Genomic DNA, 132,500 nt, shown 5'->3' on the forward strand with positions numbered 1-132,500 from the left:
AAATACAGGTGTGCCAAGCTTGTAGCGTCATATCCAAGAAGACTCAATACTGTATGTGTGTAGATTGATGAGTGGAAAAATCAAGGGGTCTGAATACTTTCCAAAGGCACTGTATATAAATATATAGGGCATAGGTATACAGTGCCATCAGAAAGTTGTAATACCCCTCGACTTATTCCACATTTTGTTGTGTTACAGCCTGAATTCAAAATGGATTAAATTCACCCCTCTACACACAATACTCCATAATGACAAAGAGAACACGTTTTTAGAAATGTTTGCAAATTAAATACAAAAATATATAATTTACATAAGTATTCACACCCCTGAGTACATGTTAGAATCACCTTTGGTAGCGATTACAGCTGTGAGTCTTTCTGGATTAGTCTCTAAGAGCTTTGCACACGTGGATTGTACAATATTTGCACATGATTCTTTTTTAAATTCTTCAAGCTCGTTCAAGTTGGTTGTTGATCATTGCTAGACAGCCATTTTCAAGTCTTGCCATAGATTTTCAAGCCAATTGAAATCAAACTATAACTAGGCGACTCGGGAACATTCAATGTAGTCTTGGTAAGCAACTCCAGTGTATAATTGTACATGTGTGTTTTAGGTTGTTGTCCTGCTAAAAGGTGAATTTGTCTCCCAGTGTCTGTTGGAAAGCAGATTGAAGCATGTTTTCTTCAAGGATTTTGCCTGTGCTTAGCACTATTCCATTTCTTTTAAAAGTAAAAAACTATTAAACAAGCATACGCATAACATAATGCAACCACCACCACGCTAGAAAATATGAAGAGTGGTACTCAGTGATGTGTTGTGCTAGATTTGCCCAAAACATAACGCTTTGCATTCAGGACCTAAAGTTCATTTCTTTGCCACATTTTTACTTGCAAACAGGATGCATATTTTTATTCTGTACAGGCTCCCTTCTTTTCCCTCTGTCAATTAGGTTAGTATTGTGGAGTAACTACAATGTTGTTGATCCATCCTCAATTTTCTATCAGAGTCATTCAATTCTGTAACTGTTTTAAAGTCACCATTGGCCTCATGGTGAAATCCCTGAGTGGTTTCCATCCTCTCTGGCAAATTAATTAGAAAGGACACCCGTATCTTTGTAGTTAGAGGGTGCATTGGTACACCTTCCAAAGTGTAATTAATAACTTCACCATACTCAAAGGGATATTCAATGTCTGCTTTTTATATTTTAACCCATCTACCAATAGCTGCCCTTTGCAAGGCATTTGGAACCCCCCATGGTCTTTGTGGTTGAATCTGTGTTTTAAATTCACTGCACGACTGAGGGACCTTACAGATCATTGTATGTAAGATGAGGTAGTCTACAGAGATGAGGTAGTCATACAAAAATCATGTTAAACACTATTATTGCATATAGAGTGAGTCCATGCAACTTACAGTTGAAGTAGGAAGTTTACATACACTTAGGTTGGAGTCATTAAAACTTGTTTTTCAACCACTCCACAAACGTCTTGTTAACAAACTATAGTTTTGGCAAGTCGGTTAGGACCTCTACTTTGTGCGTGACACAATAAATATTTCCAACAATTGTTTACAGACAGATTATTTCAAATATAATTCACAGTATCACAATTCCAGTAGGTCAGAAGTTTACATACACTACGTTGACTATGCCTTTAAACAGCTTGGAAAATTACAGAAAATTATGTCATGGCTTTAGAAGCTTCTGGTAGGCTAATTGACATCAGTTGAGTCAATTGGCGGTGTACCTGTGGATGTATTTCAAGGCCTACCTTCAAACTCAGTGCCTCTTTGCTTGACATCATGGGAAAATGAAAATAAATCAGCCAAGACCTCAGAAACAAAATTGTAGACCCCCAGAAGTATGGTTTATCCTTGGGATCAATTTCCAAACACCTGAAGGTACCACGTTCATCTGTACAAACAATAGTACGCAAGTATAAACTCCATGGGACCACGCAGCCGTCATACCACTCAGGAAAGAGACGTGTTCTGTCTCCTAGAGATGTATCTATATCCTCAGTAAAAACGACTCCTATATGGACATAACCTGAAAGGCCGCTCATCAAGGAAAAAGCTACTGCTCCAAACCGCCATAGAAACAGCCAGACTACGGTTCGCAACTGCACATGGGGACAAAGATCGTACTTTTTGGAGAAATGTCCTCTGGTCTGATGAAACAATAATAGAACTGTTTGGCCATAATGACCATCGTTTTGTTTGAAGGATAAAGGGGGAGGCTTGCAAGCCGAAGAACACCATCCCAACCGTGAAGCACGGGGATGGCAGCATCATGTTGTGGGGGTGCTTTGCTGCAGGGGGGACTGGTGCACTTCACAAAATAGATGGACTTACTTTGGGAAGCTTGTGGAAGGCTACCCGAAACGTTTGACCCAAGTTAAACAATTTAAAGGCAACGCTACCAAATACTAATTGAGTGTATGTAAACTTTTGACCCACTGGGAATGCGAATGAAGAAATACTATTATTCTGACCTTTCACATTCTAAAAATAAAGTGGTGATCCTAGCTGACCTAAGACAGGGAATTTGTACAAGGATTAAATGTCAGGAATGGTGAAAAACTGAGTTTAAATGTATTTGTATGTGAACTTCCGACTTCAACTGTATTATGCAACTTATGAAGCACATTTCTACTCCTTAAGTTATTTAGGCCGTAACAAAGGTGTTGCATTCTTATTGACTGAAGACATTTCAGCTTTCCATTTTCATTCAATTTTTGTTGAAAAAACTTAATTCCACTTCGACATTATGGGGTATTGTGTATAGGCCTGTGACAAAGAAAATCTCAATGTAATCCATTTTAAATTCAGGCTATAACACAACAAAATGTGGGAAAAGTCAAGGGGTGTGAATACTTTCTGAAGGCTCTGTATATAGTGCTTGTTGTTGTTGTTTTTGTTGGTATATTGATCCGTGGGCATTCAAAAGTGGGGCCAGTTGCCCATGCCTGATCTTGAGAAAAAATATTATTGGTTATTATATTTCTGCAACAATTAAGTCAGACTATGCACGTTTATACACACACTTACAGCTCGTCTTTCTGATTTAGGAGAAGGTATTGGACAAAAGGTTTAAAAAAAAATGTGTTGAGGGGGGTTAGGCTCTGGACTGTCTTCAGACACTTGGCTGGTGAGGGAGACTACTCTGCAGGCCATCTGAGAGAGTAGGAGGTGAGGACATGGTTCAGGAGGACACGGTTTAGGGGGTAGAGGGTTAGGGAGACATGAGTTGCACTCTGGATAGTGTCACTGTCTCGCCTGAGGTCAGCTGACTAAGCAAGCCAATCTATGGGCTTCAGATTAGATTGCAGCCTACATACAGTAAACCCTGTGTTTTGGTAGGCATTCTGAGGGGCTAGACTCATCTACTACAGGCAACCCAATTGTTTATAGACACTGATATGTGTGTCTGTGCAATACTACCAAATGTCTTGAACTCCCACTACCTATATATGGGCAGATATCGTAGATATGGTATTGCCAGATATGTTAGTTCACTTCATTACTCAATAAGGTAACTCTATTTCCTATAAGCATGGCTTGGAACACTAGAAATGCTGTCCCTCCCTTCATTCATCCATTATCTGACTTAAAGAGTGGACTACTATTCACTCTGTAGCCCAAGACCAGACCTTGTGTTTGTAGTCCTTGGGCATTAGTCTAAACTACACTGCACACACACCCAGTGGCCAGGCATCCCCCCCCCCCCCCCCCCACCTCAAAGAGCCTCTATGTGACTCTCATAGTATGCGTCTCTTGGGTTAGAGAATTAATAAACTCAGGTTTATGTTAGAGAGTGAACATAGTCAGGTTTATGTTCTAGAGTGAACATAGTCAGGTTTATGTTCTAGAGTGAACATAGTCAGGTTTATGTTAGAGAGTGAACATAGTCAGGTTTATGTTAGAGAGTGAACATAGTCAGGTTTATGTTAGCGAGTGAACATAGTCAGGTTTATGTTAGAGAGTGAACATAGTCAGGTTTATGTTAGAGAGTGAACATAGTCAGGTTTATGTTCTAGGGTGAACATAGTCAGGTTTATGTTAGAGAGTGAACATAGTCAGGTTTATGTTCTAGAGTGAACATAGTCAGGTTTATGTTAGAGAGTGAACATAGTCAGGTTTATGTTCTAGAGTGAACATAGTCAGGTTTATGTTCTAGAGAGTAAACATAGTCAGGATTGCGTGTGATAAGAGAATGATTTAGCAAGGGGACGAGGTTATGTTTGAGGTTGTATGCAAGATAATGAACAAGGTCTCTTCCACCAGCGGGTTCTCTCTCTGTCAGCTTTACATATGCTTGCAATTAGCCTGGGGACAAGGTTAAGTTCATGTGTGTAGGAAAATGAACATACTGTATTTTCAGGTTCATGTGTGTAGGAAAATGAACATACTGTATTTTCAGGTTCATGTGTGTAGGAAAATAAACATACTGTAATTTCAGGTTCATGTGTGTCCGGACTCGTTATGAACGTTATGATGTAACATCCTGTAGATGTTTCACCAGTTCTGGAGAGCTGGTGAGAAACCTTCTATGACTAATAGATTAACAATGAAAATGCTGGAAAAATTAACAGTACGCGGCTCAAACAGAACACAGACTGTTACTGGTGGGTTAGGCCTGGGTGGCTTATTTAGTCTTGGGTGGGGTATTTATGCATTTAGTCTTGGGTGGGGTATTTATGCATTTAGTCCTGGGTGGGGTATTTATGCATTTAGTCCTGGGTGGGGTATTTATGCATTTAGTCCTGGGTGGGTTATTTATGCATTTAGTCCTGGGTGGGGTATTTATGCATTTAGTCTTGGGTGGGGTATTTATGCATTTAGTCCTGGGTGGGGTATTTATGCATTTAGTCCTGGGTGGGTTATTTATGCATTTAGTCCTGGGTGGGTTATTTATGCATTTAGTCCTGGGTGGGGTATTTATGCATTTAGTCCCGGGCGGGTTATTTATGCATTTAGTCCTGGGTGGGGTATTTATGCATTTAGTCTTGGGTGGGGTATTTATGCATTTAGTCCTGGGTGGGGTATTTATGCATTTAGTCCCGGGTGGGGTATTTATGCATTTAGTCCTGGGTGGGGTATTTATGCATTTAGTCCTGGGTGGGGTATTTATGCATTTAGTCCTGGGTGGGGGTATTTATGCATTTAGTCCTGGGTGGGGTATTTATGCATTTAGTCCTGGGTGGGGTATTTATGCATTTAGTCCTGGGTGGGGTATTTATGCATTTAGTCCTGGGTGGGGTATTTATGCATTTAGTCCTGGGTGGGGTATTTATGCATTTAGTCCTGGGTGGGGTATTTATGCATTTAGTCCTGGGTGGGGTATTTATGCATTTAGTCCTGGGTGGGGTATTTATGCATTTAGTCCTGGGTGGGGTATTTATGCATTTAGTCCTGGGTGGGGTATTTATGCATTTAGTCCTGGGTGGGGTATTTATGCATTTAGTCCTGGGTGGGGTATTTATGCATTTAGTCCTGGGTGGGGTATTTATGCATTTAGTCCTGGGTGGGGTATTTATGCATTTAGTCCTGGGTGGGGTATTTGTTTGAATGCAGGGCTGGATACTTAAATGCCCATTGCAGCTATTTTTATATCAATATCAAATCCTTTCTGGGAAACAGAACCTTACTGTAATAGATTTCCATTAAAATTGTCCCCAAAAAAATAGCCTTCAGGAAAAAAACGATTTTTCAAGAAATAATTTTGCTAGGACTGTCTGGCAGTGGTCTGAGTGGGGAGGGGAAAATGGAAAACTAGCTGTTATTGGCAGAGAGGTATGGAATTCTCTTTCTTATTGGTCTATTTGCGAACGTCACCAGGCAGGCCAAAACTCTATCCTACCACAACAGGCTGTAATTTCAGGTGGTCTTTCCAAACAGCTCTTACACCAAAAGGGCATTATCATAATTTTCACAATTCCACAGATTATTCCAACCTTATAGTGTGGAAATATAAAACACAGGGAAATCACATTTTTGAGTACACTGAGCCTTTAAATATGCAGCATCACAAGCAGAGCAGTCAGAAGCTTGTTGCATAATGAATATATTTTCCCCCGCGGTGAGAGTGGTGGGTTCAAACAGGTCCACACACACACACACACACACACACACACACACACACACACACACAAAAAAACACGCACACACACACACACACTAATTAGTGCCTCTGCAGATTTTTACGCCACTCTCACATCCCCGTGGATCCTACAAAGAGCCTTCAGTATAGAACATCACGGGTCTGTGATTACTTGACTGGGTATCGTCGATGCTGGCAACAGTAGAGACCAATAAAGACGAACACTTTCACCTCTGATGCAACAGTCGTCTCTAAGGGCAGCTGTGGACACCAGAGACACTGGACCAAGGACAGAGCTTCAAAAACCTCAAATTCACTCACCATTTCACTTCCCTACTTAGGCACATTGCTCCTCAGGGAGCAAGAGGCCATCAACCACTCCTCTCCATCTCTCTCTGTGTCACATTTACTTTCAGCAGTCCTGACCCCAACTCTGACCTCCACCCTCCTCCTTCCAGTCATATACTCACCCCCATCCTTAAAACCTCACTCGTATCCTCCTCACCTCACCCCTGTCCTGCTCACCTTACCCCGTACCCCTGCCTACACCCATCATTCCAACACTCACCCCATCCTTAACCCTCACCCCTGTCCTCCTCACCGTTGCCTGCACGGATCCATCTATCATAACTTCAAACAGACACGTTAATGTAGTTCACTCCACCACCACACTTAAAGGAGCCCCATCCAAGAAGTTTGGCCTCCCTTGCAAGGCACTTCTGAAGTAGGAGGGCGGGGGTCAGTCTGCATACCCCCCCCCCCCCCCCTAGTCTACCCCCCATGGGGACACTGCCAGGAAGAGGGTCAGAGGGGATAGTTCAAGGTTCAACGTGGCTCACTATGGGATGGGAACAGGATAGGGCTTAATTCTCTAAGACACATTCTGAATACTCACTAATGGAGTGTTAGTGTGTGTCCCACTGTCCACCATCATTAAACTCTAACAGAGATCCATAATAACCATCTGAATCGCTTTATTCCACCAGAGGGCGTTGTTAAAATACAATATCTATAACAGATTAATAGACTGGAATCACACTGTCAATCAAAAGATTGACTGAAGTTTAACTGAAGTTGTTATGTGATGCCAGAGATGCCTGATTGTTGATAACAAAACATTTACATTGGACTTCTCTTACCTTTAATGAATGGATGTAATGTTATCCCCCTGAGGGTTCAGATGAAGTCATTATATAAAGTATCTACTAAATAATGCATATTTTGAAGTGGATCAGTGGGACAGTTGTCTACTTTTATAGCACTGCTGAGAAACACATGTTGAAGCTTGACAACAAAAGGTCTTTGATTACTGTTTTTGATTGTCCACCAAGGAAATGTTGGAAAAGTTGTCCTTCCACCAGCTGTTGCTAAAATAAATCCTGGGGAACACACACACACTCGCACGCACGAATGCATGCGCACACATACACACACACACACACACACACACACATATACACACACCCACACACACATCCTGCATCGGTACGGTAGATTGTAAATTCCCTCCCTCCTTCAACACAAGAGAATCCTCTATTCACAAGGTAAATAGAGAGACGCATTATTAATTGATACCATTACACACACACACACACACACACACACACACACACACACACACACACACACACACACACACACACACACACACACACACACACACACACACACACAGGGCCCACTTTAACGACATGGAGGAAACAGCTGGTTAGACGAACATTGGAGCAGTGAGAGTGTGTGTGTGTGTGTGTGTAATGGTATCAATTAATAATGTCATTAAAGTGGGCCCTGTGTGTGTGTGTGTGTGTGTGTGTGTGTGTGTGTGTGTGTGTGTGTGTGTGTGTGTGTGTGTGTGTGTGTGTGTGTGTGTGTGTGTGTGTGTGTGTGTGTGTGTGTGTGTGTGTAGTGGCTGGGGAGCCCAGTGAATTAGGGGAGCGAGCATCAGGGCGATGTTTGTTTGTGTGTGTGTGTGTGTGTGTGTGTATGTGCGTGTGTGCGTAGCTGTTAGCCCAACAGTCTCTCTCTCTGTGTGCGTTTCTCTGATGTGAGACTGAGTGGCTCCACTCTGCCCAGGGTCTCTGTGGCCCCTCATCTGACACACACACACACACACACACAGGTCTGTGGCCCCCACTGTCCCCTGCTGAAAAGGATGCCTGTCGACTCTCTGTAGTGACAGAATGTTCTTTTTGGGGAAGCAGGCTCCGGACACACACACACACACAAATTGCCCTGACGCTCGCTCGCTTCCCTATTTCACTGAACTCCCCAGCCACTCTGCTGGTTGACCACAAATATAATAAGCTGTTCAAGTAGGATCAACCAGCCCCACAGATAGACAGTCATTGAGCAACTTCATATGGAAAACAGAAAAATGTATTCAGTCACAAAACTTTTGTTTAAAAACCACACAACAATCAGATATCCACTCATACTTGCATGAGGCGCTGGTTGTTGTTTTGATAGTCCTGTCTCATTCCATCTCACTAACATGCATCATAGGGATTGTTGCCAAAATGCAGGAAGCTATATTTCTTTAATAATTCTAATAAACATCCCTTAACTATTCCATCCACGCATTTAATTGGTCATCAACCATCCTTCCCACCGCCAACTTCCATTCCTCCCAGCCTTAGAGAGAGATATGGGGAGAGAACCGCACTCAGAGACGTACGTCAACACTTGTACACCACGCATATGTGTGAACTAACCATACACGTACTGTCACTCTAAGATCAATGGAATGACAATAACTAGAAATAACTGTATTTCTGTGTCATTTCAATCAACCTCAATAAATCAATGTTAGAAAGTGAGCCTGGGTATTTTCTAATCCAAGTGGAAGTAACTATTTTCCACTTTTCAGTCTTTATGGTATATAAAAACACCTATTCAAAAAGTGCAGTTTGTTACAGTTGTTCTTCTGACTTATAAGAAATCTGTACACGCTACCAGCACTAAAATGCTACCAAATATTCCATAATAATAGCCTATGTTATAACACTAAATGTTACACTTCGAAACAGTAGAGAAAAATAAGTATAATAAGACGTAGCTGTTACCGTATAACTTTTCCAAGCTGTGCGACGAGGTGATTTTGACACCGTCCAGTTGCGAATGATTGCACCTCGCAGCGACCTGGGAGGAACCACGTAACTAGCTAAGCAACAAGAAATGAACACATGAAGAAGAAAAAAAATCTCGAAGTTGCTTCTTCTTATTGCTGCTAGTCAACAAGCGTCTCCTGTGAGAGCAGCGGGCTATTTCAGGTGTGGCTGTGTGGCGTTCTTCCTTGGCTCTACCTAATAGCCGCCCTGTAGCCTTGCACGTCCCGTTTCTGGACCACTCCGAGCAGCAGAGGCGAATGTTCCCAGTTCCACAGCGCAGGTGATGTTTTCTAAAAGTGTGATGGAATAAACTACAAATGTGGTCTATATGTGGTCTATATAAAATGGGAAATCAATCTTTGGAATATAGCCTACAAAGTGCATATACACATCAGATTAACTTTTGACATCAGAATTGATCAGAGCCAAGAATTCCAGATAAAATCCATATTGCACAATGTGTGATGACATGCTGACTTGTGGTTTGAGAATGTCCCCCCCTCCTCCCCGCTTACCCCTCCCTCCCTGGCCCTTTCAACCCCCTCTACCCTAGGCTAGCGGCCAAAAATGAACTGATTTAAATGTTTTTAGATACCCCTACCCGAGGTATAACAAAGCACAACCATGTTTTTCCATCTCTATAAGGTCTCCCATTATATGAAATGGATGGTTGTATAAAAACATGTTACTACAAAAGTGTTTAAATGGACAGATATTGTGACACACCTCTTAACTCAAACAGGCCACATAAGTTTATGTAACCCAGTATTGCAAGCTCTGATATTTCTCAAATTTGGAATACAAGTAATCAACTGTCTGCCCTACATACAGAACCTACCAGCATTAGGATATCTTAAAGCATTTTGGAAATATATACTGGTAAATACACCGATACAATAGGTGGAAATACAAACTATTCTTAACTTTTTGGTAGCTTTTCAATAGATACCCCGATGAAGACAGCTTGGCTGTCGAAGCTCCTAGAGTGTGCGGCTCTCTTTTATTCTTATTTTCAAGTTGTCTACTCCGCTAGCCAGCACCTCGCCTAAATAGGTGTTCTACTCCGCTAGCCAGCACCTCGCCTAAATAGGTGTTCTACTCCGCTAGCCAGCACCTCGCCTAAATAGGTGTTCTACTCCGCTAGCCAGCACCTCGCCTAAATAGGTGTTCTACTCCGCTAGCCAGCACCTCGCCTAAATAGGTGTTCTACTCCGCTAGCCAGCACCTCGCCTAAATAGGTGTGCGTTTCTTTTTCTTCTAGCTTTTCAATAGACAACTTTCCCAGTCTAATTTGCTCTCATTCAGTGCTGTCTTGTCCTGCCTGAACAACGAAATGTGTACAGTAACACGTTATTTGATGTTGTGGCTATCGTAATTTACTCTAAGGCATGTGGTGCTCAGACACCGAAAACTGTATTTTTTTCCTGCCTATGGTCCCTCAAACCTCTTTATATGTTTAGCCCATACTCTTGTAATTACTTAAATTTGGCTCCAAATCCAATATGGTGTCCAAAATCCAATAAGGCTGCCATATCACAATTAAATGGTGGTTTAATCATCTGTATATGTACACGTTTTAAATGAGACATTTTTCAGATTTGTGTCCAATACTTATGACCTGTACTCAATACTCTTTTTCTGTGTACTTCGACGATGTTAGGAATCCAAAATGCTCACCATGTAAACTCAAACACCTTTGTGTGGATATATTTAAAGGCAGCAGTCTGCTTGGCATAGCAACACTAAGTTTTCCAAGTCACACGCCTCTTTGAGGATCAATGAGGCAACTGGGAGGCTCCAACAAAAGGAAAGAGAATCCAATCCTGGACTTTGACACCCTCTCCCTAGCCTTACAACTTGCCCCCACTGTGGTATAACTTTCCCCTCCAGGATTAGGCTCTTAAGTCACCTCCTTGTCATTTAGAAGTGAGCTTTGATTCATTGCTAGTTCAATATGTCGACCTGAATCCGACATGACCTTCTGCTGGCTCACAGACTTTGCGATGCACATGAGGATGTTCCAGTACACTCTTATCCTGTTTGGGTTGAGCACATTACTTTTTCAAGACAGTCATGTCCACCATCCTGGCTGTCTGCCCTGGAGTTACCTTATATGTTGACTTGGTGACAGTTATGGTGTATGGGGAGGATGCAACCACATATGGCAAGCGCACAAGGCAGGTGTTCACTATAATGAACCAACAACAACCTGACACTCATTGACAAGAAATTCCATCAACTTATTGGGCCTTCACATGTCATAGGAATTGCACCTCTACAATGGTAATGCCATCCGGAATCTCCCAGAACTGTGCTTGGTAGGCATCAGTCCTCCCCCAGGCAGTTACTAGAGACAGAGTCACCATGGAACTGGACAGCCATGTGTCAGGAAGCCATTTAACAGCCAAAATGCTGTCTGGTAATTGCTGGCGTGCATTGTCCTCATTGGTACCTATTTTGCTACCGACCATGACTGGCCAGCCCACGTGACACCTGAACGGGACTCGCATGTGAAAAATTAACTCTAATGCTGGAGTGACTCACACATTGGTCTGTGAAACCGCAGTAACATCCCTATGAGGACATATGACATTTATGGCAAACCGGAGGCACCTTAGGATGGTCAAACTTGCTGTATGTGATTGTTTATGGTGGCTGGGGATTGTGAACCCTGCTTTATCACTACAGTTTGCTTACCTATGACTTGGTTATGCTACTGTGTGCTTGTGTCGTGAAAGGCTTAGTATTATATGTTGTGGCAGTGCCACTCATAGTCCTACACTCTTTTGGTTTCAGGTGGCCAATACCATCCCTGCGGTGAAGCATGGTGGTGGCAGCATCAGGCTGGGGCGATGTTTTTCAGCGGCAGGGACTGGGAGACTAGTCAGGATCGAGGGAAAGATGAAGTACAGCAAGATCCTTGATGAAAACCAGCTACAGATCGCTCATGACCTCAGACTGAGGTAAAGGTTCAACTTCCAACAGGACAATGACCCTAAGCACACAGCCAAGACAATGCAGGAGTGGCTTCGGGACAGGGGTCTGAATGTCCTTGAGTAACCCAGCCAGAGACCGGACTTGAACCCGATCGAACATCTCTGGAGAGACCTGAAAATAGCTGTGCAACGAAGCTCCCCATCTAACCTGACAGAGCAGAGAAGAATGGGAGAAACTCCCCAAAAACAGGGTGCCAAGCTTGTAGCGTCATACCCAAGAAGACTCAAGGCTGTAATCACTGCCAAAGGTGTTTCAACAAAGTACTGAGTAAAGGGCCTGAATACTTATGTAAATGTGATATTTCCGTTCCTTTTTTAATACATTTGCCAACATTTCAACAAACCTGTTTTTTATTTGTATTTTATTTCACCTTTATTTAACCAGGAAGGCCAGTTGAGAACACCTTTATTTATCCAGGAAGGCTAGTTGAGAACACCTTTATTTAACCAGGTAGGCTAGTTGAGAACACCTTTATTTAACCAGGTAGGCTAGTTGAGAACACCTTTATTTAACCAGGTAGGCTAGTTGAGAACACCTTTATTTAACCAGGTAGGCCAGTTGAGAACACCTTTATTTAACCAGGTAGGCCAGTTGAGAACACCTTTATTTAACCAGGGAGGCCAGTTGAGAACAAGTTCTCATTTACAACTGCGACATGGCCAAGATAAAGCAAAGCAGTGCGACACAAACAACAACACAGAGTTAAACATAGAATAAGACACCTAGGTATTTGTAGTTGTCCACATATTCTAGGTCAGAACCGTCCAGAATAGTGATGCTAGTCAGGCGGTTCAAAAGCATGCATTTAGTTTTACAAGCGTTTAAGAGCAGTTGGAGGCCACGGAAGGAGTGTTGTATGGCATTGAAGCTCGTTTGGAGGTTTGTTAACACAGTGTCCAAAGAAGGGCCAAATGTATACAGAATGGTGTTGTCTGCATAGAGGTGGATCGGGGAATCACCCGCAGCAAGAGCGACATCGTTGATATATACAGAGAAAGTGTCGGCCCAAGAATTGAACCCTGTGGTACCCACATAGAGACTGCCAGAGGTCCGAACAACAGGCCCTCTGATTTGACACACTGAACTCTGTCTGAGAAGTAGTTGGTGAACCAGGCGAGGCAGTCATTTGAGAAACCAAGGCTGTTGAGTCTGCCGATAAGAATGTGGTGATTGACAGAGTCGAAAGCCTTAGCCAGGTTGATGAAGACGGCTGCACAGTACTGTCTTTTATCGATTGCGGTTATGATATCGTTTAGTACCTTGACCGTGGCTCAGGTGCACCTATGACCAGCTCGGAAACCAGATTGCACAGCGGAGAAGGTACGGTGGGATTCGAAATGGTCAGTGATCTGTTTGTTAACTTGGCTTTCGACTTTAGAAAGGCAGGGCAGGATGGATATAGGTCTGTAACAGTTTGGGTCTAGAGTGTCACCCTCTTTGAAGAGGAGGATGACCGCGGCAGCTTTCCAAACCGTGGGGATCTCGGACGATACGAAAGAGAAGTTGAACAGACTGGTAATAGGGGTTGCAACAATGGCAAAAGAGAGGGTCCAGATTGTCTATCCCAGCTGATTTGTTTTGCAGCTCTTTCAGAACATCAGCTATCTGGTTTTGGGTGAAGGAGTAGCTGGGAAGGCTTGGGCAAGTAGCTGCGGGGGGTGGAGAGCTGTTGACCGTGGTTGGGGTAGCCAGAAGGAAAGCATGGCCAGCCGTAGAGAAATGCTTATTGAAATGTTCTATTATCGTGGATTTATCGGTGGTGACAGTGTTTCCTAGCCTCAGTGCAGTGGGCAGCTGGGAGGAGGTGCTCTTATTCTCCATGGACTTTATAGTGTCCCAGTACTTTTTTGGAGTTAGAGCTACAGGATGCAAATTGCTGTTTGAAAAAGCTAGCCTTTGCTTTCCTAACTGACTTGCGTGTATTGGTTCCTGACTTCCCTGTAATGTTGCATATCGCGGGAACTATTTGATGCTGGTGCAATCCGCCACAGGATGTTTTTGTGCTGGTCGAGGGCAGTCAGGTCTGGAGTGAACCAAGGGCTATATCTGTTCTTAGTTCTACATTTTTTTTAAAGGGGCATGCTTATTTAAGATGGTGAGGAAATGACTTTTAAAGAATGACCAGGCATCCTCTACTGACGGGATGAGGTCAATATCCTTCCAGGATACCCGGTCCAGGTCTATTAGAAAGGCCTGCTCGCTGAAGTGTTTTAGGGAGCATTTGACAGTGATGAGGGGTGGTCGTTTGACCGCACACCCATAGCAGATGTAGGCAATGAGGCAGTGATCGCTGAGATCCTGATTGGAAACAGAATATTTGGATGGCCAGTTGGTCAGGATAACATCTATGAGGGTGCCCTTGTTTACAGATTTAGGGTTGTACCTGGTGGGTTCCTTGATGATTTGTGTGAGATTGAGGGCATCTAGCTTAGATTGTAGGACTGCTGGGGTGTTAAGCATATCCCAGTTTAGGTCACCTAACAGAATGAACTCCGAAGATAGATGGGGGGCAATCAATTCACATATGGTATCCAGGACACATCTGGGAACTGAGAGGGTTCTGTAACAGGCGGCAACAGTGAGAGACTTATTTCTGGAGAGAATAATTTTAATAATAATTTTAATTTAAAAAATTAGGAGCTCGAACTGGTTGGGCATAGACTTGGAAAGTATGACAGAAGGCTATCTCTTTTGCTTTGTCATTATGGGGTATTGTGTGTAGATTGATGTGCAAAAATGATTGATGTGCAAGAATGTGAAGGGGTCTGAATACTTTCCGAATGCACTGTAGATGGGTCAGCTGACAACGTCACGAAAACGATGCATACGCTTCAAATGGTTCTGGATGGTTGGACAGTTAGCAACAATGACAAGAAACTGTAATGTGTTGAATAGTAAGTGGCTCGTTTGATGTTGTTCTTGATGTCTTGTTTCGAGGTGTTTGACTGATGTCACGTCTATGCTAATATGGCAAATATTTGCTACTAGCTAGCTAAACAATAACTGTAACTCTAACTGCAGTCCAGCGCTCCTAGTGGCCAGGGACTTTAATGCAGGGAAACTTAAATCCGTTTGACCTCATTTCTACCAGCATGTTAAATGTGCCAGCAGAGGAAAGAAAAGTCAAGACCACCTTTACTTCACACTCAGAGACGCGTCCCTCGCCCACCATTTGGCCAATATGACCAAAACTCCATCCTCCTGATTCCTGCTTACAAGCAAAAACTAAAGCAGGAAGTACCAGTGACTCGCTCAATAAGGAAGTGGTCAGATGATGCAGATGCTAAGCTACAGGACTGTTTTGCTAGCACAGACTGGAATATGTTCCGGGATTCTTCCGATGGCATTGAGGAGTACACTTCATCAATAAGTGCATCGATGACGTTGTCCCCAAAGTAACCGTACGTACATACCCAAACCAGAAGACATGGATTACAGGCAACATCTGCACTGAGCTAAAGAGTAGAGCTGCCACTTTCAAAGAGCGGGACTCTAACCCGGACGCTTATAAGAAATCCCGCTATGTCCTCCGACGAACCATCAAACAGGCAAAGCATCAATACAGGACTAAGATTGAATCGTACTACACCGGCTCTGACGCTCGTCGGATGTGGCAGGGCTTGCAAACTATTACGGACTACAACGGGAAGCACAGCCACAAGCTGCCCAGTGACACAAGCCTACCAGACGAGCTAAATAACTTCTATACTCACCACGAGGCAAGCAACACTGAAGCATGCATAAGAGCATCAGCTGTTCCAAACAACTGTGTGAGTAAGATGTTTAAACAGGTCAACATTCACAAGGCCATGGGGCCAGCTGGATTACCAGGATGGGTACTCCGAGCTTGGGCTGACCAACTGGCAAGTGTCTTCACTGACATTTTCAACCTGTCCCTGACCGAGTCTGTAATGCAGACCACCATAGTCCCTGTGCCGAAGAACACCAAGGTAACCTGCCTAAATGACTACCGACCCATGGCACTCACGTCTGTAGCCATGAAGTGCTTTGAAAGGCTGGTCATGGCTCACATCAACACCATTAACCCAGAAACCCTAGACCGTACCACCCCAACAGATCCACAGATGATGCAATCTCTATTGCCTCCACACTGCCCTTACCCACCTGGAGAAAAGGAACACCTATGTGAGAATACTATTCATTGACTACAGCTCAGCGTTCAACACCATAGTGACCCCAAAGCTCATCACTAAGCTAAGGACCCTGGGACTAAACACCTCCCTTTGCAATTAGAACCTGGACATCCTGACGTTCCACCCCCAGGTGGTTAGGGTAGGTAACAACACATCTGCCACGCTGATCCTCAACGCAGGGGCTCTTCATGGGTGTGTGCTTACTCCCCTCCTGTACTCCCTGTTCACCCATGACTGCATGGCCAAACACGACTCCAACACCATCATTAAGTTTGCCGACAACACTACAGTTGTAGGCCTGATCACTGACAATGATGAGACAGCGTATAGGGAGGAGGTCAGAGACCTGGCAGTGTGGTGCTAGCATAACAACCTCTCCCTCAAAGAGATGATTGTGGACTACAGAAAAGGACTGAGCAAACCCCCATTCTCATCGACAGGTCTGTAGTGGAGCAGGTTGAGAGCTTCAAGTTCCTTGGTGTCCACATCACCAACAAACTATCATGGTTCAAACCCACAAAAACAGTCGTGAAGCGTGCACGACAAAACATATTCCCCCTCAGGAGACTGAAAAGACTTGGCATAGGTCCTCAGGTCCTCAAACTGTTCTACAGCTGCACCATCGAGAGCATCAATGCATGGTATGGCAACTGCTCGGCCTCCGACTGCAAGGCACTACAGAGGGTAGTGTGTATGGCCCAGTACATCACCAAGGACAAGCTTCCTGCCATCCAGGACCTCCATACCAGGCGGTATCAGAGGAAGGCCCAAAAAATTGCCAAAGACTCCAGCCACCCTAGTCATAGACTGTTCTCTCTGCTGCCGCAGGGCAAGCGGTACCGGATCACCAAGTTTAGATCCAAAAGGCTTCTTAACAGCTTCTACCCCCATGCCATAACAGCTAATCAAATGGGTACCCAGACTATTTGCATTGTCCCCACCCCACCCTGCATTTGTACGCGCTTGCTGCTCTCTGTTTATTATCCATAGTCATTTTACCTCTACCTACATGTACATATTACCTCAACTAACCAGTCCCCCCACACTTTGACTCTGTACTGGTACGCCCTGTATATAGCCTACTCTTATTTTCTTGTTGCTCCTTAATTATTTGTTATTTTTCAATTTTTCTTATTTGTTATTTATACTTTACACTTTTTTTCTTAAAACTGCATTGTTGGTTAAGGGCTTGTAAGTAAGCATTTCACTGTAAGGTCCACCTGTTCTGCGCATGTGACAAATAACATTTGATTGGAATTGATTTGAGTTCACTGCAGTTATTCTGCAAGTTCTGCGTCCAGAATACCACAGTCGACTGCAGTTACTGCACTTTTACTGCAATCTTTTTTGTTGTTGTAAGGGTTTGAGAGACAAATGCTCATTGTGCAACTTTATATTTTCGGTAAACATTGGATATGAAAAATAATTGACTTGTTGTCGACAATCTAAGCCAACCCTGACTGTTTTGCCCAATAGTTGAGCACACGCCGGTTTTGTGTCTAAACAACCAACCCGAGAGCTGAAATCTCTAGAGACACACCCACCTGGCTTGGGTCCAGAGTCAATCAACTACATGGGAGAGTATGAGTTGGACTGCATTGTCTCATTCAGGCATATAAGCCAGAAGCAACATACAATATGCGTGCTGGGGTCCTGCCAGTTCACTTTAGCCAATCACTGAAGTGCATTACTCTGGTAGAAGGCCTCTGTTATAGTTCGTCAATCAAACCCTCGTTAGTCTCTTGGTGGGGAGGGCTGAGACTCTGGTGATGCCGATGGTGTGTTTTAACGGTTGGGTTACTGACCCACAACAATCTCTCTGCCCTCTTTCTCTTTACGAAGCCTCCAGAGACTCTCCAGTGTACAGTGCCATTCTGTTGGTCTGTTCGTGTTAAGTTGGTGAATCAGTGTGTTTTAATTAGGAACAGTTCTGTCTGTTGATTGGCTAAGGATGATTTGTCTGCTCAATCTAACCACACATTGCTTGGAATGTTGCAAAGCACAACACACTCACTAGAGATTCATGTTTTCAATCCTCAAACACACACACACACACACACCCTGCTAAAACGAACAGAAAATATGCAGTCAAGCAGCACACAAACTCTGCCTGTTTTCTCTCGTTCACATGCATCTTTCGTCTTTGGCCTCCTCTCTAATCCATCCATTCACAAACATTGTTCCTCTCCAGCTATGTGAGTTGAAGCTACAGGAGGCAAGAGATGGACTCAAAACACTGGAGTGTTCCTCAAGGATAGACAGTGGACAAGAAATCAAAACAGGAACAATAGAAGTGATGCAACAATCGCCTCCAACTAAGATCCAGCTCATTACAACCAGATCAGTGAGATTGTTATTCGTTTATAATGGAGGTGGTGATGTGGACAGTTGATGTGTTCTTTATTTACTTTCTCTCTCATTTGGCTCACCAAAAGACTGCATGGCTCTCACATTCTGTCGTTACACCACACTCAACAACAGACTTAATGAATCAAAACACAAATATTCTTGTTACAGTAATCTGTTTTCCCAAAGCGAGGGAGAGGCAATGAGAGAGAGAGGGAGACAGCTGAGAGACAGAGAGAGGAGAGTGCATTGCAAAAGCTGTGTATGTCTGCATTTATATAGCATTGTAAACATTCTTTAGATGTGGTCGATTGCACTAAAATATTGATACCGTATATTGTTCATGCTGTGCCTCTGTGCCTTGATGATCTGTCTTGGCAGATCAGATATACGACGGTCTGAAAGATGGGATTTACTACAATCTAGAAGAGTCCCTTATAGCTTCTCGCAGAAGTCGTGTAAAGCCTAGCTGGATTATCACTACAACAACATGCCCTCTCATTGGTCCAATGTAGCGGTATCAGATATGACCCCTGACCTCTGACTTGTTAGTCAGATAAGCAGAGCAGTGTCCTGTGAGAACTGGATGTGAGAGGAACTGAGGATGTTAGTGGACGGGGGGGAAACGGTCTCTGTTAAAGTTCATGGGTCCTTTGAATTGACTATTACCTTAACTCTCACACACATAAACACTCTCTCACACACACACACACACACACACACACACACACACACACACACACACACACACACACACACACACACACACACACACACTGTCTTGCTCATTCTGATGGGAATATAAACTCCATAGCTCAGGTCATCAACAGAAGGGCTCCCACTCACACCATTACTTACCTATAGAGTTTAACGACCTTTGTCAAGACATTCACTAACGACATTAACTTTTTGGGGGAAAGTTCACCAACTGTCTGAACCGTATACAGAGAATTGTGTGTCTATTGGGATAATCTTTAGAATTGGCTTAATTTACTTCCTAGACTACAAGAAATCTCCAAGAGCTTCAGATGGCTCCTGGAGGTTCAGTGAACAAAGGTCATAAGTAACCTCGTCCAAGACCTGAAGAATTGTGTAAACTAACCCAATTTAGTAGATTGTGCAGATTTAGTGCAGGAGACCCGGGTTGAACACCAGTCTGTCCGTAGGAGCTGTTTGACGTTGAGGAGAGTGAGAGGTCTACAGAGCCAGCCTCCATGCTGGTCTCTGGCCCAGAGAACTCTGGAGTGATTGCACAAACATTAGGAATATTGCTGATGTCATTCAAACGGAGAGAAACTTCGCTACTGTTGGTGTTATGCTATTCATTTGCAGAGTGGTTAGTGGGATATTTGTCTATTTGATTTTTTTTTTTACCAGGATTTGCATGGGTCAAGCCACTGGAATTCCTGAAAGCGTAAATAATAAATCATTCTCGTTTGTGTTGTTATTTCTGATGGTAGCTAGAAATGTTCATTTATAGGGGCTGATTGTGTCAAAAACGAAGTCAGTCCCCTTAAGAACGTCAATGAAACATATTCTTGATTGCTCTCTAACTCCCCAGTCCACTAGGCCTGTTCCAGTCACGCACGCACACACACACGCACACACACACAGTCTGTGCAGGACAGGGGGTCTTTGTGTGTGTTAAGGGCTGGGATTTTGTGTACTGAGAACATTATACAGGTCTAAATCTTACACTGGGTCTCAGACATGAAGTGGAGTGGCAGCCACACCTTAACAATAATACTGCTTTTAATTAGAGCTGGGGCTCCATGCACTTTCCATGGATTGGTGACCTAGTCCATTCAACAGCAGCTAACCACTTTCTCTGGCCCTGAGAGCTCCCTCCATCTCCAAAAAAAACGACTATGAAAAGAGAGATTCTTTACTGACGGCGTTGGACTGAAATAGTATCCCCATTATGCCGGAATATATTTCTATACCTATTTCAGACTGAATTCACGGTATGTTTGTTTCCTGTAACAAAAAAAAAAAAGTCAATGTTTGTATGACCCCCTTTCTCACAGTCCCTTATTTGCCACTTTCCTGCAGATATACCCCCTTTTATACAACACAGTGCGTAGCACCAGTGAGGGGTGGGAGCATTGGATTTCTGCCTCAAAGCACCAGAATGAATCAAGTGTATGTGCTGTAGTTGACCGCTAGTTTGGGTACCCGACTGTTGCAGTCTATAACACAATGCCATAACATTATAACACAATGCCATAACATTGCTGTTCTAAACAACATTTTTCGGTCAAGAATTTGGTCAAAGCCCATCCGCTGACTCGGATATGGTACAGAGACGATGTTTTCCAGAGGTCTGCAACATTCTGATTTTCAAGCGGTGTTTGTGCAGCTTGGCAATTTTAAACCAGAGAACTGGAGGCTCTGCCGCCAACCGGAGCTATCTAATAAAATTCCTGTCTGTGTTTTTTTCTAACCAAGCTGAATCAGACCTTTTAGAGAAAACAGACTGCTTTCTGCTCTGCTCTCTACTCCACCCTGCCCCTCTCTCTCTCTCTCTCTCTCTTACTTGCACACTCACGCACACACAGACGCACACACACAGCATATGTTTTGCTACACATCCTTGATTTCCATGCAAAATCCTATTTTCCCTAACTTCTTATCGTAACCCTAACGCCTAACCCCTAACCTTAAAACTGCCGTTGTCCTCGTGGGGACCTGGAAAAAATCCTCACAAGGGAGAATTTTCCTGGTTTTACTATCATTGTGGGGACTTTTGGGGATTTCCGGTACCCACGAAGGTAGTAATACAAGCCCACACACACACACTTACGCTCTCGCATGCCCACAGAGGAAGGAGACAGGTTCATAGCACACACCATGTTGACGCAACACTCCACACACACACACACACACACGGCGGAAACACAACTCCTGCAGAATACTGCCTCTGTAAGGCATGTTGATCGTAAACAGTCACTGCACTCATGCCCGCTCTCTCTCTCTACCCCTCTCCCCTTCCTCCCTTTCCCACAACTCCAGAAAGAGTTCAGAATCTGACCAACTGAAGTAGGGGTGGACATAAAAAGACCCCTGGATGCATAGGCTATGTGTTGTGTGGGAATGATTGAGAATTAATTAGTAATTTGATTGATGGATGGTTGTAAGTGTGTCTGAGAGGAAGGGGAAAAAGTTGGGACAAGCTTGCTTGGGCGGGTAAGGATGGAAGGTTGGGACAAACTTGCTTGGGTGGGGTAAAGGGGGATGGAAAACTAGGAGGGGGAGGTGTAGATAGATCAGGTTAGCTTGGGAGAGAGGAAAGGAAGGATTTATCTATACTACAATGTAATTAAAACAATTTTTGACTACTGTAAAATTAAGAGTTATGGACAGATTAGATTTTAGAGTATTCCTTGTTTTCATTATAGCTAGGATTCAATGGTGGTTATTGCTGAGATATGGAGATGGGCTCTATCCGAGAGATCAGGACGGGGTGGCTGGGAGAGCATTAGACACCTCCCTGAAATAGGTGTGGTGCTGCCACACATCTCACTTTCGGTGAACCCACTCTCCCCAAGTAGAGCCCCACTAGCCACTATACTTGAATTCACCAGGTATTGCAAACTGACCACAGCACTTAACTGACAGTTGCTGTTCAATGTACAGTATAACATCATCCACAGACTTGTTGGTACATTAGGATAGGAGTTGGATCTTAAAAGCCCTAAAAAGGAACAGCGCCACAAAGTACAAAGTACTTTGCTTTTTGTGTGTTCTCTGTTAAATGATTGCTCAGCCTACATTTGTACACATTTTATATATGCAATGTATACCATATGTATCCATACTATGACTCTTCCATATCAGCTCAAATGTTTTATTTGGTTCTTCAATGCTAGACGGGACAGACAAGGTTAACTCTGATTCAAACTGAAATGTTTTACATGGAAAGTACACAAATAGCACAAGGTTCAAAATAAAAATGTAAGAAAAATAAATCACTATCTTAGAAAAGCCCATAAACAATCTTTACAGGGTTAAGAAGAAAACAACATTTCTGAACATAAGCAGGAATAATGCTTCGGAAATGTTGTTTTCTTTAGCTGGTAAAGATTTTTTCTTACATTTTTCTTTTGAACTCTGATGCAACTTTTTCCAGAGTGTGTGATTATCATGATATTTTAGGTTTGAAGACAGCCAACAACAAGTTAAACACAAATAAAACATACTATTTATTCAAAAATAAACCCAGTAAACACCTTGCAGCCCTCACAAAACGATGCCGAACCAGTTCTTTTTTTACAGATAAGGATGCTTCAATTAGAAACAGCACTATCAATTTCCATTTTAAAAGCTTCTATGAAAATCAATACAAATCATACTAAATAAAAACCTGACTGATCCTACAGTCTTCTTAGACACAACAACCCTGAAGCAACTATAAGCAGACAAAGAATCACGAAAAATATAAATATTAGACACTTAAATCATTCGCACGCAACAGGTATGGACGTCTTTTACGATACAATTTGACTTGACATTTAGGGACAAAGTTTACTCAAATGACAAGACCCAATTCAGTGCTTCCTAGTTCCGTGTATCAAATAGTTATAGTTAAATAGTTAAGGAAAATCTGGAGATCTGCCCTGCAGATTACAGACCCATAAATGTAATAAATTGCGTTATTAAAATGATAACAAAACTCATAAGCAACAGAATGGCAAAAGTCTTAACCAAACAGGGTTACAAACAAATACAAGAACATGTTTCAGTATAATACAATACAAAAAAAAGAAATGTAGGTTTGTCAATAATGGTGGTTGATGCCGAAAAGGCTTGACTGTCTTGAATGGGCTATTCTATTCAAAACTTCCGAAGCCTTCAACTTTCCAGTTGAAATAATACATTTTATAGAAATATTATATCATTTCCTAAAGCTAAAATATACACAAATAACACATTATCTGATGAAATTGCTATAGAAAGGGGTACAAGACAGGGATGTCCTCTCTCCCCCTCCTGTTTGCACTGGCAATTGAACTGCTTGCAGGAATAGCTATACAGGACCCAAACATAACAGGTATCAGTATTGTTAAACATGAGTATAAACTAACTAAACGTATTTGCTGACGATCTCCTGATATACCTGAAAAACCTCTTGAAAATAATATTTTCAGAATACTCTAAAATCTCAGGATATTAAATAAATGTGGAAATAATTGCAATAGGAAAAATAAAAATAATATTGATTTAAGGCAGTGGAGCCTGCTGAGGGGAGGACGGCTCATAACAATGGCCACCTAAATATAATCCTCAATCAGAGACAACGATAAACAGCTGCCTCTGATTGGGAACCATATCAGGCCACCATAGACATAAATACCTAGACCTACAAAACCCCATGACATACAAAAACCCTAGACAATACAAAAACGAGCATACCCACCCTCGTCACACACTGACCTAACCAAAATAAAGAAAACAGAGATATTAAAGGTCAGAGCGTGACAGATAATTTATCCCATTACTCAACCAATTGAAAGCAGATTTTATTAAATGGAACAATCTTCCCATAAATCTTACCGGTAGAATAAACCTTTTTAGAATGTGTCACGACTCCCACCGAAGGTGGCTCCTCTTCCTGTTCGGGCGGCACTTGGCGGTCTACTAGCTGCCACCGATCCCTTTTCCCTTTTCTGTTGTTTTTTTCTGATTGGTTACACCTGTTTCTTGTTTAGGTTTTAGTTGAGCTATTTAAGTCGGTGATGCCCGCCTGCTTTTGTGCGGGCTTATTTTCCTCTGTTCGTGTTTGTGGTTGTGCGATTCTCTTGTTTTTCTCCAGACTGGTTGGGTCCTGTTTTTGGGCTGGTCTTTGTTATGCGCCTGGTGTTTTGGCGTGACCGTTTTCCTGCGCCGGAATAAAAAACAATTGTCCTTTACCCTCTGTTCCCTGTGCCTGACTTCGCACCCTCTACTCATAGAAGTGCGTTACAGAATGGCATCTTCTCCCAAAGGTTTTATATTTATTTACGGTATTACCGATTACCTTACCGAATACATTATTTTTAAAAAGTATACTCGATCGTAAGACTTTATATGGGCAAATAAAAAGTAAAGTTGTTCATCTTCCTTAGTCTGAGGGTGGTTTAAAACTTCCGGACTTGGAATTATATCAACTCGCCACCCAAAGCTTTTACTTATGACATATTGTTAAATGCACTAAAGAGGAACAATGGGTGCATATTGAAGATGTGCATTCTCACCCCAGAATCGTTTTACGTGTCTATTTTCAAAGGATAAACTAAGAAGATATACATTTGAAGTCAGAAGTTTACATACACTTAGGTTGGAGTCATTAAAACTCATTTTTCAACCACGACACAAATTTCTTGTTAACAAACTATAGTATTGGCAAGTCGGTTAGGATATCTACTTTGTGCATGACATAAGTAAGTTTTCCAACAATTGTTTACAGACAGATTATTTAACTTATAATTCACTGTATCATCTCAAGACATCAGTCAGGTTAAAGCTTGGTCGCAAATGGGTCTTCCAAATGGACAATGACCCCAAGCATACTTCCAAAGTTGTGGCAAAATGGCTTAAGGACAACAAAGTCCAGGCATTGGAGTGGCCATCAGAAAGGCCTGACCTCAATCCCATAGAAAATGTGTGGGCAGAACTGAAAAAGCGTGTGAGAGCAAGGAGGCCTACAAACCTGACTCGGTTACACCAGCTCTGCCAGGAGGAATGGGCCAAAATTCACCCAACTTATTGTGGGAAGCTTGTGGAAGGCAACCCGAAACGTTTGACCTAAGTTAATCAATTTAAAGGCAATGCTACCTAATACTAATTGAATGTATGTAAACTTCTGACCCACTGGGACTGTGATGAAAGAAATAAAAGCTGAAATAAATCATTATTTTTACTATTATTCTGACATTTCACATTTTTAAATAAAGTGGTGATCCTAACTGACCTAAAACAGGGAATTTTTACCAGGATTAAATGTCAGGAATTGTGAAAAACTGAGTTTAAATGTATTTGGCTAAGGTGTATGTAAACTTCCGACTTCAACTGTATAACTTCATAGTTAAGAACAATATAACAGTCTGGAACGGAATCTATAAGAACTGTTTGGTGAAATAATGTATGTAAATGTTAGGCTGTTTTTTGATTTTGTCTGTGTATGTTTTTGTTTATTGTAAAAAATAGTCAAAGGTTTGGACACACCTACTCATTGCAGTTAAAAAAAACTATTTTCTACATTGTAGTAAATTAGTGGACATCAAAACTATGAAATAACACATATGGAATCATGTAGTAACCAAAAAAAGTGTTAAACAAATATTTTATATTTGAGATTCATCAAAGTAGCCACCCTTTAACTTGATGACAGCTTTGCACACGCTTGGCATTCTCTCAACCAGCTTCATGAGGTAGTCACCTGGAATGCATTTCAATTAAGGAGTGCCTTGTTAAAAGTTCATTTGTGGAAATTCTTTCCTTCTTAATGCGTTTGAGCAAATCAGCTGTGTTGTAAAAAGGTACGTGGGATTTACAGAAGATAGCCCTATTTGGTAAAACACCAAGTCCATATTATGGAAAGAACAGCTCAGATAAGTAAAGAGAAATGACTGTCCATCATTACTTTAAGACATGAAGGTCAGTCAGTTAAATAACTTTTAAAGTTTCTTCAAGTGCAGTCGCAAAAACCATGAAGCGCTATGATGAAACTGGCTCTCACGAGGACTGCCACAGGAAAGGAAGACCCAGAGTTACCTCTGCTGCAGAGGATATGTTCATTAGAGTTACCAGCCTCAGAAATTGCAGGCCAAAAAAATGCTTCACAGAGTTCAAGTAACATCTCAACATCAACTGTTCAGAGGAGACTGTGTGAATCAGGCCTTCGTGGTCGAATTGTTGCAAAGAAACCACTACTAAAGGACATCAAAAAGAAGAAGACACTTGCTTGGGCCAAGAAACACGAGTAATGGACATTAGACCAGAGTAAATCTGTCCTTTGGTCTGATGAGTCAAAATTTGAGATCTTTGGTTCCAACTGTAGGTGAACGGAGGTGGTTCCCACCGTGAAGCATGGAGGAGGAGGTGTGATGGTGTGGGGTGCTTTGCTGGTGACTCCAGGCTGTGTAAAGACTATTTGACCAAGAAGGAGAGTGATGGAGTGCTGCATCAGATGACCTGTCCTACACAATCCCCCGACTTCAACAATTTAGAAAATACTAAAAATAAAGAAAATCCCTTGAATGAGTAGGTGTCCAAACGTTTGACTTGTACCCCGCACTCCCCACGCACACAGACACACACGCACACACCGAGCTGTCCTGCTGTTATCAGATGTAATGACTTCAGCATTATTGTGGTGCTTAGAAAGTAATTACAGAGGTCACTCCTTGGTGCAGGTAACTAACTATAGCCTTGTTACGATGCTCTTACCATGTTATTAGCCTTGTGTCGTGGCCTGAGTTTAAGGTCAACTTCAGTGCTCAACTCACTTTTTGATGTTTCACCAGCTCACACCATTGGCCCTCAGACACACAGAGAGATAGCTTGCACTGACAGATTTGGTGATTTTAGAGATTTGGTGACAGATTTAGTTATTTGAACGATTTATTGATTTAGCTTCTCCTCTGATCTGCGTCCTCAACAACAAACACACCCAGAGAGCGAAGAGAAGCAAAACACCACGTTGTCACATCCTCTCTCACACTCACAGAGAATCTTTTCCCATCAGATCCAAGGTCTTTCATCTGAAACCAGTCATCCTGTCCTACTGCATAGTTCACCATCACTCAAATACTGCTGCAAAGAAGGAAAGGGAAGGAGACAGAAAGAGGAGGAGGAGAAGAGGATGGAGGAGTGGGGTACTTCCTGTGTTGTAATAGAAACCCTCTTCCCCTCGGTCTATCTCTCCACACATGTGGGATAGTGGTATATCTCATACACACACTCGTGGGACAGGACACACAGTCAGAGATAAGGAGAAACACTCTGTCACCTTGAGAGAGAGATGACTGACTGTCTGTGGGAACTAAGCTCTCCAGGACCCGGGATGGTGACTGACCATCGTCGTCTCCTGTACACAATGGCGTCATGCACCCCAAAAGATATGTGAGGGTGGATGGGTTGACCCATGGTTGAACCAACTGCTGGGTTGCAGGCATCCTTTACAAACCGCTGGTTTATTGATGCTGGGTCTGGGTTATTGGAGCTGGGTATGACCCAGATATGAGATGACTCAGATTTGAGATATGACCCAGACTGGAGGCGTAGTTAAGTAAGGGCGTGGATATTAGACAATGATTTTTAGCCAGCCATGAGAGTAAATATCATTCCTGTTCATCTAGTCTGTTGCATACTTATCACATGTTAAGGTCGAACATTGCAGTTTTGGTAGCTTCAATGGCAATTACTGAAGTGTAAAAGCCTACGTAAATCCCATTGAAGGATATGATTAAGCAACAAGGTGGTGTACCTTAATATAATATGTAATAAATCATCTTGATATTATAGGAGAATATCCCGCCAAATATCTTGGTGAAGATAGTTAGACAAGCGAGCTACTCTAACTTGTTTGATAGAAGCCATAGTAGCCATTTTTTTTAATCTCGGGTTTCCGTTAAAATTGTACAACAAAAACAATTCATACAATTCCACGTGAAATCACAATGCAGCTGCACTGTTGCCAGCAACGGTTTTGGTCTGACGGTAGGTCCCTATCAGATGGTTAATCATTGCTTCCATTACTGGACCTCAATTCCAAGCTGGCTAAGTTTGCATTTCACCACCTCGATTCAATTCTCAAAATATTGCCAGACAGGACCGCTGCCATTTATCCAACGGTTAACGACGATGGCGTAGTGGTGGAGAGTCGACTCCAAGATAATTGATTCCTCGACTCCCTGTGTCGACTCCCACTTCTGAGGGTCAAGATTTGATCCTGCTAGGAATGGACTACTAAGACTCAGTATTTTTTGTAATGGAGGATACCAGATCAGTTGTCATACGTCCGAGAACACAAACACGTGTATCTTTCATAGCGAGCTAGCGAGGGACGGAGGGAGAGGGGAGGGGGGCACAGTTTAGGCAGGTCGGCCACCAGGCAGACATTCAGAACTGTGGCACTGGGCCTATCGATCGGCAATCAAGAACGGTATCACACAATAGAGTGCTGTGTCTCGCAATCAGAAAACCGGGGCCGATCGTCGATTCATTGGCTAGGATATTCTACACGCAACAGACTGAAGAATGAACACACACTCGCATCATTAGAGGAGAAAGAGCCAGCGCGCGGGAGAGAGAGGATGGGGCAGGCAGAAAGAATAATGCGCATATGTCTTCGTATTCTGAATCTCGCAGTGTCTTGTCTTGCATGCCTCATCTTCAAGCCTATAACACTGAAAAGAATGTGTTTTGTGATAACTGCACTGTGATGGTTTCTTGGTAGCTAGTTATGAGGTTTGGAGATGGGCTAAGTAAAGCCAACTTCATAAATGTGTTAGTTGGCTAGTAGTATTGCAGAGAAACAACAACAACGTTTATTAAAATTATTATTATTATAATACTTTTTTAGAACAAGACAAATCTGAGGGGGCATGTGCCCCCTATTGGCATGACACCCCTGTGTACACCAGTTCAAAACAAGATACAACTACAGGGTGGCAAACTATAAACACAGCACTTGGATCTCTCTCAGCTCTCTGCCTGTCCTAGTCTCTCAGTCGTGACTGGGACCAGAGTTGCTGGATGTACAGTGCCTTGCGAAAGTATTCGGCCCCCTCGAACTTTGCGACCTTTTGCCACATTTCAGGCTTCAAAATTATTCAGCCCCTTTACTTTCAGTGCAGCAAACTCTCTCCAGAAGTTCAGTGAGGATCTCTGAATGATCCAATGTTGATCTAAATGACTAATGATGATGAATACAATCCACCTGTGTGTAATCAAGTCTCCGTATAAATGCACCTGCACTGTGATAGTCTCAGAGGTCCGTTAAAAGCGCAGAGAGCATCGTGAAGAACAAGGAACACACCAGGCAGGTCCGAGATACTGTTGTGAAGAAGTTTAAAGCCGGATTTGGATACAAAAAGATTTCCCAAGCTTTAAACATCCCAAGGAGCACTGTGCAAGCGATAATATTGAAATGGAAGGAGTATCAGACCACTGCAAATCTACCAAGACCTGGCTGTCCCTCTAAACTTTCAGCTCATACAAGGAGAAGACTGATCAGAGATGCAGCCAAGAGGCCCATGATCACTCTGGATGAACTGCAGAGATCTACAGCTGAGGTGGGAGACTCTGTCCATAGGACAACAATCAGTTGTATATTGCACAAATCTGGCCTTTATGGAAGAGTGGCAAGAAGAAAGCCATTTCTTAAAGATATCCATAAAAAGTGTCGTTTAAAGTTTGGCACGAGACACACCAAACATGTGGAAGAAGGTGCTCTGGTCAGATGAAACCAAAATTGAACTTTTTGGCAACAATGCAAAACGTTATGTTTGGCGTAAAAGCAACACAGCTCATCACCTAGAACACACCATCCCCACTGTCAAACATGGTGGTGGCAGCATCATGGTTTGGGCCTGCTTTTCTTCAGCAGGGACAGGGAAGATGGTTAAAATTGATGGGAAGATGGATGGAGACAAATACAGGACCATTCTGGAAGAAAACCTGATGGAGTCTGCAAAAGACCTGAGACTGGGACGGAGATTTGTCTTCCAACAAGACAATGATCCAAAACATAAAGCAAAATCTACAATGGAATGGTTCAAAAATAAACATATCCAGGTGTTAGAATGGCCAAGTCAAAGTCCAGACCTGAATCCAATCGAGAATCTGTGGAAAGAACTGAAAACTGCTGTTCACAAATGCTCTCCATCCAACCTCACTGAGCTCGAGCTGTTTTGCAAGGAGGAATGGGAAAAAATTTCAGTCTCTCGATGTGCAAAACTGATAGAGACATACCCCAAGCGACTTACAGCTGTAATCGCGGCAAAAGGTGGCGCTACAAAGTATTAACTTAAGGGGGCTGAATAATTTTGCACGCCCAATTTTTCAGTTTTTGATTTGTTAAAAAGGTTTGAAATATCCAATAAATGTCGTTCCACTTCATGATTGTGTCCCACTTGTTGTTGATTCTTCACAAAAAAATACAGTTTTATATCTTTATGTTTGAAGCCTGAAATGTGGCAAAAGGTCGAAAAGTTCAAGGGGGCCGAATACTTTCGCAAGGCACTGTATCTTTAAAAGGAAGCCCCCCAATGAAATACTGCTCTCCTGCACCCTCTCACCCAAACCTACCCAGTAACTCAACCCCCTAGCCTCCGCTACTCCCAGCCCTCTTCCCTAACTTTACCCCCTAGCCAGGCCCAGCCCAACCCCAACCCCCTCACCCTAACCCAGCTGGGCAGGCAGGCAGTACAAGTGGGCTCTGTGCATCGTCCCCAGGCGAACTGTTGGTTTACAATCCAGGGATGGTGTGTGTCTGTGTCTATGCGTACAGGAAATGGCAGACTCTACAAACCAGTCAACATATCTGCACCCTCTATTAGAACAACAACAAACACTGGCCGGCCCTTGTCCCTGTACCATCTCTCCTGTGGAATCAGGCCATCATCAGTGCATGTTGAGCCCACCAGAATGGTACTGTATGTCTAACTTTCAGGTTTTTGTAAATTCACTGCTATTCCCAACATTGACCAGCAGGTGGTAATGGTACTCTCTTCTCAGACCGTAGGATACCACCAGTCAGCTACATGAATTTATTTGTCAGGGGATGGAAAAGCATTGAGACTATTTCTGCCATTGAGGCAATTGCACTCATTTAAATGTGAATGGGTCCAAAGAGATAAGAGAAGCTAATTCTGGTACGCACTGTACTGTTAAATCTTTACAGCTCAGAAAAATATGCCCAGTGGAGAACGGTGCAGAACAACTATGAATATCTCAGAGTTTTTTCATTTCAGGAGAATTCAATCTGCTAAATATACTTCCCCTTATCAGCCACAGGCAAGGTTATCCGCAGAAACTTCATGACATTCAGATCTACAGTAAACTAAAGACTCTGGGTTAGAGAGACCGCTGGTGCTGGTAGACACTACATACTGCTTCTTCCCTGGACTCTCTCTAGAGGAAATGAGACAGGATGTGGGTCTCTGTGTCCATCTGTCTGTCACGGGACCCCACTCCTTCCTCCTGGCTGTACCAGTACAGCCCTCCAAGTGGAGGACAGAGGGATGCTGGAGAGAATAGAGGAGATGTTTGGCGAGGTTTGTTGGGAACACATTGGGATTCTATTCACCCATGCTGAAAGCCTTGAGCATTGAGGTGTTTCTCCAAGCAGGGAGTCAGGACCTCCATTAGCTTGTAGCGAAGTATGGGAGCGGGTACCAGGACCTCAACATTAAGTACATGAGTTCCTCCCAGGTGGCGCAGTGGTCTAAGGCACTGCATCGCAGTGCTAGCTGTGCCACCAGAGATTCTGGGTTAGGGAGGGTTTGGCCGGCAGGGATATCCTTGACTCATCATGCACTAGTGACTCCTGTGTCGGGCCGGGAGGAGCTGCAGGACTCTCATATGAAAGGAGGAGTATTGCAGAAGCTCAAGGGAGATATCAGAACACTCAGAGAACGAATAACTGAACCAGAGAGACAGTTGAAAGAAGAGAGTGACGAGGAGAAGAAGAGGGGAGCTATAGGAGGAGTCTGATAGGAGGAATGGGATGGAAAGAGAGCTGGAGAGATTTGAAGAGGATGAAAGGAGAGAGATGGAGGGGAGACACAGGCATGAGATTGAGGAGATCATGAAGCAGAGAGAAACCTGATGAAGATAGTTCTACCGGAGTTACAGAGGAACGACATGATCTAACAGACAAGGATGCTGAGGGAGTTCAACAGACAGACAGATGGAGGAGAAGGATAGGCTGGTGAAAGAGAAGGATAGAGAGAAGCTCACATATACAGAGAGAGGGAGAGAGAGGAAGAAGACAGGGAGAACTGATGGAAAATTGAGGAATGTTTGGGCAGATGTAATCTCGCACACCATTACCTGACGAAGATGTTAGAGATGACACGAGACAACACTGTTGTGAAGGGATGGGAGAAGTTAGATAGAATCATTCGTTATTTATCTCACAATGTAAGAGCAACGTGGGAGTTTTACTATTTGACCAAGGAGTCACTCTGTTTGTATAATTCATGAATCAAAATGCATTTCATTTTAACATTGATACAGTAACGGATTGGAGAGTAAAGCGTTTGTTTATTGTAGTGTTTGCAGTTGAATTCTTTTTAAACACATTGTGGAAGAATCTGTCTGTTTTGCAGATGGTGCTGTGCTCCCCCTCGTGGCTTTACTGACTGTAGTCAGGCCTAATGTGAGCCATTCACCTGACGCAAACCAGCATCAGCTGGCAGACCATTCTATTTTCCACCTAATATTCTTGTGTTGTGTACATCAGTTTGCAACTGCTCGAGTTCAGGGGCGGACTGACCATCTGGCATTTTGGACAAATGCCAGATGGCTGGTCCAATTTTAGCCTAACTTGTTTTTTTCTTCACAAAATTCTCATTATAAATAGGAAAATAGGCTGTGTGGGGGACTCTTGGAAAAAAATTGGCCGTTGTGGGTCCCTCAAGGAAAAATAATGGGCTGGTATGTTAGAAATGCCAGAGACGATTTCTGGTCCCAGACCGCCCCTGCTCGAGTGAATTGCCTTCCCCTTTCCATGTCATTTGTTTTCACTGTATTGACATTTAAGCCCTATTTTGGCAATTAACTTTTATTGCTGCTAATAAGCTTGCCCTACGGTTAGGGTTAGGGTTGTGGTTGAGTCTAGGGTTAGGGTTGAACCGGGATGTGGGCATGAAGCTAGGGTTAAGGTTAGGCTTAGGGTTATGGTTAGGGTTAGATACATTGAGATAGCTGCATCAAACTCTCCTGTCCTTAGCAAGGTGAGCGCAAAGAGCTTTAGACCATTCCGATGACTTTATTGCAAACACCTTTTGATTGGATACCCAAACAGACACGGCGAGAAACACAAGTATTACGTCACTTGTTTTACTACACAGAAAGTGGCTTGTTGCACCATATCAGCTAAAGAATTCTGTTACAACCATCAATATTGTGTTCAACCAGTATCAACGAATACCACATCAGAGGTTATTGTACAGTAGGTAGCACACTTTGGGCAACATTTTCTATCTCTTCAACAGCATTAAAATACCTTATTCCTCGCAATGTAGTGTGAATAACGTCGTAACTTCCCTGTTACAATGTCTGTAAAACGCCTTTCAACTGTTATCGTTATTGAGGGGAGCTTTGTGCTTCGAGAGGGCTGTTTCGGCGTCAGAAACGGTGGGAGGGAACAGTCAAAAGGTCGGCCACGGAGACGATAACCCTGATTGTTTTGGCACTACTGTTGGAAATGCTATCACACAGGAGTACGATATAGCAAAAACATCGAAGAGCAGAAGTACAGTACCTTATAATCCAAGAGATAAATAACACAAGGTAAACCAGTCACCTATTGTGACCTCTACGTCCCATTTTCTTTCCCGGTGTCTCTTATGACCACTGTCCACACTGCTACTTCCAGCAAGAGAGAAAGAGGGGGGGGGAGAAGAGGTCAAGTGAGAGAGCGAGATGGAAGAAGGGAGAAGAGCGAGAGAGATGGGAGATGGAGAAAGGGGAGAGAAACAGAAGCAGGACAGGGAAAGAGCGAGAGAGGGAAAAGAGAGAGCTAGGTGAGAGAGAAAGAGGCGGAGGGAGAAGAGAGAGCTAGGGGAGAGAGAAAGAGGCGGAGGGAGAAGAGAGAGCTAGGTGAGAGAGAAAGAGGCGGAGGGAGAAGAGAGAGCTAGGTGAGAGAGAAAGAGGTGGAGGGAGAAGAGAGAGCTAGGTGAGAGAGAAAGAGGCGGAGGGAGAAGAGAGAGCTAGGTGAGAGAGAAAGAGGTGGAGGGAGAAGAGAGAGCTAGGTGAGAGAGAAAGAGGCGGAGGGAGAAGAGAGAGCTAGGATGAGAGAGAAAGAGGTGGAGGGAGAAGAGAGAGCTAGGTGAGAGAGAAAGAGGGGGAGGGAGAAGAGAGAGCTAGGTGAGAGAGAAAGAGGCGGAGGGAGAAGAGAGAGCTAGGTGTGAGAGAAAGAGGCAGAGGGAGAAGAGAGAGCTAGGTGAGAGAGAAAGAGGCAGAGGGAGAAGAGAGAGCTAGGTGAGAGAGAAAGAGGCGGAGGGAGAAGAGAGAGCTAGGTGAGAGAGAAAGAGGTGGAGGGAGAAGAGAGAGCTAGGTGAGAGAGAAAGAGGCGGAGGGAGAAGAGAGAGCTAGGTGAGAGAGAAAGAGGTGGAGGGAGAAGAGAGAGCTAGGTGAGAGAGAAAGAGGTGGAGGGAGAAGAGAGAGCTAGGTGAGAGAGAAAGAGGCAGAGGGAGAAGAGAGAGCTAGGTGAGAGAGAAAGAGGCGGAGAGAGAAGAGAGAGAGGGAGAGAGAGCAAGAGGTGGAGGGAGAAGAGAGAGCTATGTGAGAGAGAAAGAGGCGGAGGGAGAAGAGAGAGAGGGAGAGAGAGAAAGAGACGGAGGGAGAAGAGAGAGAGGGAGAGAGAAAGAGACGGAGGGAGAAGAGAGAGCTAGGTGAGAGAGAAAGAGGCGGAGGGAGAAGAGAGAGCTAGGTGAGAGAGAAAGAGGCGGAGGGAGAAGAGAGAGCTAGGTGAGAGAGAAACAGGTGGAGGGAGAAGAGAGAGAGGGAGAAGAGAGCTAGGTGAGAGAGAAAGAGACGGAGGGAGAAGAGAGAGGGAGAGAGAGAAAGAGGCGGAGGGAGAAGAGAGAGCTAGGTGAGAGAGAAAGAGGTGGAGGGAGAAGAGAGAGGGAGAGAGAGAAAGAGACAGAGGGAGAAGAGAGCTAGGTGAGAGAGAAAGAGACGGAGAAGAGAGAGCTAGGTGAGAGAGAAAGAGGTGGAGGGAGAAGAGAGCTAGGTGAGAGAGAAAGAGGCGGAGGGAGAAGAGAGAGCTAGGTGAGAGAGAAAGAGGCGGAGGGAGAAGAGAGAGCTAGGTGAGAGAGAAAGAGACGGAGGGAGAAGAGAGCTAGGTGAGAGAGAAAGAGGCAGAGGGAGAAGAGAGCTAGGTGAGAGAGAAAGAGACGGAGGGAGAAGAGAGAGCTAGGTGAGAGAGAAAGAGGCGGAGGGAGAAGAGAGAGCTAGGGGTGAGAGAGAAAGAGGCGGAGGGAGAAGAGAGAGCTAGGTGAGAGAGAAAGAGGTGGAGGGAGAAGAGAGCTAGGTGAGAGAGAAAGGGGGGAGGGAGAAGAGAGCTAGGTGAGAGAGAAAGAGGTGGAGGGAGAAGAGAGCTAGGTGAGAGAGAAAGAGGCAGAGGGAGAAGAGAGAGCTAGGTGAGAGAGAAAGAGGCAGAGGGAGAAGAGAGAGCTAGGTGAGAGAGAAAGAGGCAGAGGGAGAAGAGAGAGCTAGGTGAGAGAGAAAGAGTCGGAGGGAGAAGAAAGAGCTAGGTGAGAGAGAAAGAGGCGGAGGGAGAAGAGAGAGCTAGGTGAGAGAGAAAGAGGCGGAGGGAGAAGAGAGAGCTAGGTGAGAGAGAAAGAGGCGGAGAGAGAAGAGAGAGAGGGAGAGAGAAGAGAGAGGGAGAGAGAGAGAGACGGAGGGAGAAGAGAGAGGGAGAGAGAGAGAGAGAGAGAGAGACGGAGGGAGAAGAGAGAGCTAGGTGAGAGAGAAAGAGGCGGAGGGAGAAGAGAGAGCTAGGGGTGAGAGAGAAAGAGGCGGAGGGAGAAGCGAGAGCTAGGTGAGAGAGAAAGAGGTGGAGGGAGAAGAGAGAGCTAGGTGAGAGAGAAAGAGGCGGAGAGAGAAGAGAGAGAGGGAGAGAGAAGAGAGAGGGAGAGAGAGAGAGAGACGGAGGGAGAAGAGAGAGGGAGAGAGAGAGAGAGAGAGAGAGAGAGAGAGACGGAGGGAGAAGAGAGAGGGAGAGAGAGATGGTTAGTCGTCCTCTGTGCAGCCCAGTAGCTCCATCCTCAGTGTGATGCGTCCGTACCAGGACCAGGGGATGAGGCGGAGGAAACGACCATATATGGGCGGCTGGACGGAGTTCTTCCTGTGGGTGTCATTTTCAAGGTTCCCCTGGAACACCTGTCACCCAAGACAACCACGGATACCGTCAGACACACTGCCAACAAGACAACCACAGATACAACTGGAACACCAATAACTGAACCATCACCGTCCCTCACTCTCTGTCTCCTTCTCTTTCTTTCTGTCCCTCTGTCATGTATGTCATGTCTTTTCTGTGTCTCAATCAATCAACAAATCAATCAAACAGTCAATCAATATGATCATGTGTGTCGACCTTGTCCTTGTGTTGTGTTTCGTCCTGGTATGTCGTCCACCTCAGGCCATCGTTGCTGTAGGCTAGTTTGTAGGAGCGCACAAACTGGACACGGCCAAAGTCCTTAGCTCCCTGAGTCACTACACCTGTTACCTTAGTAGGAACCAACAGGTCTACCTGAGAGAGGGAGAGGGAAAGTAGAGAGGAAGTAGAGAGGGAGAGAGGGGAAGTAGAGAGGGAGAGAGGGAGAATGATTTAATTATCCATTCATTAAAATGCATACTCCACTCTGTTTTTGTCTTTCTCCTACTCCTCCCCCTCCCTCTCCCCTACCCCTCCCCTCCATACCTGTATCCACTGGTTTTGGTCATTGGTGGCTGCGGTCCATGCGTTGACCTTGGCCTGGTTGTTCAGTCTGGCTCTGTTCGGGGTCCAGGCCAGCAGACCCATGCCCAGGGTCCGGTACACAGAGGACGAGGTCAGCTGGGAGTCCTGCACCTGACCCCCCTTTAGACCCAGAGGCTCTGAACAGCCTGGGAGACCAGAAACAGAAACACAGAAAAATCCCTAATATACAGGAAGTAGACTAGGTCCAAAAATATTTGCCTATGGTACAGTAAGTGTATAATAAATTTACTGACAGCATCATAATCACTTTACTGACAGCATCATAATCACTTTACTGACAGCATCATAATCACTTTACTGACAGCATCATAATCACTTTACTGACAGCATCATAATGGTTGTGTCAGATAATCTCAATAACAAAGCTGTATATCTGGAAAATCTTGAAAATATACAGTACCAGTCAAAGGTTTGGACACACCTCCTCATTCAAGGGTTTTTCTTCATTGTTTTACTATTTTCTCCATTGTAGAATAATACTAAAGACATCAAAACTATGAAATGACACATATGGAATCATGTAGTAACCAAAAAAGTGTTAAACAAACAAATTACATTTTATATTTGAGACAGCCACCCTTTTTCCTTGATGACAGCTTTGCACACACTTGGCAATCTCTCAACCAGCTTCATGAGGTAGTCACCTGGAATGCATTTCAATTTTGGTGTGCCTTGTTAAAAGTTCATTTAATGTGTTTGAGCCAATCAGTGTTGTGACAAGGTAGGGGTGGTATACAGAAGATGGCCCTATTTGGTAAAATACCAAGTTCATATTATGGAAACAACAGATCAGATCAAATAAGCAAATGAGAGAGAAATGACAGTCCATCATTACTTGAAGACATGAAGGTCAGTCAATCTGGAACATTTCAATAACTTTTTACGTTTTTTCAAGTGCAGTCTCAAAAACCATCAAGCGCTATGATGAAACTGGCTCTCATGAGGACCGTTACAGCAAAGGAAGACCCAGAGTTACCTCTGCTGCAGAGGATAAGTTCATTAGAGTTACCAGCCTCAGAAATTGCAGCCCAAATAAAGGCTTCACAGAGTTCAAGTAACAGACACATCTCAACATCAACTGTTCAGAGGAGACTGCGTGAATCAGGCCTTCATGGTCGAATTGCTGCAAAAAAAACACTACCAAAAGACACCAATAATAAGAAGAGACTTGCTCGGGTCAAGAAACACGAGCAATGGACATTAGACCAGTGGAAATCTGTCATTTGGCCTGATGAGTCAAAATTTGAGATTTTTGGTTCCAACCGCCATGTCTTGTGAGATGCAAAGTAGGTGAACGGATGATCTCTGCATGTGTGGTTCCCACCGTGAAGCATGGAGGAGGAGGTGTGATGATGTGGGGGTGCTTTGCTGGTGACACTGTCCGTGATTTATTTAGATTTCAAGGCACATTTAACCAGCATGGCTACCACAGCATTTTGCAGCGATACGCCATCCAGTCTGGCTTGCGCTTAGTGGGACTATCATTTGTTTTTCAACAGGACAATGACCCAACACACCTCCAGGCTGTGTAAGGGCTATTTGACCAAGAAGGAGAGTGATGGAGTGCGGCATCAGAGGACCTGGCCTCCACAATCACCCAAACTCAACCCAATTGAGATGGTTTGAAATTAGTTGGACCGCAGAGTAAAGGAAAAGCAGCCAACAAGTGCTCAGCATATGTGGGAACTCCGTCAAGACTGTTGGAAAAGCATTCTTCATGAAGCTGGTTGAGAGAATACCAAGAGTGTTCAAAGCTGTCATCATGGAAAAGGGTGGCTACTTTGATGAATCTAAAATGTAAAATATAATTTGATTTGTTTAACACTTGTTTGGTTACTACATGATTCCATATGTGTTATTTCATAGTATTCTACAATATAGAAAATAGTCAAATTTAAATTTAAAAAAACTAGAATGAGTTAGTGTGTCCAAACTTTTGACTGGTACTGTGTGTCAAAACATTGTCATGAAATATTTACTTTATAACCATGTATGACTGCTTTTGAGACATTTGGCATCATGAGGCTTTACAACATTGTAATGAAGGCATTATGAGCAGGGTGCCAAATCAAGTTTATAAAGCATCATTTCTACAGATGATGACGTCACTGACCTGTGAGCTCGCAGCCCATCAGCTCCATGCGCAGCATACAATGGCCCCAGCAAACTTGAGGGTAAACCCGTATGTACTGTGCTTCAATTGGTGAAGAGAAGGTGTTGGCCATGAGAGAACTGCTGTCTGAGTTACCGTGGAATATCTAGAGGAAAACATCAGGTTTTATCAGTCAAAAACATCAGGCTGATTTAGGCGCACCTGCGTAAATGTATTTTCACTCTCACTCTCACTCGCACACACACACGCATGCACGCACACACACACACACACACACACACACACACACACACGCATCACCATGTCCTGTGTGTCTCCTCTGGTTTTCACCATGCTCCAGGTCCTAGCATCGTCGCTGTGGGCGATCTTATAGGACTTCACATACTCTGAGCTGCCCAGCCGCCGAGCACCCTGGGTAATCAGCCCCGTCACACGCATCTGCTCCCGCAGGTTCACCTGGACACAGACATAAGGGGGTCAGAAACAACTAGAGTTTGGTGCAGTAAACACTGGCTACATCTATCTGGCGGACAGCCGGGGTGTGTGAGCGTGTGCTACCTGTATCCAGGGCCAGCGGTCGCTGAGTGCAGGGCTCCAGGCATTAACCATGCCCCTGCGGTGGAGCCGGGCCAGGTCAGGGCTCCAGTGCTGCAAACCAAACATGCCCCGCTGAACAGAGGAGGAGGACAGCTGCCCCTTGGTGATGATACCACCCTCCATGCCCAGAGGACCTGAACACTCTACAGAGTAGAGGGACAGCAGGTACACAGACACACAAGGAAGAAAGAGGAGAGACATAGAGAGAGAGAGAGAGAGAGAGAGAGAGAGAGAGAGAGAGAGAGAGAGAGAGAGAGAGAGAGAGAGAGAGAGAGAGATAATGATTAGTACAATTAGTACATCCATCACAAGCCAAAGCCACAGTAAATGTCCTTCCTTCCTTCCTTTCTTTTTTTTCATTCCTTGCTCAAACATCAGCAGGTACCGAAGACACAGTGATCCTTGTTTCTCCTCTGAAGGACAGCCTCAGCTCTGATCTGGATTGTCCCATGATGGCCCAGATGAATTTCATGTTCCAGGTCAGTTTCATCATTGATTTCAGTCTCTGGCATGCAGTCTCTCAACCTCTCTCCTGGTAAAACTGAGTCATTGCATCTGTGTGTCAGTCCATTTAAAAAATATATATATATTCTGCTAGCCAGTTCATCCTTTTCTTCTTCTCGTCTTTCTGCGTCATTACTTCCACTTATCAGTCCATCATTCTCCATCTCACTGGCTGAGACTTCAGCTTCAAAATGCCATACAAAAACATCCTCATCCTCACAACTCTCCTCTCTTTTCCCACAGCTCCTGTGTGAGTATGTGTGAAAAGAACTGGTTCTGGAGGAGTGTGTGAGGTAGGGGAGAAGGGCATAGGTCTGTGAGTGTGTGTCCGTGGTCCCTGTGTAGGATTGGGGACAAGGGGGTCCGTATCTGGCATTCTCCACCCCCAAAACAGACTCAGGCTGGCTCTGATTGAGAACAGAGAGATTCTGGTACCACGACGCAACAACATCGCTAATGATTAACTACTCATGGTGTGATTGTGATAACATACAGCAACTCAAGTCCTTTTGTTCACCCGATCTAGAATACCTCATAATCGAATGCCGACCGTATTACCTCCCAAGAGAATATTCTTTGGTTATAGTCACAGCCGTGTATATTCCCCCTCAAGCCGATACCACGACGGCCCTCAAAGAACTGCACCGGACTTTATGCAAACTGTAAACCACATATCCTGAATCCCTGCATTTATTGTAGCTGGGGATTTTAACAAAGTAAATTTGAGGAAAAAGTTACTGAAGTTCTATCAACACATTGACTGTAGTACTCGCGCTGCTAAAACACCCGACCACTGCTACTCCAACTTCCGGGATGCCCCTCCCCAGCCCTCCCTTTGGCAAATCTGATCACAACTCCATTTTGCTCCTCCCTTCCTATAGGCCAAAACTCAAACAGGAAGTACCCGTGCTAAGCACTATTCAATGCTGGTCTGACCAATTGGAATACACGCTTCAAGATTGTTTTGATCAGGTGGACTGGGATATGTTCCAGATAGCCTCCGAGAACAACATAGACAAATACACTGATACTGTGTGTATAGGAAGTGTATAGGAGATATTGTACCCACTGTGACTATTTAAACCTACCCTAACGGGAAACCGTGGATACATGGCAGCATTCACGCAAAACTGAAAATGCAATCCGTCGCATTTAACTGTGGCAAGGTGGCAAGGGAATATGGCCGAATACAAACAGTGTAGTTATTCCCTCCGTAAGGCAATCAAAGAGGAGTCGCAATTCAACGGCTCAGACAGTGGCAGGGTCTACAGACAATCATGGACTACAAAGGGAAAACCAGCCACGTCGTGGACACCGACGTCTGGCTGCCGGACAAGCTAAACACCTTCTTCGCCCGCTTTGAGGATAACACAGTCCCACTGATGCTGCCCGCTACCAAGGACTGTGGGCTTTCCTTCTATCTGGCCGACGTGAGTAAGACATTTAAGCGTGTTATACTTCGCAAGGCTGCCGACCCAGCCGCGTCCAGCTGGCTGGATTGTTTACAGACATATTCAATCTCTCCCTATTCCAGTCTGTTGTCCCCACATACATCAAGATGTCCACCTTTGGTCCTGTACCCAATTTGCTTATCGCCCCAATATATTCACAGAAGATGCAATCGCCATCTGGACAAGAGGAATACCTATGTAAGAATGCTGTCCATTGACTATAGCTCAGCATTCAACACCATAGTACCCTCCAAGCTCATCATTAAGCTTGAGGCCCTGGGTCTGAACCCCGCCCTGTGCAACTGGGTCCTGGACTTCCTGATGGGCCGCCCCCAGGTGGTGAAGGTAGGAAACAACATCTCCACGTCGCTGATCCTCAACACTGGGGCCCCACAAGGATGCGTGCTCAGCCCCCTCTTGTACTCTCTATTCAGCCATGACTGTGTGGCCATGCACGCCTCCAACTCAATCATCAAGTTTGCAGACAACACAACAGTAGTAGGCCTGATTACCAACAATGATGTGACAGCCTACAGGGAAGAGGTAAGGGCCCTGGGAGTGTGGTGCCAGGAAAATAACCTCTCGCCCAACGTCAACAAAACTAAGGAGCTAATTGTGGACTTCAGGAAACAGCAGAGGGAGCCCCCCTATCCACATCAATGAGACAGCAATGGAAAGATGGAAAGCATCAAGTTCTCAGCGTATACATCACTGACAAACTGAAATGGTCCACCCACACAGACAGTGTGGTGAAGAAGGCGCAACAGTGCTTTTTCAAACTCAGGAGGCTGAAGAAATTTGGCTTGGCACCTAAACCCCTCACCAAATGTTACAGAATCACAATTGAGAGCATCCTGTCAGACTGTATCACCACCTGGTATGGCAACTGCACCGCCCGCAATGACAGGGTTCTCCAGAGGGGGGTGCGGCCCATCCAACACATCACCGGGGGCAATCTACCCGCCCTGCAGGACACCTACAGCACCAGATGTCACAGGAAGGGAAAAATATCATCAAGGACAACAACCAACCGAGCTGTTCACCCCGCCATCATCCAGAAGGCGAGGTCAGTACAGGTGCAACTTGAAACTTGAAATCACTGGCCACTTTAATAATGGAACACTACCCACTTTAATAATGTTTACATATTTCATTACTCATCTAATATGTATCGACTCTATTCCATCCTATCCTACTGTATCTTAGTCTATGCTGCTCTGAAATTGCTCATCAAAATATTTATATATTCTTAATTCCATTCCTTTACTTTAGATTGTGTGTATTGTTAGATATTACTGCACTGTTGGAACTAGAAACACAAGCATTTCGCTACACCCGCAATAACCTCTGCCCTAACAAGTGTATGTGACAAATACAATTTGATTAGATTTTTAATGATGCTACACCAGGACAGCACAGAGTGCTTAAATAAATAGGTCACAGACACACACACACACACACACACACACACACACACACACACACACACACACACACACACACACACACACACACACACACACACACACACACACACACACAGAAGCGCACAGAAGCGCACTAAAAGGGAAAACAGCAAGAGAGCATATGACACCAATACCTACCTAATTCAATTGTGTGTTCATGTAAGCGTTGGACATCAAGACCTCTTAAAATATTTGTCCTCTGATGACTCGCAAGTAAACAGTTACACAAGTCCACACTCACTGTGCTGGCAGGTCCTGCCTGTGTATTCTCCAGGACACACACACGTGTAGTTGGCCTCCCGGTCTGTACACACACCTCCGTTCCTGCACGGCCCACTCTCACACTCATTCACATCTGAAACACAAACACAGACCAGGGAAGAACTGTTTCATACATTTATGGGACTATCAGGTTGCAGATACTTCATGTAAAAAGGGGAATGTTTCATACAGGAACAGGACTGCCAACTTTTGAAGGCAGTTTGGAGTGAGATTTGCTATGATCATTTCATTGCTTTCAAATCTAATCTCCTTATTTCTATGTATTTTAGCTGTAGTTAACCAAGGTGAGGAATAAAACATCTTACCACAGGCCAGGTGTTTGCTAGATGCTTCGAACACGAAATGAACACTCAAAATGACTTTGTTACTTCGAGATTTTGGGCGGATGAAATGAAAGGATGCTAATATTTTTTTCAGGTGGTTTGACACTTAATTCAGACAGCAATAAAAGGAGATGGGGCGACAGGCAAATGGGAGAAACAGTGGGAAGGTTGGAAGCAGGGATTGATCCCGGTACTCAAGTGAAAGTTGGATGCAACATGTCGGGGAGTGTCAACACTACAACAAGACTCTGCAAAGGAAATAGTCATATTAATGTTTTTCTATTTCATTTTATTTCACCTTTATTTAAGAGAACAACAATTTCACCTTTATTTAACCAGGTAGGCCAGTTGAGAACAAGTTCTCATTTACAATTTAATAATTAAACACTGGAGTGATAGATGTGCAGAAGACGCATGTGCAAGTAGAGATACTGGGGTGCAAAGGAGAAAAAAATAACAATATCGGGATGAGGTAGTTGGATGGGCTATTTACAGATGGGCTGTGTACAGGTGCAATGATCTGTGAGCTGCTCTGACAGCTGATGCTTAAAGTTAGAGAGGGAGATATGAGTCTCCAGTTTCAGTGATTTTTGCAATTTGTTCCAGTCATTGGCAGCAGAGAACTGGAAGGAAAGGCGGCCAAAGGAGGAATTAGCTTTGGGGGTGACCAGTGAAATATACCTGCGGGAGCACGTGCTATGGATGGGTGCTGCTATGGTGACCAGTGAGCTGAGATAAGGTGGGGCTTTTACCTAGCAAAGACTTACAGATGACCTGGAGCCAGTGGGTTTGGCGACGAATATGAAGCGAGGGCCAGCCAACGAGAGCATACAGGTTGCAGTGGTGAGTAGTATATGGGGCTTGGTGACAAAATGGATGGCACTGTGATAGACTGCATCCAATTTGCTGAGTAGAGTGTTGGAGGCTATTTTGTAAATTACATCGCCAAAGTCACGAATCGGTAGGATAGTCAGTTTTACAAGGGTATGTTTGGCAGCATGAGTGAAGGATGCTTTGTTGCGAAATAGGAAGCCGATTCTAGATTTAATTTTGGATTGGAGATGCTTAATGTGAGTCTGGAAGGAGAGTTTATAGTCTAACCAGACACCTAGGTATTTGTAGTTGTCCACATATTCTAAGTGCGGGGAGGTGCGGGCAGCGATCGGTTGAAGAGCATGCATTTAGTTTTACTAAGTTGGAGGCCACGGAGAGTTGTATGGCATTGAAGCTTGACTGGAGGTTAGTTAACACAGTGTCCAAAGAAGGGCCAGAAGTATACAGAATGGTGTTGTCTGCATAGAGGTGGAACAGAGAATCACCCGCAGCAAGATCGACATCATTGATGTAGACAGAGAAAAGAGTCGGCCCAAGAATTGAACCCTGTGGCACCCCTATAGAGACTGCCAGAGGTCCGGACAACAGGCCCTCCAATTTGACACACTGAACTCTATCAGAGAAGCAGTTGGTGAACCAGGCGAGGCAGTCGTTTGAGAAACCAAGGCTGTTGAGTCTGCCGATAAGAATGTGGTGATTGACAGAGTCGAAAGCCTTGGCCAGGTCGATGAATACGGCTGCACAGTATTGTCTTTTATCGATGGCGGTTATGATATCGTTTAGGACCTTGAGTGTGGCTGAGGTGCACCCATGACCAGCTCGGAAACCAGATTGCATAGCGGAGAAGGTCCGGTGGGATTCGAAATGGCTTTCGAAGACCTTAGAAAGGCAGGGTAGGATAAATATAGGTCTGTAACAGTTTGGGTCTAGATTGACCGCGGCAGCTTTCCAATCTTTGGGGATCTCAGATGGTATGAAAGAGAGGTTGAACAGGCTAGTAATAGTGGTTGCAACATTTGCGGGGGATCATTTTAGAAAGAGAGGTTCCAGATTGATTTTACAACTCTTTCAGAACATCAGCTATCTGGATTTGGGTGAAGGAGAAATGGGGAGGCTTGGGCAAGTTGCTGTGGGAGGTGCAAGGCTGTTGACCGGGATAGGGGTAGCCAGGTGGAAAGCAAGGCTTATTGAAATTCTCAATTATCGCGGATTTATCAGTGGTGGCACTGTTTCCTAGCCTCAGTGCAGTGGGCAGCTGGGAGGAGGTGTTTTTATTCTCCATGGACTTTACAGTGTCCCAGAACTTTTTGGAGTTAGTGCTACAGGATGCAAATTTCTTTTTGAAAAAGCTAGCCTTTGCTTTCCTAACTGCCTGTGTATATTGGTTCCTAACTCCCCTGAAAAGTTGCATTTCACGGGGGCTATTCAATGCTAATGCAGTACACCACCAGATGTTTTTGTGCTGGTCAAGGGCAGTCAGGTCTGGAGTGAACCAAGGGCTATATTTGTTCCCGGTTCTAATTTTTTTGAATGGGGCATGCTTATTTAAGATGGTGAGGAAAGCACTTTTAAAGAATAACCAGGTTTCCTCTACTGATGGAATGAGGCCAATATCCTTCCAGGATACCCGGCCAGGTCGATTAGAAAGGCCTGCTCGCTGAAGTGTTTTAGGGAGCGTTTGACAGTGATGAGGGGAGGTTGTTTGACAGCAGACCCATAGCGGACGCAGGTAATGAGGCAGTGATCGCTGAGATCCTGGTTGAAGACAGCAGAGGTGTATTTAGAGGGCAGGTTGGTCAGGATGATATCTATGAGGGTGCCCGTGTTTACGGATTTTGGGGTTGTACCTGGTACTGTAGGTTCATTGATAATTGGTGTGAGATTGAGGGCATCTAGCTTAGATTATAGGACGGCTGGGATGTTAAGCATGTCCCAGTTTAGGTTGATGGCACTGGGTAACCAAATCATCGATTGCAGTCTCCTTGTCCATAGATTGTTTTCAAGGTAAGGACACAAACATTTTGTAATTTGGGTGAACTCTTTAAAATAGTGCTGGAAGAATATTGCGCTTGTCCTCCCCCTGATCTATGTTTCCCAAGTTCTGCCTGTTTGAAAATGTTCTTATTATAACAATTAATTTCTCAAAACCTTCAGGAAAAATCAAATGAATATCTCAATATTCAGGTGGTTTATGCCTACCAGTTGAAGACCCTTGCAATCGTCTGACTCTACATAGACAAAATATGATGCGTTTGTAAGTTGTGAATCGCCCTACTATCTTAGCCTAGCACGTGCACGTGTACTAAAATGTCAACAATTATATTTGAGGCCTGGAGCATTCAATATCCAGTTCTTATTTGCATGCCTTATTCAAAAGCGTCCATGAATGACTGCCAAAAAAAAACATAGCCTCATATTATCCATTTTCAAAAACACAAGTAGGCATATCGGATTTCAAATATGTGATTACAATGGCAAGATTGGGAAGAAGAGGAATAATACAATACGTTTGGGGAATAACAGTGGTGTTCTTGGGAAGAAGAGGAATAATACAATAAGATTTGGGAATAACAGTGGTGTTCTTGGGAAGAAGAGGAATAATACAATACGTTTGGGGAATAACAGTGGTGTTCTTGGGAAGAAGAGGAATAATACAATAAGTTTGGGGAATAACAGTGGTGTTCTTGGGAAGAAGAGGAATAATACAATACGTTTGGGGAATAACAGTGGTGTTCTTGGGAAGAAGAGGAATAATACAATACGTTTGGGGAATAACAGTGGTGTTCTTGGGAAGAAGAGGAATAATACAATACGTTTGGGGAATAACAGTGGTGTTCTTGGGAAGAAGAGGAATAATACAATAAGATTTGGGAATAACAGTGGTGTTCTTGGGAAGAAGAGGAATAATACAATAAGTTTGGGGAATAACAGTGGTGTTCTTGGGAAGAAGAGGAATAATACTATACGTTTGGGGAATAACAGTGGTGTTCTTGGGAAGAAGAGGAATAATACAATACGTTTGGGGAATAACAGTGGTGTTATTGGGAAGAAGAGGAATAATACAATAAGTTTGGGGAATAACAGTGGTGTTCTTGGGAAGAAGAGGAATAATACAATACGTTTGGGGAATAACAGTGGTGTTCTTGGGAAGAAGAGGAATAATACAATACGTTTGGGGAATAACAGTGGTGTTCTTGGGAAGAAGAGGAATAATACAATACGTTTGGGGAATAACAGTGGTGTTCTTGGGAAGAAGAGGAATAATACAATACGTTTGGGGAATAACAGTGGTGTTCTTGGGAAGAAGAGGAATAATACAATACGTTTGGGGAATAACAGTGGTGTTCTTGGGAAGAAGAGGAATAATACAATACGTTTGGGGAATAACAGTGGTGTTCTTGGGAAGAAGAGGAATAATACAATACGTTTGGGGAATAACAGTGGTGTTCTTGGGAAGAAGAGGAATAATACAATACGTTTGGGGAATAACAGTGGTGTTCTTGGGAAGAAGAGGAATAATACAATACGTTTGGGGAATAACAGTGGTGTTCTTGGGAAGAAGAGGAATAATACAATACGTTTGGGGAATAACAGTGGTGTTCTTGGGAAGAAGAGGAATAATACAATACGTTTAGGGAATAACAGTGGTGTTCTTGGGAAGAAGAGGAATAATACAATACGTTTGGGGAATAACAGTGGTGTTCTTGGGAAGAAGAGGAATAATACAATACGTTTGGGGAATAACAGTGGTGTTCTTGGGAAGAAGAGGAATAATACAATACGTTTGGGGAATAACAGTGGTGTTCTTGGGAAGAAGAGGAATAATACAATACGTTTGGGGAATAACAGTGGTGTTCTTGGGAAGAAGAGGAATAATACAATACGTTTGGGGAATAACAGTGGTGTTCTTGGGAAGAAGAGGAATAATACAATACGTTTGGGGAATAACAGTGGTGTTCTTGTGAAGAAGAGGAATAATACAATAAGTTTGGGGAATAACAGTGGTGTTCTTGGGAAGAAGAGGAATAATACAATACGTTTGGGGAATAACAGTGGTGTTCTTGGGAAGAAGAGGAATAATACAATACGTTTGGGGAATAACAGTGGTGTTCTTGGGAAGAAGAGGAATAATACAATACGTTTGGGGAATAACAGTGGTGTTCTTGGGAAGAAGAGGAATAATACAATACGTTTGGGGAATAACAGTGGTGTTCTTGGGAAGAAGAGGAATAATACAATACGTTTGGGGAATAACAGTGGTGTTCTTGGGAAGAAGAGGAATAATACAATAAGTTTGGGGAATAACAGTGGTGTTCTTGGGAAGAAGAGGAATAATACAATACGTTTGGGGAATAACAGTGGTGTTCTTGGGAAGAAGAGGAATAATACAATACGTTTGGGGAATAACAGTGGTGTTCTTGGGAAGAAGAGGAATAATACAATACGTTTGGGGAATAACAGTGGTGTTCTTGGGAAGAAGAGGAATAATACAATACGTTTGGGGAATAACAGTGGTGTTCTTGGGAAGAAGAGGAATAATACAATACGTTTGGGGAATAACAGTGGTGTTCTTGTGAAGAAGAGGAATAATACAATAAGTTTGGGGAATAACAGTGGTGTTCTTGGGAAGAAGAGGAATAATACAATACGTTTGGGGAATAACAGTGGTGTTCTTGGGAAGAAGAGGAATAATACAATACGTTTGGGGAATAACAGTGGTGTTCTTGGGAAGAAGAGGAATAATACAATACGTTTGGGGAATAACAGTGGTGTTCTTGGGAAGAAGAGGAATAATACAATACGTTTGGGGAATAACAGTGGTGTTCTTGGGAAGAAGAGGAATAATACAATACGTTTGGGGAATAACAGTGGTGTTCTTGGGAAGAAGAGGAATAATACAATACGTTTGGGGAATAACAGTGGTGTTCTTGGGAAGAAGAGGAATAATACAATACGTTTGGGGAATAACAGTGGTGTTCTTGGGAAGAAGAGGAATAATACAATACGTTTGGGGAATAACAGTGGTGTTCTTGGGAAGAAGAGGAATAATACAATACGTTTGGGGAATAACAGTGGTGTTCTTGGGAAGAAGAGGAATAATACAATACGTTTGGGGAATAACAGTGGTGTTCTTGCTGACAGGCACAGTTCTTCTTCTTATTGTATTATTATTATTTGTACATTTATTGTTCCCCTCTACAATCAAACGTACACTTTTGAGTTCACAGTCTGTTATTTTCAGAGTTTCAGGTTCCCCTACCAAACTCTGCCGCTAAAACATACTTTAGGTCTGTATGCTGCTTTTTCGTTGCCGCAGCCTAAACGCCAATCACCAAAGGAGAAGCCTAAGGCAAGTATGGATTATTGACCTCAGTACGTGGTGTCAAAAGGTTGCATTCAGCAATAGGGACGGGAGTAACAGCAACCATTTTGTTTTTTCAACATTGTATTTAAAACAGCCCCTCCATGCTGCTCTTTTTACAGTTTTATAAACTCAGCGGAGAACGTTCTTTCTCTACTCGGCTCCCCTCCTAATTATGAGGGACGTTTCTTTAAAATGCGCGTCCAATTCCCTCGATCCCTTCCATAAATAAACCAATCGTATGCTTCAATGTGCCGCGGTTCACAGGGCTGTGGTAAAACTGGACAATGGTAGAGGTTCTGTTAGTGATGTTAAATTGCAAGCGCAGAAGCGATGAATTCAATTTAAACGTTAAAGCACTGGACTAATTACATAAACAAATAGAGTGCTTTTCACGGAGTGAGATATACAGTGCATTCGGAAAGTATTCAGACCCCTTGACTTAAAGGACTTTTTGTTTTTTATTTCTATAAATTTGCACAATATTTCTAAAAACCTGTTTTCGCTTTGTCATTATGGGGTATTGTGTGTAGATTGAGGAAGAAAAGTTTTTATTGAATCAATTTTAGATTAAGGCTGTAACGTAACAAAATGGGAAAAAGTCAAGGGGTCTGAATACTTTCCGAATGCACTGTAAGAGTTGTGGAGTGAGCATGAGAAGAAGGCCTAATAATGCATGTGTCTCACGGCCAATGCGTGAGAGTTGGAAGCTCTGCAGGTCAGCCATTTTGGTCAAAAAGTTGGTCAACAGTGATGTGATAAGATATTGTGTAAAAAATATATATTTGAAGAATTTGTCTGCACTGTATGTTTGTTTGCTTGCTAGCCAGGCAATTTTAGAGGAATGATTACAGAAATGTTTCAAATTAACTGCCAATATGCCAACATTCCATTCAAACAATTAATCCACAGCCATACATTGTCTGAAATCAGTTGATGATAGGATTTAGACAAGTTGTAAATGCAACAAGTACTGATATTGTAACATATAATTGCACTCACAGCTTTCCAAGAAAACAAAAATTGAGACATTTAGGGTCTGTTTAAATATATTTTAGAGGCTATTTATACAGACAATTTGTATAAAACTTATATAAACTGTATTTATAATGATATGACAATATTTTAGGTTAACAATACTTCTATTACACAATTTGTGATATATCATATGCCTTACTTTTATTTTCCTGCATAAGTAAAATCAGGATTATGCTTCTACTGCCATTCATTCCAATTTGAATGGTTTGGAATTCTCCCTGACCAATATGGCTGCCATTTTCACCCCATTCTGGAACTTTGAGGTTTAATGACATACCTACTCTAGTAATTTCATAGGATCTCTATGGGTATGACTCGCTATAATTTAGTACAGAAGGCTTCCGTGGGTGATTTAATCAATTCTGAGAGGGAAATTCCTCGAAATGTGGAACATTTATCACATGTACAATTATATGATCCTAACTTGGCGCTTGAGACTAATCTTATCAGTTGACCTAATTTTACACTGTCTGTTTGGGTCTGTCACCAAGAACAACACCTAGTATTTATATACAAGACCCCCTGGAGAACTACAAGAGTATATGACCTCACTGTGCACACATACAGAGTAGATATCATTGTTGGTATTGCCCAAATAAAAAAAGCTATAGTATACTATAGTATAGTATTCACTGTAGTGTTTTTCAGACTTTACTGTAGTATTCACATTAGTATACTGTAGTATTAACAGTTAGCTATAGTATAAATACTGTAGCAAAAGAAAACTGTAGTATATAGTGCCTTAACTTTAGCTAGCTAGCTAACAAACTAGAAACAAACCAAAACATTGTAGTTGCCTGGTTTGCTAAATTGACATATACTGAATTTATTTTTTAAACTGATGGGTTTATTGGTGTTAAAATACACTAGTTATGCTATTTTGGACCACCCGTCTGCTGATGTCATGCAGCCTGTCGTTTTTGTGTTCATAACGACAATGACAAGTTTGATGTCGGACGACAATAGAATTTTCATGATGTCACAGCGACAACAGTCTACAGACATGTCGATAGACATGGTATAAACCAGACTTTAGTCTTGAAACCTTTGGTTGTTTAGTACACTAGCGTACTCACTCTGTTTAGCACATGGCCTCACATGTGAATCCTTAAAGAGATGGGTGGGGCTAAGGCTTAAGAGGGCGTGAACGATGCTGAATTGGGTGTAGACAAAGAAAACCTCTCCAGTAGGTGTACCAAAACATTCAAGGGGCATTTTCTCCAAAGTGGGGTTATTAACTTTCAAAGCAGAATTACTTTCCCATTGTTCCTCAACTGTAGTGTAATATGTACCATTTTCTAGGTCTCTATCCAATGTAAAAAACACTATTTAAAATGTTGCTACACGAGACCGAATCGAAATGATTGGTCACCTATAGTAATAAATGTAGTGTTTTTGCGGATTGTAGTGTACTTTAGTATTTAATGTAGTGTTTTTGCAGACGGTAGATGGCTGTAGTATTCACTTGTGTTTTTTTCAGACATAACTAAAATATTGACTTTAGTGTTTTTGTTTCGTTATCTTTGGCATTTCCTCCTTGTGAAAACCTACTGGAAAAATACTAAAAGAGCACATTTTCCATAACCTGTACAGTATGTAGGAAGGAAGGAAGGAAGGAAGGAAGGAAGGAAGGAAGGAAGGATGGACCAGGGTCTGACCAGAGAGTTCATAGTTTCTGCTCATTTCTATAGCCTGTAGGGAACATAATATGGTCTATACTTGGCATGTAGGTTTCTCACTTATGGGTAGCACAAATTGGGATATGGGGGAGGGGAATGGGCAAGGCATGTGCAAATTAAATACAGTTAAAAAACTGTAGTGTTTTTCCGGGACTGTAGTGTTTATGCGGACATTACAATAGTATTTACTAAAGTGGATAATACTGTAGTATTAACAGTAGTATTCCTCACTATACTGCAACATTCTATAATAAGCACTACATATAATTGAGGGGTATTACAGTGTTTAGTATAGTATTCTACAGTACATGACAGTTTACTACAGAATTCTATATTAATTACTGCAGAATTCTATAGTAAACTCCAGTATTTGTTCATGTGGGTGGTACTACATTGTTGAGTGTGTGTGTGTGTGTGTGTGTGTGTGTGTGTGTGTGTGTGTGTGTGTGTGTGTGTGTGTGTGTGTGTGTGTGTGTGTGTGTGTGTGTGTGTGTGTGTGTGCGTGTTCACCACGTGTAAGCTGTCATAACTCATCACACCCATGAAAGCGTGAGGATGTGTGTATGACTTCATCAGCATAACTCCCACTGAGTGACCTCATTAAGAATGGTCGGATTAAGCCACTCCCTCCAGCCGGGAGGCCTGAGACCCTCTCAGTCGTTAGACAAGCTGTCCCCCCGGGTTAGTGTGTGTGTGTGCCTGTGTGTGTGTATGTGTGTGTGTGGGTGCGTATGTGTCTTACTGTGTTGGCAGTGGGCTCCAGAGTAGCCAGGGGAGCAGTGACAGTGGTACCCCAGGAAGGCATCACCTCGTTGGGCATTAGTGGTCTCACACACACCCCCATGGTGGCATGGATTGGGCTGGCACAGACCTGGACACAAAAACCTATTGGGATCAATTGGTTTTCTACACTAAGCACAAGTAAAAGACAACATAGAGTGTTGGGCCAGTAACCGAAAGGTTGCTGGTTCGAACACACGAGACGAGAAGGTAAAAACAAAAACAAAACTGCCGATGTGCCCTTGAGCAAAGCACTTAACCCTAATTTGCTACAGGAGCGCAAACTACTACTATGGCTGACCCTGTAAAACAACACATTTCACTGCACCTATCTGGTGTATATGACAATACAACATATTTATTTATATTCACTGTCTGTCCCAAGATAAGCACAGGGATATAGGTCAGATTAGTTATATTAAACCTGCTAATATTACCCTGCTAGCCTTATGGGAGGCTCACCATCAGGTTAGCAGGCTACGCTCACACATCCATGGACACGTACGTGTGTGTGTATGTGTGTGATTAGCTATGACAGGCACATCACAAAATAAAGCCTGCCCTCATTATGGTGTTACTACAGCAGCTAGTATGAACTAATGAGGGATTATCTAAAACACCACACACACACACACACACACACACACACACACACACACACACACTAACACACACACACACACACACACACACACACACACACACACACACACACACACACACACACACACACACACACACACACACACACACACACACACACACACACACACACACACACACACAGTGGTCACTGTCAGTAGCTGTGTTGCATTAATATAAAGCTTAGTGATGTCTGTGCACTTCATGTAGGTGTCATAGGATCAAACAGGCCATCAATCATAAACGGAGTGAATTGATTACACCTATCCAATCATTTGAGATCTGTGAGGGGACATGGGGGCTAGAGGCTATTTGGGATCAGGCTTCTCTTACCTGCTGTAATCAGCTCCTCCCAGTCTGGCGTGGCTGTAGAAAGAAAGAGATCAATTTGTTGTGGTGATAATGTGTTCCCTAATCATGCGCTGACACAGTTGATTACTTGAATTATTGATCCCAAAGTCCTCCTGTGCTTACATAAGAGTAGCGCCTCCTCTGACTGGGGGGTGAAACAGTCTGCATCACCCTCACATGACACAGGTTCACATTCATCCCCTGAGAGAGAGAGAGAGAGAGAGAGAGAGAGAGAGAGAGAGAGAGAGAGAGAGAGAGAGAGAGTGAGAGAGAGAGACAGAGACAGAGAGAGAGAGTAGCTGTCAGATCTTCTTAGCAACACCCCAATGAGAGAGACACAGAGCCCCAAGGGGACAGGCATCACACACTGTATTTACATATCACACACACACATCTTCATGCAGAATTTCCACTTGAAATTCTCTGAACAACTAAGTTCAGATATGGCTTTGATAGGCTAAGTTACATCACATCAACAACACAACAACAACAAAAAACAACAACACGAGCGTATTAAGATACACGCAGTTATTTATTCTAGAGAATATCCTCCGCGAGTTCCCCCAAAGTATCAACGGCATCTGCGGCCGCACCTCACTCCTTAATAAGAAAACTACGCACTAACATTCACCCCTTCATTTAATAGGGATGACGACACCGTTGTTTGTTTACATTCGCCAGTATCCCCATGCACTCACCGTTCACCTGCGGAGGCACAGCCGCACCGAGGCACAGCACCGCGAGGGACAATAGCAGGTGCATCTCCGAGTTACTGCTTTCCCCCGCGGTCAAAACCAAAACAAAGGGCAGAAAACTTATCTTCTTTCTCTCGTCTCCTCTCCTCCGCCTTCGCTGCAGAGGCCGCTGTGATGATAATGATGATGATGCTGATGATGTTGGCGACTCCTCCTCACAAGCTGTCTGTCAATCAGTTTACCCGGAGATGCGAGTTTTGTTGCGCAGATAAATAGGCAGACAGACAAAAACCAAAGGGATCCTGAGGTTGAGCGCTACCACCTCTTCTCTTTCTCTGGTTCGCTGCACCGCAGTGATGCTGCGCAGTATCTCACCTCGGCTGCTTGACCGCTACAATCAGTAGCTATAATTGACTAACCTGAAGTTGTGGTTTAGCCATCACAATAATCTCCTGATGATTGAAATGGATGTATAACCTCATTATAATAATCAATGTTAACAAAATAGGCCACATATATAATAGCACTCGTTTCCCAGGATAAAGCTCGTATTCAGTACACTCTTCGGGAAAAAAAGGGTTCCCGAAAGAGTTCATTCGGCTAAAACGACCCTTTTTGGTTCCAGATTAGAATCCTTTGAATTCACATAACGAGGCACTCGTGAAAAGTGGAGTTCTCTCAAAGGGTTCTACCTGGAACCCGAAAGGGTCCAACCTGCAACCACAAATGGTTATAGAAAGTGTTCCTCTGTGGGGGCAGCCAAATAACCATTTAATATCGATAGCAAAAACATTTCGAATAGTGTAGGCTAGCCTATGGGAAAACACAGAGCTGGCTGCATGCATATTTTTTGATGACATCATACCAATAAGGCCAGAATGGTCCCATGAAGAGGAGATAAGATGTTTTGCCCATCGGGGACCAAATGGAGGAAGTTCAGCTGGGTTGTATGTGTGTGATGGACAGTGTCTGGATAACTGTTTTCCTGTCCCAGAACGCTGAGTGTACGTACGGACACGACACAGAGAAACCAGTGGGAGTTGTGCTTATGCGAAGCAGAACTTGGTTCTGAATGCAGCATCTGTGCAGGGGATAGGGGGTAGGGGTGGTGGTGGGATGGGTGGGTTAGGGGGTAGGAGTGTTGGGATGCGGGGGAGGACGTAGCGGCAAGGTGCGATCGGGTTAGAGTGTGGGCCAAGTTGTTGGCTTTTTAGGCCATGATTAAAGCACCGGGAGGCTGTTTGACTTGGCTGGAGGGGCTTGTGCCTGTTCATCAATGGGTTCATTGGTGCCAACGCTTCACTCGGAGAGGGGGAGGCAAGGGAGAGAGATGGAGGGAGAAGAGAGAGGGGGAGGTAGAGTTACTAAATGACCCCATGTGAATAATCTTTTTCCCTCTCCTGCCAAATAGGTGATCTGACCTTGTATTGCACTACAGCAGTCACACAAGCTAGTGTATCCGTCAATGACGATCAGTCTTAGGATGTACTCATGTTCAAGGTCTGAAGTCGTGTGCCGTTCTTAGGGTTTTGTCTCCATCTGCTGGTCAGAGTGAGAACCATCCCCTACGCTGATATGGGATTGGGCAACAGTTTCCTCTGACAGGTCTGACATTGGAGTGAAACTCAGATCCAGTACCAATACTTTACATCCAGATGTTTTATTAAATGAATGAATTATGTTCAATTCAAATTTCAAAGGTTTAAGACCACCGATTTCCACTGTCCTGCTGCTGGTTTAAATGTTTCCGTGGCACTTCATTTCTGTATTGATGATGGTGATTGGCTGGAGAGAGCACACAGGTTTACCAAGTAGAAAGCATCCCCAGGTTGAGCTTCCTGTCCCCGAATGTGGGTCCATTTGTACCTTAATATTTTAGAATAATGACAACACAACTGTATTTGTCCACATGTCACAGCGAACAAGAGAAACGTGTCTTCTACAGGTTTACCAAGTAGAAAGCATCCCCAGGTTGAGCTTCCTGTCCCCGAATGTGGGTCCATTTGTACCTTAATATTTTAGAATAATGACAACACAACTGTATTTGTCCACATGTCACAGCGAACAAGAGAAACGTGTCTTCTACAGGTTTACCAAGTAGAAAGCATCCCCAGGTTGAGCTTCCTGTCCCCGAATGTGGGTCCATTTGTACCTTAATATTTTAGAATAATGACAACACAACTGTATTTGTCCACATGTCACAGCGAACAACAGAAACGTGTCTTCTATGGGTCAAGCTGTAGTGCATCTCCACTGGATGGGAAGCATGTTGTGGGGTTAAGGGCCTTGCCCAACAGTAGGGAGATGTCTTGGGGATGTGAACCCAGTAGCCCTCCAGTTGCCAGATCATTTCTGCCCTCCCCAGCGCCCATCCCGGGCTTTATCTCAGCTCCTGGATCCCAAAGCCTTCTCCATTCACTTCAACCAGGGGGTAGATCTTCTCTCTCTCTCTCAGAGAAGTCAGTGAAAGTGTAGATGTAGAGCCCTGGACTTGTAAAAGGAGACCCACCTCTCCTCAACCTCCACATACACCCAATACTCTGAGGTATAAGGGCATGCTGAAAAAACAAAACATTTTAGACACCAGTAAGTAAACCTTCTCTGGAGAGTACGTTTCAATATCTTTCCTTTGAGCAGACTCTCTGGCCACCCCTACAACCGGAGTTTGTTCACCTCCACCTGCCAGAGGTGTCGTCAGGACACCCCCTGAATCTCATGAAATCTCTGTGGATTATCAGGGACACTCGTCTCATCTCCTGGTTTCACTGTCCTCCCATCGTCAGGCAACATCAAACTACAGTGAACTGTATGACGGTCCAGAGTCACATCAGCTGTTGAGAGTAAAGAGACAAAAAATGTCGGGAAATGTTATCAATGTCAAAAATAGCCCTATCTGTAAAAGTCTGTCATTTCAAAATGACGTCAAGTACATTGAGATGAGACAAATCACTTTCTTTGCAAAAAATAAATAAAAAGGAAATGTATCTTCCGGCTTTGAACCAGATCGTTACAAAGTGGAACTGGGGCATGATTCCATCGGTGTGATTAACAACATATCTGTACTGTACCTGCATGAGGAATGACTGTTTCCTCGCTGGGTTCTCTCTCTCTCTCTCTGTCTCTCTCTGTCTCTCTCTCTCTCTCTCTCTCTGTCTCTCTGTCTCTCTCTCTGTCTCTCTCTCTCTCTCTCTCTCCATAGACGGCACACACTCGGGCTCTGCAGGACGCGCGTGTGTGTGTGTGGTTGTTTTTTGGAGCCAACACGCTCATCCCCGTCTGTTAGCAGCCAGGCCCACTCCTCCTGTCCTTTCTATTTGTCCTCCGGTCTGTAGCAGAGCATAGGACGTCCCTCTACAGCTTCATAAAGGCTACCGGTCATCGCCAGGTCAGACTGTCTGAGTTGCTGTCTGCTGACAGAACTATGGGATGCCCAGGCCAAGACCCCTGACACATTCTCTGTCACAGTGATGGCACTGAACTCACCAACTCTTACCCTGTCCACTGCTACATGTCTACATGTCTGTCTTCCCCATTATCTCTGGTCTCCAAGTATCTCCACTTTCCCTACACAGGGAAATAGATCAGCTCTGACAGTGTGTCCAGTCTTTGACTGTGTTACGATCAGAGTGATGCTGCTCTGCTGTGTCTGTCATCTGAACAGGGTCAGGCGTTTGAAAAAAGGCTCATAGTCAGAGTCCACTAACCTGTGTCCCTGGTAGAGATGGATGGAGGCTCTGAAGTGGATTGAACAAGTGACATCAATAAGGAATCACCTGTATTCACCTGGTCAGTCTATATCACGGAAAAAGCTATATTTTGTACACTCAGTGTCTACCAGGAACCAGACAGGCCAGATTGTCACACACGACAAACTCTTCAGTTTGGTTTATAGATTGTTTTACCAAAGGAGGCTGGTGGGAGGAGCTATAGGAGGGCAGGCTCATTGTAGTGGCTGGAATGGAATCAATGGAACGGCATCAAACATATGGACTCTGTTCCATTCAAGCCACTCCAGCCATTACAATGAGCCTGTCCTCCTATAACTCCTCCCACCAGCCTCCTCTGACCCTATATCATTTAGGCTAAAACAGTATGGACTCTGTTCCATTCAAGCCACTCCAGCCATTACAATGAGCCTGTCCTCCTATAACTCCTCCCACCAGCCTCCTCTGACCCTATATAATTTAGTCTTCCAGTGTATTTATATGTCTAAAAGACTTGACTTAAAGTTTGGTCCTTCTCTAGAACCAGTTTATATGTTTATATGTCTTTATTTGGTCCTTCTCTAGAACCAGTTTCACTTGACAGGACAAGTTTATGAAACACCTTTGTGTACCCAGTGATAAAGTATTAGAAATAGTTATTGACCTTAGTTTTACCTTTCACCACAAGTCAAATGGATAAGTAACTAAACAGAGAGAGAGAGAGAGAGAGAGAGAGAGACAGAGACAGAGAGAGAGAGAGACAGAGACAGAGAGACAGAGAGAGAGAGAGAGAGAGATGGACAGAGAGACAGAGAGAGAGAGACAGAGACACAGAGAGAGAGAGAGACGGAGAGAGAGACAGAGAGAGACAGAAACAGAGACAGAGACACAGAGAGACAGAGAGAGACAGAGAGTCAGAGACAGAGAGACAGAGACAGAGAGACAGAGAGAGACAGAGAGAGAGAGAGAGAGAGGGAGGAGAGAAACAGAGAGGAGAATGTGGCCAAAGCGGAGGAACAGAAACAGGAGTCACACAAACCACACAGAGACGTGTTTAAAAGTAAAGAGCCTGTATATTTACTGAGTTTGACTGCAAAATACCATTTAATTCATCGCCCGTGCGGGAAAATACATGTTTACTTCTGTCGGCTAAGAAGTACAGACATTTGCTCCCTTCCTTTAGTGAGAAACATGTTGTCTTCAAGTGGCGACAAAGGCCTGCTTCTGCCGCTTGGAGCCTTGTCGCGCCCAAACCTTCCCCTCAGAAAGACGTCCATGTCTGGATTAGGAGGCCTTAACGACACACACTCCCTGAGTGCACTACCCAAGGCCATGCAGTTGTATAAAGTCAATTTAAAAGAACAGAATCCAACATAGAGCATTATAGCCAGATCATCCGAGGACCCTAACATAGATACAGAAGGACATTATTGAGATGTAAAGTCCTAATTCTTTCACAAAGCATTAACATTCTATGGTTAAAAAGTGGGTTTTGCATGGAGTAGACCTATTGTTCATTTAATAGAATTTACACAACATTCTCAGAATCCCACTCGAAACCAACATGCTATGAAAATGTGTGGGGTACATTTGAGGTACAATGACAGATTTGAGCAGTACAGGCAAATCATTCTAATATCGAAGACAAAGAAAAGGAAAACAGTAGCTCTGATGAGTTAGGTGAAGGGGATAGCATCAGGCTGTCGGTTAGTCTATAACCCATTGTGGGGCTCCGCCCTCTTGTAGTCTACTGACATCAGTCAGTATCGTATTGTATTGCAACCTGGCAAAATGGAACAAATGTGACTTTCAAAGTCAGAAGTTATGCTTCTAGGTGAAGTTATGCTTCTAGGTGAAGTTATGCTTCTAGGTGGCTTTCCTATGTGTTTTTTGTGATAATATCTGACAGGAGGAGAGGCAGCAGTTCAGCCATTTCTCTGTCGATACACGGACTCTGCAGCCTTAGATTAGATCTTCCAGACGCCGATTGAGGCCTGGATTAACACACACCTTTAATGGAGATTCTCCATTTAGCGTTTTTAGTCCAAGGGATTGATCTGGGTGTCGAAGCAACCCTTCCTAAAGAATGTGTTATCAGGCTAACATAACATCGTTGGCAGGTTGAGAAGGTTTAACTAAACATTTCCCTGAATGTTCGAGATGGATAGAAAATATGTCCACCTACACACAGCTACATAATAACCCCCGCTGTGAAGAAAAACAAGGTTTGATCTAGATTTGAACAATGTTGTCATTATTTTTTAAATAGAACTATAGGCATCCGTAATGTCACAGACGTTTTAAAAAATATTCGTACAATTATTTTATAGAATTAGGTAAGGAATATACTTTTAAAAAAACAGGAGACTATAAAGAGGAAACCACTGGTATGTGCAGCAAAGCATCTTATAATATGGCTTTAGGAGTTCTGTCTGTCTAAACTCACACCCCTTCCTCCCCGTGGCTTTGCCTCGCCGGCTGCTAAAACAGGCAAGGCTATCTCACACACTCTCTCTCTCTCACACACACACACGCACACGCCCACGCACACACACACCCCTTCCTCCCCGTGGCTTTGCCTCGCCGGCTGCTAAAACAGGCAAGGCTATCTCACACACTCTCTCTCTCTCACACACACACGCACACGCCCACGCACACACACACACACACCCCTTCCTCCCCGTGGCTTTGCCTCGCCGGCTGCTAAAACAGGCAAGGCTATCTCACACACTCTCTCTCTCTCACACACACACACACACGCGCACACACACACACTGGCTCAATCTCAATTGACTAAACGAAGCATTTCTTATACAATGCAAACTGTATTGTATATCTGGATGAGTAACACCGTACTGTATACGATCCAGATTATATTGGCCAGCATATGGCTCTTAAAAAGTATTTTGACTGAATTGAACTATGATTCCTACGCTTCTTCACTTCAAGTGAGATATTCTAGTTGTCCCGGGTTCCAGCCGTAGAATTTGAATATTAGAATGACTTCTTATTCTTTTTGTTCCAGCTCTGTGCAACCTGTTGCATAATGGCTTCCTCCCTGTCTCTCTTCCTCTCTCCCCCTATCCCTCTCCTCTCGCTGTCTCTTTCTCCCTCTGTCGCTCTCTTCTTTTCTGTCTCTCTTTCACTTCCATCTGTCCCCCCCCCCCCTCACTCCATCTCTCTCTTTCTTCCTGCCTTTGTCACTCTGTCCCGTTCTCTCTCTTTCTCTGCCTCTCCTCCCTCGTTATATACATGAATACGTTGAACCTGCAACATGCACGAGTTGTAGTGAACACTGTCTGTCTGCTAGTCAGCCAGCTGCAGACTGGGCCTAGGTAGTACATGGCACACACACACACACACACACACCAGTGTGCACACACTCACACACGTAGACACTCATCCACACGCACACAAATCCACCGTGACGTGTCCACTCCTCAGTGCCTGTCCTTGTGTCTCCTAGTATATTACTGAACTCACCAGTAGCTTGGCCATACAGAGTACCAGACATCTTCAACCTTTTCTTAGTTAGTTTACATAGTGTACATATTCATTGACTTATTCCCTCCCTCACAAACACACAACGCAAGAAATTGCAACCCCCCCACCCTCCCACACAGACTCCCCCCACTCCATATCAACCCTCACTCCTTGCATGTCACTGCCGTCTCAAGTAAGTCCCTATGTCCCATGCGGTGGCACTACTTTTGGCCAAAGGTAGCGCACTACATGGGCAATAGAGCACCATTTGAGACACAGTTTATGTCTCTATTATAACCCCCCCCACACACACACACACACACACACTCCTGTATATAATGTCCCTGTTATAGTGTAACACTCTCACTCTGCACAAGAAGAATATAGGCCAAATCTGAAATCACACCCTATTCTCTATAAAGTGCACTACTTTTTGGCAAGAGCACTATGTAGGGAACAGGGTGCTGTTTTGGACACAGGATTAATAATAGTCAGGGAAACACTAAAGGTAACTCTACACAAGCCCCCCCACCTCGGTGAATCATCAGGGGCGGGCCTTATCATGTAGCCCAGCCTTCTGATAGGCGCATGCGTTTGACGGACGGGCTGTGGCGTTCATCCTGATTGGACATCGGGCGCAGCAGGAAGTTGTCGTTTCCGCGGTGATCCTCGCGGTCGCTGCCGTCGTATGAGCTCCCACAGCTGGATAGGCTGTCGCCAGGAGACCGCCCTGCCTCGGCTGGGCCTTGATTTGTTAGGTAGCCCTGGGGCACGGCCCCCATCCCTCCGCTGACAAATCCGATGCCTCGATCTCTGGGCGGGGAGGCGGGCTCTGACTTGATGTGAAGGTTCTGATGGACATTCTGGAGGTTGAGGTTGGAGTTCTGACAAAGGTTTCTGGTGGAGGAGAGGAGCGATAGTGGTTAGAAAGAGGGAGAGGAACTACCCAAGCACCAGCACACTCAGAGGAAAAGACACACAGAGACAAACAGACACAAACACACACACTCACCCCATGTGTCCTAGTGCTGAGTGCTGCATGTTCTGTAGCTGTTGTTGCTGCCAGCCTGTTACTGATCCCAGGTGAACTGATCCAGAGCCGTTCCCTCCGAAGCCTGACAGAGAGCTCAGGTCACCCAGAGAGTACTCTACACAGGGGGAGTGGGGAGAAAGGTTGCAAACCTTGTGGGCAAATCGAAAATGCCTTCCTATTCCTAATGCCTTCCTATTCCTAATGCCTTCCTATTCCTAATGCCTTCCTATTCCTAATGCCTTCCTATTCCCAATGCCTTCCTATTCCTAATGCCTTCCTATTCCCAATGCCTTCCTATTCCTAATGCCTTCCTATTCCTAATGCCTTCCTATTCCTAATGCCTTCCTATTCCTAAAGCCTTCCTATTCCCAATGCCTTCCTATTCCCAATGCCTTCCTATTCCTAATGCCTTCCTATTCCTAATGCCTTCCTATTCCTAATGCCTTCCTATTCCTAATGCCTTCCTATTCCTAATGCCTTCCTATTCCTAATGCCTTCCTATTCCTAATGCCTTCCTATTCACAATGCCTTCCTATTCCTAATGCCTTCCTATTCTCAATGCCTTCCTATTCCTAATGCCTTCCTATTCATAATGCCTTCCTATTCTCAATGCCTTCCTATTCCTAATGCCTTCCTATTCACAATGCCTTCCTATTCCTAATGCCTTCCTATTCCTAATGCGGTGCAGTGATTTTGAGAGGAGGAAGAGGAGGAGGAAGAGAGAAGAAGAGGATTGCATACCTGTGCCATAGGAGGTGGAGAGGGCAGAGGGGTACCCTCCCATACCCTGCCCGGGCAGAGTAGGTGTTGCTATGGAGACCACAGGAGTAGCCAAAGACTGGGCAGACTGGGAGTGATTTATTCTCTGGTTCTGGAAGAAAACAACAAACAAACAGTAACACACTGATGTGGATCTCCATTTCCTTCTAGACATACAAACACATATTCAGTGTAACTTTCTACATCTTGTCCATTAGTGTGATGTCACACCACTTACCAGCATCATGTCAAAATCCTCACACTGGCAGCGTTGAAAAGCAATACAACTCATATTAGTGTTTGAGTGTAAGGTGTGGGCTAGAGTGTGAGGAGCTGTTCAAGAGGGGTCAGGTAAGTGTTTTGACATCTGTCTGGGGGGGGGGGGGACGAAAGAGAGAGAGAGATGGAGAAAGAGAGAGAGAGGGAGAGAGAGAGAGAGATGGAGAAAGAGAGAGAGAGAGATGGAGAAAGAGAGAGCGAGAGAGAGAGAGATGGAGAAAGAGGAGATCACTCACAACTGAGGGCATGTTGTTTTTGTTGCCAGGGGGCAGCAGCGTGCGGAGGTCTGGCTTGCGGTTACCACTCAGGGTCATGGAGGTCATCAGGGGCGGAGTCTTGGCCTGCATGCCTTTGGCCACACATCCCGGAGACAGCAGCCCCGGAGAGTGACGGTGGTTACCATAGCTACCATTACCTAGGAGACGGACAGAGGAGAATAGTGTCAGTTTTTCTTGTTTTACCCAAGTTGCATAAACCATCACACTATGAAAAATGTGGGTGCATCGCGATAGTTAACTCACCAGTGTTAGAGACGCCGTTAGACAGCTCCGAGACCATCATCCCTCCTGCGTTTCCAGCGCTGGGAGGTCGGTGTGTGTGTTGGGGTCCAGGCGACATGCTGTTCCTCTGCAGCCCGGGGTGTGTGTGTGAGAGGGGCGGCAGATTGTGGTTTCCTAAGGAACCCCCCACCCCAGGTTGAGAGTAGAGTAGTCCGCTGTTATTTTGGCCCTGGATGGAGCCAACCATGTCGTAGTTAGAGGGGGGGAGAGCCTGCTGGACAGAGACAAAGAGACGACAGGGTTAGCAAGGCAAATGGAGAAGTGGTAGGAGTGGACACACACACACACAATTCTAGTTAGCACTTACACAGAGTCTCTGTCTGCTGATCATGAGGTCGATATCGTCGTTGATCTTGCGGTATTTATCCTCTGACTCGGGGCTCTGACCAGCAGAGTCGTCTGCCTCGATGTCGGGACTGTCAAAGCCATTTAGACCCTTCTTTCGTAGAGTCTGAAAGAGAGAGAGACATAGAGAGTGAGAGAGAGAGTACGAGAGAGAGAGAGAGAGAACAAATGTTAATGATACTCTGCAAATGGCTTGAGAGTCTATTAATGCCACTGTTACAAAAAAAGAGAGTCAGTGATTAAACCACAACAGCTACTCTAGAGCTCTGAAGTGTTGCAGCCCCCTTGACTGCCACCAAGAGGCGCTATAACACATGCTAGATAAATAGTCTCATTGAACTACAGTGTGATTGGAGAAGAGAGGGAGAGGAGACAAAGTGAGAGGAAAAAAGTACAGGAAACAGAGAGAGAGAGAGAGGCTGAAAGAGGAGGGGTGGTAGACAGTGATTTGAAGAGATGAGAGAAGAAAATTAGGGGGGGGGGTAATGGAAAGAGCAAGCCTCTCTTATCACTGCTGATAATGTTCATGGAGCTGGGATGCTTTTGCCCAGTGTGTGTGTGTGTGTGTGTGTGTGTGTGTGTGTGCAATTTGTCTCAACTTCGTCGTATCTCAGCACGTTACGGCCTAACACTGCCCTATCACACACACAAAACACATTTTGTGGCTCAACACCGTATTGCCCAGTCATGCCCACCTGTCACTGGCCAACACGGGGAGGGGGAGTGACTGAGCCCGGCTGCAGCCAATCACAGTTCTGTGCCCGAGGGATGGCCGTAGATGGCTATTTTTTGCCTCTATGGCAGCCAGAGCACCCCTCGACCCCAGTCCCCACCCCCCACACTCCCCGTCCCTCTCACCCCCACTGTCCCTTCTCTCCGTCTCTCTCATGCCCATTCCCTGCCCCCACCCCTCACTTCCCTTCTGTTACTCACTCCCCCATACCTCTCTCGCCTCACCTCCCCACAATCACACACTATGCCCATGACTGACGAAATAACACATCAGCCAGACAAAAATGATATGACAGTACACACATGAAAAGAGAAGAAAGTGAAGAACTCGTACTCTGTATTTCAGAACGCATGACTCTCCATACTAGGGCTCAACACAGCCCTGGCACACACAGGCCCGTAATGTGTAACCTTGAGAGCAGCGTGTGTGCGTGGTGAGAGAGGTGCGTCTTTGTGTGAGAGGTGCGTGTATGTGCATGTGTGAGAGGTGAATGCGGTAGGTGGTTGAGTGCACAGCTGACTATAGGTGCTCAGGGGGGGAGACAGCTGAGAGAGAAGAGAAGGAGGGAGAGAAAAGAGAAGGAGAGAGGAGAGAGAGAGAGATAGAGAGAGAGAGAGAGAGAGAGAGAGAGAGAGAGAGAGAGAGAGAGAGAGAGAGAGAGAGAGAGAGAGAGAGATAGATAGATAGATAGATAGATAGATAGATAGATAGAGAGAGAGAGAGAGAAGTAAAACAGAGCGAACAGAGAGCGAGAGAGAGATCACTGAACACCCTACCTCCATTTCAACCCACCCTAAACTCATTCCCTGTCAAACAAAAAGGAGAAATAAGTATTTTCTCTGGTAGGTACAACCTACCTGGCATTGCTAACAAAAAAAACAACCTCAAGTCAAAACCATTACAGCACCTCAATCTCTCTCTCTCTCTCTCTCTGTTTTTTTCCATCTACTCCCTGTTGTTCTTTCTCCCCTATGGGTGGTCTGGTCTCCCAACCACTTCCATATCAATTATGGCATGTGCCATAATTACAAGGGCACAGAGTGCAAGGCAGCTCTTCGTGTGCCAGGGAACATGACGTGCAACTCTCACAACATCTCACCTCTCCTAACCCAACAGGAGGACATTTCGACCGCACTCGCACACACATGCAGTCACACTCAACACACTCACACAAAGATTTTAACCCACTTAAAGGTCCAAATTTGTATTTTTTATCTCAATATAAAATAATTTCTGGGTAACAATGAAGTAACTTCCTCTGATTACTTGATATAAAAATGGTCAAAAAGCAATTTATAAAAAAAAGAATTTTGCTATGACTGCCTGGGAGTGGTCTGGGGAGGGGAAAACTGAAGACGAACTGTTCGTGGCAGAGAGGTCAGGAGCGTTTGTGGCAGAGCGGTTCAATTTGCCTGCTGCGCGCCGTTTTTCAAGGGATTGTTCAATAAATGTGTTTGTTTGTAATATCATCACCTCTCAAAGGCCATAGTCAGAACTACACATTTCCCATCATTCCATGAAAGAAACGTTGCTCGATCATCGGCAAGTAACTGATCGTGTCATTTCAGACACGCGAGGGCGGCCTGATGACATCTCTCACTATTGGCTAGCTGATGACAGATCACGTCAATAATAACTAGTTAACAAGCCAACTTTCAGGGGATAAACTAGATGGCTATATGTAAATATTGTTTGACTTGCCTGCCATCTATTTTTACATTTATTTTACCAGATAAATTGACTGAGAACACATTCTCATTTACAGCAACGACCTGGGGAATAGTTACAGGGGAGAGGAAGGGGATGAATGAGCCAATTGTAAACTGGGGATTATTAGGTGACCGTGATGGTTTGAGGGCCAGATTGGGAATTTAGCCATGGCACCAGGGGTTAACACCCCTACTCTTACGATAAGTGCCAAGGGATCTTTAGTGACCACAGAGAGTCAGGACACCCGTTTAACGTCCCATCTGAAAGACGGCACCCTACACAGGGCAATGTCCCCAATCACTGCCCTGGGGCATTGGGATAAAAAAAAAATTGACCTGAGGAAAGAGTGCCTCCTACTGGCCCTCCAACACCACTTCCAGCAGCATCTGGTCTCCCATCTAGGGAGCGACCAGGACCAACCCTGCTGAGCTTCAGGAGCAATCCAGCAGTGGGATGCAGGGTGGTATGCTGCTGACTATAGCGGTGATGACAGGAGTCTGACCGGCAACTTTACCAGGGCGAGGACTTGCCGATGTCAAGCGCTTTCCAAAAGCCTCATCTCTGACGAAGCTAAATGACACATGTTGTTTGCTTAGCTAGCTAGCTAGTTATATGTCAAAGTGATAGGCTACCCTCACGTGTCTGAAATGACATGATCAATTGATGTGCACTGATCAAAGAATGCAAAGAATGGTTGTATAACTCCGATGGTAGAGTTAAAGGTGGAATAATCAGAAATGCGCAGTTCTGAATATGATGTTTAATTAAGAGGTGATGATGTTAAAACCAAATACTTATAGCTTTTATCTAACTTTCATTTTGAAAATAGCACTTATTTGTCACTGGTTTTAGCCGAGCTGGTGGTCTCCTTGCCCCTCAGCAGCCAAATCAAATGCTCGGCACCGTATTGTGGAGTTTCATTGATAACGACCTGCCTGTCACCGGGCAGGCCACAACTCCATCCCACCAAAACAGGCTGACATTGTCTTTTCAAAACAGCTCTTACAATAAAAGATGGTCATTTTCACAGGATTATTCCAACTTCACAGTGTGGAGATGAATATAAGACGCGGGGAAATCGAGTTTTTGACTGCACTGGTTTTCACCTTCATTGTAAAGTCCTAGTTATTTTGTTGCTTTGACAAAGTTATTCATGAAGATGATCCTTTATTTCAGAGTGATTCATTTGCGTCTGTCCCCTCAGTTTAAGGTCAACCCTTTTACGTGAACTGAACTCTCGTATTAATATGGTGAAAAGATTCCTTTTTTTAAATTTATTTTTTACATCTAAAGAAACATTGAACATCTAATAAATAGTCAAATCATAATGTAGAAAGCAGGTGAGCTGGTTTGACTCTTTTTTTGTAATTTTCTGTTGTTTTGCGTTGGAAAACACTTCAACCCTCTTACTCATAGATAGACAGGCAAAACATCTTTGGCAATTTAATTTTTTTCAAATGTATTGTGAAGCTTCCATTCAATTGCACACAACAAACATGATTTAAGATGAAATGGTCAACCCTGTTACAGTCAACCCTGTTACGGTCAACCCTGTTACAGTCAACCCTGTTACGGTCAACCCTGTTACAGTCAACCCTGTTACGGTCAACCCTGTTACGGTCAACCCTGTTACAGTCAACACTGTTACGGTCAACCCTGTTACAGTCAACCCTGTTACGGTCAACCCTGTTACGGTCAACCCTGTTACAGTCAACCCTGTTACGGTCAACCCTGTTACAGTCAACCCTGTTACGGTCAACCCTGTTACGGTCAACCCTGTTACGGTCAACCCTGTTACGGTCAACCCTGTTACAGTCAACCCTGTTACGGTCAACCCTGTTACGGTCAACCCTGTTACGGTCAACCCTGTTACAGTCAACCCTGTAACAGTCAACCCTGTTACGGTCAACCCTGTTACGGTCAATCCTGTTACAGTCAACCCTGTTACAGTCAACCCTGTTACGGACAACCCTGTTACAGACAACCCTGTTACAGTCAACCCTGTTACAGTCAACCCTGTTACAGTCAACCCTGTTACAGTCAACCCTGTTACGGTCAACCCTGTTACAGTCAACCCTGTTACAGTCAACCCTGTTACAGTCAACCCTGTTACAGTCAACCCTGTTACAGTCAACCCTGTTACGGTCAACCCTGTTACAGTCAACCCTGTTACAGTCAACCCTGTTACAGTCAACCCTGTTACAGTCAACCCTGTTACAGTCAACCCTGTTACGGTCAACCCTGTTACAGTCAACCCTGTTACAGTCAACCCTGTTACAGTCAACCCTGTTACAGTCAACCCTGTTACAGTCAACCCTGTTACGGTCAACCCTGTTACAGTCAACCCTGTTACAGTCAACCCTGTTACAGTCAACCCTGTTACAGACAACCCTGTTACAGTCAACCCTGTTACAGTCAACCCTGTTACAGTCAACCCTGTTACAGTCAACCCTGTTACGGTCAACCCTGTTACAGTCAACCCTGTTACAGTCAACCCTGTTACAGTCAACCCTGTTACAGTCAACCCTGTTACAGTCAACCCTGTTACAGTCAACCCTGTTACGGTCAACCCTGTTACGGTCAACCCTGTTACAGTCAACCCTGTTACAGTCAACCCTGTTACGGACAACCCTGTTACGGACAACCCTGTTACAGTCAACCCTGTTACGGACAACCCTGTTACGGACAACCCTGTTACAGTCAACCCTGTTACAGTCAACCCTGTTACAGTCAACCCTGTTACTTTATTTGGAACATAATAGGTACTTACTGTAGTTATTCTCATTTTTTATATAAACTCTTGAGATGGGAAAACTTGTTTTTTTATGAAGTTGGACATGTGCTATTTATGACAGAATGTTAAAATGAGATGAAATCTAAAGTTTTTTTGACCAAGTTACACGACCCCTCTATTTCTCCTCATGTCTGCCAGCCCGCCAAGACACACACACACACATACAACACACACACACATACACACATACACTCATACGCACATCCCAGAGAGGCTATTCTTAGCGGCAGTCGTCTATTTTTAGCCTGCTGCTGGTTTCCAGGCATTTAACAGGAAGGAATTGACTACACAAAGAGAGCTGGAGTAACCACTGGGACTGTGTGTGTGTTTTGTGTGTTCTTTTTGACGAGCCTCGCTGAGAGCTTCAGCTGTTTTCAATCTGCGACACACACACACACACCACAGAATGAAGCGAAATAGGGTTGGTAGAAAAGGGGGTGAGGAATGCAGAAGTTCTCCGTTATTTATAGCCATGATCCTGATCCACGAGCAACAAATCCAGCAAGCTCCAACACACACACACACACACACACACACACACACCTCCCCCTCATTATTAGGGAAAGAAACCCGGACAAAGGAGACTCTATTCTGCTCCATTCCTGTCAGGCAGATAGTTCTACGGTTCACAAGGTTTCACAGCTAGGTCATGAGTTTTTTTTTACCAACACAAAGCACAGGAGCTGTGTGAGATGCTGAGAAATACACCCGTATGTTGTTATAGTATACTGAAAGTCACGACCAATTTATGGACAGGACACACTCCAGTAAAAAGACTGAGTCGGGGTCATCTCTGTTTCGCTTTGGTCGTCTGTCTCTAGATTGTCGCGCTCTGTGTCTGTGGTGTGAGCCGTGTGGACAGCAGCATATTTGCAGGTGAAAACATTTAAGCGCACCAACAACAGACACACACACACAAACAGAGCACAGGAATGCACTGGCATGCATGTGCGTGAAGTCACAGTGACTCTATCAACTCTGTGGTAAGAGAGCTGGAAACCAGTTAGAATGACTGGCCCTGCCAAGACTGAACTAACCAAACACACTGGCGCACGAGAGACGGAGGGACAGGGACAGAAAAGGTCAAGGAAGAGGGGGGGAAATCGAGAGAGGCTGATAGGTAGACGGAACACAAACAATCTGGAAGGGAATAAATTGGCATAGAGGGTGAAAGGGGGAGAAGGGGTGAGGGAGCGATAGAGTGGCTTGGCATAGAGGGTGAAAGGAGGAGAAGGGGTGAGGGAGCGATAGAGTGGCTTGGCATAGAGGGTGAAAGGAGAAGGGGTGAGGGAGCGATAGAGTGGCTTGGCATAGAGGGAGAAAGGAGAAGGGGTGAGGGAGCGATAGAGTGGCTTGGCATAGAGGGTGAAAGGAGGAGAAGGGGTGAGGGAGCGATAGAGTGGCTTGGCATAGAGGGAGAAAGGAGGAGAAGGGGTGAGGGAGCGATAGAGTGGCTTGGCATAGAGGATGAAAGGAGAAGGGGTGAGGGAGCGATAGAGTGGCTTGGCATAGAGGGTGAAAGGAGAAGGGGTGAGGGAGCGATAGAGTGGCTTGGCATAGAGGGTGAAAGGAGGAGAAGGGGTGAGGGAGCGATAGAGTGGCTTGGCATAGAGGGAGAAAGGAGAAGGGGTGAGGGAGCGATAGAGTGGCTTGGCATAGAGGGAGAAAGGAGGAGAAGGGGTGAGGGAGCGATAGAGTGGCTTGGCATAGAGGGAGAAAGGAGGAGAAGGGGTGAGGGAGCGATAGAGTGGCTTGGCATAGAGGGTGAAAGGAGGAGAAGGGGTGAGGGAGCGATAGAGTGGCTTGGCATAGAGGGAGAAAGGAGGAGAAGGGGTGAGGGAGCGATAGAGTGGCTTGGCATAGAGGGTGAAAGGAGGAGAAGGGGTGAGGGAGCGATAGAGTGGCTTGGCATAGAGGGTGAAAGGAGGAGAAGGGGTGAGGGAGCGATAGAGTGGCTTGGCATAGAGGGTGAAAGGAGGAGAAGGGGTGAGGGAGCGATAGAGTGGCTTGGCATAGAGGGTGAAAGGAGGAGAAGGGGTGAGGGAGCGATAGAGTGGCTTGGCATAGAGGGAGAAAGGAGGAGAAGGGGTGAGGGAGCGATAGAGTGGCTTGGCATAGAGGGAGAAAGGAGATGGGGTGAGGGAGCGATAGAGTGGCTTGGCATAGAGGGTGAAAGGAGGAGAAGGGGTGAGGGAGCGATAGAGTGGCTTGAAAGTGAGAGAGGAGAGAGAGAAGGAAAGGGAACTGAGACAGAAAGAGGAGGGAAATATCCATCCTCATTTATTTGTCCCCAGGAGATAGACTATAGACTATAGGTGACCAGGTCAGCCAGGAAGAGAGGGAGGGGGAGGAAAGAGAGGAGGGATGGGGAGAAGAGATGAAGGGAGAGGAGAGTTGACGCTTAGTGAGAGGGATTAGAAGGAGCACATTGAGATTACAGTAATTGAGTGTGATGGGATTATGGTAGATTACAGTAGATTAACAGTAAATGATATGCTGCTCCTGTCGGGGCTGGCAGACTAACCATGAGGTGGCCTCGTGGAGGACAGGTGAAGAGGGAGACCTGACTCACCTTCACACCACGTTACAACATCAGCTATCAGGCAAAACACCACGTTATACAACACTGACACGTCAACACAACCTCCAGATCGGGCTCAAATGTGAAACTCTGTGGAGTATTTTAGCTGTGCTTGGTGGATTTAGTTTGCCTGGTGTACAATGGAACACATGGGATAGTCCCAAAACTGAGCTGCATATCCCCCCCCCCAGCTTTCTGCAGTGCTAGAAGTCCCCATTCCCACACATTTAACATCCCCACCCCCTTCTGCACTCTACCAAAACTCTACCAAGCTCGGTTTTCCCACTACTCCCAATGGGAGGCTCATGGCCTGTGTGGGAACGCACATCTTTCACTGATCTCTCTGTTCTCTCTCTCTCCTTCTCCCCCTCTTTAACAGGATCCTATATAAGACCACACCAACTCTCCTCCAAGCCGGCGCAGATTCCTGCCAACGTTCCAGAGCCGGAATCCAACACACCTGTCCTGTGAGCTCTGATCCCTAAAACCTCCCTAACCTCTGTCACATGGACCATGGTCCGCTGGGTGGCCCTGAAGAGGGTTGAATGGGGATGTTGGACGTGTGTGTGTGTTTGTGAGGGGACACCTTGTTCCTTAACATCGTTAAGTAACTCCAGGCTGGCCGACTCAGACCTGCACACGTTAGCCTCCCTGAGCCGTGGGCCACGAGCCCAACACACACACACACACACACACACACACACACACACGGCCTGAGTACCGAATGTCACAAAATACCATCAGACTAGCTGAATTCCACTGTTAATTCAATGTACTTATAATCAGATATCTAATCTGCTATTAGACCTGGGAAACCATGTTCGTGAATCAGTCTGCAAATAAACTGTGTGGGACCCACCTCCACGATGTCAGAGTTGGTCCTGCTCTCGTGAGGCTCGTTGTACTCGGTGTACTTGAGCAGCACCTTGTCCATGTCGGTGCTGGCGTACTGGAACAGCTTGTTGGTGCTGTTGAAGATGATGAGGGCGATCTCACAGTCACACAGCACGCTCAGCTCGTACGCCTTCTTCATCAGGCCAAACTTCCTCTTGGTGAACGTCACCTGGAGATGAAGAACGAGTGGGAGAAGGGAAAGATGGATAGAAAGGTAGAGGGAGAGAGGGAGGGGGGAGAGATAGATAGAAAGGTAGAGGGAGAGAGGTAGAGATAGATAGAAGGGGAGAGGGAGAGAGGGAGAGATAGATAGAAAGGGAGAGGGAGAGAGATAGATAGAAAGGTAGAGGGAGAGAGGGAGATAGATATAAAGGTAGTGGGAGAGAGGGAGAGATAGAAAGGGAGATAGATAGAAAGTTAGTGGGAGAGAGGGAGAGATAGATAGAAAGGGAGAGATAGATAGAAAGGTAGAGATTGATAGAAAGGGAGAGATTGATAGAAAGGGAGATATTGATAGAAAGGGAGATATTGATAGAAAGGGAGATATTGATAGAAAGGGAGATATTGATAGAAAGGGAGAGATAGAAAGGGAAAGGGAGAGAGGGAGAGATTGATATAAAGAGAGAGGGAGAGAGGGAGGGAGAGATAGAAAGGGAGATAGATAGAAAGTTAGTGGGAGAGAGGGAGAGATAGATAGAAAGGGAGAGATAGATAGAAAGGTAGAGGGAGAGAGGGAGAGAGGGAGAGATAGATAGAAAGGGAGAGATTGATAGAAAGGGAGAGATTGATAGAAAGGGAGAGATTGATAGAAAGGGAGAGATTGATAGAAAGGGAGAGATTGATAGAAAGGGAGAGATTGATAGAAAGGGAGATATTGATAGAAAGGGAGATATTGATAGAAAGGGAGAGATAGAAAGGGAAAGGGAGAGAGGGAGAGATTGATATAAAGAGAGAGGGAGAGAGGGAGGGATAGATAGAAAGGAAAAGGGAGAGAGAAAGGAAAAGGGAGAGATAGAAAGGAAAAGGGAGAGATAGAAAGGAAAAGGGAGAGATAGAAAGGAAAAGGGAGAGAGAAAGGAAAAGGGAGAGATAGAAAGGAAAAGGGAGAGATAGAAAGGAAAAGGGAGAGATAGAAAGGAAAAGGGAGAGGGAGAGATCGATAGAAAGGGAGAGGGAGAGATAGATAGAAAGGGAGAGGGAGAGATAGATAGAAAGGGAGAGAGGGAGAGATCGATAGAAAGGGAGAGAGGGAGAGATCGATAGAAAGGGAGAGAGGGAGAGATCGATAGAAAGGGAGAGAGGGAGAGATCGATAGAAAGGGAGAGGGAGAGATTGATAGAAAGGGAGAGGGAGAGATCGATAGAAAGGGAGAGGGAGAGAGGGAGAGATTGATAGAAAGGGAGAGAGGGAGAGATTGATAGAAAGGGAGAGAGGGAGAGATTGATAGAAAGGGAGAGAGGGAGAGATCGATAGAAAGGGAGAGAGGGAGAGATCGATAGAAAGGGAGAGGGAGAGATAGATAGAAAGGGAGAGAGGGAGAGATCGATAGAAAGGGAGAGGGAGAGATTGATAGAAAGGGAGAGAGGGAGAGATTGATAGAAAGGGAGAGAGGGAGAGATTGATAGAAAGGGAGAGAGGGAGAGATTGATAGAAAGGGAGAGGGAGAGAGGGAGAGATTGATAGAAAGGGAGAGAGGGAGAGATCGATAGAAAGGGAGAGGGAGAGATAGATAGAAAGGGAGAGAGGGAGAGATCGATAGAAAGGGAGAGGGAGAGAGGGAGAGATTGATAGAAAGGGAGAGAGGGAGAGATTGATAGAAAGGGAGAGAGGGAGAGATTGATAGAAAGGGAGAGAGAGAGATCGATAGAAAGGGAGAGGGAGAGAGGGAGAGATCGATAGAAAGGGAGAGAGGGAGAGATCGATAGAAAGGGAGAGAGGGAGAGATCGATAGAAAGGGAGAGGGAGAGATCGATAGAAAGGGAGAGGGAGAGAGGGAGAGATCGATAGAAAGGGAGAGAGGGAGAGATCGATAGAAAGGGAGAGAGGGAGAGATCGATAGAAAGGGAGAGGGAGAGAGGGAGAGATCGATAGAAAGGGAGAGAGGGAGAGATCGATAGAAAGGGAGAGATCGATAGAAAGGGAGAGAGGGAGAGATCGATAGAAAGGGAGAGAGGGAGAGATCGATAGAAAGGGAGAGAGGGAGAGATCGATAGAAAGGGAGAGAGGGAGAGATCGATAGAAAGGGAGAGATCGATAGAAAGGGAGAGAGGGAGAGATCGATAGAAAGGGAGAGAGGGAGAGATCGATAGAAAGGGAGAGAGGGAGAGATCGATAGAAAGGGAGAGAGGGAGAGATCGATAGAAAGGGAGAGAGGGAGAGATCGATAGAAAGGGAGAGAGGGAGAGATCGATAGAAAGGGAGAGAGGGAGAGATCGATAGAAAGGGAGAGAGGGAGAGATCGATAGAAAGGGAGAGGGAGAGAGGGGAAGGCATTATGTAGGTGAAATGTATTACATGTACGCTGAAGGCCTATGTGTTCACAACAGAATATGTGGAAGATCCAATGTCCCTGTCAGGACACTAGGGAAGAAATCTGGAAGGACTGGTAATCTCATGCAAACACACACACACACTGAGAACAGAGAGAACAGGGAGGTCATTCGAGCTCTAGGGGTCAGGAAGCACATGTTAGTGCATTTCCTGTCATAACAGGAAGAGAGGAACCACTCCCCCACTACACACACACACACACACACACACACACCACACACACACACACACACACAATGCATCTGTCTCTGCTTCCTGCCCACCTAGTTGTCTGCGGGCGTGGGAGGGTTGGGGGTTATGAGTAAGCTCACACACGATTAAGCACAAGCTTAAGAGTGTGTGTGTGTGTTCATTTACCTGTCTGTTGCGTTCATCCATAATCCGTGCTATCTGGATCTTTTTCCTCCCCATCTTCACTCCTTCTCTTTCTCTCCTGTCCCCAAAAGTCCTGTTCTCCTTCTCGTCTCAATCCTCACAGCAGTATTCTCTTTTATTTTTGTCTCCTCTCAATTCCTCTGGCCTTCGCTCCTTAAACAGAAATAGAGAAAGAAATCAGTTCAAATGTTGTCAAACACACACACACAGTAGTAGTTGTTGAGCAGTCGTAGAGACTATGGTTCAACTATGTTTGTGTCAAACTGAAGACTTGATCATCCAAACAGCTTGACCTGAGAGAGGAAAATCACTCACTGATGAAGACATACATCTCTGCCACACAACTCAAAGCATGACATCTAACTGACAACCAGAGAGATGCCCCATCCCAACACAAATCCAGCAGGGTACAACCTCTAGCTGAAGAGTCCCGTTGTTGACACCTGTTAACTATGCCTTGTGTGTCTTGCCCCAGAGGATCTGAAGGATTCAGTCCACAGCTTGTTGTGTAACACTAAGTCACCGCGTGTCACGCACACGCACCCCTAATCCACCTGGGTTTATCGGAGGGTCTCGGAGGAGTTTAGAGTAACCCACCAATCCCCGTCCCTAATCCATGACCCCTGACCTTGAGCTTTTACCTTGGCACCTAACTTCAGCCCCTTACTCTTACCGCTATCATAACCTATTGACGTACAGTATATAATAACTACGGGGGAATGAGAGAGAGAGAGAGAGAGAGACAGAGACAGAGACAGAGCGAGAGACAGAGCGAGAGAGACAGAGAGAGAGCGAGAGAGACAGAGAGACAGAGAGTGAGAGAGACAGAGAGTGAGAGAGAGACAGAGACAGACAGAGAGAGAGAGAGAGAGAGAGAGACAGAGAGTGAGAGAGAGACAGAGAGAGTGAGAGAGAGACAGACAGAGAGACAGAGACAGAAAGAGAGACAGAGACAGAGAGAGAGAGAGACAGAGAGAGAGAGAGAGAGTGTGAGAGAGAGAGAGAGAGAGAGAGAGTGAGAGAGACAGAGAGAAGGCCCTGTATCCTCTGAGGGGAGTATGTGCTATATTCCCTCCTTCATTCCTCCATCCCTCCTTGTGTTAATCAGGCCTCTGTCTCTCTCATGGGGAAACAGAGAGAACGAGAGAAAAGAAGACAAGAACACTGAAGAAGTGGAGGGAGATCCAGTATATTTCAAAGGGAACACTACATGTATACACTGAGTGTACCAAACAATAATAAGTTGCACCCCCTTCTTTTGCCCCCAGAACAGCCTCAATTCGCCGGGTCATGGAGTAAACAAGGTGTTCCAAAGCGTTCCACAGGGATGCTGGCCCATGTTGACTCCAATGCTTCCCACAGTCGTGTCAAGTCGGCTGGATGTCCTTTGGGTGGTGGACCATTCTTGATACACACGGGGAAACTGTGTGAACAACTCAGCAGTTTGTGACACACTCAAACCGGTGCGCCAGCCACCTGCTACCATACCGCCAATCAAAAGGCACTTCAATATTTTGTCTTTACCCTCTGAATGGCACACATACACAATCCATGACTCAACTGTCTCAAGACTTTTAAAAGATGTTTGTTGAACCCGTCTCCTCATCTACACAGCCTGAAGTGGACTTAATAACAAGTGACATCAATAAGCGATCATACCTTTCACCTGGATTCACCTGGTCAGTCAATATCATGGAAAGAGCATGGTTTCCTAATGTTTTGTACACTCAGTGTATATTATTGTGCTTCAACTTCCACTGTATCCCTACACATGGGTTTTTTATCTGACCTGGTGTTGTTTGTTTCCATGCCTTTAAAAAAAAAAAGATCCTATTTCTATAGAGTTCAGTAAGTGAGCATTTCAATGTATGGTTTACTGCCATTGTATTCTGTCACGTGGTGAATAAATCAAATCAAGGTTTATTCATCAAGGCTGTAAACAACAACTGTAAAACCATACAGTAACTTGTTAGTTATTCCTCAACAATGCAGAGTTCAGTATCAGAAGTAGGACAATATAAATATTATCTTAAACAAAGGCATAGAAACAATACCGCGTCAGATCAAAATAAAAGCCCACAAGACCAACAACAAAAACACAACGCAAGCTAAATATAAGGCCAATATCGGATACCGTATCAACGTGCAGGGATAAGGTGGAGGTTGAGATAATATGTACAGTTGAAGTCGGAAGTTTACATACACCTTAGCCAAATACATTTAAAGTCAGCTTTTCACAATTCCTGACATTTAATCCTAGTAACAATTCCCTGTCAGAGGTCAGTTAGGATCACCACTTTATTTTAAGAATGTGAAATGTCAGAATAATAACAGAGAGAATTATTTCTTTCAGCTTTTATTTCTTTCATCACATTCCCAGTGGGTCAGAAGTGTACAAACACTCAATTAGTATTTGGTAGCATTGCCTTTAAATTGTTTAACTTGGGTGAAACGTTTCGGGTAGCCTTCCACAAGTTTCCCACAATAAGTTGGGTGAATTTTGGCCCATTCCTCCTGACAGAGCTGGTGTAACTGAGTCAGGTTTGTAGGCCTTCATGCTCACACACGCTTTTTCAGTTCTGCCCACAAAGTTTCTATAGGAATGAGGGCTTTGTGATGGCTTTGTGATGGACACTCCAATACCTTGACTTTGTTGCCCTTAAGCCATTTTGCCACAACTTTGGAAGTATGCTTGGGGCCATTTGGAAGACCCATTTGCGACCAATCTTTAACTTCCTGTTTGATGTCTTTAGAAGTTGCTTTAATATATTCACATAATTGTCCTCCCTCATGATGCCATCTATTTTGTGAAGTGCACCAGTCCCTCCTGCAGCAAAGCACCCCCACAACATGATACTGTCACCCCCGTGCTTCACGGTTGGGATGGTGTTCTTCAGCTTGCAAGCCTCTCCCTTTATCCTCCAAACATAACGATGGTCATTATGGGCAAAAAGTTATATTTTTGTTTCATCAGACCAGAGGACATTTCTCCAAAAAGCACGATATTTGTCCCCGTGTGCAGTTGCAAACAGTAGTCTGGCTTTTTATGGTGGTTTTGGAGTAGTGGCTTCTTCCTTGCTGAGCGGCCTTTCAGGTTATGTCGATATAGGACTCGTTTTACTGAAGATAAAGATCATTTTGTACCGGTTTCCTCCAGCATCTTCACAAGTACGTTCATCTCTAGGAGACAGAACGCGTCTCCTTCCTGGGCGGTATGACGGCGATGTGGTCCCATGGTGTTTATACTTGCGTACTATTGTTTGTACAGATGAACGTGGTACCTTCAGGCGCCAGGTCTTGGCTGATTTCTTTTGATTTTCTCATGATGTCAAGCAAAGAGTCACTGAGTTTGAAGGTAGGCCTTGAAATACATCCACAGGTACACCTCCAATTGACTCAAATGATGTAAATTAGCCTATCAGAAGCTTCTAAAGCCATGACTTAATTTTCTGGAATTTTCCAAGCTGTTTAAAGACACAGTCAACTTAGTGTATGTAAACTTCTGACCCACTGGAATTGTGATACTGTGAATTATATTTGAAAAATGACTTGTGTCATGCACAAAGTAAATGTCCTAAAGTTTGTTAACAAGAAATGTATGGAGGGGTTGAAAAAAAAGTTTTAATGACTCCAACCTAAGTGTATGTAAACTTCCGACTGTAGGCAGGGGTAAAAGTGACCAGAAGCGACTAGGCAGAGGGATAAATAATCATGAATAGCAGCGTTAGTATGTGTGTATGTGTGTGTGTGTGTGTGTGTGTTTGTGTATGTGTATGTGTGTGTGTGTATGTGTGTGTATGTGTATGTGTATGTGTATGTGTGTGTGTGTGTGCCAGAGTGATAGTTTAAGTATGTGAATGTGTGGATAGAGACGTGAGATTGTGTATAAAGTCAGTGCAGATAGTCTGTGGATGGGATTGAGCAGCCATCGGTTAGCAGTTCAACAGTCTTATTGCTTGGAGGCAGAAGCTGTCTCAGAGCCTGTTGGTCCGAGACATGATGCTCCGGTACCGTTAACCAAACGGTAGTGGGGTGAACAGTCCATTGCTGGGGTGGCTAAAGTCATTGGTAATTTTCCAGGCCTTCCTCATACACCGCCTAGTATAAGTGCCCTGGATGGCAGGGAGCTCGACCCCAGTGATGTACTGTGTGTGAACGTGTGTGTGTGTGTGTGTGTGTGTGTGTGTGTGTGTGTGTGTGTGTGTGTGTGTGTGTGTGTCTGTTACGGGTGAAAACATCTATACAGTGACATATCTCAATCTTATTTTTGGATAATAATTTATTGCTATTTGACTCTTAAGTGTCGATTTGTAAAAAAATAAATATATATATATATTTATATACAGTGTCGTTCAGAAGTTTGGACAGACCTACTCAGTTTTTCTTTATTTTTGCTATTTTCTACATTGTAGAATAATAGTGAGGACATCAAAACTATGAAATAACACATATGGAATCATGTAGTAACCAAAAAAGTGTCAAATCAAAATAGAGTAGCCAATTTTGGCCTTGATGACAGATTTTCCCACTGGCATTCTCTCAACCAGCTTCATGAAGTAGTCACATGGAATGCATTTCAATTAACAGGTGTGCCTTGTTAAAAGTGAATTTGTGGAATTTCTTTCCTTCTTAATGTGTTTGAGCCAATCAGTTGTTTTGTGACAAGGTAGGGGTGGTATATTTGGTAAAAGACCAAGTCCATATTATGGCAAGAAAAAGCTCAAATAAGCAAAGAGAACAAAGAGAATGACAGTCCATCATTACTTTAAGACATGAAGGGTCAGTCAATCAAGAACTTTCAAAGTTTCTTCAAATGCAGTCGCAAAAACCATCAAGGGCTATGATGAAACTGGCTCTCATGAGGACCGCCACAGGAAAGGAAAACCCAGAGTTACCTCTGCTGCAGAGGATAAGTTCATTAGAGTTACCAGCCTCAGAAATTGCAGCCCAAATAAATGCTTCACAGAGATCAAGTAACAGACACATCTCAACATCAACTGTTCAGAGGAGACTGCGTGAATCAGGCAAACATGGTTGAGTTGTGTAAAGAAACCACTACTAAAGGACACCAATAAGAAGAAGAGACTTGCTTGGGCCAACAAAAACACGAGCAACGGACATTAGACCGGTAGAAATCTGTCCTTTGGCCTGATGAGTCAAAATGTGAGATTTTTGGTTCCAACTGCCGTGTCTTAGTGAGACGCAGAGTAGGTAAACGGATAATCTCCGTATGTGTGGTTCCCACTGTGAAGCATGGAGGAAGAGGTGTGATGCTGTGTGAGTGTTTTGCTGATGACACTGTCAGTGATTTATTTAAAATTCAAGGCACACTTCACCCTTTTCCAACAGGACAATGACCCAACCCACCTCCAGGCTGTGTAAGGGCTATTTGACCAAGAAGGAGAGTGATGGAGTGCTGCATCTGATGAACTGGCCTCCACAATCACCCGACCTCAACCCAATTGAGATGGTTTGGGATGAATTGGACTGCAGAGTGAAGGAAAAGCAGTCAACAAGTGCTCAGCATATGAGGGAACTCCTTCAAGACTGTTGGAAAAGCATTCCAGGTGAAGCTGGTTGAGACAATGCCAAGAGTGTGCAAAGCTGTCATCAAGGCAAAGGGTGGCTACTTTGAAGAATAAAAAATATTCAATATATTTTGGTTGGTTTTTTTCATCCTATAACTTGTTCTCCGTCTTCTTTATAAATAGTGACCCAACATTTTCAGCACTTTATTTTCCTGACCGTTCAAAACTCATTTTCTCATGTGTCTCTCTTGTCTCTCTGCAGCAGACATATAATAATCAATATGTTTGTAACACAAAACTACAATACAATCACAGTATCGAATCGTAATACATATAGAGTAATGCGAATGGCTATACTTAATGTATCGGCAACTAAGTATTGTGATAAATATCGTATCGTGAGGTCCCATGGAATGCCCAGCCCTTGTGTGTGTGAATGTGTGTGAGCGTTTGTGTGCATGAGTGGGTGTGTGCTTGTGTGTGTGTGTGTTTTGTTGATGGTGAGGGGTGTTTGTGTGGGTGTTTTGTTGATGGTGGTGGAAAACACTGTCTCAGACACCGCTCTAGAATTCCCCATTGGTGTTGAATTGAGATCTGGTGTCGTCTGACACACACACACACACACACACACACACACACACACACACACACACACACACACACACACACACACACACACACACACACACACACACACACACACACACACAGACACACACCTTTTAAGCCCCCTAAACTCCTTTGAGATGCATCTTTCAAAGTCCCTGAGATATCTTCTTCTTAACATAGTAGCGAAGATGATAGGTAACTGGGCATTATTATACATGACCCTATGCATGATGGGATGCTAATTGCTTAATTAACTCAGGAACCACACCTGTGTGGAAGGAAGCACCTGCTTTCAATATACTTTCTATCCCTCAACTCCCTGGCCTATAGGTTCTTTAAGCTTGTCTTAAGTAGCTAGACACAGGCAGAGCACACATGGTTTATAGCGTCCAACACACACACACACGGTTCCCAGCTTACAGTCAGAGGCAAGGCTGAAGGAGAATGGAAGGGGGAAAGAGAGAAAGGAATCAGGCTTGTCAATGACAAGACGACGAGTAGGGAGTTGGCTAACTCTCATGAAAAAGCACTACTGAATTACTACACCAGTAGTAAGTGACAATGCAGAGACTGTGTAGTGAATGCGTACTTTATGCACTACACTAGATAAGTAGAGCTGTGTGGTGTTCAGTAGGAAGACAGTAGTGTTTCCAGTGGTAATCAGGTTACTTGACGTTGGTAGTTAATAAGTAGTCAAAGCACTACAGCTTTACTACACAGGCTTGTCAACAGTCATCAGGTAGAGTTTTTATTACCTGACGTATCATAACACCACAGTCAGACTACACCGACTTTTCGGGACTGCAGAAGACAAAACAGGAAGTAGTTGGTTGTCGTTACTGTTTACTGTTTTTGACAATCCCGAATGCAATCACATTCCAACCTCCGTCATCCTGTCTTTCATAGACCTTACGCTGGCACCATCTGTAAGTTCAACTTCCCTTCATGACTACTTTCACGAATACCTTCACGTCATTGTTCAGCCGTTTGTATAACTTGTGACAACATCAAAAAGATTTCTAGACAAAACGCTCTTAGCCGTTAGCCAGCGTCATAGAGGTGTATTGAGTTTAGCCTATCTGTTTGCGAGCCCCATTGAGTTGTAGCTATGTCGACTCTGTTTCCGTCATGCTAGCTGACGAGTGTGTTCGTATGCAAATGCACAGTATGTTCTTATCGTGTACTTACCCATTCTACTTACCTCTTTCGACCTGTTGCCAAGGAGCCCCTTGACATAAGTAGACAGGAGGCCATTGTTAGTAAGATAAAATGTTTATCAGATGTTTTTGTCTGTGTTGTCTTTATGTGACCTCTGTTAGCCAATGATTGATAATGGCTTAGAATTGGCCGTCTTGTCGTTATTTTCTACAAAAAAATGAATGAAGACAAGGTCTCAAAGGGACAAGAGCAAAATAAGTGTAAATATGTCATTGAATATGTCATTCATTTAATCAAAACAAATTGCAATAAAGTTAGCATGAGCTTATTATTGCTTGTTTGGGGATATAACTTAGTTAGAAACGTGAGGAAATAACATGTAGCGATTTTGAATGGGTAAACAGCAGTCACATGTTTTAAATAGTCATTCCAAAGGATTTCTGTAGAAAATGATGAAGGATCAGGATCACTTCAGTAGTGATACAACACCACACACACAGATGGCACTGGTAGTAGTAACTCAATATGGATGGCAGACAGCAGCAATGGGTAGGAATTCAATAGTGAACATGTAGGAATTGTGTAGGTATGTGTAGGTTTTAAGTAGTAGACACCCAAAAGCTCAGTAGTTACACATTAAGGGAGAATTATGTTGTGATTTGAGTAGGAAATATGTAGTGTTCACCAGTAGCGAAACATCCCAATTCATAATTTATTACTACTTAAATTAATACATAAATCACTACTGGTTTACTACACATCTCAATAACAATCAAGTACTAAAACCGGTAGATTTTGTGTAGTAGTGATGAGTAGTAATTTAGTAGTACTTGTTCATGAGGGAAAGCAGAAACAGACTGGTAACCGGACTGTCATCAAAACTCCCTATCGCGCTACACAACATACACTATATATACAAAAGTATGTGGACACCACATCAAATTTGTGGATTCGGCTATTTCAGCCACACCCATTGCTGACAGGTGGATAAAATCGAGCACACCGCCATGCAATCTCCATAGACAAACATTGGCAGAAGAATGGCCTTACTGAAGAGGTCAGTGACTTTCAACATGGCACCGTCATAGGATGCCACATTCCCTACAATTTCTGCCCTGCTAGAGCTGCCCCAGTCAACTGTAAGTGCTGTTATTGTGAAGTGGACATGTCTAGAAGCAACAAAGGCCCAGCCACGAAGTGGTAGGCCACACAAGCTCAGAAAATGGGACCGACCGAGTGCTGAAGCGTGTAGCATGTAAAAATGGTCTGTTCTTGGTTGCAACACTCACTACCGAGTTCCAAACTGCTTCTGGAAGCAACGTCAGCACAATAACTGTTCATCAGAAGCTTCATTAAATTGGTTTCCATGGCCGAGCAGCCACACACAAGCCTAAGATCACCATGCGCAATGCCAAGTATCGGCTGGAGTGGTGTAAAGCTCACCGTCATTGGACTCTGAAGCAGTGGAAACGCGTTCTCTGGAGTGATGAATCACTCCTCACCATCTGTTATTCCGACGGACTAATCTGGGTTTGGCGGATGCCAGGATAACGCTACCTGTCCCAATGCATAGTGCCAACTGTAAAGTTTGGTGTAGGAGGAATAATGGTCTGGGGCTGTTGTTCATGGTTGAAGGAAAATCTTAACAGTACAGCATACAATGACATTCTAGACGATTCTGGGCTTCCAACTTCGTGGCAAAAGTAAGGGGAAGACTCTTTCCTGTTTCAGCATGACAATGCCCCTGTGCACAAAGCGAGGACCATACAGAAATGGTTTGTCGAGATCGGTGTGGAAGAAATCGACTGGCCTGCACAGAGCCCTGACCTCAACCCCATTGAACACTTTGGGGATGAATTGGAACGCCGACTGCGAGCCAGGCCTAATCACTCAACATCAGTGTCCAACCTCACTAATGCTATTGTGCCTGAAAGGAAGCAAGTACACACAACAATGTTCCAACAACAGTTACCCTACGAGTTTCAGAGCCTGCTGGTTTTCTGTTCTATCTGATAATTAATTGCACACACCTGGTGTGCTAGGTCTAAATCAGTCCCTAATTAGAGGGGATCAATGAAAAAAAGGCAGTGGAACTGGCTTCAAGGTCCAGAGTTGAGTTTGAGAGATCTAGCCTTCCCAGAAGAGTGGAGGCTGTTATCGCAGCAAAGGGGTGACCAACTCCATATTAATGCCCATGATTTTAGAAGATGAGATGTTCGACGCGCAGGTGTCCACATACTTTTGTCCGTGTAGTGTAGCATCCCAAACCCCTATCCCCTATCCCTTATGCCCGTGTGGAGATCCGAGATGATGTGATATGTAATAACATGGTGATAGCACCAACGTACCCCCATCCCTAGCTAGAGGAGAATAGAGCCTGATCTATACAGACTGCTCAGTAAACTGACCAAGAAAGGCACCATTTCAAACACAGATCTTCTATACAGTATATGTCAGCACCAGATATAATCAAGCTAGCTAGGGCATAATGTCCAATCAAAACAAGGCCCAACATGCCAAACAGGACACATGACTTCTGTGCTCTCATTCATTTAGTCATGCAGATAGTGAGGCTGTTTCAGGAAACACCATACTCCTCTGCTTTTGAGTAAATATAGAACATTCCTTGTTGAGTCAACTCCGAATTATATAAACTGTGGGTGTTGATACTGAGCATGGAGTTCTGCTTTCGAGGGAAGCTTGCTTTTGACCTAAACACTGTGTGTGTGCTTGTGTGTGTTTGCTAGATTTTTTTCTCCCAGCATGTGTGTTCCCTCTAAGACAACATGATGTAGAGCCCACCTGTAAACCAAACCGGGAAGATGGCAGGCTTCCACCCGATTCCTCCTTCCACACACACACACACACACACACACATTTCCTCATCTATAAATAGCTTACACGTAACCAGCGGGGCTCCAAAAATAGAATAATGAACTTTTTACCCCAAAACAAAGCAGAGCGGCCTGTATCTAGTTCACACTAAGACAGAGAGAGACAGAAACAGACATAGCCAGTGGATCTAGAGAAAAGAGATGGACACCTAACACCCTCTCAACGCCCACTCTCACAACAATCACGGTACCCCCTTCTCTGTCACAAACTTAAAAACACACCATCGCAGTGTGCCAAAGATGGGCCTTTCCGTATGTAGAGGGATGATTCAGAGTCCTCATTTACCCCCATGCTGTGTACGTGTGTGTATTCTGGGGAAAGAGATGGACAGACAGAAGGACCAAACAGAAACAGATGGGCCATAGGGCGGTTCAGGCAAATGCCAGTGGGCTGATCTAAATTGGAGTGTTTGTTTGCATAGAATGATCATTATTTGGCTAATAATCAGGGCCTAAAGGAACCAAATGGGCTGGGGTATTAGAAATCACTGGGTGGATTTTTGTTTTTATCCCAGTCCATCCCTGGACCAGAGACACACAGTCCAATAGATAGACAGGGTAGACAGAATGTGTAAGTGTGTATTTTGAGGCTGGATAGAGCGAGAGCGACAGACAGTGGGTGCTGGGGTGGCAATGCCCTTGTATATCTTGGCAGGACAACCTACATGCCAGTGTCAGAGGGGCAGGGGTAGTGGGGGGTAGACGGATGGGTGCTGGGCAGAGGGTAGATAGGGAACGGGAGGAGAAGAGGGCTGGGGGCGGAGGATTGCACGTAGACAAGTCTCAAAGGGGTGTATGCAAGCCCCCAGATATAGAGCCTGCGTGGACTTCATCCCGGCGCTACGAGCACCGCATATCATTTCAAAGAAAACAACGTAGTTCCTCTATCACCTTGTCAGGAGGAAAATAACAAGTAAAACGGACATGACTTGGATCGGTGTCCTACAGCTCTACCAAGCTGGCCAGTAGATGCTGTAACCCCCCCACCACCAGTCTCCACTATGGGCACATGACTCATTATAAATACTTCAGACTAGACTAGAGTAGGGGGGAGGTTCTGATTAACACTACAGTAGCTACAGGCAACCAGCAGACAAAGACTCATCTGTATTAGACTCCCTAACTGGAGGATGGTGGATGTAGACTCCCTAACTGGAGGATGGTGGATGTAGACTCCCTAACTGGAGGATGGTGGATGTAGACTCCCTAACTGGAGGATGGTGGATGTAGACTCCCTAACTGGAGGATGGTGGATGTAGACTCCCTAACTGGAGGATGGTGGATGTAGACTCCCTAACTGGAGGATGGTGGATGTAGACTCCCTAACTGGAGGATGGTGGATGTAGACTCCCTAACTGGAGGATGGTGGATGTAGACTCCCTAACTGGAGGATGGTGGATGTAGACTCCCGAACTGGAGGATGGTGGATGTAGACTCCCTAACTTGAGGATGGTGGATGTAGACTCCCGAACTGGAGGGTGGTGGATGCAACACCACACAGTAAGTAAGTTGTTTACCAAGGTGGCAGATGACACTGTACTCGCTAGAAAACAAGTGTTCGGGCAAAAATTGTCAGAGTTAAGGCCCGCATGGGGACCACCCAGCAAATCCTCTGCAATGTGCTTTTAAATAAACTACAGTTTGGGTTGTGAAGAGAGGAGGGAGGCCCAAGGTGTTTGCTGGTTTTCTACCTCGTTAAATTCCAGTCAATCAGTACAATTGATCAAGTAGAATGGCAGCGAGAAATGCAAACTGTCAGGACTGCGGAACTCCAGAGCCTCCATTGTGCAGCCCTGACCAGTCATGTGTTCCCACTCCCAGCCATGTGTTGGTTTAGAAAGCTGAGATGTGGCAGCCAGGTGAGGCTAGCCTTTAGTCTGTAATCCACTTGTAAACTGCCTGCTCTCTCTGACTTAATGGAAGAGCCCGAACAGAAACTAGAGGCTTATCCAGGGGACAGGAGCCAAGTATCAGGTGTTTTAGTGCTGGGATGGAACTAAAGGCTGCACACACTGTAGCTCTCCAGCTGGACTAGGGGGCAGAGCTGGAGATCACACCCCTCAAGGCCACATACTGTGCACTGCTCTAGCCTGGGATCAGGGTCATAATACCCAGTGACACTGTTGGCACAGGCCCCCTCACTTGTATTAGTACACAAAAAAATATTATACACAAGTATTTTATTTTCTCAAAATGACTTTAAAGATACTGAATTTGTCCATCAGTGCTACACATTTCACTTTCTCTAACAGGTCTGAGATTCATTCACAAACACCTAAAGTATTGACCTCAATCAACTTTAAATTGACATGAACTCAATACTTAAAATATTTAAGAAAAATAAACAAATCCGACTATACAATTCACATCTCTCTCACCGGGCTGTTGTATACTCTCTGAGTATAACACATCTATTCAATTATATGACAGACTCCTACACGCGTTTATGGTCGAGTTCGGAGCGCAAACACTGTGCGTATTCTGCCAATAGCACAAACTGTCCCAACTGTAAACTTTCAAAGTGAATATAATGAATTAACTCACCGGACGCACTTACTGTAGCCTGCTCCTCATGAGGCTGCTCTGTCCGATATCAGTGTCCGTTTACGCAGATGTTTTCACGAGCCTTGTCCGAATACAGTACAGCAGAAAAGTATTCGTGTAAAGAGCCCCGTTAGACAAACGAATTCGTTTTAAATCCAGAATGGCAATAGCCTACTATTAATCATACAAACACAGTGATGGAAATGGCAACTGGCAACATTGAAACTCTCTTCTCCACTCCAGATTTGAAATGAAGAGGAAGGGAGTCGTGCTACGCAGTCTCTCAGTGTGAGTGAGTGATTTGCCCGGTGAAGGAACGGAGGAGGGGAAGGAAAGGGGGATAATACCGCTAATGTTTGTTTCCCGTCGGTGATGTGCCCATAGACACACTTTGATCGATCGCTCTCTCTTCCTCTTCCTCTCTCTCTCTCTCTCCAATCCATCAAACACGCACACAATCCATGAACAAGTTTTAAGGCCCTAGCGGGTGCGCGCGGGCACAAAGACACACACACACACACACACACACACACACACACACACACACACACACACACACAGCCTATCTGTCTGAAGTTTGTTCAGTCAACATATGTGCCAAATAAATAAACCACCCTAGTCCTAGTATAGAAGACTACATTTCCTGTCTGGTTAAGCAGTGAAAACGTGGATATCTTACCAGTCAATTACTTGCACTTCCTTCTGTTCTGTCAAAGCTTCAGCCCCAGATCCTCCTGCAATCGTTTCAGGTTTCGGTTCTCTCTCTCCCCTTCTGGCTTTATCTCAATCTTTCTCTCATCTGTGTCAGTCAGTCTGTGTCTGAGTGTTTCATCAGGGTGGTCTCTAAGGGCCTCGGGTCCATTGGTTTACAGAGCACCTGGGAGAGACCAGAGAGAGACTGTATGAGACTGAAGCTGGTTCTAATGGAACAGATTAAGATGAAGTTAACACACACCTGCTTTTAATCTTAAAACAGGTTATTAAACTCAAATGAATGTACATTTTCAGAGTAATACACTATCCCTTCCCTAGAATACACAAGGCAAACAGAAAGTGTTGGTCTGTAGCTCACTGGCGCACTGCAGTGGAAGCTCTTGGAACTGCACCTGTTTACCAGCCCGGTGCAGTTTTGGATGGGTGGATGGACTTACGAAATGTCCTACAACTCTATAGCGGGGGACTACTTCTCTCTGCTCTAACCTGCTCTGCAGCTCACACACCGACACGCACACACACACACACCCATACAAACACTTGCCCACACCTGCACACATATACTGTACATACTGTACACAAAAGCAAATAGTCCATCTCTGGGGAGTGTTTTCACTGCACATGTGTTCTTGTAGTGTGTGTCTCATGGGGGTCTAGTTTGGTTGTTGGTGGTCTAGTGGAACGCCCAGTATGTTACCCCTGCTATGTATAATGGGTGAGCCTTAACCTTTTGTCGTGTTACAGGAAAAACAGCTGTGCAGTAGTCGTTGTTCTGCCACTGTGGGGACTATACACCCCGGGAAAAGATGCTGCTGTGTTTGTAGGCATCTCACCTGACAAGCCTGCTGTCATCGTTCCCTGTCACTCCCATCGCTCAGGCTGACACGCACAATGTAATCTGCCTGTTATTCATGTGAGACAGGCCTCTGAACAACAAAGGCACAGTAATCCCGGTAGCATTTATTTTATTTTTTTAGAACAATGAAAGTATGCCTCTGCAAACTCAGTATAATATGTTGAGATATTTCAAAGAATGCTTTCATGCTTTGAAGGGGCTCCCGAGTGGCGCAGCGGGCTAAGGAACTGTGTCTCGGTGCTTGAGGTGTCACTACAGACACCCTACTTCGATTCCAGGCTGGATCATAACTGGCCGTGATTGGGAGTCCCGCAGGGCGGCGACACAATTGGCCCAGTGTCGTCCGGGGTTTGGCCGAGGTAGGCCGTCATTGAAAATAAGAATTTGTTCTTAACTGACTTGCCTAGTTAAATAAAGGCTAGAACCATATTCACTCCTCCATCCCTTCCCTCGTAGACACAAACACTCATGTGTATGTGGCATGTAGCTCCCTCAGACACAGCTGGGCTTGGTTCTGAGGCCAGGGTGTATGGCAGTGTTAGGGCAGTACCACCAGAGATATTTTAAGCTCTGATTCACTCCAGAATTTCAGTACGGACACGCTGAACAACAGTGACGGCCAGGCAGACAGTGACTAACATTAGCTATGGAATTGTTGCAGTTTATTGTATACAGTAGTTTGGCATCTAGAATCTACACCACAAACCCTGTCTGTCAGAGATGTGACATAACAAATTATACCAATATGACCAAGAGACTGTTAGGACGCAAGGGACCGTAACGACGCAAGAGACCACAAGCTAAAGGCTACTTATGGTAAATACAGTCAACCTACTGTACTGCATCACACAGTAGACTGTCAACCATGGTTATGACTGAAAGACCAGTTTTATAACAAGATGCATTTGTTCAAGGTTATTAGGAATAAAGCTAGAAGTAACCTAGAAACAAAGTTTAAGTATCAAAGGAACAGAGATCATAGGCCAGTCAGAGAGGTGATGGGGGAGGGGCAGGGAGAGCCAAGATGGAGGGCCAATGACCAACCGTTACAGATCCACACAACATTGTAGACTTGCTTAAATACATTATATTAACACCACCATTGAATGTTGAGCTATATAGCTTGCTAAAAGTACAAGAGTGAATTTAAACCTTTTTGTCTTTTTTCCATGGTCAAATGTATAACTTCATATCTTTTTGTCTCTCTCTCTCTATCCTGGGCCAGTCCTGATTGACTACTGCAGCTGTGGCTGTGCTTCTGGCTGTGGTCGGACAGGCAGACACAGACAGACAGGCAGACCAGGGGAACCCAACCACACACAGAGGTGAGAGACGCTTGACTTTGGGAGGCATTACAAGTCCTTTCGATTTTCCTTTATAGTTTCTTGTCAGCAGATGAAGCCATACCACTGACCTTACCATGAGAAAACACCATAGAAGACATTTATGTTTTTGTGTCCATTTGCATTGCGCTCACACACTTTCCTATAGAAAGCACACACTCTCAAATGCTCTCTCGCACTCACAAACTCTTGTTTGATCATGTGGCACACACTCCTTTCTGCCCAAAACTAAACTAAATTGAAAGCTATGAGTCAGTAAGAGTTTGCACACACACACACACACACACACACACACACACACACACACACACACACACACACACACACACACACACACACACACACACACACACACACACACACACACACACACACACACACTCACCAGTGCTGCTTGTATTATCTTCCCCAGGAAGGTTCCCTACAGCTCCAGCTGTGGGTCAGATCACTCTATCCTTTAGCTCAGAAAAGAAGGGATGAAATGGAACAGAGGAGTAAAAGAGGACGAGAAGAAGGTATAAAAGCCAGACCAGCTGGCTTAGAGGAGAAACACCCAGAGACCTGGGTGACCGTGTTCGGCTCAAAGCTACCAACTGCACACTGAGAGGAAAGAGACATAACCAGCCCCCAGCAGCGCCCTCAGACACACACACACCCTGTGACCTCCCTCAGAGGCGTCATGCCCATAGTGGGCACAGGGGCACATGCCCCCTCAGATTTGTCCTTTAAAAAAAAATATATATATATATACATATTTTAAATGTGTTTCTCTGTAATAGTTTCTACTAGCCACCTAGCAATTTGGGGCAGTAGGTAGCTTAGCGGTTAGAGTGTCTGGCCAATAACCAAAAGGTCGCTAGTTTGAATACCCGGGCCAACACGGTGAAAAATCTGCCAATGTGCCCTTGAGCAAGGCACTTAACCCAAATTGTTCCAGGGTCACCGTTGATAATGGCTGACCCTGTCCGTGACCCCACTTTCTAAGGGTGTCTCAAGAGGAGTTGGGATATGAAAAAATGTCCAATTCCCACATGTGTATAATAGACACTATTCATTATTATAATAATTTTATGAAGTTGGCTTTAGCTAGCCCAGATAGGTTCCCAATCTCCTAATCTCATTACTAGCTACCAAGAGATCATTTCATAATATACCTCAAGCTAGTAGCTAGTTTGTCTAACTATCTTAGCTGGCCTGCTGGCAAGGTTGGTAGACTTCAGAAAAGCAAGCAATTAATAAGTGCATATAATAAGACTCACATTCCTTTCAATCTTTTACCCAGATTTGAGCGGAGATGCAGAGAAGCATATTTTGTTTCTTAACAACAACAAAAAAGCCACCAGTAAGGAGGATACAGACAGCCCAAGAGGTACGCTTAGATATGCAGAAAAATATCATTATTTATTTTTTTACATAGAATTAAGCCTAATGTTTATGGCTCTAGGTTCAGGTGTTTGAAAAATGCAAACATTTTCAACGTAGTCGTCCTCACGTACTTTGTGCCCCTCAGATTTTGGGGTGCATGACGCCCCTGTCCTCCCCAGTGCATTCTGGCTGGGTGTCTGAGGCCGAGGTTTAGTCACCTGTCTCTGTCATTCTGGGTATATTTAGCTGTGAGGTGTCGCTAACACTGCCTGTGTGTGTGTGTGTGTGTGTGTGTGTGTGTGTGTGTGTGTGTGTGTGTGTTACTGACACTCCAGCCTTTGTAGGCCTTGGCATAAAAGAGCCCAGGATTACTGGTCTAAAGGCCTATGGCTCTTCCCATTACAGAGAAAGAGGGTTGAGAGAGAGCGAGAGAGAGAGAGAGAGACTTCCACCCTGCTACAATACAGCGGGTAAACGCTAGTATTTCCCGTGACTGTGCCTCAAAACCAAATGTTTTCCTGGCCCACCACTCCACCCAGGACTTGAACAGCCTCTATGACCAGGTCCACCTCTAAAAGGCAGCAGTGCCCACCTTTGCCCGGACTCTAAAAGACATCGCTCTCAAACGTATCCCCAACACTCCACACAAGGAGCAACAGATCAATAGACACCCCACCCAGACCAGCGAGACACCCTCCCAGATCTGCAGGACCTCCCCCTGGACCTACACATAGAGGACCCACGCCAAGAGGAATTACATCCAGACCACAGTACACCCAGACACATCCACACCCCCACCCCAACCAATCAACACCCCCCCACGTCAACCATGCCCACACTCCATTTAGGCCCCCTCAGATCAGACCTATGCCACTCCTGCCCACTCCATGCACCCCACCCCCACAAAGAGGGCCTCAACATGGAAGCCACACATACGCCCAGGTAGTGAGCGGGCAAACAGTCCCAACCCCCACTCTCACACTCGCCCAAGCCAATGGCATGTACCAGATGCTCAGCAGGGTCTGCTCACACTTACTGGCCTGAGGCTAAACCACGACCAACAACATTGGACACTCTATGGAACAAAAAGCCTTCACTATATTATCCTGGAATATCCAAGGCCTGAGGTCATCTGCCTTTGGCCTAAAGAGCAGAAACCCGGACTTCACCAAAGAAATCGGTAATACAGACATTGTCATCCTGCAAGAAACCTGGTATAGAGGAGATGGACCCACTGGTTGCCCTCTAGGTTACAGAGAGCTGGTAGTCCCATCCACCAAACTACCAGGTGTGAAACAGGGAAGGGACTCAGGGGGTATGCTAATTTGGTATAGAGCAGACCTAACTCACTCCATTAAATTAATCAAAACAGGAGCATTCTACATTTGGCTAGAAATTCTAAAAGAAATTATCCTAACAGAGAAAAATGTCCTCCTGTGTGCTACCTATATCCCCCCACTAGAATCCCCATATTTTAATGAAGACAGCTTCTCCATCCTGGAGGGGGAAATCAATCATTTCCAGGCCCAGGGACATGTACTAGTCTGTGGCGACCTAAATGCCAGAACCGGACAAGAACCTGACACCCTCAGCACACAGGGGGACAAACACCTGCCTGGAGGTGACAGCATTCCCTCCCACATATGCCCCCCTAGGCACAACTATGACAACATAACCAACAAAAACGGGTCACAACTCCTGCAGCTCTGTCGCACGCTGGGTATGTACATAGTCAACGGTAGGCTTCGAGGGGACTCCTATGGTAGGTACACCTATAGCTCATCTCTTGGCAGTAGTACTGTAGACTACTTTATCACTGACCTCAACCCAGTGTCTCTCAGAGCGTTCACAGTCAGCCCACTGACACCCCTATCAGACCACAGCAAAATCACAGTCTACTTAAACAGAGCAATACTCAATCATGAGGCATCAAAGCCAAAGGAACTGAGTAACATTAAGAAATGCTATAGATGGAAGGAATGCAGTTTGGAAACCTACCAAAAAACAATTAGGCAACAACAAATTCAATCCCTTTTAGACAATTTCCTGGGTAAAACGTTCCACTGTAATAGTGAAGGTGTAAACTTGGCAGTAGAAAATCTTAACAGTATATTTGACCTCTCAGCTTCCCTATCAAATCTAAAAATCTCAAATAGAAAACCGAAGAAAATTAACAATAATGACAAATGGTTTGATGAAGAATGCAAAAATCTAAGAAAGAAATTGAGAAACCTGTCCAACCAAAAACATAGAGACCCGGAAAACCTGAGTCTACGCCTTCACTATGGTGAATCACTAAAACAATACAGAAATACACTACGGAAAAAGAAGGAACAGCACGTCAGAAATCAGCTCAATGCAATTGAAGAATCCATAGACTCTAACCACTTCTGGGAAAATTGGAAAACACTAAACAAACAACAACACGAAGAATTATCTATCCAAAATGGAGATGTATGGGTAAACCACTTCTCCAATCTTTTTGTCTCTATAACAAAGAATAAAGAGCAAAAACATATACATGATCAAACACAGATCTTAGAATCAACTATTAAAGACTACCAGAACCCACTGGATTCTCCAATTACATTGAAAGAGTTACAGGACAAAATAAAAACCCTCCAACCCAAAAAGGCCTGTGGTGTTGATGGTATCCTCAATGAAATGATCAAATATACAGACAACAAATTCCAATTGGCTATACTAAAACTCTTTAACATCATACTTAGCTCTGGCATCTTCCCCAATATTTGGAACCAAGGACTGATCACCCCAATCCACAAAAGTGGAGACAAATTTGACCCCAATAACTACCGTGGAATATGTGTCAACAGTAACCTTGAGAAAATCCTCTGCATTATTATTAACAGCAGACTCGTACATTTCCTCAATGAAAACAATGTACTGAGCAAATGTCAAATTGGCTTTTTACCAAATTACCGTACAACAGACCATGTATTCACCCTGCACACCCTAATTGACAACCAAACAAACCAAAACAAAGGCAAAGTCTTCTCATGCTTTGTTGATTTCAAAAAAGCCTTCGACTCAATCTGGCATGAGGGTCTGCTATACAAACTGATGGAAAGTGGTGTTGGGGGTAAAACATACGACATTATAAAATCCATGTACACAAACAACAAGTGTGCGGTTAAAATTGGCAAAAAACACACACATTTCTTCACACAGGGTCGTGGGGTTAGACAGGGATGCAGCTTAAGCCCCACCCTCTTCAACATATATATCAACGAATTGGCGCGTGCACTAGAAAAGTCTGCAGCACCCGGCCTCCCCCTGCTAGAATCCGGAGTCAAATGTCTGCTGTTTGCTGATGATCTGGTGCTTCTGTCACCAACCAAGGAGGGCCTACAGCAGCACCTAGATCTTATGCACAGATTCTGTCAGACCTGGGCCCTGACAGTAAATCTCAGTAAGACCAAAATAATGGTGTTCCAAAAAAGGTCCAGTCACCAGGACCACAAATACAAATTCCATCTAGACACTGTTGCCCTAGAGCACACAAAAAACTATACATACCTTGGCCTAAACATCAGCACCACAGGTAACTTCCACAAAGCTGTGAACGATCTGAGAGACAAGGCAAGAAGGGCATTCTATGCCATCAAAAGAAACATAAATTTCAACATACCAATTAGGATTTGGCTAAAAATACTTGAATCAGTCATAGAGCCCATTGCCCTTTATGGTTGTGAGGTCTGGGGTCCGCTTACCAACCAAGACTTCACAAAATGGGACAAACACCAAATTGAGACTCTGCACGCAGAATTCTGCAAAAATATCCTCCGTGTACAACGTAGAACACCAAATAATGCATGCAGAGCAGAATTAGGCCGATACCCACTAATTATCAAAATCCAGAAAAGAGCTGCTAAATTCTACAACCACCTAAAAGGAAGCGATTCACAAACCTTCCATAACAAAGCCATCACCTACAGAGAGATGAACCTGGAGAAGAGTCCCCTAAGCAAGCTGGTCCTGGGGCTCTGTTCACAAACACAAACACACACTACAGAGCCCCAGGACAGCAGCACAATTAGACCCAACCAAATCATGAGAAAACAAAAAGATAACTACTTAACACATTGGAAAGAATTAACAAAAAAACAGAGCAAACTAGAATGCTATTTGGCCCTACACAGAGAGTACACAGCGGCAGAATACCTGACCACTGTGACTGACCCAAAATTAAGGAAAGCCTTGACTATGTACAGACTCAGTGAGCATAGCCTTGCTATTGAGAAAGGCCGCCGTAGGCAGACATGGCTCTCAAGAGAAGACAGGCTATGTGCTCACTGCCCACAAAATGAGGTGGAAACTGAGCTGCACTTCCTAACCTCCTGCCCAATGTATGACCATATTAGAGAGACATATTTCCCTCAGATTACACAGATCCACAAAGAATTCGAAAACAAATCCAATTTTGAAAAACTCCCATATCTACTGGGTGAAATTCCACAGTGTGCCATCACAGCAGCAAGATTTGTGACCTGTTGCCACGAGAAAAGGGCAACCAGTGAAGAACAAACACCATTGTAAATACAACCCATATTTATGCTTATTTATTTTATCTTGTGTCCTTTAGCCATTTGTACATTGTTAGAACACTGTATATATATATAATATGACATTTGTAATGTCTTTACTGTTTTGAAACTTCTGTATGTGTAATGTTTACTGTTAATTTTTGTTGTTTTTCACTCTATATATTCACTTTGTATGTTGTCTACCTCACTTGCTTTGGCAATGTTAACACATGTTTCCCATGCCAATAAAGCCCTTGAATTGAATTGAATTGAATTGAGAGATCAAACCTATGAACATGGCCCGGATTTCCACACACTGAGCTACCGATGAAGGGAAGGAGAGAGAAGATGAAGCTACTAAATACATCTATAAGGTTCCTATAGGGTAGTGTGAGGATACAGTGGGTCCTTGAAGACCAAGGATAATACGCAAACAAACGCACACAAACACAATGATAACAAATAGTGGGGCAGCACATTGGTCTCAGCTGTGGGGATCTCTGTACGCATGAGAGCTCAGGTATAAACCTACTCTATAGCTGATGGGAAGTTACACCTTCACAAGTTTAATGGCTTCTCCACACTGTTGACTTAACTTGGCCACTACCTGCTGACTTGACAGATTCACCAGACACACACACAGGCCCAGTCTGGAAGTGACCATATATTGTACAGCTCATATACAGTACAGTCCTGAGATGGTGAATGATTAGTTTGAGCCTTAATCTAAGCAGTCCTGAAGTCTGTCAGTCTGAGAGTTCAGCTCAGGTTCAGTTTGTTGTTATAGTAAAACATCAACACATTCAGGCCATTACTCTCAGTGGTGGAAAATACCCAATTGTCATACTTGAGTAAAAGTTAAGATACCTTCATAGAAAACGACTCAAAGTAAAAGTCACCCAGTAAAATACTACTTGCGTAAAAGTCTAAAAGTGTTTGGTTTTAAATATACTTAAGTATCGAAAGTAAAAATTATTTTACATTTCTTATAGTAATTAGACCAGACGGCACGATTTCATTTTTGAATTTTTTATTTACGGATAGCCAGGGGCACACTCCAATACTCAGACATAATTTACAAACGAAACGTGTGTTTAGTGAGCCCGCCAGATCAGAGGCAGTAGGGATGACCAGGGATGTTCTCTTGATAAGTGCGTGAATTGAAACATTTTCATGTCCTGCTAACCATTCCAAATGTAACGAGTACTTTTGGGTGTCAGGGAAAATGTATGAAGTAAAAATTACATGATTTTCTTTAGGAATATAGTGAAGTCAAAGTTGTCAAAAACATGAATAGGAAAGATACCCCCCCAAAATACTTAAGTAGTACTTTAAAGTAGTTTTACTTATGTACTTTACACATCTGATTACTCTAACGAGTTAGCTGACAGACTTGTGTGGGTGGCTGTTTGCAGGTGCGTGCGTGCACTTACTAGACGGCCCCTGACAGACTGATGCCCCTGATCCACCATCCTCCAGGAAGTGAAGGGCGGGAGAGAGAGAAATAACGAGGGAGAGAATAGAAAAGAGTGGTAGAGAAGAGAGGGGAGATAGTCGAGAAGGATGAAGAGAGACGAGAGAACCGAGAGGGATATCTGAGGTGAGAGTGTGGGTGTTATTGTGTGAGGGGCGGGCAGAGGAGAGGAAGGGGCTGGTCTCTCATCCAGTAATAATATTTTCTGGAGCTCTCTCCAAAACATCTGGTTCTCTTCAGACAAGCCTTATTGCTACTGACACTACGTATTTGTCTTTCACCCACACCTCTCCCACCTACATGCACATGTATACACAAGCACACACACGTGCACACTGCACTCACACACGAGTGTGTGCCCCCTGTCCCCTCTCAGTTGCTTTTGGCTGGAGAATTGTTTCCCATAGAGTTGCTGGTTCAAGCCTCGTTCCGGCTGTTCCCCCTAAATTGTTACGCCTCCTTCACAGACCGGATGGCACTTCATGTTCTTTTCCTATAGAAAACCCTTGTGTGGCTATTCAATGGGCCGTGTTATGTTTTAGTTATGAATGAAACGGTCAAACAAACTATAACTGTAATAAACCTGCGGTGTAGCAATGTTGTAGGTTTACTGGCAGAGTGTAGAGTAAAATCTCTCTCCTCCCCTGCTGTTTCCTGTCTTCCAAATCCCCTCTTTTACCCTCTTCTTTGGGGGGGCGTGACCAATGGCCACAGAAATCAGTAGTGCTGGTAATGGATTAATCAGTGAAGAATATCACTGTCTGTACATGCCATTATCCTTCCAGCAGTATACAAGCTGTAAAAGTTTAAAAATGCCAGTTACCGAGACAACGGCAACTAACTAAATCTGTTTTAGTTCACTGGAGAATGCAGCGGGTCTGCCACAGGGATTATGGGCTATAGTTGTGTTGGGCTAGGCTGTGGGGCCCTGTAGGGTTGGGCTGGGACCAGCGGAGAGCCCTGTGCTACGTGTTTGGGTTGGGCTGGGACTGGGGCTTCGGTCCAGATATGAGATGATGTGGGGTAGAGGCTGAGGCTCCACTCCCCAGAAGATAGTGTTACCGTGAAAGCCATGAGCGAGTGGAAACTAATCTACCCTTACCAAGCTGCCGCGCATAGCTGACAGTCCATGCTACATCTCTGTGTGTGTGTGTGTGTGTGTGTGCTTCACCAGCTGCTTGCGTCTCTTCCAGTCAATGGTGTTTAGAAAATAGCTTGAAAAAAAAACAACCTTACTTATAAGTACAGCTCAATTCATGCAATCAAGCAGGGACACACACACCAAACACACGTCTAAGTGCAGGAGGGCATCTCAACAATGAGCGGGGCACCTTTGAAGTGTCATTAGCTCTATCCTGGGTCAGTCATAACAACTGACTGGAACAACAGCCATCAAGGCCACGACAGGTGGATACACATGACAGGGCTATAGGCTGGGGCTATACGGGCCATTTTCCAGGACAAAGATTAGAAACCTATTCCTGGAATGAATCACTTTCGATGGAGATTCCAGAACTGGGCTTACATCTGTGAAATATCGTACAAAAACGTTGACTAGCTAGTTTTGAGCCAGCTAAATTCTGGTCATTCTAAGGTGGAACTCTGGGTACCGGTATTCTACTGCAGAATTTGGGTTATTCTCCATCTCCTGTGGAATCCTGGCCCTCCTCCTGCCGGGTCAGGCCAGGGGTCATGGTACATTCCTGTAGCTGTGCAGATATGCAACTTGCTACAGCCACGTGTCATTATATGAATGAATGGATGGTTCATTTTACAGTCCACCAATAGTTACTTTGATTTTTTTTAAACAGTAATGACCTAATATTGGCGTAATAAATAGGCTTTGGTTTCTTTTAGATTATTTGACACAAGTCCAGCTTCACTACTGTATGTGGCACTTGGTACCAGGTAAGTACCAATTGTGTTGAAATTGTTCTGGGTAAATACCAGAACGTTTCTAGAGATTTGCCAAGTAAATACAAAGTACCAGCTTAAACTGGGCTTTAAAAGAAGGTGTTACTGATTTCATTTAAAAAAAGGTATAAGCCTTACATGAATTCCTCTTGCATATCAAGTTTTCAAGTGTGTGTGTGTGTGTGTCGCTCGGACACCTAAGGCTAGAGGAAGGGGAAGTCCAGGCTAGTACCATGCATTCACACTGATCCATCAGACTCCCAGTCCAAAAGCATAAGGAGAGCCACAGGTCAAGCTGTCTGACCTATCCTAACGCTGGCCTGAGGGGAGGGGAGTGACAGTAAACAGTTCCCAGGTGTCGGAGGTTAAGTGTTGTCACATGGCCCGCACAGCCCACCTAATGACTGACAGGTGTCGAACTTTGACCCATGTTACCATGGAAACAAGGTGTTTAAGCCACATCACGGACATGAGCATCACTTCTCGTAAGAACAAAACACAAATAGGGCAATTTGTCTGTTTTAAAGAGAGACGTGGGGTTTTGCCCTCTAAAAAGTCTACAATTGGGGCATTTGGGAAAATGAGAACAATGTGATATTGTGCTATAGAGAGTACAGTCTATCACCAACTATACTTTACAGCCGTGGTGATGAGATATACCTGTAGCTAAAGGCTTTCTCAGTCCAAAGGGTGTTGAGGGGCATGTGAGGGAGGGGAGATAGGATGAGAATACGGGTATAGTCACCCTAACCACCCCTATTGATTGTCTGTCATCACCATAAAGGTATCTGGTATAGATCCCTGCGCGGCAGCGAGTGTATTAGTCATTTAGCAGCCACTCTTGTCCAGAGCAACTTACATTCAACTAAAGCACAGTAAAATCATAACCACAACCCGAGGTTCTGGACGGGTCCATTCTCCCAATCAGTAATAGTGTAACTGCCAGTCACTGGGTAGAGCAGAGGGGCAATATGACATATTTTTAGAGTTCTCATCAACTCCGATAATTACCAGCAGGACAAAGGAGTGAGGGGGTAGTTGGGAGGGTAGGGTGGAGGGGGTCGGGGGGGTTGTAGGGTGAGCGTTAAATGCCCCCCTGCATTGGCACATGCTCAGCTGTTGGATAAGGGCAAACTGTCCGGACAGAGCCACTCAGAAGCACACACATACACACACACACACACAAAGACTCCAGAAATAAACTACCCCAGCAACTCCCCAGTTACAGCCTCGCCATCTCCCCCCTGTGGGTTACACAGACAAACACACACACACACCACTGGCATTAGAAACCTCAAACCCTCCAATTACAGGGAGGAAACTCCCAAAATCATCTACCCTGTCATCATCTGATTGGCTGGGTTTATTACCTAAGCAAACTGAGACTATGGGACTGAAACCAAAAGTAAATCACACAAACTTTCAATCTAAATCAGCCTGCCTGGAGTTTTGGCTGAAACCAAAATATGAGGAAGCATTGTGGTGTCAGCCTGAGTTGATTTGAACTCTTGTGTATTTATTGTGCAGGGGCGTAGGCATGGGTGGGCACAGGCCCACCCACTAGGGAGTCAGGCAAAAATCACATTTCTGCAGCCCCCACCCCACCAACAAATGTCTGGCTATGCCCCAGTTATTGTGAACTTCTTTCAGTGGAGGCTTCTCAGAGGAAGAAGGGGAGGACCATCAACCTCAGTGAATTTCATAAAAAAAATAATTAAAAAAATATTTAAAAAGTTGTACTTTTTAGATAAAACTGAACAAAATATAATCACGCCATCAAATAATTGATTAAAACACTATTTTGCAATGACGCTATACAGTAGCCTCAACAGCACTCTGTATGGTAGCACCACGGTGTGGCCGAAGGGCAGCTAGCTTCCATCCTCCTCTGGGTACATGGACAAAACATAGGAGGATCATGGTTCTCACCCCCTTCCATAGACGTACACAGTAATTATGACAACTTCCGGAGGATGTCCTCCAACCTATCAGAGCTCTTGCAGCATGAACTGACATGTTGTCCACCCAATCAAAGGATCAGAGAATGAATCTAGTACTGAAAGCATAAGCTACAGCTAGCTAGTGCTGCAGTGCATAAAATGTGGTGAATAGTTGACTCAGAGAGAGAAAGACAATAGTTGAACTGTTTTGAACAAATAATTTTCTTCCAAAATGAAGGAGAAGCAAGAGAGAGATAGCATTTATTTTTCAGTTTCACTTAATTAGCCAGCAAATGCAGCTAGCTAGTTTAGCCTACTCAAACAGAAGTATGCTATGTTAGCTGGCTATGACTATCCAACGCAACACTAGAACTCTTCCAAGTCAAGGTAAGCTTTTGGTTTGACTAATTTATTGCCACTGGGGACCGCCAGTGTAACCGATGTGAAATGGCTAACTAGTTAGCGGGGTGCGCTCTAAATAGTGTTTAAATCGGTGACATCACTTGCTCTGCGACCTTGAAGTAGTTGTTCCCCTTGCTCTGCAAGGGCCGCGGCTTTTGTGGAGCGATGATTAACGATGCTTCGTGGGAGGCAGTTGTTGATGTGTGCAGAGAGAGGGTCCCTGGTTCGAGTAACAAGCGAAACTGTTACATTGATGCTGTTGATCCGGGTCATGACACCAGTGATAGCAGATGTTAATCGTACTCTCCTTGCATTGTGTTTTGTCCAAATAAATCACCCCAGCCAGTGGTCCCAGTTGAGCATGATTTATTATCTGTTGTTAAATAGAGAACAGCAGCACGTTAGTTGTGCAGGGCTTAATGATGTTGATGGCTGTCGATGGTAACATCCCATGCATCACATTTTCATACTGGGGCATAAACAAAATACAAAAATACAATACAAAATATAACATGTGTAAATACCTGTTGTTAAATAGGAAACAGCACGTTAGTTGTGCAGGGCTTAATGATGTCGATGGCTGTCGATGGTAAAATATGTAGCATGAAAACAACTGTGTTAGCAGTGAGCTTATGTGACCATTACATTGGTGCATGCTAGCTAACATACTTATATATAGCAATCATATACCAAAGCACATCCCAGAAAGCCCCTCAATCCCTAACAGGGATTCCACACATGTAGAAATCAGAAATGTACAGCAAACTTGTACACATTGTAAAATAGACAACAGCATTCAGAACCTGACGTTCGCCATCTCCCCCTATCTGCAAGCGGGCCAATAACAACATGCCTTATTGTCATCGGAATTGAACCAACCAATAAGAATGCTTGAACATTAAATAGACCTTTCTTTAGAGGCAAGTGGAAACAAAACCAACCCTGTTACATGAACTGCTTACTGACTGGAAACGGAACGGGGGATACCTAGTCAGTTGTACAACTGAATGCATTCAACTGAAATGTGGACTGCACACTGTGACGCTGAATGATTGTAGTGGGTTTACTAACACGGTAGTTTTATTAGCTATGTTGACTAAGACATTACTTTAGTGAATATGGTGACAACGATGTAGGCTGTGTGTAGTGGTTATGATATGGTTTGGCTTGGAAAAGGTTTGTAAACTTTCATTCACAGGCTAGGTTGTAGCAACCTCATGATGGGTATATGGACAATTTGAGCATCATGCCTGGAATATGAATGAAAGTGATCCAATATGCTGTAACAGAAATAAGGCCATGCTCATGAACAACGCTCCGTCATCTTAAACACCACGGACTTCTTTACTGTGTATCAGTTCTCTAACATGGATTCCTTTCAAGTTCAGGTTTATTAGTATAACTCATCTTTACATAACAGGTATGATATATGATGTTACAGCGGTTCTGGCCTCACTTACCATAGACACACAGCAGTCGAGTGAGAAGTCCATTTTTTAATGTTTTATTTAACCTTTATCAGGTAGTCATACTGAGGTATATTTTACAGATGAGCCCTGAATGCCAGACATTACGGAACATTCACACACTATATAAATAGAAAATGCAAGCAGAAAGAAAACCAGCCATGAAATAAAAACACATTCATCAGTAAAAAAGGTCCTCAATCAGCTTTCTGAATTGCCTTAGAGGCACCACAACGTCACATTTAAGAACATGTTGAAGGTTGTTCCACAAATAAGCTGCAAGAAAGCTAAAAGCTTATTTACCTAACTCAGCTCGAGACCAAAGGAATTTCCAGTTAGCCATCCATGAGAATGGGTGTGGTGTTGTAACTCATATGTCAATCTCTGGTCCAATGTAAGTGTTTGAGATATTACAACACTTCCCTCTAGTGGTTAAAAGGCAGAACAACAGACAGTCACACTGACAGATAGATCAAACCATTGTTTTTGTACATTTAACCTTTAATTAACTAGGCAAGTCAGTTAAGAACATATTCTTAATTACAATGACGGCCTACCCCAGTCGACGCTGGGCCAATTGTGCACCGCCCTATGGGACTCCCAATCATGGCCAGATGTGATGCAGCCTGAATTCGATCCAGGTACTGCAGTGACACCTCGCACTGAGATGCAGTGTCTTAGTTGTTGCATCATTGTGAAGTCGGCACCAAGGTTATTATAGTAAACAAAATCTGAAACAAATCAGAAAAAAACTGAAATAAAATAATTAAGAACCCTGTTACCAGTCACCGTCCCTCTCAGGCATTTTGCCTTTTTGAAAAACCTGTAAAACGGTGGCAAGCATCCACACAAGAGAAAAGTGTATCATTCTACAGTAGCCTACTCCTGTCAGTCAACTGATCAACGCATCCTATGCACTGTAGCCCTATTAATAAGGTGGTAACACAGACCATTCAGTGGTTCAGCCATAGCCACACAGGGGGCAGTGCGAAAAAGGATGTAAATGTATGCACTCACTAATGTCAGTTACTCTGGATAAGAGAGTCTACGAAAAAGGAATGAGTTGATCATTTCAGTTTTCACATAGAATAGGTTGCATTTGCAAAGTATTTCAAGAAACTGGAAAACATATCAAGCAAGTATTGGTTGGCAGATGTTAATGCGAGCGTCGCGAAATGCTTGTGCTTCTAGTTCCGACAGTGCAGTAATATCTAACAATTCCCACAACTACTTAATACACAAAAAGGTAAAGGGGACTGAAAATACATGTAAGTATATGGATGAGCGATGGCCGAGCGGCAGAGGCAAGGTGCAATAGATGATATAAAATACAGTATATACATGTGATGTGAGTAATGTAAAACAAGTACACATTATTAAAGTGGTATTGCTTAAAGTGACTAGTGATCCATTTATTAAAGTGTCCAGTGATTGGATCTCAATGTAGGCAGCAGCCTCACTGAGTCAGTGATTCCTGTTTAGCAGTCTGATTGCCTTGAGATAGAGGCTGTTTTTCAATCTCTCGGTCCCAGCTTTGTTGCCCCTGTACTGACCTCGCCTTCTGGATGATAGCGGTGTGAACAGGCAGTGGCTCGGTGGTTGTTGTCCTTGATCTTTTTGGCCTTCCTGTGACATCGGGTGCTGCCGGTGTCATGGAGGGCAGGTAGTTTGCCCCTGGTGATGCGTTGTGCAGATTGCACCACCCTCTGGAGAGCCTTGCGGTTCTGTGCGGTGCAGTTGACGTACCAGGCGGTGATACAGCCCGACAGGATGCTCTCAATTGTGCATCTGTAAAAGTTTGTCAGGGTTTTGGGTGACAAGCCACATTTCTTTAGCCTCCTGAGGTTGAAGAGGCGCTGTTGCACCTTCTTTACCACACGGTCTTTGTGGGTGGACCATTTCAGTTTGTCTCCGATGTGTATGCCGAGGAACTTAAAACTTTCCACCTTCTCCACTGCTGTCCCTTCGATGTGGATGGATGGGGGGGGGGGGGGGGAAGAGACTAAAGTTACAAACGCTGGTAAACACACATTTAGTTTAGATGTTTTCACAAAAGTATTGCACTGGGCCTTTACTAGTCCTGTATGAGCTGACCGATAAACGTCTTCAGCGCAGGCAATATTTTTTTTTGCATCCCGCCAAAAAACTCCATTATTGATTATATCAAATGTTATTAGTCACATGCGCCAAAAACAACAGGTGTTGACCTTACAGTGAAATGCTTACTTACGAGCCCCTAACCAACGATGCAGTTACAAAAATAAGAAATTAAAGTAATTAAAGAGCAGCAGTAAAATAACAATAGCGAGATTACATACAGGTGGGTACCAGTACAGAGTCAATGTGCGGGGGCACCAGTTTGTTAATAAGGTAATAAGTACATGTGGGTAGAGTTAATAAAAGTGACTTGTGGCTTGGGGGTAGAAGCTGTTGCGAAGCCTCTTGGACCTAGATTTGGCGCTCCTGTACCGCTTTCTGTGCGGTAGCAGAGAGAACAGTCTGACTAGGGTGGCTGGAGTCTGACCATTTTTAGGGCCTTCCTCTGACACCGCCTGGTATAGAGGTCCTGGATGGCAGGGAGCTTGGCCCTAGTGATATACTGGGCCGTTCGCACTACCGTCTGTAGTGCTGTGCGGTGGGAGGCTGAGCAGTTGCCATACCAGGCAGTGATGCAACCAGTAAGGATGCTCACGATGGTGCAGCTGTAGAACCTTTTGAGGATCTGAGGACCCATGCCAATTATTTTCAGTCTCCTAAGGGGGAATAGGTTTTGTTGTGCCCTCTTCACGACAGTCTTGGTGTGCTTGGACCATGTTAGATTGTTGGTGATGTGGACACCAAGGAACTTGAAGCTCTCAACCTGCTCCACTACAGCCCCGTCGATGAGAATGGGGGCGTGCTCTGTCCTCTTTTTCCTGTAGTCCAATATCATCATTGTCTTGATCACATTGAGGGAGAGGTTGTTGTCCTTGCACCACACGACCAGGTCTCTGAGCTCCACCCTGTAGGCTGTCTCATTGTTGTCGGTGATCAGGCCTACCAATGTTGTGTCATCAGCAAACTTAATGATGGTGTTGAAGTCGTGCCTGGCCGTGCAGTAATGAGTGAACAGGGAGTACAGGAGGGGACTGAGTATGCACCCGAGGGGTCCCTGTGTTGAGGATCAGCATGGCGGATGTGTTATTACCTACCCTTACCACCTGGGGGCGGCCCTTCAGGAAGTCCAGTATCCAGTTGCAGAGGGAGGTGTTTAGTCCCAGGGTCCTTAGCTTATTTATGAGCTTTGAGGGCACTATGGTGTTATAGTCAAATAATAGCATTTTCACATAGGTGTTCCTTTTGTCCAGGTGGGAAAGGGCAGTGTGGAGTGCAATAAAGATCGCATCATCTGTGGATCTGTTGGGTGGTATGCAAATTGGAGTGGGACTAGGGTTTCTGGGATAATGGTGTTGATGTGAGCCATGACCAGCCTTTCAAAGCACTTCATGGCTACAGACGTGAGTGCTAAAGACGGTAGTCATTTAGGCAGGTTACCTTAGTGCCTGTGCCCAAGAACACTATGGTGGTCTGCTTAAAATATGTTGGTATTACAGACTGAAAGGGAGAGGTTAAAAATGTCAGTGAAGACCAGTTGGGTCAGCGCATGCTCGCAGTACACGTCCTGGTAATCCGTCTGGCCCTATGGCCCTGTGAATGTTGACCTGTTTAAAAAGGTATTTTTCACATCGGCTGCAGAGAGCGTGATCACACAGTCTTCTGGAACAGCTGGTGCTCTCATGCATGTTTCAGTGCTATTTGCCTCGAAGCGAGCATAAAAGTAGTTTAGCTCGTCTGGTAGGCTCATGTCACTGGGCAGCTCTCGGTTGCGCTTCTCTTTGTAGTCTGTAATGGTTTGCGAGCCCTGCCACATCAGACGAGCGTCAGAGTCGGTGTAGTACAATTCGATCTTAGTCCTGTATTGACGCTTTGCCTGTTTGATGGTTCATCGGAGGACATAGCAGGCTTTCGGGTTTGAGTCCCGTTCCTTGAAAGCGGCAGTTCTAGCATTTAGCTCGATGCAGATGTTGCCTGTAATCCATGGTTTATGGTTGGGGTATGTACCTACAGTCACTGTGGGGACGACGTCATCAATGCACTTATTGATGAAGCCAATGACTGTGGTGTACTCCTCAATGCCATCAGAGGAATCCCGGAACATATTCCAGTCTGTGCTAGTAAAACAGTCCCGTAGGCCTCTATTTTTAGACAATAACAATATTCTACTGTGGTTGCAACACAGTACAATGAGGAATGTATTACTGTTATCAGGTGAATACACAATTATTAGCTAGGGCTGGAATGTAGGCCATTTTTTTATTAGGATCCCCATTAGCTGTAGCGATTGCAGCAGCTAGTCTTCCTGGGGTCCACACAAAAAAATGACATGAAAAGGAACATTAATAGACAAGAACAGCTTAAGGACAGAACTACATGTATTTAAAACGTCACACATGGCTGGCAGGTTAAGTCTGTGTGTACATTGACTATGCAAACCATTTGGAATTTTCAACACAGTAATGCTTCTTCTAAAAACAAAATGTGATGCAGTCAGTCTCTCCTTTACTTATGGGCAAGAGACTGGCATACATAATATTGATACTATCCCTCTGATTATAGTGTGCCAAATACAACCGGTGTCTTTACTGTGAAATGCTTGCTTATGAGCCCTTGGTAACCATGCAGTAACACAAAACAGTAACACAGAACAGTAACACAAGAGGAATAAAATAAAATACAATAATGAAGCTATATACAGGGAGTACCATACAAGCTAGGCTTGATTAGGCAACCATTTGGATCAGTTATGGGTCTATTCTAGACAGTTTACAAAAGGTCCAGAAAGGTACATTAGCAGGCTACTCATATGGTATATTTTGATCGATCTCGCTCCCTCTCTCCTTCTTCCACTCTCCCTCCTTCCCAATTCCCAGCCAGGGGCCTATTCATTACTGAAACCATTTACCATTTATAACAAAACAAAGCAAAAAGAGAGTTTCTATTGGACAAATTCAGGTAGGTCCCTCACCGTTTGGTTCCGTTTGCTTCTGGTTAAGAAACGTTTTGCAAAAGAATTGACATAATGAATACCCTCCAGAATACCCTCCAGTGAATAATGAATACCCTATATTTATTTACAGAAAAGTAAATAAATATAAACAGTATGGGGATGAGGTAGGTAAAGTTGGGTGGGCTATTTACCGATAGACTATGTACAGCTGCAGCGATCGGTTAGCTGCTCAGATAGCAGATGTTTGAAGTTGGTGAGGGAGATAAGTCTCCAACTTCAGCGATTTTTGCAATTCGTTCCAGTCATAGGCAGCAGAGAACTGGAAAGAAAGGCAGCCAAATGAGGTGTTGGCTTTAGGGATGATCAGTGAGATACACCTGCTGGAGCGTGTGCTACGGGTGGGTGTTGCCATCGTGACCAGTGAACTGAGATAAGGCGGAGTTTTACCTAGCATGGACTTGTAGATGACCTGGAGCCAGTGGGTCTAGCGACGAATATGTAGCGAGGGCCAGCCGACTAGAGCATACAGGTCGCAGTGGTGGGTGGTATAAAGTGCTTTAGTAACAAAACGGATGGCACTGTGATAACTGCATCCAGTTTGCTGAGTAGAGTATTGGAAGCTATTTTGTAGATGACATCGCCGAAGTCGAGGATCGGTAGGATAGTCAGTTTTACTAGGGTAAGTTTGGCGGCGTGAGTGAAGGAGGCTTTGTTGCAGAATAGAAAGCCGATTCTAGATTTGATTTTAGATTGGAGATGTTTGATATGAGTCTGGAAGGAGAGTTTACAGTCTAGCCAGACACCTAGGTACTTATAGATGTCCACATATTCTAGGTCGGAACCATCCAGGGTGGTGATGCTAGTCGGGCGTAGGCAGCGAACGGTTGAAAAGCATGCATTTGGTTTTACTAGCGTTTAAGAGCAGTTGGAGGTCACGGAAGGAGTGTTGTATGGCATTGAAGCTCGTTTAGAGGTTAGATAGAACAGTGTCCAAGGACGGGCCGGAAGTATACAAAATGGTGTCGTCTGTGTAGAGGTGGATCAGGGAATCGCCCGCAGCAAGAGCAACATCATTGATATATACAGAGAAAAGAGTCGGCCCGAGAATTGAACCCTGTGGCACCCCCATAGAGACTGCCAGAGGCCGGACAGCATGCCCTCCGATTTGACACACTGAACTCTTGTCTGCAAAGTAGTTGGTGAACAAGGCAAGGTAGTCATCAGAAAAACCGAGGCTACTGAATATGGTGATTGACAGAGTCGAAAGCCTTGGCAAGGTCGATGAAGACGGCTGCACAGTAAACCCTTCCCTAACTGAACTTACATCCGGGTAACAATTGTTCAAATTTCGACCGCTATTTCACAAAACCTAGAGTCTTAAATTACATCAAACAATGTAACCAACACAGAAGTCTCTTAAATTAAATTGAGGTCATCTCAATGACACTTTCACATCATTTAAGTGTAATGATTATTCTAATTATGTGGATAGTCTAGTGAAAATGTTGTTAAGGGAGAAAAATCTAAATAATTGAATTACTGCATACTATGTAGTAGTAGCCTAGCTTGCTGTAGGATATTTGGAATATGAAACAAGGGAACAGCAAATATGTAGTCCCCCACGAATGATGCAAGACACATCATTCACCCAAATTTTGTCAAAATTGGGCCAGTAGTATACGAGATATGGCTTCGGTTAGGTAGACTCATATCCCTGAGCATATGTGCTAAATTTCATCACCGAGTCAAACAGATCAAGAGATAAACATGTGCCCGTTATAGCGCCACCATGTGGTCGATATGAATGTTCTCGCATATGTTGAGTCTTGAAAGTGTTTGCAACGTGTACCAAATTGTGTTACTATACGAATATCTTCGACTTATTTACATGCGTCGATGTGCCAGACCACGCCCACGTGAATGTTTATGGTCAATAGCGGCCACGTTGTGTTGTGTACTAGTCTGGAAAATATTGCGTTGAGACCTTTATCCATAGACGCCACATATCAAGTTTCACGCAGATCGGTCATTCGGTGACAGAAGAGTAGCATCACTTTTTTCCAGAGTAATTTAATAAATGCTGGATATCTATGGCAAGATGCATCATTCGCCCAAGTTCAGTCAAAAATCGGGCTAGTGCTGTCAGATATTGCAGGTGATTATCATACGAAGAGATCAACAGTCCCCTCCCCGATTTCATCGTGGGGGACACCAACTGAACTAGGCCTATATGAGCTTGTTTCCCCGTCCCTGAACGAATCCATCAAGTTCGGTGTGACTACTAAACTACCATTCATTCAACATGCCTCGTCAATGGTGAACTGACTATTATCACATTAGCAGCAGCCTACTGTCGACACAAAGCTATATCAAGGGGACAGATCAAGAACTGATTAACATAGGCCGGCTAATCTTGAAAACAGTCTACAATAACTTTCTTTGAAGGACGGTATTAGCAGAGCAGCTCTCTGTGCCATGTCGGCTTCCATCCACGCAGCGACGATTACTGAACTACTGCAACACTGCACATGTTTCTTTGCTTGTCAATGCGCTCGCGCTTTCTACCACTGCGGAAATCAAATTGTGCAGGCAGGAAAGTGCTCTCGCTTAGTTGACTAAACGCTGTAGTTAACTACCTTTGTCGTAATGACGCCATAACCAAGGTTAGAGTTTTAGTGAGGTCCGGAAGGAGGTGGGGGGGTAATTGAAGTAACTTTACTGCATTTCTATACAAAAAACAAACAAAAAAAAACTTTAAATGCCGTTTGGAGAACAGTAAAAAACAAGAAAAAAAATACCCCCGCCATTATCACCTTAGCTGCTGTAAGTTCATTCACCTCAGCTGATCTACAAACAGATAGCCTATTAGCTATACAATTGTAACAATATACCCCGAAAGTTGGAAAATATGAGATGATTCACATTGACACGTAGCATCAACGGTGACACGAAAACGTGATATCTGTTCAACTGTATTATTTTGCATTTTTATTTCAGGCCTATATGGAAGTTGTTCATATTGAAACATATCTTTCTTAAGTTCCTAACTCGTTCGATAAGATTAGTACCACTTTTCTCAGGGGACCCCACATGGGTCCCTGACCCCAAGTTTGGGACCTTAAGATGTTGCTACGGCATGAAATTCTCTAAAGAGATGTATTTCCTAGCATCCCCGCTCTCTGCTTCCTCTTTCTCTCCAACTCCTCCGCTTCCTCCTGCATGCATTGCAGCCTGCCCTCACCACTGAGCGCAACACTGTCTTTCTCAGTAGCCTACTCAGTGTATTTTTAGCTCCTGCTGAGGTAGGCTCAGTTTAATGTCAACTTTACTGCAATAGAACTCTGCTGACAGCTAGCCACCTGACTGACTGTGCGTGCTGGGTAGTTCGTCTCAGGCCTTCCGCCTATGGCGCGAGAGGGCGGAGTTAGCGGCGAATGTGCTGCAAAAGACAAATCCAGGGGATAACAAGCCACTGTTCATGATTCCGCTCGTTCGCAGAGGTTGGCGCAAAAATGTTTCAGTCAGATCAATAGTGTTCTGAGCTTTGATCAATGCTGGGAGCAATATTTAGATGTAGACCCGTAATTTATTTTTTGGTGTACAAATATATAGATTGTGTTGAATTTGATCAACAAAAAATGTAATGTCTTATTGGTTACGTGAGGTTAATTTGATCGAATAGAAGTTTCGTAAAGCTTAAGTTAAAAGTTCACTTATATACATACAGTGCATTCGGAAAGAAAACAGACCCCTTGAGCTTTTCCACAGTTACGTTACAGCCTTATTGTAAAATGGATTAAATTCGGTTTTTTCCTCAAATCTACACACACACTACCATATAATTACAAAGCCAAAACAGATTTTGATTTTTTACAAATGTGCAAAAATGCCAAACACCGAAATATCACATTTACATAAGTATTCGGATCCTTTACTCAGTACTTTGTTGAAGCACCTCTGGCAGCATTTACAGCCTTGAGTCTTCTTGTGTATGACTCTACAAGCTTAGCACACCTGTATTTGGGGAGTTTCTACCAATCTTCTCTGCAGATCCTCTCAAGCTCTGTCAGGTTGGATGGGGAAGGTCGCTGCACAGCTATTTTCAGATCTCTCCAGAGATGTTCGATTGGGTTCAAGTCCGGGCTTTGGCTGGGTTACTCAAGGTCATTGAGACTTGTCCTAAAGCCACTCCTGCATTGTCTTCGCTGTTTGCTTAGGGTCTGTAATATTCATATGTGTAAACCATACTGAATTGTAATTGGATGCATTTTACCGCTATGTCATACTGTGCTATGATTGGTTAAGACCACCCAAATGGTTAGGTCATTGGCAGTTTGATCCTGGTTGGCGATCTGTGAACATGCCAGTTATAGCTAGCTAATAAAGAGCTACGTTAAGATATATCCTCTAGTACTGCATTTTATTATTTTGTAGAAAGTGTGCAAAACAAGACATGGTGTCAGAGTAAAAGGTCTTACAAGATGGATTTTTCTGGAGTTCCTTCACCTCGAATGGACTGGGAGTCTACAATCTTGGCGTAAGTACAAACAGCATGTGGAGCTAATGTTCACGGGTCCTCTGAAGGACAGAGGAGAAGAGGAAAAATGCTCCTCTGGATCGGTGAAAAGGGGAGAGATATTTACAACACATGGACACTTACCGTGGCTGAATCAAAGGTACTGAAAACATACTACGATCGTTTTGAAGCATATGTTGTGCCGAAGACCAATACGATTTTCGCTAGGTACAAATTCCATGAGAAAGTACAGGGAGCTAGCGAGTCTTTTGAACAGTTTGTGACAGAGCTGCGTCTGCTTGTGAAAGACTGTGATTATGCAAACAAGGATGAGATGGTCAGGGACCGTATTGTATTTGGAATACACTCACCGCGAGTGAGAAACTTTTGAATGTTGGGTCTGAGGTAAAGCTGGACAAAGCTATTGACATAGCCAGATCTCACGAGCTAGCACAGGCTCCGATGAAAACCATTTCGAATGGCAGCACGAGCGCATCACGTGAGCAAGCAGTGCAACGCAGTCAGGCAGACATCAAAGCACACCGGTGCACAGAGAGCACGTTTTAGAACGGAGAGAGACATAACTCCAAAACAGCGACAGAGACTCAAAACATGTGGATACAAAGTGCATGGCGAACAAGGAAATTGCCCCGCTAAAGGCTAACAGTGTACTAAATGTGGAAAATGGAATCACTTTGCAAAAGTGTGCAGAGCTTACCGTGGAAAAACAGTACACACAATGAGTGAAGATGAAATGTCAATCAAAGAGTCAAACGCTGATGAACTGTTTATTGATTCAGTGACACAGAAAAGTCAAATATCAGAGACAGAGCATGCCTTTGCTGACATTGAGATGGGAACACAAGACACAAAGCTAAAGTTCAAACTAGACACTGGTGCACAAGTAAACATTATTCCAGTACTACAGCTTGACATCTGAGTATGACCTACAGCCCACCACATGCAGACTGACTGGTTATGGTGGTGAACAGCTCCCAGTAAAAAGGCACATGCACTTTCAAATGCAAATACAAGGAAAGTGACATGTTGGACCTTTATGTTGTTGACACTAGAGCACCTGCAGTGCTAGGTCTTAAAGCATGTTTAGACATGGACCTCATCAAGCTAGTTTTATCAGTGACAGCACCAGTAGAGGCAGATAATGTACTGGAGGAGTTTGCTGATGTTTTTACAGGAATAGGATTATTCCCAGGAGAATGTACCATTCACCTCTACCCACCGAGAAAGATTACCCTTGCTCTCCGTGCCCGTCTGAAGAAAGAGTTGGAGAGCATGGAGCAATCTGACATAGTCACCAAGGTTACAGAACCGAGTGACTGGGTAGACGCGTTAGTGGTGGTGGAGAAACCACACACAGGCAAGCTCAGAGTATGTCTCGACCCAAGAGACTTGAACAAGGCTATCAAACGCCCCCATTACCCTTTACTGACTCTAGATAGCATCACACACAAGCTAGCGGGAGCACACTACTTCCGTGCCATGGACGCTAGATCAGGCTACTGGGCTATCAAGCTCACAGAAGAGTAATCTAAGATCACAACATTCAACACACAGTTTGGACGCTACAGGTTCCGCCGCCTGCCTTTTGGGATTCTCAGCCCAAGACGAGTTTCAGCGAAAGATAGATGAAATGTACGAAGGCCTCGACGGAGTTGTGGCCATTGTGGACGACATCCTTGTCTATGGTCGAACCAAAGAGGAGCACGACCGAAACCTCCGCGCGATGCTGCAAAGTTCCCGCGAGAGAGGAGTCCGGCTCAACCCCGAGAAGAGCACAGTCGGTGCTACAGAGGTCAGCTACTTCGGACATCTTCTCACAGCGAATGGAATCAAGCCAGATCCACAAAAGATCTCAGCCATAAAAGAAATGGGGCCACCAAAGAACTGTGCAGAGCTGGAAACAGTGCTTGGCATGGTCAACTACTTAGCCAAGTTTGCACCCAGCCTCTCCAATGCTAATGCACCCCTGCGTCAACTGCTAAAGCAGTCCAGTGAGTTTCTCTGGGACAAGCAACACGACATTGCTTTCCAGAATGTGAAAGACTTGATCACGAGAGAAGGACCAATCCTTGCCTACTACGACCCAGACAAAGAGCTCAGAGTCCAAGTGGACGCGTTGAAGTATGGACTAGGGGCAGTGCTACTGCAAGAAGGAAAGCCCATCGGCTATGCTTCCAAATCTCACAGACTGTGAAATCAACTACGCAAATCGAAAAGGAGCTCTACGCCATTCTGTTTGGATGTAAACATTTCCATCAGTACATATATGGACGACAAGTCATTGTGGAATCCGACCACAAGCCCCTTGAGTCAATTATGAGGAAACGACTAGCCGCAGCCCCACCAAGGCTACAGAGAATGATCCTTCAACTACAAAAATACGACTTCACAATCACTCACCGTCCAGGCAAAGACATCCCTGTCACAGACACACTCTCCAGGAAGTTTCTTAACTATAAAGGACAGCAGCCTGAGTGAAGGCATGGACATGCAAGTGCACACAGTGTACAGCAACTTACCAGTTAGTGACACAAAACGGAAGGAGATCCAAGCAGAAACAGAAAAGGACTCACAACTCGCACAGCTGAGGAAAGTCTTACAGGATGGATGGCCTGAGGAGAGGAGAAAATGCCCTCAGAGCGTCTCAGAATTCTGGAACCATTGTGATGAACTATCACAGATCAACGGAATAATTTTCAAAGGAAAGAAAAATCATTATTCCTACCAGTCTCAGAGAAGAGATTTTGACAAAGGTCCATGCTGGACACATGGGCATGGAAAAGTGCAAACAGAGAGCACGGGACATTTTGTTTTGGCCTGGAGTGTGGAAATTAATAGAGGACATTGTTGGTAAATGCGCCATATGTCTTCAACGACGCCCCTCCAAACACCAAAGAGCCAATGTTACCTCACTGTATCCCAGACCGACCCTGGCAGGTCGTGGCAACCGATCTGTTCACCTGGAACAACGAGGACTACATCGTAACAGTGGACTACTACAGCAGATACTTCGAACTCGACAAGCTTCACAGCACCACATCTGCAGCTGTGATACACAAGCTGAAAGCAGCCTTTGCCAGGCATGGCATTGTAGAGACTTTAATATCTGACAATGGGCCCTGTTACAAATCAAATGAGTTTGGATCCTTCACAAAAGCATGGGAGTTTACACACGTCACCACAAGCCCACATTACCCTCAAAGTAATGGCCTTGCTGAAAAATCTGTGCAGATTGCTAAATCTCTCATGCATAAAGCAAAAGCAGACAAGAGAGACCCCTACCTCAGTCTCCTTGCATACCGCAACACTCCAGTTGACAACTTCAAATTAGCCCAGCTGTTGATGAGCCGCAGACTTCGCTCAATCCTTCCCAGCACCAACCAGCAGCTGCAACCTGAGGTCGTCAGCTACAAGGAAATGCATGGAAAACGTGCACAGAGACGACAACAACAACAAAAGTGATACTACGACAGGTCAGGTAGATCACTGCCACCACTGATGGACGGAGAGTCAGTTAGAATCCAGGAGCATGGCCTCTGGAAGCCAGCTGACACTGAACGACAGAGAGTCAGTTAGAATTCAGGAGCATGGCCTCTGGAAGCCAGCAGTCATCATCTAGCCAGCTGACACTGAACGTTCATATCACGTCCGCACCGCAGAAGGAGCGGTGTACCGCCGCAGTCGTCACCTACTGAACACAAAAGAACAACACACTGATGAGATGAACTGTTCCCCTGAAAGAGAACGTGATGGACTAAACACACACAGCACAACATACACCATACTTACCTGCAACACCACAAGAACTGTTGACTGACACAGAACTTGTTATTGAAAGTTCACTTGAAATGCTTTGCTATTGTATTTGTTTGAAATGTTAAGATGTTATTTCTACAGTGGAAGCTGAGTTGCTGAGAATCCCTTGTTTGAAAAGTAACAGTATGTTGGATTATTGTTGCAATATAAATGGTTACTTACCTTGAGTTCAAACTACAGAGCATGTATTCAAAGAAACGCTTAGAATATGTAAACATTTTTCTTTTGTTTTTAAAGAAGGGGGATGTAATGTGTGTAAACATACTGAATTGTAATTGGATGCATTTTACTGCCATATCATACTGTGCTATGATTGGTTAAGACCACCCAATGGTTAGGTCATGGGCAGTTTGATCCTGGTTGGCGATACGTGAACATGCCATTTATAGCTAGCTAATAAAGAGCTAAGTTAAGAAATATCCTGTAGTACTGCATTTTATTATTTTGTACAAAGTGTGCGAAACAATACAGGGTCGTTGTCCATTTGGAAGGTGTACCGTCACCCCAGTCTGAGGTCCTAAGCTCTCTGGAGCAGGTTTTCTTCAAGGATCTCTGTACTTTGCTCCGTTCATATTTTCCTTGATCCTGACTAGTCCCTCAATCCCTGCTGCTGAAAAAAATCTCCACGGCATGATGCTGCCACCACCATGCCTCACCGTAGGGATGGTGACAGGTTTTCTCCAGAGAACATTGTTTCTCATGGAGAGCCAGTTGTCATCATACCTCTATGGTTTTTGCGACTGCACTTGAAGAAACTTGAAAGTTCTTGACATTTTCCAGATTGACTGACCTCGATGCCTTAAAAGTAATGATTGACTCAATTCCCTTTGCTTATTTGAGCTGATCTTACCATAATATGGACCTGGTCTTCTACCAAATAGGGCTATCTTTTGTATACCACCCCTAACTTATCACAACTGATTAAGAAGGCACACCTTTTAATTGAAATGCATTCTAGGGGACTACCTTGAAGCTGGTTGATAGAAGGCCAAGAGTGTGTAAAGCAGTCATCAAGGCAAAGGGTGGCTATTTTGAAGAATCTCAAATATATATTTATTTGTTTAACACTTTTTTGGTTACTACAAGTTTCCACGTGTGTTATTTTATAGTACTGATGTCTTCACTATTATTCTACAATGTAGAAAATAGTAAAAATAAAAACCCTTGAATGAGTAGGTGAGTATTACTTATAAGTATTACTTTACTTATGAGAAAATGTGCAAGAATTGAAGGTGCCAACAAATGTTATAGTGATCATAAGAATGATTTACCGTCATATACAAAAACGTAATCAGCTCCTCCATCAACGAGGATCAACTTCACCTTTTGTAAGGCTTCGTCCCACCACCTAAATGTGCCTTGAGCTAGAAGCCGTTTGCATATTTTAGGGTTGTTTTTTTCTACCAGCATACTTTGACCTCAAATTGCGTGCATGGTACAGAAAATGCGTGGCTCCTAGCCTCCCTCCTAGCCTCCCTACATGGCTCCTAGCCTCCCTACATGGCTCCTAGCCTCCCTACATGGCTCCTAGCCTCCCTCCTAGCCTCCCTACATGGCTCCTAGCCTCCCTACATGGCTCCTAGCCTCCCTACATGGCTCCTAGCCTCCCTCCTAGCCTCCCTACATGGCTCCTAGCCTCCCTACATGGCTCCTAGCCTCCCTACATGGCTCCTAGCCTCCCTACATGGCTCCTAGCCTCCCTACATGGCTCCTAGCCTCCCTCCTAGCCTCCCTACATGGCTCCTAGCCTCCCTCCTAGCCTCCCTACATGGCTCCTAGCCTTCCTCCTAGCCTCCCTACATGGCTCCTAGCCTCCCTCCTAGGCTCCTAGCCTCCCTCCTAGCCTCCCTACATGGCTCCTAGCCTCCCTACATGGCTCCTAGCCTCCCTCCTAGCCTCCCTACATGGCTCCTAGCCTCCCTACATGGCTCCTAGCCTCCCTACATGGCTCCTAGCCTCCCTCCTAGCCTCCCTACATGGCTCCTAGCCTCCCTACATGGCTCCTAGCCTCCCTCCTAGGCTCCCTACATGGCTCCTAGCCTTCCTCCTAGCCTCCCTACATGGCTCCTAGCCTCCCTCCTAGGCTCCTAGCCTCCCTCCTAGCCTCCCTACATGGCTCCTAGCCTCCCTCCTAGCCTCCCTACATGGCTCCTAACCTCTCTACATGGCTCCTAGCCTCCCTCCTAGCCTCCCTACATGGCTCCCTCCTAGCCTCCCTACATGGCTCCTAGCCTCCCTACATGGCTCCTAGCCTCCCTCCTAGCCTCCCTCCATGGCTCCTAGCCTCCCTCCTAGGCTCCCTACATGGCTCCTAGCCTTCCTCCTAGCCTCCCTACATGGCTCCTAGCCTCCCTACATGGCTCCTAGACTCCCTCCTAGGCTCCTAGCCTCCCTCCTAGCCTCCCTACATGGCTCCTAGCCTCCCTCCTAGCCTCCCTACATGGCTCCTAGCCTCCCTACATGGCTCCTAACCTCTCTACATGGCTCCTAGCCTCCCTCCTAGGCTCCTAGCCTCCCTCCTAGCCTCCCTACATGGCTCCCTCCTAGCCTCCCTACATGGCTCCTAGCCTCCCTACATAGCTCCTAGCCTCCCTACATGGCTCCTAGCCTCCCTACATGGCTCCTAGCCTCCCTACATGGCTCCTAGCCTCCCTACATGGCTCCCAGCCTCCCTACATGGCTCCCATACATGGCTCCCATACATGGCTCCCATACATGGCTCCCATACATGGCTCCCATACATGGCTCCCATACATGGCTCCCATACATGGCTCCCATACATGGCTCCCATACATGGCTCCCATACATGGCTCCCATACATGGCTCCCATACATGGGCTACTTTCTGTCTCTACACTCTTAGAACATATGCGGTTGAACAACACAATTTATGTAATGATTACTCAGACACATGGGTCAGTTCTTGCAATTAATGTGTTAAAAGCTGAAAACCATACAACACACCGTAAATGTGTTCAATTATTAACCCATTACATTGTTAGAACACTAAAAACGAAATGTCTTTAAAACTAAAACTGAATAAAAACTAGTAAATCAAGTCTGATAATAAACTGAATAAAAAAATAAAATAAAAAAAACCAAACTAATAAAACTATAATAACCTTGGTCTGCACCCATTTTGTCAAGAGGCTCCACACCGTACATACCGATCCAAGAGCAGAAGTCAGTCAATTGTGTTTATTATGTAAAATAAATAACATTAAAAAGAAAAAGTAAGAATACAAATAGTCTACTAAACTACAAAATGTGGTCGGTGAAGCCAGTTTGTATTTAAAACCGCCATCCAGAAATACTATTGAAAATGTTGAAGTTTACAAGGAATGTCTCAGAGACATGACCTGTTATGTAATCTGTACAGTTTTCTGTACGGTATGGATACACAGCGCAGCAAGTGCATCTATTCAAATTTTGAAAAGAAACTCTACTAAAAGAAAAGAACATACAATATTTGGTTGTATTTGCACCAGACATATTGTAAAAACACAAGATGTTTCAACAAAGAAAAGAACAGAAGCGACAGCAGTGCTATTTGGGAGAGATTTTGAATCGCAGTACTCTACAGTGGCATCCTTACCTACTCTCCTCTACTTCCCCTGGTCAGTTAGTGTAGATAAAGGAAAGGAGACAAGGTAAGCTATTTAGCAGTCCCTCAGTGACCTGGGGGACCTATCCATCCCACAGTGATTCTATTGCCTCGGCCTCCTAGCCAAGCACCCAGAGCAGCATCCCTTCAATCAGGAGTCTCCAGTCATTATGGATACAAAATCCTCCTGGTTGACTGGGAGAGAGAGAGAGAGAGAGAGAACTTTGTTTTGAACGTTGAAAGTCAGTATGACATTTTTAGTTGGTGGTTATTCCCACTTTGAATGTGTGCGTGTCTGCTCTACACATTTGTGTGTGTGCTCACTCTCTCCGTCTCCGTCTGTATCGAACTCGTCGATCATGCTGCGTAGTTCCTCATCCGTGATGTTCTCTCCTAGCTCTCTGGCCACACGTCTCAGGTTCCTCAGGCTGATCTTCCCGGAGTCGTCATCATCAAACAGCTTAAAGGCCTTCAGGATCTCCTCCTTTGGGTCCCTCTCCAGGATACGGTCTGTCACTGAGACACACGCACATGGGTAAACAGACACAGGGTTACACGCTTGAAGAGCAGCCATAACACTGTACAGGGTTCCACATACGCAAACATACTGTACAGGGTTCCACATACGCAAACAAAGCAGGAAACATACCAACTTCCTTAAAGTCATCAAATGTTATTTTGCCATTCCCCTCTCTGTCGTAATCTTTTAGTATCTTCAGTATATCTACTTTCTTCACCTCAAAACCCATAGCTCTCATTGCCACCTGTGAGAGAATTGAAAGAGAGATATGGCAGAGTATGAGTGAAGATTAGACAGCAAAAGGGGACAACAGAATCCTAGTAATGATAAGGTAATTGTAGGTAGAGGTTTACCTTGAGTTCGTGGTAGTCTATCTCTTTGTCTTTGTCTGTGTCAAACAGCTCAAAAGCCTCTTTGATTTCATGCTTTTGTTCCTCAGTCAGCTCTCTCCTCTTCTTCCGCTTGGTTTTATCCACTGCCAGCTCAGTCCTGAACACCATTGTCAGTTGGTGTCAAATTAAACACAGACCTTTTCTCAATTGCATACACCTCGTGTCCTCATCTCCTTCTCAAAACCCATTTGAAGAGAAAGTCAGAGGGGCGGGACCTCGGACTTTCTCATCCAATGGGTTTTGAGAAAGAGGCGAGAGGACACGAGGAGCATGCAATTGCTATTCTCACATAGCTTATGTCTCTGAAGTAGGCTGTGTTCGAATACTCATACTAACAGCACTAACCGTACTATTTGTGACGTGAATTGAGTATATAGTATGCTTATTGGTATGGATATAGTTAGTATGCCAGAAGTTCCCAGAAGCGTACTAAATTCGTCAAAATATGAAGTATACACGCAGAGGACACTATTTCTGTAGTTTAGGGACCATAATGCAATTTCTGAAAATGGGCGTGGCTTCACATTTCCAGATTTGAGGAAAATAAAAATTTTGGAAAATATGCCGCTGAAGTACAAGAGCGGATACAAAATCATTGCTTTAACTATGACAAATGTTAAATTTAATAAAGTAATGACTTTTCAAATAAGTTCACTTACAATTTAGGTTGGTGGCTGACAATTTGTTAGCTACAATGTCCTTACGAACCACATAGCATATCATTACAGCAGTATGTACCGGTCCTAACGTTAGTTGGCTCCTTATACATCAAACGTCCAGTATAATAACTATAGGCTAACTAACCACCCAACGTTTATTGAATTGATTATTCCCGTCATTCTCAGCTAAGTGGTATAATAGTGCGTTCTCAAAGGAATTCTGGTGATTTCGTAAATTCGCTCTGGCTACCTACTCCGATTTAAGAGCACCCTCTTCTGAGTGTACCAGAGCGCATGGCAGGTGTCGGCAAAAAAAAAAAAGTTTAATTCAATTGTTGCCAGCAGCAGTTAGTCACCAACACTCTGGATAACATGACAACAGCCTATCCAGCTCTAATAGGGCTTGTAAAATGGTCAGAGTAGTCTCATTTGTCTCTGGAAGTAGCCAGCGTTAGCTTTACTGCCGTTGTAAGGTCAGAATGCTCAAAGCCCGAGCTCCGAGAGCGAAACGCTCTGAATTTACAAGCACTGAACTTAAGTGCGCACTCTGGCACTCTAGATTGAATTTAAGAACACACCAGAAGTCGTAAAATGTCTAACTAGTCATTTGTTACGCTAACTAGCTAGCAAGAGGTTGCATAGCAACAGCACCAGCTTCCGGTAGACGGGCGAAGAGGTAGTACGCCCAACTGAAAGGATATCGTGAGTTTACAGTATACTAAAATTAACTAATAGTGTGTAGTATACAGTATGTTAGTACGGGTATTCGAACACCGATGTTGACTACAGACACACTTCATAGACAGTTGCTAAGGTTTAACTTACTGACACAGATGGTTAATTTTGGACAGTAAAATAGCTAGCTAATTATCTATGGCCTAACTAGCTAGTACAACAATTGCCTACTATCAAACATATCTACCTCGCTACAGTAGCTGAGCTAACCAACTTGCAACAAGGAAGCTGGCTAGTGCCAGTTTGTTTCACAGTTCTTGCTAGGTAACGTTAGTCATTTAAACACTTTGCTACAATCGTAAACTAAATACCTTAAAGACAGACTCATCATTCAAGTTGTAGCCCTAAACGTGTACAGCTGGACGTTTGAAGGCAGCTACTAAAATAACAACAATGCACCTTGTAACAAATCCGTTAATCCGCGCCTGTTTCGCTGTTTCCCATTGGTTGCTGGATCAGTGCTCGGCTACAAAATCGCTTCTGATTTGTCAGATGAAATCTAGAGTTGCTGCGCATTTTCCTACATGAAGAAATGTCCTGTTGTGCCTGCTGCACTCTCTGCCCAGTATAAGGCGCTGTATGTCTGTTGACAAGAGAAATGCAGAGACCAGTGATGGAAAATCCTCACTCTCAGACCCAAGTGAAGCAGGAGGACTGGTCAGCCTGCCTACATTAACAAGACAACAGATGACTCCTGTGAAATCAGGTAATCAGGATCAGACTTCCTTTTCATTAGCAAAATAATGTGTACCACCACATGCCCATTTACCTGAGAATTTGTACTTTTTAGTTAGAAATATCATTAAATATTGATATTATAGCAGAGCCATGTAATTACAATATGTATAAATATATGAAAGTGGGGAGCAGTATGTAGTAGTAGTAGTAGTAGTAGTAGTAGCAGGGCAATTCCATTGGAACATGATAAAGCTCAGACTGGTTTTTCACCTTAATAAAATGTATGCTAAACAAAAACCATTGATTGCAAAGTTAAACTTACTACACAGGTCCATATGCACAATGACTACTTTTAACAATGTCTACTGAACATTTTACAAAAACACATTCACTTAAAGTGAGGATGAGGATGTAAAGTTGGGCAACAGGTTATGTTTCTCTCAGTTTTCCAAAAACTCTGTTAAATATATGCCCTGAAATAAAAGTCAAAGATGTCTGCAGAAAGAATGGGCTGTCAGCTATGCTATGACACCTTGAGTTTGAAAACTAATCTATTTTGGTTATTGAACTACAGGTACATTAAATTAAATGGATTAACACCCAGTTACAGAATGACAGTAACAAAATGACATCAATGGTCCCTGATCTGTACTACACCGAAATGCATAATTATGGATATGTGATGTATTCACTGTGATGTATCCTGAATAGGTACACAAAGGTAGAAGAATGCAATAACCTTTTTTGCATGTTGTGTAATTGTTTGTTTATGTTTCCCATGTTTGTACACAGCAAAGTTCAGTACAGTAAAGTACAATACAGTACATTTTACTCTACTCAACTCTAGTGTGCTCTACCATACTGTACTGTATCTTATTGTAATAAATTCTACTCTTCTGTACAGTACTGTGCTGACCTACAGTATACTCTACTTTTCTTTACTGTACTGTCGTATAATGTGCTGTCCAAATTTAGATGTCTATGATTGCTTCAGATAACTGACCAAATTTCAGCTACTTTTCAACTTCCATGGACATCCAGTGTCGGTGCTCAGTGATTAAGGACACTGGTTACAATAAATGGAAAGAGAGGGGGCTCATGGGTAGGTGTCAGTAAGAACCGGAAGACGTTACATAAACTGAATAGAGAGAGAGACAGAGAGAGTGAGAGAGAGACAGAGAGAGAGAGAGAGAGAGTGGGAGAGAGAGAGAGAGAGAGAGACAGAGAGACAGAGAGACAGAGAGAGACAGAGAGAGACAGAGAGAGACAGAGAGAGACAGAGAGACAGAGAGAGACAGAGAGAGAGACAGAGAGAGAGAGACAGAGAGAGAGAGACAGAGAGAGACAGAGAGAGTGGGAGACAGAGAGAGTGGGAGAGAGAGAGATTGGGAGAGAGAGAGAGTGAAAGAGACAGGGAGAAAGAAAGAAAAGAGAGAGAGAGAGAGAGAGAGGGGTTGTCCAGACTGTTAATCCAGCTAATTAAAAAGTATGCCAGTGGAATGGAAGACAGTAGCAGGTGACCCAGCTGTGGTTTGTGTGGTTTCCTTTCCTATTTTAGCCAATTCCCTAGCCACGTCCTCAGAGCATGGGAAGGTTCTCCCTATCCCAGTCTTCCGTCCCCACTTGCTGCAAGATCTCCACCATTGTTCCTGTACCCAAGTAAGCGAAGGTAACTGAACTAAATGACTATCGCCCCGTAGCAATCACTTCTGCCATCATGAAGTGCTTTGAGAGGGTAGTTGAGGATCATATCATATCACTTCTACCTTACCCGACACCCTAGACTCACTACAATTTGTATACCGCCCCAACAGATCCACGGATTATGCAATCGCCATCGCACTGCACACTGCCCTATCCCACCTGGACAAGAGGAATACCTATGTAAGAATGCTGTTCTGACTACAGCACAACCTTCAACACCATAGTGCCCTCCAAGCTCATCATTAAGCTTGGGGCCCTCGGTCTGAACCCCACCCTGTGCAACTGGGTCCTGGACTTCCTGACGAGCCACCCCAACGTGGTAAAGTTAGGCAACAACCCCTCCGCTACGCTGATCCTCAACACTGGGGCCCCACAGGGGTGCAGGCTCAGCCCCCTCCTGTACTCCCTTTTCACCCATGACTGCTTGTCCACGCACGCCTCCAACTCAATCATCAAGCTGATTGTGGACTTCAGGAGACAGCAGAGGGAACAAGCCCCCATCCACATAGATGGCGCCCAGTGGAGAAGGTGAAAAGCTTCAAGTTCCTTGATGTACACATCACTGACAATCTGAAATTGTCCACCCACACAAACAGTGTGGTGAACAAGGTGCAACAGCGCCTCTTCCACCTCCGGATGCTGAAGAAACTCGGCATGGTCCCTAAGACCCTCACAAACTTCTACAGATGCACCTTTGAGCGCATCCTGTCGGGCTGTATCACCGCCTGGTACTGCAACTGCACAGTCCGCAACCGCAGGGCTCTCCAGAGGGTGGTGCTGTCAGCCCAACGCATCACCGGTTGCACACAGCCTGCCCTTGAGGATATCTACAGCACCCGGTTTCGCAAGAAGACCAAGAAGTTCATCAAGGACCTCAGCCACCCGAGCCACAGCCTGTTCACCCCGCAATCATCCAGAAGGCGAGGTCAGTACAGGTGCATCAAAGCTGGGACCGAGAGACTGAAAAACAGCTTCTATCTCAAGGCTATCAGACTGTTAAATAGCCATCACTAGCCGGCCTCCACCCAGTACCCTGCCCTGAACTTAGTCACCATCACTAGCCAGCTACCACCCATTTACTCAAGCCTGCACCTTAGAGGTTGCTGCCCTATGTACATAGACATGGAACACTGGTCACGTTAATAATGTTTACATACTGTTTTACCCATTTCATGTACAGTTGAAGTCTGAAGTTTACATACACCTTCGCCAAATACATTTAAACTCAGTGTTTCACAATTCTTGACATTTAATACTAGTAAAAATTCCCTGTCTCCCTCATGATGCCAACTATTTTGTGAAGTGCACCAGTCCCTCCTGCAGCAAAGCACGCCCACAACATGATGCTGCCACCCCCGTGTTTCACGGTTGGGATGATGTTCTTCAGCTTGCAAGCATCTCCCTTTTCCCTTCAAACATAATGATGGTCATTAAGGTCAAATAGACCAAACAGTTCTATTTTTGTTTCATCAGACCAGAGTACATTTCTCCAAAAAGTACGATCTTTGTCCCCATGTGCAGTTGCAAACCATAGTCTGGCTTTTTTATGGCGGTTTTGGAGCAGTGGCTTCTTCCTTGCTGAGCGGCCTTTCAGATTATGTCGATATAGGACTCATTTTACTGTGGATATAGATAATTTTGCACCTGTTTCCTCCAGCATCTTCACATGGTCCTTTGCTGTTGTTCTGGGATTGATTTGCACTCTGTGCACCAAAATACCTTAATCTCTAGGAGACAGAACGCGTCTCCTTCCTGAGCGGTATGACGGCTGCGTGATCCCATGGTGTTTATACGTGCATACTATTGTTTGTATAGATGAACATGGTACCTTCAGGCGTTTGGAAACTGTGGAGGTCTACAATATTTTTTCTGATGTCTTGACTGATTTATTTAGATTTTCCCGTGATGTCAAGCAAAGAGACACTGAGTTTGAAGGTAGGTCTTGAAAAACATCCACAGGTACATCTCCAATTGACTCAAATGATGTCAATTCACCTATCAGAAGCTTCTAAAGCCATGACATAATTTTCTGGAATTTTCCAAGGTGTATGTAAGTTTCTGACCCACTGGAGTTGTGACACAGTGTATGAAACAAGTGAAACAATCTGTCTGTAAACAATTTTTTGAAAAATTACTTGTGTCATGCACAAAGTAGATGTCCTAACCGACTTGCCAAAACTATAGTTTGTTAACAAGAAAGGAGGGGTTGAAAAACGAGTTTTAATGACTCCAACCTAAGTGCATGTAAACTTCCGACTTGTATATTCTGTATTCTAGTCAGGGCCAACCTATTAAACTATTGCTGTACCTAAACTATTCTGTCTTACATATTCTTCAGATATACTACGTATTCTATCCACATACTGTCCATAATGCCTATGCATACCATCACATATACATATACAGTGGAGCAAAAAAGTATTTAGTCAGCCACCAATTGTGCAAATTCTCCCACTTAAAAATATGAGAGAGGCCTGTAATTTTCATCAAAGGTACACTTCAACTATGACAGACAAAATGAGAAAAAAAATCCTGAAAATCACATTGTAGGATTTTTAATGAATTTATTTGCAAATTATGGTGGAAAATAAGTATTTGGTCACCTACTAACAAGCAAGATTTCTGGCTCTCACAGACCTGTAACTTCTTCTTTAAGAGGCTCCTCTGTCCTCCACTCGTTACCTGTATTAATGGCACCTGTTTGAACTTGTTATCAGTATAAAAGACACCGGTCCACAACCTCAAACAGTCACACTCCAAACTCCACTATGGCCAAGACCAACGAGCTGTCAAAGTACACCAGAAACAAAATTGTAGACCTGCACCAGGCTGGGAAGACTGAATCTGCAATAGGTAAGCAGCTTGGTTTGAAGAAATCAACTGTGGGAGCAATTATTAGGAAATGGAAGACATACAAGACCACTGATAATCTCCCTCGATCTGGGGCTCCACGCAAGATCTCACCCCATGGGGTCAAAATTATCACAAGAACGGTGAGCAAAAATCCCAGAACCACACGGGGGGACCTAGTGAATGACCTGCAGAGAGCTGGGACCAAAGTAACAAAGCCTACCATCAGTAACACACTACGCCGCCAGGGAATCAAATCATGCAGCGTCAGACGTGTCCCCCTGCTTAAGCCAGTACATGTCCAAGCCCGTCTGAAGTTTGCTAGAGAGCATTTGGATGATCCAGAAGAAGATTGGGAGAATGTCATATGGTCAGATGAAACCAAAATATAACTTTTTGGTAAAAACTCAACTCGTCGTGTTTGGAGGACATAGAATGCTGAGTTGCATCCAAAGAACACCATACCTACTGTGAAGCATGGGGGTGGAAACATCATGCGTTGGGGCTGTTTTTCTGCAAAGGGACCAGGACGACTGATCCGTGTAAAGGAAAGAATGAATGGGGCCATGTATCGTGAGATTTTGAGTGAAAACCTCCTTCCATCAGCAAGGGCATTGAAGATGAAACGTAGCTGGGTCTTTCAGCATGACAATGATCCCAAACACACCGCCCGGGCAAGAAGGAGTGGCTTCGTAAGAAGCATTTCAAGGTCCTGGAGTGGCCTAGCCAGTCTCCAGATCTCAACCCCATAGAAAATCTTTGGAGGGAGTTGAAAGTCCGTGTTGCCCAGCAACAGCCCCAAAACATCACTGCTCTAGAGGACATCTGCATGGAGGAATGGGCCAAAATACCAGCAACAGTGTGTGAAAACCTTGTGAAGACTTACAGAAAACGTTTGACCTCTGTCATTGCCAACAAAGGCTATATGACAAAGTATTGAGATAAACTTTTGTTATTGACCAAATACTTATTTTCCACCATAATTTGCTAATAAATTCATAAAACATCCTACAATGTGATTTTCTGGATTTCTTTTTCTCATTTTGTCTGTCATAGTTGAAGTGTACCTATGATGAAAATTACAGGCCTCTCTCATCTTTTTAAGTGGGAGAACTTGCACAATTGGTGGCTGACTAAATACTTTTTTGCCCCACTTTACACTACATGACCAAGAGTACAATGCATTTGGAAAGTATTCAGACCTTATTCTAAAATGGATTAAATAGTTTTTCCCTCATCAATCTACACACAATACCCCATAATGCCAAAGAAAAAACAGGTTTCTATACATTTTTGTTTAACCACCTTTGGCAGCAATTACAGCCTTTAGTCTTCTTGGGTATGAAGCTGCCAGATTGGCACACCTGTGTTTGGGGATTTTCTCCCATTCTTCTCTGCAGATCCTCTCAAGCTCTGTCAGGTTGGATGGAAGGTCCTTCTGGAAGGTTCTCCCATCTCCACATAGGAACTCTGGAGCTCTTTCAGAGTGACCATCGGGTTCTTGGTCACCTACCTGACCAAGGCCCTTCTCCTCCGATTGCTCAGTTTGGCCGGACGGCCAGCTCTAGGAAGAGTCTTGTTGGTTCTATTGTTTTCATTTAAGAATGATGGAGGCCACTGTCCTGTCTCGGTGCTCGACAGAAAATTCCTTCAACCTCATGGCTTGCATTTTGCTCTGACATGCACTGTCAACTTATTTAGACAGGTGTGTGCCTTTCCAAATCATGTCCAGTCAACTGACTCCAATCACCTGACCTTGTAAAAACATCTCACGGATGATCAATGGAAAAAGGATGCACCTGAGCTCAATTTCGAGTCTCATAGTAAAGGGTCTGAATTCCTATGTAAATAAGTTATTTCTGTTTTTTATTCTAAAAACCTGTTTTC

The 132,500-nt window shown here is 44.3% G+C and overlaps 4 protein-coding genes, 2 long non-coding RNA genes and 1 other non-coding gene across 10 annotated transcripts in view; 2 read left to right on the forward strand and 5 right to left on the reverse strand.

Moving 5' to 3' along the window:
* The window catches only part of hapln1b (hyaluronan and proteoglycan link protein 1b), a 32,746-nt gene extending 23,127 nt beyond the window's left edge, over nt 1-9,619 (reverse strand). Inside the window, exon 1 of the mRNA XM_020466188.2 lies at nt 9,163-9,619. The gene's annotated coding sequence lies outside the window, so the exon portion shown is untranslated. The remainder of the gene's footprint in view (nt 1-9,162) is intronic.
* A 26,933-nt stretch (nt 9,620-36,552) lies between these two features.
* edil3b (EGF-like repeats and discoidin I-like domains 3b) lies at nt 36,553-55,894 on the reverse strand. The gene is made up of 11 exons (XM_020465216.2): nt 55,525-55,894; nt 54,950-55,027; nt 54,809-54,841; nt 53,796-53,924; nt 43,777-43,890; nt 40,076-40,257; nt 39,818-39,973; nt 39,518-39,662; nt 37,345-37,529; nt 37,018-37,173; nt 36,553-36,800 (listed from the first exon to the last, which is right to left on the reverse strand). Exons 1-11 carry the CDS (start codon nt 55,586-55,588, stop codon nt 36,651-36,653), a joined length of 1,392 nt encoding a protein of 463 aa, XP_020320805.2. The 5' UTR covers nt 55,589-55,894; the 3' UTR covers nt 36,553-36,650.
* On the reverse strand, nt 52,897-52,951 carry LOC116358333 (U7 small nuclear RNA). The gene has a single exon (XR_004206232.1). It is a non-coding gene; the product is annotated as a U7 small nuclear RNA (small nuclear RNA).
* A 4,384-nt stretch (nt 55,895-60,278) lies between the features above and the next one.
* mef2ca (myocyte enhancer factor 2ca) lies at nt 60,279-90,846 on the reverse strand. Of its 4 annotated transcripts, none has more exons than XM_031808906.1 (9): nt 90,734-90,846; nt 77,304-77,474; nt 74,362-74,565; nt 65,647-65,790; nt 65,301-65,550; nt 65,016-65,194; nt 64,483-64,612; nt 63,721-63,856; nt 60,279-63,605 (listed from the first exon to the last, which is right to left on the reverse strand). In XM_031808906.1, exons 2-9 carry the CDS (start codon nt 77,355-77,357, stop codon nt 63,269-63,271), a joined length of 1,434 nt encoding a protein of 477 aa, XP_031664766.1. In that variant the 5' UTR covers nt 77,358-77,474; nt 90,734-90,846; the 3' UTR covers nt 60,279-63,268. The 4 variants fall into 4 exon arrangements, with proteins under 4 accessions (XP_031664766.1, XP_020321028.2, XP_031664765.1 ...); XM_020465439.2 differs by having other exon boundaries at nt 65,301-65,553; XM_031808905.1 differs by lacking the exon at nt 90,734-90,846 and adding an exon at nt 90,055-90,167 and having other exon boundaries at nt 65,301-65,553.
* On the forward strand, nt 84,190-94,299 carry LOC109873743 (uncharacterized). The gene is made up of 4 exons (XR_002252622.2): nt 84,190-84,384; nt 90,298-91,983; nt 92,850-92,949; nt 94,250-94,299. It is a non-coding gene; the product is annotated as an uncharacterized LOC109873743 (long non-coding RNA).
* Nucleotides 94,300-122,661: 28,362 nt separating this feature from the next.
* On the reverse strand, nt 122,662-125,805 carry LOC109874324 (centrin-3). The gene is made up of 5 exons (XM_020466186.2): nt 125,693-125,805; nt 123,949-124,084; nt 123,725-123,839; nt 123,400-123,591; nt 122,662-123,270 (listed from the first exon to the last, which is right to left on the reverse strand). The coding sequence occupies exons 1-5, from the start codon at nt 125,710-125,712 to the stop codon at nt 123,227-123,229; spliced, it is 507 nt and encodes a 168-aa protein (XP_020321775.1). The 5' UTR covers nt 125,713-125,805; the 3' UTR covers nt 122,662-123,226.
* A 112-nt stretch (nt 125,806-125,917) lies between these two features.
* Nucleotides 125,918-127,922, forward strand: LOC116358242 (uncharacterized). Its single transcript, XR_004206119.1, has 3 exons — nt 125,918-126,087; nt 127,618-127,728; nt 127,874-127,922. It is a non-coding gene; the product is annotated as an uncharacterized LOC116358242 (long non-coding RNA).
* The last annotated feature ends 4,578 nt before the right edge of the window (nt 127,923-132,500 follow it).

The sequence above is a fragment of the Oncorhynchus kisutch genome, linkage group LG29 (assembly GCF_002021735.2).
Source record: "Oncorhynchus kisutch isolate 150728-3 linkage group LG29, Okis_V2, whole genome shotgun sequence".
Lineage (NCBI taxonomy): Eukaryota > Metazoa > Chordata > Actinopteri > Salmoniformes > Salmonidae > Oncorhynchus > Oncorhynchus kisutch.

What these genes read in the sequence shown, in the direction of transcription:
- edil3b (XM_020465216.2), bottom strand. Translation starts at nt 55,588, where the DNA reads ATGCACCTGCTATTGTCCCTCGCGGTGCTGTGCCTCGGTGCGGCTGTG. An exon ending in TGTGCCTCCGCAGGTGAACG is followed by an intron (nt 55,028 to 55,524) that starts GTGAGTGCATGG and finishes TCTCTCTCTCAG; the next exon opens with GGGATGAATGTGAACCTGTG. An exon ending in ACCAAAACCAGTGGATACAG is followed by an intron (nt 37,174 to 37,344) that starts GTATGGAGGGGA and finishes TCCCTCTCTCAG; the next exon opens with GTAGACCTGTTGGTTCCTAC.
- mef2ca (XM_020465439.2), bottom strand. Translation starts at nt 77,357, where the DNA reads ATGGGGAGGAAAAAGATCCAGATAGCACGGATTATGGATGAACGCAAC. An exon ending in AAAACAACATGCCCTCAGTT is followed by an intron (nt 64,613 to 65,015) that starts GTGAGTGATCTC and finishes GTTTTCTTCCAG; the next exon opens with AACCAGAGAATAAATCACTC. An exon ending in CTCCACCTCCTATGGCACAG is followed by an intron (nt 63,857 to 64,482) that starts GTATGCAATCCT and finishes CCCCCTGTGTAG; the next exon opens with AGTACTCTCTGGGTGACCTG.
- LOC109874324 (XM_020466186.2), bottom strand. Translation starts at nt 125,712, where the DNA reads ATGATGAGTCTGTCTTTAAG. An exon ending in ATGATGAGTCTGTCTTTAAG is followed by an intron (nt 124,085 to 125,692) that starts GTATTTAGTTTA and finishes AATGGTGTTCAG; the next exon opens with GACTGAGCTGGCAGTGGATA. An exon ending in TACAGACGGAGACGGAGAGA is followed by an intron (nt 123,271 to 123,399) that starts GTGAGCACACAC and finishes TCTCTCTCCCAG; the next exon opens with TCAACCAGGAGGATTTTGTA.